The sequence below is a fragment of the Sciurus carolinensis genome, chromosome 8, assembly GCF_902686445.1.
Source record: "Sciurus carolinensis chromosome 8, mSciCar1.2, whole genome shotgun sequence".
In the NCBI taxonomy this organism is placed as follows: Eukaryota; Metazoa; Chordata; class Mammalia; order Rodentia; family Sciuridae; genus Sciurus; species Sciurus carolinensis.
Window position 1 is genome coordinate 59547570 of NC_062220.1, and position 144179 is coordinate 59691748.

Here is a 144179-nt window from a genome sequence, read left to right on the forward strand (position 1 = left end):
TGTATCATTGTTTTAAGGAATTTGTCTTTGAAAAATATTACCCTGCCAAAAAAACTTAATGAATAGTTATCAAAATCTCTGCAAATGAAAGCAAACACAAGGGATATGAACCTTTAAGAGTAATAACACTAGATTATCAATTATTTAAAGAATATTTGTGAATTTTAATGTATAATTGCTTTGCACTCATCTTGAATATGTCAAAGTATATGTATGTGTGTGTGTGTGTGTATATATATATATATTCATTTTTCATCAATATTTTATTAATTTCCTATAAGTAAATAAAACACAAATTTTGGAAATTGAAGAATGGTAATTTAAATGCATTTTATTTCTGTAAATATTATGAAAGACTTTTTAGCTATCACTTTGTTATTTTTTTGAAGTAGCCATGGTCCAATATTTTATATCTAAAGTTAGCTTAACCAACTTAACACAAATACTAAGTATTATGTACATTCAAGGGGCAGGTGAAAACAAATTAGGGCATCTGTGTAGGTTGCAGCATCCTCTTATAATATGCCTTTCATCTTTTCCCCTCATTTTAATGGCACAGATTTACCCCAGTGAGGTTTTGATTTTTATCTGTCACAATGAACAGAATTCAGGTTGCAGCAAATCCATTTTAGAACTTTGCTTTTTAAAGAAGGGAATGACTAAGTGTATAAGAGATAGTAAAGAAACTTATGTTTCACTGATGACTATAACCTGCCTGCCTTGCTCTTACTCTGCTAGTTGACTTATTTTCTTACTCATTTTAAACTTATTTCTGAAATATATACATATATATATATATATATATATATATATATATACACATATATATCTTTCTTTGGCACAGGCATTTTGCCAAATCTTAATAAATTTAGTGAGGGCTGACAAGTCTGTTTATATTTTTGTGAACTGTGAAGATCAAGGGTTCATGGAGTAGATATGAAAAGAGTATAAGGTGTCATTTTGTTAATTTAGAACACATTATTGGACAATTATTCTTGACCTTAATGGTATTATAATTAAATTTTATTCCAGTTGAAAAACATGGATCTCTGGTTTCAAGTTTAGGTAAATGTTTCATAGGTTTTCCTTTGTGATTTGTGGGTACTTTATATTGTTTTTATTTTCATGTTTCAGAGAACTTTCTTAATGATATATCTTTTTTCAGAATTATTGTAGATTTCAGTTTGGAAAAACAGCTAAAAGTTCTATGACCAAATGTTTACCTGTTAATATTATGTAATCAAATCATATGTAAATATATGAGCTGACATAACCTTATAAGCATGAGTTAAAGAAAAGATTACATGGAAAAAAAACACTTCAAAATTATTGCATTTATGAGGATTTATTATGTGGGAATGGTTTTACTATATCATTTTAATACTGCTATAAAATATATTTATGTACATTTTATATTTTATTGCTCTTAAATACCCACAAAGTATGTAAAAAAAAATTCACAAGACTGCCTGAAGAAGTGATACTGAGTGGGCACTGAGAGACTGCAGGGAACAGAATGTGGAGAAAGAAAATTTGCATCTGGATAGAAATTGTATGCTTTGTTCCCCACAATACCCACCTCAGGGGCTTGTTATAGGATTAAATGATATGGTGTTATATAAAGTTCTTTCCCAGTCCTGGATATTTAATAACCTGTCAATAGATGGCAGGTTCTGTATGATAAGAATAGAATCTCCTTGACATTTCTTTGGTTTTTAGTTCACAAATATAGTCAGAGTTTCATTCTTGGTGAATTGGATCATGTTTATGGTGTTTTGCTATTGTCTGGACCTGGTGGTTTAAGAGGGCATTGGAACCTTAGCAAAAACGTTTGTTGAATGGACTAGAATGAGGTACATCATATAAAGCCATACACATTATGATGCATTTAGAAGGTAGTAGGCTTATTTTATTTTTATTTTTTGGCTATGGTAGGCAGAATCACAATACCAAATGGATAAGAGTTATAGGACAGTGGACTTCAGATCAATATGAAGAAAATTTTCTAATGTACAACAGCTCAACAACAGAAATAACTACTTAAAGTGATGGTGGAATTCCTGTCTTAAAGGAATAGATAAAGTAAAAGACTATTAGTCGAACATGTTGTTAGCAGCAATGGGTAAACTAGGATTCTAGAATCAATGATGTATTTTAATATTCAAGAAATTTTTAGTTACTAATAGATTTCAGAAAAAATGGAAAGAGGAATCTGAGTATTTGGGGATAAGAGGAGGCTTCAGGGGAGATTGAGATAGTTGATTTATCTACCAATTGACTATCTGGCTACCACCTTCCAGATGTAGAGAAATCCATTTCATTTGTAATGGATGGATTCCATCCCATTTTCCACATGTAACTCAATGTGGAAAACTCCAATCTGCCATTCCTAGACTTGTGCAAATGTTTACTTCCTTTCTTCTAAAGATTAATACCATAGGCTTCAGAAGCAGAATGTTTGGGCTCCATTCTTAGATTTGCCATACACTGTCTGTTTGTAGTTAAACTCAGCACCTTGTTTGTTCAGTGGAGATCATACAGCTCCTATGCATATACTTGTCATGAAAAAAAGATTAAAACATTTTAAAAGCACAAGATATAGACTGTGCTTGAAAAGTAATTTTAATAGATACCTATTACTATTTTTGGTCTAGAACTAATTCTTTTAAATTATTTACAGAAATTTAGTATGGAAGCCAGCCTAAGGACTTCCCATGCACATTTCTTAAATTAATGAAAATGGTATTTCTATCTAAGTGCTATGGCACACGCCTGCAATCTAAACCATCCAGGAGACTGAGGCAGTAGGATTGCAAGTTTGAGACAGCATGAGCAATCTAGTGAAACCTTGTCTCAAAATTTAGAAAAGAAATAAAAGGACTGAGGATATAGCTCAATGATAGAGTGTCCCTGTATTCAATCCCCAGAACTGAAAAAGAAGACGAAGGAGGAGGAGGAGGAGGAGAGGAAAGAAAAAAGGAAAAAATGGTATAGTGACTAGCCATGGTAATACTAAAGAAATTGAGAGAGAAAAGAAAAGAAACAAACAGCTCTACTTACTCAACAGTTTTTTAAAAATCCCAAGAAATTTAATACAAAGAATACAAACACAAAATTAAACATAAAAATACTTGAAATAACTTTAAACATATATTTATATGTGATAATGTAATCTCTTATGGCTTTACTCTGGTTATTGGTCTTATTGTAGAAGATAATTCCTTCTTTCAATAGGGAATATGTCTCCTATTTCTCTCAATGACCTCATATCTATTAGTACATTGGGTACTCAATGATTATTAATGTCATTTCCTGGCAGGTGCAAAAACTGGAGTAGGTTCTAACTATGATTTATGTTTGCAATAAGATGTGTAAATACAACAGTCATCCAAAGCTATAGTAAATGGGCCAATAAGGTACAGAGGAGAATAAAAATACTTTCAATTACCCACTTTACACCCACAGGTCCTAAAGGATGTGGCAAGGATTTTTAGTAAGACCCATTTGTGTTTGACAGACTCTGTCCATTTTATGCTCCTTTTAAATAAATTATTTAGCTTTTCCCCCTCTGCTACATCAATTTTTCAGTTACATTTTGCACAGGAACTTTGGATCTACATCCCAGAGGAGGCTCTGGGAAGCCTTAGGGTATCAGATCAGCTTGGACTGGAGCAGTGCCAGGCATATAAAAGCATCTCCAGCAAGGATAATACTAGTTGTAAGATCCTCCTTTCTAAGGAATATGAATAAAGGAAAAGTCAGTTTTGCAACTTCCCTTTTCAAAGATACAGATCTCTGTCTTTCAAAATAGCACTATTGTTTGCTAATCTTCCTGCAATGTCAAGTGTAATTTTTGAGCATTCTGCTGATTACTTGAATAAACAGCACATTTCAAAATGTTTCTCTCTGAGAGCAGTTAATGCACCATTGCACAGGGCAAAGCAGAAACTACTATGAGGTTAAGATTGTCAACATAACCTAATCAGCACAGATAGTTTCTTTAAAAACAAAAACAAAGCTTCCTTAGGTATCAATCATCCAATCATGACCTCCTTTAATACTAAGTGTGAAGCATGGAAATATGTAATTTGGAAAGATACAATGAAATAGATGACTTAATTCCTGCCTGTAAAGAGTTTACAAAATATTCAGGGATGTAAGGCATGCATATGTATCAGGTTTTCATTGCTGTTATAACAAATTACTATAAACTTGGTGACTTAAAGCAACATAACTGTATTATCTTTGTTACAGGTCTGAAATCTGACATTGGTCTCACTGGAATAAAATCAAAATGAAAGTGTTCATTTCTGGAAACTGTTTCCTCCCCTTTTCAGCATATAAAGTCCCATATTTCTTAGCTTGTGTCCCCCTTCCTCCATCTTCAAAACCAACAACTTTGTATTCCTCTAAGACTTTTCAGTAACTACAGATTTCTTTGGATATAGTTGGAAAGGTTCTTTGATTTGGTGGACTCATGCGATGGTCCTACCTGGGTAACCAGAAAGCTTAACTTTGGATTATGAGTGTTCCCCATGGGTTACAGGCTTAGTCCCCAGAGTGACACTATGGGGAGATGGTGGAATCTTCGAGAGGTGGGGTGTAATGTGAGTTCTTTTGGCCATTGGGGGTGTGCCCTTGAAGGAGGTTGTGGGATCCTGAACCCTACTTCATTCTCTTTATCTTTCTGGCTGTGAGGTGATCTGTTTTGCTCTGCCACATGCTTCCCCTGTGATGTGCTACCTTACCACAGGCCCAAAGAAATGAGGCCAAACCCAATCATGAACTGGAAGCTCCAAAACTATCAGTGAAAATAAACCTTTTCTTTTTGTAAGTTGATCATCTCAGGTGTTTTTGTTACAGGAAGGGAAAACTGACTAACACACCAGAATGATATTCCATACAAAATCTTTCCTAATCACATATATGCCAAGTCCCTTTGGTTCTGTAGGGTATCATAATCACTAATTCCAGGAATCAGGGAATAGACAGTTTTTGGAGCTATTGTCTACCTACCACAACATATAAAATCACTGTGGTATCTGTAGCACTTATCAGAGTGCTCCATAAATATTCTTGGTTGCTGAGTGAATAGAAAGATGTAAAAGAAATGAAGAAGATTTGGGAAAAGTATATTTAGGTTCATGAAAATAGACATCACCTGTACACAAACCTGTATGACTTGGCTATGGCTACAGATAATAAAAAAAATTTCACATCAAAAGATACAGCTGGGTGCAGCAGTATACACCTATAAGCCCAGCAACATGGGAGGCTCAGGCAGGAGGAGTGCAAGTTTGAGACTAGCCTCAGCAACTTAGGGAAGACTTAAGCAACTTAGTAAGACCTTGTCTCAAAATAAAAAAGAAAAGAGGCTTGGAGTGTAGCTCAGGGGTTCAGTACCCCTGGGTTCAATCCCAATTAAAAAAAAAAAGAAAAAAGATATAAAGATTTCAATTGGAATTTATAAGTATATGCTTATAAATATATTATTAAGTGTTAAACTTATAAAAATGCATTTAACTTTAATTTATGTTAATGACTCATACATTTTGCTACTACAAGTCATATACTATTTAGAATGGTATTTATTGGAGCCAAACTCAATCTCAATACAGCATCAATGGACATAGATCTTGGGTTTGTCTTAAATAAATGTATAAAAAAGTGTGTCAGAGAATGGGGATCTTCAGAATTTTTGGAAAAGCAGAACACTGGTTGGTTTCAATTTCTTCTTTTGTAAATTGATAGGTCTTGGATTACTTAAGAAACTAGCAGACTTCTATATGTTAAGCTGACTTTCCTTCCAGTAGTTTATGGTGGTTTTGATGAATAAGTTTTACATAGACATTGATAAGTGTGCCTTTATATGTATGTATATACCTATGTATCTATATGTGTATCTGCATGAATAAAACTAAAGGGTGAATAATATTGTTTGAAGACAAACATCAAACATTTTTAATATATTAGGTGAAAAGCATTTTAATACCTTTTGGTAGTTACTAAGATATGCCAAACACTGCCATAGACTTTAACTTACTTGGTTGCCAATATCTATTCAGACCTGTACTCTACAGACTTGACTGCAATAAGTGGCTAACTTGATAGAAAAATAGAGTTAAAATTTTAACATTTATAAATTGGGTCAGTAGGAATCTTTGGAACCAACCACATTGGTATTTACTCTCTTTTTTGCTTATTGAATGGAGCAAAACAAATGCTATTGGTTTTTGAATGCTATATTTTCCTTAAATAACTTCAAGAACATTAGTCAATGACATTTTGTTTTTTCAGGAAACATGCCAATGCAAAGTTAAGCATGCTCTCAGGTTTTACATTTTTAAATCATTCTAGTTATACACAATTTTTCACTAGCAATATTTTATAAAATGGTGTTCTGTGGCTTTTTCTGCTTCTCTGCATTGGTTAATACTTGGGTACATGTGGTAAACTAAAATTCTATTTGGTTTCACTTAAAATTCACTAAAAGGTATTGACAGAAACTTTGGATTAAATAACTGTTAGACACTAAGGGATTTCCTAATCTCTTTTTGTCCAAACGATGTCTTCACTCCACATTTTAATTTGTTTTCTGTTAGAGATATCACATGACCAAAAGAGTGTCTTCAGTGCTTCAATATCAACAAGAGTAAGTAAAATTGCATCCTGTTCTCAATGTCCTTTGTATTTTACATTCCTATTCTCCAATTATTACTATAATTAAGAATGATACAATAAATCTACTTATACATGAGTGTCACAGTTTTTATCATAATCATTTTTCAGATGAAGACAGTGAATAAGTTTGTGTAGGTTTTCCCAAGTAGTAAGTGATATAATTAAGACTTGAACCAGCTGGTCTGGACTTTACCCTATCTCACTGTGTACATTAGGAAGGAAATAAATAAAGTCAAAACAAGAAATGTTAAATAGTAGGTATTAACTACATATTATATGGAAATCCTGAATTAAAAATTAAGCAAAAATAACAAAGTTCTATTCTAGTATCACTTAGGAAAATGCTGAACTTTAAACTATGACAGTAATTTGAAGAGTTAAGATGCTTCTGAGAAGAAAGTCAGGCCAGAGGGAACTCATGGAAAAAATATTAGCACATCTTTAAGTGTAAGAAATGCTAAGATAAATAAATGGTTTGGGAGCTTGACAGAGATAGTTGAAAAAGATATTTTCCTTACTTTACTCTTAAAAGAGAAGATTGTAACCTCTCTTAGTTATATAAAAAATAACAAAAGAATTAATCAACTTTGTAAAAGAGATTCAGCACACTATAAAACACTTTTCTTTTATCCAGGCAAAGCATAAAAAAGTTTTTTTTTAATCATTTATTTATTGTTTTTGTGGTGCTGGGGATCAAATGCCAGGGAGGCACTCTATCACTGAACTACATGCCCCCAAAAGTTTTTTAAAAACAAACTATAATCTCTTGTTCTCCACAGTGGGTGTTCTGCTTAATGTCATCACCTATTCAATATATGAGGCATAATTCAGTTTTAGAGTTGCAGCTTGAGAACATTTGGCTCATTCTAGAGTTATTTTTCTCCCTTCTTTCTGGATTAGATTAAAGCATTGAGCAACATACTTCATTTGTTCTTTATACTTGGCATTTTCTATAATTTACTGTATTTCCGCTAACATCATTATGAATTGTAAGAACATATGAATATAGCAAGATTAAGTAATCAAAGACTATGGGCAGTTTCAGGAACCAGGAATTTTTCTCTTCACATCCACTACTCCATGGCTAGAGGAAAGCAATGCTTCTGGTGCATTTGATAGTCCCTTGGTTCTACGAGGTCCCCAGGAATCCAGTTGAGAGCATATACCTCTAAACTTGAGAGGTAAAAATCTGCCCAGGACTTGCTACTTAAAATGAGAATTCCTAGGTTCATAGATCAAGAGTCTAAAATACCTCAATAGTACTGCTTTATTGATCATAAACCAGATACAAATACAGCCATTTCAAAATTTATCAATATTAATGTGTTATACGGGACCACATAGCTTTAGTTAAATAGGTCCGTAAGTAATTCATAATTAGGGCCAATACGCCAGATGACCTGAGTACCAGTGTGCTATAAAGACACAATCCCCAGGCCCCTCCCCCAGCAGGGCTGTACCAGGCAAGCCTTTTTCTCCCTAGATTGAAATGTAATTCCTGGAACTGAGTGCCATCTGGTAAATGGAGTTGCCCTCAGATATCCCCAAGACCACAATAAACATGCAACATGTACATATAGTAAAAAGGAAACTTCTATTTTATTATGTGGCTTTTAAGATGCAAAATGAATGGGTTCAACAGTTGCTTTGGAAAGTACCTCACTGTAAATATTTCAGTTTTCTTACACTAATGATTTTATCATCATTGGATTCTAAACTCAGAGAAAAGGAGTAGATTCCCCAAGTTCAGGCGTTTCACTCACCATGCTGGTGTCCCACATGCCAGGTGTGGAGTGCTCAAGCTTTATAAGCGCAGGGCACCCTAGATTTAACAAAGCAGCCAACACCTGGAAACACATAAAAGCTGTCCTCTAAGCACAAGGTGATGAGTGTCGGCTGACTAGGACCCCTGGATTCAAAGAGTGGTCCCTCAGGGCTCAGAAAAGAAAACTGAAAATGCAGCATCAGAGTTTAGTTTTAGCTCAGATTTCCTGGTGTTCTCAACGCCTATCTTCTCTTAACTTCCAAAGGCAAAGCTCAGCTTGAGTCATGATGGTCCTTTTGGTGTGAGAAGAATGTCTTCTAGTATATCCTATGGTATTGTTGCTTTACAGACGCTAGTGAAAAAGCTATTTCTGCCTAAGTAAATCTGGCATAGTTCTAGAGAAAAAAATAACTCTGCTATTTTTATGCACCTGACAATTCTGACCCTGTGATGATATGCTTTAACTCTTACTGTCATGTTCCTGGATGTTGCCTTGTGGTCTCACCACAAGTTCTGCAACAGATTTCCTGGGAGTGTGGCAAAAGTCATGGGTGAGTGGCCTCGCCTATGATTTGTTAAAGTAATCACGAGGGTCCTTTAAGTGGTTAATCCATAATGAATTAATCAGAAAAACAAATTTACATTGTCTGTAACGTGTCCTAAAGTCTTTCCACTTGCTTTCAGTAAGGACAAGTTTTCTAGGTAAAAAACAAAGACTTACCACATTCTCACTGACTGAAGAGATCGTATCACATTCTTTAGTAAATAAGTGTTTTGTTAAAAACAACTATTTAAAGACATTTTCTTTCCTTGTGACCATTTTCCCTCTGTCATTTTGCTTGTGCCTGAATTGTGAACTCGACATACCGTCCAAAAAATGAGCTGTCTTCTGTCATTTTTATTATATGGTCAATAAGACAGGTATCCTTATTATAAGGATAAAAACTGATAGAAGATTTCAAATTAAAATGACACCAACATACAAATAACTTTTAGTATCTCTATCCTTTTATATCCTTAACTGTCATGGTCCTGCTTTGCCTTTTTGGTTGGGTCCATATTCACATTTAGATGACATTGGCACCCATCATCTTAGAGTAGATTGACATCCTCTAATAGAACTTTCTACAATGATGGAAATGTTATATATCTACATTGTCCACTGTGGGAGCCACTAGCAACACAGGTGGCTACTCACACAACAGAGGAAGTTTAGTTTGTTAATTTTATTTAACTTTAATTATTTAGCTTTGAATTTACATAGCCACAAATGCCTTGTGGATACCATAGTGAGTGGCACAGTTATTTCCATCAACATTGGACCCACTCTTAAATCATTTTGAAAATAAATAAGTCATCATGAATTTTTGCATCATTTTATGCTTTGTTTCTGCTTCAATGGTTTAAAAATATTTTCTGCCTGATTTCAAATTGTAATGAATTTTGCAATTATTTCCCACATTAAGTGTAGTTGACATAAATTATTTAGTGGGAAGACCTAGAAGTAAAAAGACAACTTAAGGGCAGAACCAAAAAGAAGGAAAGAATGAGAAGTTAGAGTTACTTGGGAAAGATAAACAGCACCAAAATTACACTGATGATCTTTCTTAGACGTAGAAGGTAAAAAGTATATAGATATATGATAATCACATAAGAATTCAGATAAGTAGAATAATTAAATCATAAAGTTGGGAGCAGTGGTGGAAATCTCTTAATCTGGATCTCTTTCACTATAGAATAAAACTTGATCCTGGATAGTTGGTGGCTTAGAATCACACTTTATTAACAGTTTAACCTAAATGGAGTTAGTTGCCATAACTAAATCTCTATTTATCTATGTCAATGACAATAGTAATTTATACCTCTTAGATATGCATACTTATTTTTTTTTTAATTCCCCCAAGGGAAAAGGGATGCATAAGAGAGATAATACTGAGGAAGTGTTTAGTATACTACCTGGAACATAGTGTCCCATTTCGGTGGTAGACAAACTGAGGTATGAGACAAAATTCTCTTTATCCATTAATGACTCAGCAGGGATTTGAAAGCAGGCATGCACAATTAAACTGAAACTCAGGGAGAAGTAACAGAAAACAGAATAGCACCTGGCATGTGTCAGGCACTTACAAAATGAAATGATTAGTCCAAGAGCATAGAACTCATCAGTGGTCTGCGGACCACAGCGTCACATCAGCTGATTTGCAGTGTACCTTTTAAAAAGAATCACTTGTGGATGAGAAAAAAATAGGCATTTGAAGATATTTGTGTGTGTGTGTGTGTGTGTGTGTGTGTGTATTTATACAACTACAGTCTTTAGAAATATGACAGATCTAGATCTTAGGACAGATTTAAAATGATATTATATGGCAGTGAGAGTCCATCTTGTATTTAAGGAAAAACACAAATTGCAGCATCTAAAATATTCCCTTTACAAATTTTCCCATTTTGTCAAAACTTTGCAGACACATACTTTGGAGATTTATACAAAGATATTAACACCTAAGAAGTATAATTATCAGGGGATGGATATGCCATTGTTATGATTTAGAAAGAACAAAGAGAATGTATTATCAACACAGTGAAGTTGTAGCATAAAAAAGAGCATAATAAATAATATATTTCATTTTTTACTTAGATATTCTATTATAAATTTGGAAGATTTAGAATTATTTGTATATTGGTTTATTTGGCAATTTTTGTTGTTGTTGTTCTGATGAGATCATGCTAAGTTGCCCAGGCTGGCCTTAAATTCACAATCTTCCTGCCTCAGCCTCCTAAGAATGAAGTTATGGGAACATGCCAACAAATCATTCTTTTCTGAAAAGCATTATTGAGTATCTTATATGTTCAATCTAAAACTTATTGTGGCATTTAGAGACTTAAACACATTAGTCTTTCTCTTCATGGGGCTTAAGGAAATTTACCACAACTTATGGGGTATGACCAATCTATTTGAAAGTCACACCTGTGTATTTATCCTTTGGGATCTTCAGCAATTTACTTAAGATACGCAGATGCTAACACACAATAAGGGTGGGGGGGATAGAAGTTCACTGGATTAGACAAAGGGGAATGAGGGGAAGGGAGGGGGAATGGGCATAAGAAAGACAGTAGAATGAATCAGAAATAACTTTCCTTGGTTCATATATGGATACATGACCAGTGTGGCTCCACATCATGTACAACCAGAAGAATGGGAAGTTATACTCCATGTATGTATGATATGTCAAAATACATGCTACTGTCATGTATAACTAACTAAAAAGAACAAATAAAATTATTTTTAAAATAAAAAAGAATAAAAATAATTTACTTAAGTTTCCTAACTATAAAATGAGAATTATAGTAGTTCTTTCTTAAGTTTATTATAAAAATTAGAGACAATCTTTAAGAGTACTTAACTTAAAAGCTTAGCACAGGGCTGGGGAGATAGCTCAGTTGGTAGAGTGCTTGCCTTGTAAGCACAAGGCCCTGGGTTTGATCCCTAGCACTGAGAAAAAAAAAAAAAGCTCAGCACATATTAGTTATGATTTAACTTAAGAGAAGCCAAATATCTTCTTCAAAAGAAGTATGAACGTGCTATTTTTAAATAGGTTTAAGTTGTGTTTACCATATTTAATGTGATTAAAACTGTGAAAATAATTGAACCAATACATAAATTTATTCAATATCCTTTTATGTTTCTCTGAATTCTTGATCCCAGATTCATTTTGCCCTAAACTTGTAATAATAATTGTTACTATGCTTTCAGCTCTGACTACTTTCTCTCAGACAGAGAGAAAAGTAAATAGAAAGTCTGGTTTCCTTCACTCTTTACCTACAAGAATGTACTTACAGAAAAATCTAGCTTTTTAAGAAGCTCCTTTAGTACTTAACAAAGCACCAGAGATGCTGTGGGATAATTCAAGGTCATGGTCAGTCATACACTGAAACTGAGATTTTCTTTCATGTGTAACAGACAGTAAAAGGAAAGTGAGGTGGACATTTAGAACACTGGAAAGAATGATAAATGGAGTGTAAGTTTTCTTGGTTTTGCTTTTTTTTAAAAATTATTTTATGTGAGATGATTTGGAATAATTATTTAATATGCAATTTTATTGGTATATCTTATTTTAGATCACATGATGATTAAAGCTGTGATTTTAGGATAGGTTAATTAGACATGAACAGGTGGGTAGGTAGAGCTAAAAGACTGTGAAGGACAAATATTAGGCCTATGAACCAAGAAAAATTCAGGAGTCATAAAACTGAAACAGCAGGGAACCTTATCTAAATAGGAAAGCATTTGGGAATGTGAGCTGAGTGCCCAACCTTCCCCAAGATGTGGAGAATTATAACCCTTGAGGAAATCATTACTTAAATCCTGGGGCTCCTAACTGACACAGAGAAGCATCAAACAAGTGGGGTCTGGTATATCAAGACCTCCACCACAATCTGTTTCCGGAAAAATGTCACCATCCTGTCTTGCAGCCAAGTTCCTGAAACCCTCCCTTATGACTACAACTATGTCACAACTACCCAATCACCCCACCAGTCAGAATATTGAGACCCTCACAAAGCAAGTTTGCTGAGGCCCATCCAAAGGGTAATAATCCAATTTAGGGGAACAGGGAAATTGAGGCAAGAACAAGGGACTGAGTTTCCTTAAAAACTCCAACCCTGTGAGCACACCATCCTCTCTTGGAGGTGGTCTGTGCAGTCCGTCTCCATGGTGTGTGTTACCCTCACTTCTCAGTCTATTAACCTTTTGCTTACTGCTGTGTGCTTTGCTGGAATCCTTTCCAGTGTAGTCACAAGAACCATTACCCAAGGACTATGGTGACTGCCTGGCTCAACGCGGCAGGCCTCCAGCCCTGTAATATTTGATGTTACTGCCTGTTTCTACTTGCTTGATCTGGACTCTCTTTTTCGTACCTCAGATTCTTGATGACTAGAGAAAAAAAAAAATCTTGAGATAATCGATAGGTGTTTGTTTATTTACTTATTTATTTTTGACTCAATCACATTCCAGTAAAAACCTGAAGATCTCTAGATTGGAACTTGGACACTGCAGCCCTTAGGGGTAAGGGTTGAGGCTTTCGCCCTCAGTGTTTTGGGGAGACAAAGCTTGCCCAAAGGCAAGTTCTGAAAGGCTCTTGGCAGGGGCAACTCCCTTCTAGAAACAGGCCAAGAGAACATGAGGGGTTTGGAACCAGGCACCTCTTAAAGAGACCTCTTTCTCTTGCCCTCTCATCTTGTTCTATGGATCAGCAGAAATTCATAGTGAACTTCACTCAGGGCTCCAATGGTGGGAACTCGGGTCTAAGACAAAAAAAGCACACCCCATCTCTGGGTTGAGATGGCCTTTAAGCTTTGGTTCTCATGCGCAGCTGGCAGCTTTCTTTGATTCACTGCCATTCCCTAACTTTGCATAGATAGGTTCTTTCTCTCTCTCTACATGTTCCTCCCATGGTCCCTAAACTGTTCTAGGAACTATGCTGCAGAGGAGGTAATCTGAAGTCAGCTATGCCAGTTTCTAGATTTTTTTTTTTAAGGGACGCTTTAAAAAAGTCTACATCCTGCATTAGGACAACACAGGGCAGGCATTACCCACAAACTGCAGTAATTCAGCTCCGTAAAAAAGGAGACTTAGAACCCAGGAATATCAGGGGATGCCCACTTCTTGCGGTTTTTTCTTCTCTACACAGGTGGGAAATCGGATGTTGATTTCAGCAGACCCTCCTCTTGGATGCATTTTAAATAACTGGGACAAATTCAGTTGCAGGCTTCTAAAACAGAACGTTAGTCTTCTTATATAATACTTATTACTATCTGGCCTAAATTTACACTAAGTGATGGAGAAATTTGGCCACAAAATGGCAGTCTAAACTATAATGCTCTTTTTCAGTTAGATTCATTCTGCAGGAGACAGGGAGAACTTTCATAGAAATAAGTTTTCTTTTTTCTGAGGGACCATTCAGGCCTTCAATGTTGAATGGAATCCCTCCAGGGTACCGAAACCTTAAAAAATTCCTCACCCAAAGAATTAAAGGAGTTAGAAGAGGACTCTTCCTCAACTTCCCCCCTAAATCTAAGAAGGATCAAAATAATAAAAACCCAAAGTTTCTCCATACCCAGTTCTTCTTAATGTAGAGTCTAGCACATGATACCCTGGTCCAGCTGCTAATTAAAAATTATGCTCTTTTGTTACAAGAGACAGCTGGAGAATATGGCATTATGTGGGTACATGTCCCATTTTCAATTAAGGATCTAAAACAGATCAGATAAGATTTAAGCAAATTTGTGGATGACCCAGACCAATACATTGAGAATTTTTAATACTTAATTCAAGTTTTTGACTTAACTTGGAAGGACACAAATGTAATATTTGGGCAGACTTTAACCACTACAAAAAGACAGAGTGACAGAGGCAACCCAAATATTTGAAGATCAGCTATATAGTGTGGAACAGAGTTATCTTTTAGGAATTATTGCAATTCTTACCACTGACTCTAAATAAAATTATGATGAGGAAGAAGATTAAAAAAAAGTCCAACCATTAAATTGTCTGCTTAAATGAAGTACAGAGAAAGCTTAAACTATGAAAAATTGGTAATAATAGAGCAGGAAATACAGAAATTCCTGCTTCCTTTATGGAATGACTTAAGGCAACACTTATTAAATATACTCTTCCAAGTTCAGACTCTATAGAAGGACAGTTGATTTTAAAAGATAAGTTTATCATTCAGTTGGCTCCAGGTATTAGTTAAAAACTACAGCGATTGGCCTTGTGTCCTGGGACTCCCATTGATGAACTTTTAAAAATCACCACCTCTGTGTGTTATAACTGGGAACAGGAGGAATTAATAGCCTGAAGAAATTATAAGGCAGTTAAATGGGGAAGTTGGTTTCTTGGCCCCAGTGCAAGGCAAATCCATTTTTCAGTACCCTTGAAAGACTTCTCCTCCTGGGGTGTGCCACTTTTGCTGAGAACCTGTCCACTGGATTAAAAACTGCCCCAACAAGGGTGTTTGATCCTTCCGAGCCATGTCCATAATGGGCAATGGGGACACTGGAAACCTGATTGCCCTGTGGACTTCAGAACAACCGACTCTGCTGGTGTCCTAATGGCTGCACAATGAAAAGGCCTCTGGACTCTGTAGCCTATGGCAATTCCATGCCCATTCACGGGGTGGAACTGAGAATGCTGGGTTTTGCAAGTAAACTTTTCTACTTGATACAGGCCCTCTCTGCTCTCATTACTGGCTCTTGCTAATGAACAGGAATTGATGGAAAGGCTCAGACCCAATGCTTCAACAATCTGGTGTTTTGCATATAGGGCATATGGATAGTTTCTCATTCTTTCCTAGTAATGTCTGACTGTCTGGCCTCTCTGTTAGGACAAGATATATTATTATAAAAGAGGAGAACCCAAATCATTTTTGAAAATCCTCAGGAGCCACCTATGATATTTCAGGCTTTAACAAAAACCCCTGAGGGTGCTTCCATAATGCCTGTATACTTAAATGTAAATCCTGAAGTATGGGACATTGGGATCCAAGGGAGGGCACCATGAACCTTAGCAGTCAAGATTAAATTTAAAAACCCTACTAATTTCCCTAACAAGAGATAGTATCTGAGGCTCTTACCAGCATTCAGCCATTAATTACTAAGTTCTTAAAACATGGACTTGTGGTCCTATAACCCTCCTTGTAACACCCCAACTCTAACTGTTAAAGAGAGTAATGGGCACTATCACCTGGTTTAGTACTTAAGAATAGTTAATGAAGTAGTCATTCCCATCCATCCTATAGTGTCTCACCCCTGTATACTCTTAAGTAGGATCCTTCCAGATATAGGTTGGATCTCAGTATTAGGTTTAAAAGATGCCTTTTTTGCATCCTGGTACATTCTGACTCTCAATATCTGTTTGCCTTTGATTGGATAGAACCTGACATGGAGGCCCAGCAAGTAACTTGGACACTACTGACTCAGGGATTCAGGGAAAGTCCCTAACTGTTTGGGAAAGCATTAGCCAAGGATTTAAGAGAACTTAATTTACAGAACAGGACAGTTTTAAAATATATAGATGATCTTCTATAATGTTCCCCATCCCATGAGGCTGCAAAAAGTTATGCAGAAGAAGCTAAACTTTTTGGCAGATGGAGGACACTGGGTATTTCAAAAAAGGCTCAGTTAATGAAATGAGAAGCAACCTATTTAGGAGTTATTTTGTTAAGGTGAACCAAGATTCTTTCCCCAGAATGAATTCAGGCTATTTAAGTTAACTATCCCCACACCCTGCAGACAATGGTGTGCTTCTAGGCTTAACTAGGTATTGTGGAATATGGATTTTAGGTTATGGAGATATAGCAAATCCCCTTTATATGAACAGAAACTATGATATGAACAGAAACTCAGACAACTGCCTTTAAGCACTTCAAAAGGGCCCTTTCGTCTACCCCTACTCTAGAACTGTCCAGGACAGACAAGCCTCTTCAACTCTGTAACTGAAACAAAGGCAACAGCCTTAGGTATTCTTACTCAAAAGATAGGACTGATTTCTAGGCCTGTGGGATATCTGTTTGGCAGAATGAAATTTAACCCCTATCTCTCACCTTGCACAAAACTCCACTCAAATACCTAGGCATTAGACCAGAAACTCTGCACCTACTAGAAGAAAATGTAGGCCCAACACTCCATCATGTCAGTTTAAGAACTGAACTCTTCAGCAATAATCCTAAAGTGCAAGAAGTAAAATCAAGAATCTATAAATGGTATGGTCTCAAACTAAAATGCTTCTTTATAGCAAAAGAAACAATCAAAACATGAAGAGGGAACTGAACTGCACCTCAGATAGAGCATTAATCTCCAGAATATATAAAGAACTAAAAAACCTTAACACCAAAAAAACAAATATCCCAATCAATAAACGAGCAAAGCAACTGAACATGTACTTCTCAGAAGAAGAAATACATTTGATCAACAAATATATGAAAAAATGTTCAACATCTCTAGCAATTAGAGAAATGCAAATTTAAACTACACTGAGATTCCATCTCACTCCAGTCAGAATGGCAATTTTCAAGAATACAAATAATAATAAACTCTGGGGAGGGCTTGGGGAAAAAGGTACACTCATACATTGCTGGTAGGACTGCAAACTGGAGCAACCACTCTGGAAAGCAGTATGGAGATTCCTCAGAAAACTAGGAATGGAACCACCATTTGACCCAGTTATCCCACTCCTCGGTTTGTACCCAAAGGGCAAAATTAGCATACTACAATGACACAGCCACGTCAATGTTTGTAGCAAGTAGATTCACAATAAGCTATGGAACCAACCAAGTACCCTTCAACAGATGACTGGACAAAGAATATGTCATACACACACACACACACACACACACACACACAATGGAATATTAATTCAGTCATAAAGAAGAATGAGACTATGATATTTGCCAGTAAATGGATGGATCTGGAGACTATCATGCTAAGTGAAATGAACCAATCCCAAAAAATCAAAGACTGCATGTTCTCTCTGATATGTGAATGCTAACGCACAAGAAGAGAAGTGGGGAGAATAGAAGTTCAGTGGATTAGCCAAAGGCAAATGAAGAGAAGGGTGGGGGAAGGGAATAAGAAAGACAGTGGAAGGAATCTGACACAGCTTTCCTATGCACATATATGAATATGTCACAATGAATCTCCACATTATGTACAATCACAAGACTGGGATCCTAATTAGACTAAGATATACTCCAAGTTTGTATAAATATGTCAAAATATACTCTACTGTCATGTATATCTAAAAAGAACACAATTTTTAAAAATTAAAAAATAAAAAATAAATTAAAAAAAAGAATCTAAACCTTGTTGTTTACGGTGACCAAGCTGCTTATTGGCAATTGTAGCAACCTCCATAGTGGTGGAAGCCTCCAAGATAACTCTGGGGACCCTTTTAACAGTCTATACCCATCACCAAATAGCAGCACTAGATATTTGAGCAATCAGTTATTGGTGAGTCAAAAGTCTCTTTGGTCCCCAATAAAGAAGCTTTTTGAAAATCCAGGAATCTCCTTGCAAAGATGTAATATTTTTAACTTACCTGCTCTTCTCCTTACACCTGAGAAATCTCCAGATTCATAATATAAATCTCTCTTACACTAGTAGAGTTGACTCAGAAGATAATAGCCCCCGCCCCACACTCAATGCAGATGTTTTAGTCAGTTATTTCACTGTTGTGACAAAAAGGCCTGAAAAGAACAGTTTTAGAGGAGGAAAAGTTTATTTGGGCTCATGGTTTCAGAGTTCTCAGTTCATAGATCTCCAACTTTGTTGCTCTGGGCCCCAGGTGAGGTACAGCACCATTGTGGAAGGGTGTGATGGAAGAAAGCAACTGAGGACATGACAATCAGGGAGCAGAAAGAGCTTTCACTCACAGGGACAAAATATATATCCCAAAGGCACACCCACAGTAACCTACCTCCTCCAGTCACACACTACCTGCCTACAGTTACCATTCAGTTAATCTTTATTAGAGAATCAATTCCCTGGTTAGGTTAAGACTCTGAATACCCAGACATTTCACCTCTGAACTTTCTTGCAATTATCTCACACATAAGTTTTTTGAGGCACACCACATATCTAAGCCATAATAGCAGATTGCATCTAGTTCACAGATGGAAGTTCCTTTGTCCAGTAGTGAATCTGCAAAGCAGGTTACTCTGTAGTATCCTTGACAGAGTTTATAGAGGCAAAATCTTTGCCAGCAGGAACCTTGGCTCAATTGACTGAGCTAATATTCCTAAAATGAGCACTAACTCTTAGCAAAGATAAATGAGCTACAATATAAATGGACTCCAAATATGCATTCTTAGTGCTACATGCATATTGTAAATTATAAAAATAGTATGATAAAATATGGACTACAGGTTTTGGAATTATTAGATGCTATTCACTTTTCCAAAGAAGTAACTGTCAATCATTGTGAGGGACCCCAGAAGGGAGATAGGAAGGTTGCCCAAGGCAGTAACTTGGCTGATAAGGCAGCTAAAGCAGCTGCTTCTAACAGAGACAGTAGCTGAACTAATTCCTACCTCAGCAATAGAATCTTATACTCCCATTTATACCGTAGAGGAAAAAGAATGGGCCATAAGTAACAGCAACATTCAAGACACAGAAAGATGGCTATATCTAGGTAAAGTAATACACCTTTCCCATATTCAGTGAAAGGTCCTTAGAGAGTTATATGATTCTTGTCATTTTGGCAGAGCCAAGATAATGACTCTGTGCAAATAATTATTTAGTGAACAGGGACTATGACCATAGAATAAGTAATTCAGGTCTGTAAGGAATATACCCTTAATAATCCACAAGCATGACACCTCTTGTTTTAGTCTCACCAGCTCAAAGAAATGATCATTACCCAGGAGAGGATTGGCAATTAGATTTTTCCCGAATGTTTCCCTGTCAGGGATTTAATTATTTATTAGTCATGATAGATAACTTCACTGGATGGGTTGAAGTTTTCCCCAAAAAAGATTAGAGTAGGCCACTGTAGTAATCAATCCATCCAATGAAGTTATCTACCATGAATAATAAATGACATTGCTATAGAGGAAGAACAAACTCAATTAATAATATTTGTGACAGAGTTAGGACAATTAAAGGAATTGGGGGAACAAGTTCTCCCTTCATCTAATGCAGCTTCTCAACCTTTATTCCTTCCTGGGATACAAGTTCTAATTAAGTGCTCTAAAGATTATCAATCCAAGCCCCAATTATGCCCTATCTAGAAGGAGTCTTTCCCTGTAATACTATCTACTCTAATAGCTATCCAGGTTCCAGGAATTTCCAGCTGGATCCATCACTCTTGAGTCAAGCTGTGGACTAAAAAGGATGATCCCAACAAGACTCCCTCTACCAACTACAGTTGCACCCTGATGGAAGATGTATGATCCCTTTTTATTAAAACCTAACGTAGCATTCACAGTAGGTATTATACTGTGGATCATTGAACTAACACATAAACAGTGTGGACTTTTTCCTCCTCCTGTCAAGCTTTAGTTAAATGAAAGGTGCTAACCCTGTACAAGTTGGGCCCAACACAATGCCCAATAAGTTAATAAGACTAATTTTTGAATCTATGGATTAGGGCCTCTTTGTAGCACCTCAAGGTTGTCCTGGTGGGTTTTCTCTTTACAAGGACAAGAGTGGCTAGCCCTAGAAAGATATATCCCAGAGAGATATTGGACCACAGATGGATGCTATAAATTCAGGACGTAGTGGAATAGATCTCAATAACATTGAGGATGTTTCCCTTCCAGGCTATGGCTGATGCTTCACTGCTATAGTTACTCTAGAATGAACAAATGAAATACTTATGGGGATTGCAGAATTGATGGACAGCCTTTCTAACCAATCCTGCTAACTTTGCAAATTTAAAACACCAATGGACAAGAAGAGTATTCCAGTGGTATGACCACCTGGCCTCTATAGTTATTCTTTCGTTAAGAGTCGAAGAGGTAAATTGACATGTAGAATTTTAAGTACACACAGAGGACTCTCAATGACCCAGCCTCTGGAATAGAACTGTCAAACTCAGAAATCACAATTATGGGACAGGTTGTACTCCAAAATCAGATGACTCTTGATGCTTTAACTGTGACACAAGGAAGGACATGCGCTATTATTAAAACTAAGTGTTTTGTATACATTTCTGGCAATCCAGGCAATATTTCTGGTATCGTCCAGGATATTAAAACTTTTAAGTATCACAGGTGGAGGACTCAGCCCTATCTTTACTAAACTAATGGAAATCTGTTTAGCATCTCTCATTGGTAGAAGAGCATTCTCATGACTTGATTTTTAATCATCCTAGGTAGTATTCTCACATGTTGCCTTGCCCTTTGTCGCTCAATACTACTTGGTAATTGTTGTTCCCCAACTCCTACAAGGAATATGGCACCATGATCAATAGACAACTCCTTCTTCTACAGTGGACCCTTGGACCAATCTCACCCACCTGGCAGAAAGCAAGGACTTTGGGTTTCTTTACCCTAAATGCTGTTCTATCAGGAATCAGGCAGAACTAGTCACACCCAATTAACCCTAAAGAATTTAGGTGTTCAAGTTATTGAGGGATAAATGTTAGGTGGATTAGTTAGCCATGAACAGATAGGTAGAGGGAAAAGACAGTGAAGGACAGATATTAGCCCTATGAACCAAGAAAAATTCAGGAGTCATAAAACTGAAACAGCAGGGAATCTTATCTAAATAGGAAAGCATTTGGGAATGTGAGCTGAGTGCCCAACCTTCCCTAAGATGTGGAGAATTATAACCCTTGAGGAAATCATTACTTAAATCCTGGGGCTCCTAACTGACACAGAGAAGCATCAGACAAGTGGGGTCTGGTATATTAAGACTTCCACCACAATCTGTTTCTGGAAAAATGTCACCATCCTGTCTTGCGGCCAAGTTCCTGGAACCCTCCCTTATGACTACAACTATGTCACAACTACCCAATCACCCCACCAGTCAGAATATCGAGACCCTCACAAAGCAAGTTTGCTGAGGCCCATCCAAAGGGTAATAATCCAATTTAGGGGAACAGGGAAATTGAGGCAAGAACAAGGGACTGAGTTTCCTTAAAAACTCCAACCCTGTGAGCACACCATCCTCTCTTGGAGGTGGTCTGTGCAGTCCGTCTCCGTGGTGTGTGTTACCCTCACTTCTCAGTCTATTAACCTTCTGCTTACTGCTGTGTGCTTTGCTGGAATCCTTTCCAGTGTAGTCACAAGAACCATTACCCAAGGACTATGGTGACTGCCTGGCTCAGCCAGGCAGGTCCCCAGTCCTTTAACAATTTGACAGAGTCTTTTAAAAAACATTGTATGAGCGTATTCTAGTTATACATAGTAGTTGGGTTCGTTTTGACAAAATGGTACATATGTAGGTAGGTTTTGTTATGAGGAGAAAATGATGAAAGAAAAAGATGAGCACTAGGAAAAGGTAGCATAAAAGGGATCCCTCAAAAGGAATTCTCATAATTCTATCCTTCCCTAAATATCCTATTTCAGAAATGTGGGCAAGTATCAGGCAGGTCTTTTTTTTTTTCCTTTCCCTTCCTATCTTTCTCTTTCACTTTTACATTCTCTATTTTACTCTGGGTCTCTCTCTCTCTCTCTCTCTCTCTCTCTCTCTCTCTCTCTCTCTCTCTCTCTCTCTCTCTCTCGTCTCTGCTTTTCTTCCTTCCTGCTTTCTCACTCTTTTGCTTTCTGTGGAAGTGGGGGTGGGGAAGCTGCATGTGGAGGGGAGAAAAGGCTCTTCTGTGACTGACTTTGGTTTTGCCACTATGACTTCTGTACAGCTGCGCTCTGCTCTGGAGTCGTTCCCACATTTTTCTTCACATTCTCGTCCTCTCTCACAGAGGTGATGGTTCTTATGTGTATCCATCTCAGAGATACACAGAGGCAGTTATTCCTCAAAATCCATTAGAAATAGAGCAAATTGTTGCCTAAAGTAATCACAACGTCCCCCTCAAATTGCAAAGAGAATATCTTCTGAATAAAATGAGAAGTCCAGACAATGATCTCACCAAAATGTGATACTTATGAATCCCATCCACCCTCATGCAAGCTTGTACCTCAACTTGGGGAAGCTGGTGGGTGTGTGCAGAATAGAGCTGGAGAAAAGAAATACAAAATACATTCATTATCAGGAATTAAAATAGATTGAGGAATTTCCAGTTAAAGTTATTTTTAGAAAGTGCATGCATACTGATGTGTCTGTGTGTGTGTAAATTTTATAAATGTGTATGTATACAAGGACATAATGTCAATGGACTATTTCCCTGTCAGAGACAGGCAATTGACAATGATTATCTCCTAGACATTTTAATAGAACACATCACCAGTAAATCAAATAAGTTACTTTGGGTACATTTGTGGTTATTTCGGAGTTTGGCACAATGTCTAAAAAAGACTGCCTGTCCTGAGTCCATCAGACAGGGCGATTGTCCCACCTGACAATCTGAGTGCTTTGGTTGTTCTTCTTTATTTATTTTTGTCTCACAAAACCACACCCTTTTCTTACCTAACCTCTTTCTACCTAGGCTGGACGTGCCTGGGCTCTGCTCCTACCTCTCCCTCCCTCTCTCTGCCTGTCTTTAAAACCCCAGGGAACCAGTGTGATTTGAACCAGTCTGTGATTTGAATCCCTAGATTGCTCCAGCAGTGAAACTAGACAGATTAGGAGCCGGGGCGCATTTGGCTGAAAGGCAGCTCTTTGCTTTCTTCTTATGTTGCTTCCCCTTCCTCTTTTCCCAAATAGATATGTAAACACATGTATTTTCCTGTTTAAATTGAGCGAATTGGTCCTCTGCTTGTGCCTTGATTTAGCTATTGGGCTGAGCCTTGCTCCTCCCTTCCCTACTCGGATAGGAGCCACTAGGATCTGGAGCCTGAGCTTCCAAATTGGAGCTGGCCTCAGGCCAGGTGACCTTTTCTTTGTAAGTTTCTTTCTTAGGGGGGGAGCGGTGGGGGGTGGGATCTGTTGGGTGTTGTGGTGGGGGGAGTGAGGAAGGGAGGGGCTGGAAGAGAGTAAAGGGCTGTTGTTAAACAGTTTCTTACCGTAAGAGGGAGTTCAGACCTAGATCTTTCCAGTTAATCACACAACAAACTTAGCTCATCGCAATAAAAAGCAGCTCAGAGCCGACTGGCTCTTTTAGGCACTGACTGCGAACAGGATTCTTTCACCGGGGCATCTCCTCCAGTGGGACCCACCAGCGCGTCCCGCTGCACCATGTGGGTGACCAAACTTCTGCCAGTCCTACTGCTGCAGCATGTCCTCCTACATCTCCTTCTGCTCCCCATCGCCATCCCCTATGCAGGTTAGTTTTTTTTTTTTTTTCTTCTTTATTATGATTATGATTTTAACTCTGTCTTGCTAAACTTCCCCTTTCCTTCTAACACACCCTCTGTTCTATTCCCAGCATCCTGGCTTAACTCGGTGTGTGGTATGGGTTTTCCAAACCTCTCATTATGCTTTCTTTTGACATTCCTTTTCTGTTTGAAAAGCATTTAAAATGATAATTAACATCCCCAGAGCGCCCCTTCTCCCCGCTACCCCCACCAGCCCAGCTTCATCTCATTTAGCCTAACAGTTGTGAATTATGGGATAGGAATGAAGTGCTAAGACTGGCTGGAACTTTGTTGGTTTGGACAAATTAAAAAGCTGAAGAGTCTGGTCTTGAAGAGGGGAGAGTAATGGTCAGTCCAACAGAGACTCATCTTTTTCCAGAGGACAATTTTCCAAGACAATCCACTGCCCCACATCATCTAGTCAAGATTCAGAGCCAAATTATGACGTTATACAGGTTTTCATTTAGAGCAGATAAATTAAACTCACATTATATGCATGTTATAAAAATGAAAGAGAAAGCCTCTCTTCTAAGTTCTCATTCTTTCTGGGCATGGAATGCCTGCCTCTGAAACTACAGTGCCTGGGAGGCAAAAACTGTGTGACTTAGATCAAAGCTGCAGTATTGCTCCTCTCAGGCACCCACTTTCTTCCTTGGATTTACAGGTTGGTCAGGAGTTGCTTGGGCATTCACAGAGCCTGGAAGTTTAGAGATAGCATTTTATGGTTTGGGAAGTTTTCGCTTGTTATCAGGACAAGAGGAAACATCTGTATTTGGTTGTATTATCATTGTAGTGGCAGGAGTGCCAACAGGAGAAGGCAGTGAACGTCCAGGGTAGGCAGAGGGGAATAAAGAGTGGAACACATGCCCAGATGGCAGACATGGCTTTGTACAATACAAAACAGAACTGGCTGTATCTCTTGAGATAAGTAAAGTATGAAATTTATCAGACTTCTGATCTAGTTTCTGAGGCAGTACAACAGTTGAAAACTTCAAGAATTTGCTCAGTGATAAGAAAAATTATTTAGCCCACCTGGCTTTCTTCTATTTGGGGAAATGGCCCTTTTGGAAAATGAAACTGTTTGGAAAATGTCAGTTTATATTCATGTAGGGTAAGATCTGTGAGGAGGTGAGAAAGAAGTTAAGTCAAATCAGGCAGGTTATCATTCTTGAGATGTGTCATGTTAAAATGCATTTATATAAGTCATTGCTGGTTTAGGGGATGTCGAACAAAAGTTGAAATCATGGCTAGTGTTTTGATGGCTTTCCCTTTAAAAGATCATAATGTTGCTGTGCTGAAGTGGAATACGAGTTACCTGAAATCATCTGTGCTAATGTAAGGAAAGCACAGTGTGGAAAACCCAAACAGTAGATTAACTATAGACAATGTCTATTTGTTTTTGGCATGCATTACGAAGTTTTGGCAGGAGATATACATTTGTAATTATATTTCACTTTGGCTAATGTTGAAATGACTATGTTTCTTGACTATAGGGAGAAAGCAGCCCAAGAGTGTGTTGGCAGGCAAGGAGAGGCCGGTTGAGATTATAGATATATGTTATGAATAATTCCTGAAGTGGATAATGTTAAAATTATATTCAAAAGAGGGTCCACCATTTTTGGGTGGCAAATTTAATTTGATAGTTTTTTTTTTTTTTTAAATAACTTCCATAATGGAAAATGGATAGGTTTTAGAGCATATAAAGCTTGTTCTTTTTTTAATGTATTCTAAAATTGAACATGTACAATTGTTACTTATTTTCATTACACTTTTTCATGTATTCTATCAAACTAACACATTGAGGGAAAAGAAGTGGGTACGATGAGTTCATAGCAATGACAAAATGCATTTTGGAGATGCTTTCTTAAAAAGCTTCTTAGGAAATATTCAATATAGTTGACACAAGAGATCCTTATTGGAGTCATTCTAGATAGAATTACCTTCTCTTCACTTTCATGTACACTGGAAACAAATGTCTAATCTTCTGTAACAAAAGAAGCATTAAATGAGCACCTAATGTCCAAGAGTCTTTGGGTAATATAGAGATAAATAAATGGGAAAGGGACCTATATTTGTAAGCAACTGCTGTGGATCAAGTTCTGAAGTAAATTTTATTTTGTTCTAATAAGATTGGCATTACTGAACTTATTTTACATGGGAAAATTGAAGTTTAAAGGCCTTAATTGTCTTAATATCTTGGTGAGTTAAGGGACAGAGCTCAGATTCCACCAAGTCGATGTGAATGAAAATGTCATTTTTTTTTCTTTTACTTATATTGAAGCCAGTAGTGAAATCAACTGAAATGTACTTTTGAAAAATCATTTAGTTAAGATACATAAAAAGTCCTTCTGTTTAGAAACACTATTATATTACTATTGAGAGTTCATTCCTAGCTTAGTGAATCAAAGCAGAGTTAGGAGGTATATGGTACCCAAGAGTATGAAAGATGAGTGGTAGCATGGTTGGTTCCTACACTAGTAGAACAAAGGTGGCTAAAAGTGTAGAGGGGAGAAAGTATCAGTGTTGCCCCACATGGCAAGTCAAGGTAGGCATTCGGGAACCTGATGGGGAGTCTGGCCTACGATTGGAACAGTGTTAGGCTATACCATGTGGTCTCTATAGTGAATATTGTGGGCAGCAGCTGAAAGTTTTGCATTGACAAGATACTTAACTGAAGTCCTACTTCAGTGTAGTTGCTTCAGTTGCTATGTGGACAGAGTTGTAGGCAGAAGTGGACAGTGCTGTCAGAGACCAGGATGAGGCTTCTATAGCAATGAAACCCTGAACAAGGAAGGAGATGGAGGGAAATATCAAGGAAGCATGGCATGTTGCACTGATCACTTCACTTTATAAATCTCCTTGGAAGAGATTATGATAATGCTTCTCAAAAAGCAACATTTGGTTAAATTTGGCCAATCTCCTTTTATCATCCTCATTTGTGATATGATTACCTTTTCTAAAGAAGGGAAGATAATTGTAGATTGGTGACATCTGAGTCCTAGAAATAATAGTGGAGATGTGGACTTGTATTTGTGATTCTTGTCTGCAGCCATAACCCTTTCTTTCCATTAATTCTCAGAATACTTTCATCTTAACATCTTGCCACTTCAAACTGTTAATCACTAATCATGGGGGTAGGTTTCTCAGAATATGTGGAACCAAATTCCTGTTTCTCTCCATACCCTGCAAATCCTTTCCTTGCATGATTTTCCTTTGAAGTCAATGGTTAGTCCATATAGAGGAAAATATATGAGGTACTGAGAGAAATGAGTGTGAGGCCCTGGGACCAGAGGGAGAAATGTGTCTTTCTTCAAGCACCTTGATACTTTTGACCCTGCTTTCTGTTTGTAGGTTTTCACTAGCATCCTAATGATTTCAGATCTAAAATAGGAACTTCAGGTTCTTCAGGAAATATAGCTTCCAGAATATTTTCCCATATTGGGAGAAGAAAAAAAAAGAGTTGTAATTTAAAATACAGGAAAGCATGACAAATTTGCAGTGATCTCTTACCCTTTGATTTCATTTCAATATTTTGTTTATAAACTTCAACTAAGTCACACACAAAAATAATAGGAAAAAATCTGATCCAAAGATATTTTTGAGTTTCTTCCCAAATGAAGCTTGGCTCTTAACTGTTTTTGGTAAAGCAAGCATCAGTTGTTAATACATTTGGAAGACAAAGTTGCAACTATTTTCAGCAAAGAAATTTTATTTTCAGATGCTGTTTTTGAATGACTTATGTTTTGAATTTTCTCTTATTGAATAAATGATTAATTTTATAGCTACATGGGTTGTCTGATATACAACTAGATTGAACTTCATATTTTTGGTACTTAGTTACTGACCTAGAGTAAAAGGGAAAGTTTATATGCCAGGAGAAGTAAATAGTGAGGAGGGAAATGTGGTATCTGGTTCTGACTGTCCCTGGAGCTTCATAGCCCCAGATCAGATTTTTATTCTATTTATTATCTAATAAAGGAAAATTATAGATTGACTTGTTTTTCAGAATACTTTCTGATCTTTAGCAATGGAAAACTGACCAGCAAGCGAGAATAGACTATTTTTATGAGGCATAGCAGTAACACCGCTCAAAAGGACAGCCAAGGATCTGTAGAATTAAACACAAACAAGAAATGCACAGTGACCCCTGTTCTTCAGAATAGTCCTCATTATTTATCTTCATATTGCATGGTATTGAGAAAGCAAACAAGACCGTTGATCAGGGGTTCTATTTTAATTGATGATTGCTAAAATATATTAGGAATTTTATGTTGGTCTGAGGTTTTTTGAATTGATTTTTATTTCTCTTATTCTTTGACATGTTTAATAAATACATTATACATCAGATCAATTCTAATTTTATAGTTTTAGTTAACAAAATTCATTTGAGGAATATGTATCTATTTTCTATTTTGATTAACAGTGTTTTTAGAAAAATCTAAATAGATTTTTCTCCATTAACCAACTAGTATTTATTTCTGGGAAAGTTCAAACTTGCAAAGGAAATCAAATTATCATGCTATGAATTATTTCAGATCACCAAAGAAATAGTTATATAGGATCAAAGAAGGAAAAAGTCCTAAATGGAAAAACTTATCTCCTATTAACATGGTCTGTGACAGAAACCAAACTTTGAAAGAATTATGTCTTCTTTGCTTGACAGAATAGGGATTTCTTCTCTTATGTCAGAAATTAAAGGATAAAATTTCTTTACTTTTTCCTTTTTTGGTGTTAGGAACCTAGAGGGTGCAATTTCAAAACTAAAACTAAAACTTTGCATATCACATCAGTTTACCAAATTTATAAATTGATTTCCAAATATTTACTTAATTATTATAGCTTAAATAACTAACTTTTCACTGTTAATATAATTTTCATTTTGTGGAATAATTGGTATATTAATGTTTCAGGTAATTAAACAAATTATTTGGCCAGAATTATCATCTGTCTGGCAATGTTATGCAAGGCATTTGGCCCCATATTCATTGAATAGCATTGATAGATCATTTAGTTGATTGGATTTTTATGTTAAAATATATTTTAAACTATATCTATTGTACCATAGCCATTCCATCTTATAGGGTAAAGGAAAGTTTAAAAAAAAAAAAAAAGGAAACATCATTATAGAAATTATACCAGTGTTTAGGAGATTGTTTGAAACTTTTACAGAGAACCAAAATTTAAAATACTTCATGTTTTCTCCTATTTATTGTGGACTTCAGGTTAGGCAGACCTTAATAAATTGCATCTGCATGTTTAGTAAACCAACCGGAGCCAGTGGTTGCTGGCAAACTTAGGATGTGATGCCATTCTTGGTACCTCACTCTGCTAGCCAGATTTCCAAACTTTCTGCACAGACTATTTCACCATTTTTTCTTGACAAATTGTGCCACATGAAGACCAGAAATGCATGTCCTGCTCTACCATCCAAGTTTCTTCTCAGTTGATATCTCTGAACCAAATCTTCAGAAAATGTTTACAAATCATAGTTCTACAGACATTTTTAGCAATGCTTAGATAAAGATGGCATGGTAAGTGGTGCAGAATGGTAATTCTGAAGGCAGGCAGCTGGGTGTTCAATCTGAGATCTTCTAAATAGTCAATTAATTTTTCCCTGTATCTTGGTTTCTTTGCTTTAAAAATGAAGGCATTCTTACTGCCTTTGTTCTAAGGGTGATCAAGTGAATTGACAGGCAAATGGACATAATCTCTTCCATACCTACTATGTGACAGCTGTAATCTATAAAACATTTTGATCCATATTAGAAAGATGGTGATCATTATTAGACTTGGGGAAGACTGAGTAACAAGTTCTTGAACTCTCAAGTTATCCATAAAATTAAGACTTTAGGATGTTTTGGTTCTGTTTTTCAGGTTTTTAGTAGGAGGCTTCATGTTATCTTAGGGTCTTATACTTTCATGAAGAAAAATGATATTGCTACATTAAAGGATGAAGTTTTACATACATTTGATTTACAGCATTTGGCCTGATCTCAAGACAAACAATTCAGTGATAGGAAGAGATAATGCCTTAAAGCACAGAAAACATTTATGTAGTAAATGAGAAGAGAAGGGCTGAAATATGAAAAGTATGAGACAATTTAAAAAGCAAGTCAGAAGAATTTGTCCTCTGGTTTTCAGTGAAAAGTTTCTCGCTTTGAATTGTCTTACTGATTAACACTCTAACTCTAACTTACAGAAGAACCAATTGTAGAAGAAAATGAAAAATTTAATTATGAAGCATGGTGTGGTATGATCTTGGCACTGATGCTTGCTTGCATACTGTTTGGAGAATATCACTTCTTTAGGATGAACTCTGTCCTAATTGTTCAACAATTGTTTCCATAGAGTGATTTATTTATCTTTTTAGTGTGAACTCTACTCTTGTTTTGAAATGCATCCTTCACTTGAAAGAAAGAATGTAGAAGAGTGACTCTAATTGACAAGTAGTTTCTCCCTGATTACATTAGTCCTCTCTTGCTCTTAACTATTCCCCACCTCACTCCATGCCCCAGTGCTGTAGACCTAGTATGTTATTGAATAAAATCATTATTGTACAGGTGATCCTTAAGCACATTTTTTTTCAACATAAGCCTTACAAGCATTTCTCCTATGTTTATTTTTTAAATTTTGCATTAATAGAGGGACAGAAGAAAAGAAGAAATACACTCCATGAATTCAAAAAGTCAGCAAAGACGACTCTAATCAAAGAAGACCCATTACTGAAGATTAAAACCAAAAAAATGAATACTCCAGACCAATGTGCCAATAGATGTATTAGGAATAAAGGTCTTCCATTCACTTGCAAGTAAGTTACTGAATTTTGTTCTTAGGATACTTTTCCAAATATAGCGCATACATAAATGTATACACATTGTAATCATGTTTTTTACTCTTTTTCTCTTTTTTTTTTTGTATTCAAAATATGTACTTTGCCCATTAAATTAAATTTAAATCTAGATTTACCTCATTATAACAGAAGATATGTATCTCAGTTGATGAAGCTCTGACTTGAGTGAAAGAGTACAAAAACTGCCTTCCAAAATCCAGTGTCCTTGATTTTGGATTTTTTCTGTTTTCTTATTTTATGAGCAATGGAACTCAAGGAACTAAAATCAAATTAAATTGACTTTTATCCTCAAACATTTAAAAATCTTCTATTCAGAATAAACTGTTTCTTTTCCCTTGCAAGAGAAGTGAAGGAAATTGGGCAACAGCCAAAATTTACTGCAACTTATATAGTTGTCTTCAGGGATTTAAATAAAAGGTGTTGAGTGAATTAGATAAAAAACTAGAGGGATTGGTGTCAGCAGCAGAGGCTGTTTTAAAGAAGTTAGGGGATAGTGATGAAGAAGTTTCACGTGAAAGTGATGGAGCATTTCAAGGAGGCTGGAGGGGACCAAACTAGACTGTTTCTTATCTTTTACCAGTCTTCATGTGATCTTATAGGGAAGAATTCTTTACTACTTTGCCAGTGATCCCAGGGGATAAGACATAGCTTGGGGCCAGAAAGGTGATGATTTCATCTCAGTAGTCTTCCAAACTGCCAGGAAGAGATGTATTTCCTTATTCTTCATTTAGTAATTCTCTCCTTGCATTTTTTTTGTCTTATTTCATTCCTAATTTTATCTCCTTTTAAAAATAGGATTGTGTATAAAATTCTGAAACGTTGAATCCTAGTTTATTACATTTGAATAGTGACATCCAATGTGTGAACACAGGGTTTAGTAATGTGTTGTGGCAAGAAGTCCTACTATTATCTTGTCAGTCTTTGAGGAATGAGCATTGTGGACCTGCAGGGATAGGACATTGTTTTAATTAGTTTTTTCATCACTGTGACTAAAAGATCTGACAAGAACAACAGAGAGGAGGGAAAGTTTATTTTGGCTTATGGTTTCAGAGTTGATCAGTCCATGGTTGGTCAACTCCATCGCTAACCTGAGGTGAGACAAAACATCTTGGCGGAAGAGCATGGTGGAGGAAAGCAGTTCATCACATGGCAACCAGGAAGAAAGAGAGAGAGAGAGAGAGAGAGAGAGAGAGAGAGAGAGAGAGAGAGAGAGAGGAAACGTTCTGTTTACCAGAGGCAAAATATAAACCCCAGATACACACCCCCAATGACCCACATCCTCTAGCAATACCTTACTTGCCTAGAGTTACAGCTCAGTTAATCCAGATCAGTGGATTAAACCACCTTTTTGCATTGTCTCATACATGAGCTTCAGGGGGACACCTCATATCTAAACCATTCACAGACATGGTCAGAGAAGGTCTTCACAGATTTAGATAGAAGAAGGACTATCTCCTTTCTATTTTTATAGCCAAGCTACCACTTTCAGGGAGATATTTCCTGGCAAGGGCAGTGAGAATCGACTTTGCATGTATAATTGTTACAATTCACCGTTAATTCTGCTTGACTTTTGTATAAAAGCCTTGAGACTGTTAGAAATAAATTAGGATAAACTACTTTAGGAAAAATTACTTTCAATCAACATCTCAGCTCCATAGATTTGTCTAGATGTTCTTTTGGCAGTTGAGAAGGTTGGCATTGTATTTTCCTTTATCAGGGTTGAAAGGGAGAACTGTGTCTCGTGGTTGATTTTTAACTATGAATTTGAAAACATATTCTCCTTTATCTATAAGGAAGAAAAGTATTGCTACCCCTGAATTTTCACATTCATCATTTTTATTTTGTTTTTTTTTAGTAGAGGCTAAAATAATTTTGCTGCTTTGAAAAATTCATATGGCCTTATTAATAAATACTCATGTCCCATTTATATAAAGTTTCAGATTTTCTTACTATATTCTTATTTAGTTATATTTTATATCCAAATATATGTTGATCTATGCAGAAAAACACATGTATATTGCCTATGTACAGCCAAGGTTCTTCTGCCCATTAATGGTAAAATCTTCACATGTCACTAAATACAGCAGTTATTCAGAGTTGAAAGAACATATTATGATACTCTGAAATTTGGTTCTTTTTTTTTTTTTTCTTTGGTGGTACAAGGATTGAACCCAGTGCCTTGTGTATGCTAGGCAAGCACTTTACCAACTGAGCTATATCCCCAGCCCTAAAATTTAGTTCTTAATAAAACAAAAAAATCCTGTTTCTAAAGTTGTCATAAGGACTAAAATGCAATGAAAAGCACACTACATTCTTTAGAAAACATCAAGAAAGTTGTTTGAAGCGAGAGAGAGGTGTGGGACATTCTCAAACACTTATCTGTTGAGCAGGAATCAACAGTGTTGATGTTACAGGAACTCGGTTGCTCTTTGCTAGGTAGAAAGATGACAGAATGCCTAGTTCTAAGCTCCTCAGAAAATGGCTGATTCATGAACTGACTTAAGAAAATAGAAGTTTTTCTTCTAACCATGACTGCCTGGAATTGAAGTTGCCCTCCAGACATAAAATGACTAGGAAATTAAAAAGTCATTTTTTAAATGAAGATGGTAATTTAAATAAAGATCAGATAAAAACTCATAAAGTCAAATTTGAAAGAAAATGTCACCCATTGAATTGAAAGTCTCAAACACTCCATATGGACATATAAGATAATATTTTAAAATGCTTTTCTGAGAGAATATGTTGTTGTAATGGAATGGGAGAAAAGGGTTAATGAGATCAGCAACTGGAAACCCTGTACTCACTTTTCTTTCCTTTTTTTTGTTCCTTTTAGATATACATGACAGCACAGTGTATTTTGACATAATATACCTACGAGTACAACATTCTAATTAGGATCCCACTGTTTACTCACTTTTCTGATCTATATTTAAAATTTTTTTTCCAATTTTTTGGTATTTATCATTTTGTTTTAGATAAGAATTTTATGAACAAGAATGACAAAATCAGGTATAGTTCTTAGTAATTGGAATGGTTATGTAGGGGTGACACATTTTAGAAATTTTCCTTAAGATGATACATCAAAAGCATATTCTCTAATACTAACTTTTTAAAAATTAAAATGCATATTCAAGAAAACCTATTATAGCCTTTAATAATCTCTAGTATTTCATTACTCACCAAGCGGGAGTAATGAGAATCTTTAAACATTTGATTTCAGAACACTCTTTCCTAGGAGAATCTTCAGAGGTGGTCATTTGCCTAATGCACCTTAGGAAATGTCATTTAAAAATGTATTTTGTACAATTACAAACTTTGCAACCTCATCATGATAAATAATCAATGGTATATAACTGCAAATAAAATCTAACTTGGTGGGTATCTAATAAAAAGTCTTCACAGATAACCAGGTAGTTGTGTTACATATTGATTTTGCTGGTTGAAGCTGTTATTTTTCTATAAGTAATTGGGAATAGCATGAGAATATTCCAAATAGTATTTGATCTTATATAAAATCTCTACCTGCAAAACTTCATTTTTTTTCTTTTCTGACCACCAAACCAGTTGGTTCAAAATCACTTATATTTTTATTATGTCTACACAGTAATACATCTGTTTTTATATATTGTTCTCCTTGATAAACCAGATACTATTCTTTCAAACTTGTATAAATAGTAGTATTACTTTTTTTTCATTCAGATATTTTTTTCAGGGCTTTTGTTTTTGATAAAGCAAGGAAAAGATGCCTCTGGTTCCCTTTCAACAGCATGTCAAGTGGAGTGAAAAAAGAGTTTGGCCATGAATTTGACCTCTATGAAAACAAAGGTAACTGATGTCTCCCTAAATATTTCCAAATGAAATGGAATATGAAATAGTACATTTGTAACTTCCTGCCTCCCTGCTTTTTCCCACTGATGCTTCATTATATGCTGCTATATTATGCAGTTAATTCATCCATTAAGACTGGTGAAAGGAGTACCCTATTTTTAGTATAGTACTATAGAGTATTTCCCCGGTCTCCTATCATCTAGATTTCCTCCTTCCTCCTTGACATTTTTGAAAGGGCTGTTTCCAAGAACTGATATTCTCCCTGTTCATTTTAGGAAGTGTTGCCTTATCTTATTAGATTAAGATGCCCTGTATTGTGGCATATTTTGAGCTTACAGAATTTTAATTTTAATAACTTTGGATATGTAATCTACCATAGTGATAATCATTGATAAAAATAAAATATGGAGATTTTGGACAAAATAAATTGGATCTATACCTAATTATATACTTTTAAAAAATTTAAAAGAGGGTATAATTAATATGTACCAATAAAAATAGCTTAAAATATTTTTAAAAGGAAATTGAGAATACATTATTTGTTAATTTCACTATTTTGGTGGTCTGATATTGTATTCACAATATATTTCCATTATTCAAAAGCAGGACTGTGTAAATAAAATCATATAATGTAAAATAAATATCAATTTACAAATTAAATCTGCCATCACAGAAAACAATAATTGTGGATTATACCCATGAAAATAACTTTCATCTTAAAGTGTTTTTAAAAAACATGCTGCGTCCTAATAAATTTGGTTATTTGACAATATATATAGATTTTTCATGTTGATCAGATTAATGTTTAAGTAAAATTAAAAGCAAATTGATGGTAGACAATAAGGTAATCTCTCTACATATTCTAATAATTCTGCAAAGCACAGATGACTCATAATCTAACCCAAGAGCATTCTAATTCATTCTCTCTTTTAATTTAACAGCTGCATGTACTATTATTTGATAGAAATATAGTTTCTTAAAATTCAGTTTTCCTTTAACTTAGCAGCTGAAATGTTAGAAAAAATATGGAAAATAGTAATCAAACTAATGCAATTATTGCATGTATGCATATGTATACAAAACTATACAATTATACCTAGTTAAAAAAAGAAATAAATTTTGTTATCTTAAACTTCTGAATTCAAAATAGGTTTTAAAAAATGACTTAATTTTTGTTTTTAACATTTTCTTAAGACTATACGTGTGAGCAAATCACAATGACCTGGCTAGTTGAGAACATAGACTATTTTGTGTTAAACATAGAGACTAATCTCTATATTAATGTATGTTTAATATACTCACAAAATTAAAGCTTCTCAATAGCCTGCCTGTTTGTTTTAGATTATTCTGAAATATGTTATTTTGAAAACACTAGAAGCTTTAGGCAAGAATGTCCGTGTTATTTGAAATAGTTGACCAGAGTTAATTACTTACAGATTTAAGTGGAATTTTAATTTTTTCTCTTCAATAAATACAACATACAAAAACCCACACAATTTTACTGAGATTAAAAAAAAAAAAAAAAAAAAAGAACAAGACACACACATCTTTACAACATTTTCTTCTGCTTCTTTGGTAGACTACATTAGGAACTGCATCATTGGTAAAGGCGGCAGCTACAAGGGAACAGTCTCTATCACCAAGAGTGGCATCAAGTGCCAGCCCTGGAATTCCATGATACCACACGAACACAGGTAAGAACAGCATGAAGAAAAGGGGACCTGGCCTCTGTCTTTTGTGTGTTAACAGTCTCATGTTAGTCCATCTGAATGAAAACTTGGTCAACATTGTTGAATTGTGTCAAATCAAGGATCATGACTGATAAGTACCAAAAGATTAACAAACTTATTATTAAATGTGGCCTGTGTTTTCTAATTTTAATGCTCAAATTTATTGATCTCGATGTTTGTGAACAAATAGTGAAAACATCAGTCGAGAAAAAATATTTTTCTTCTTTTTGCCTTTGAGAAAACACTCTGTAGCTAAAGATGTTGACAGTGACCTATCAAGGTGGATCAGACTCTGACCTTACGTAGGCTGAGGGTACTTTAACCTTGGTGGGATCCCAGCCTTGACTGCACATTAAAATCATCTATTGCAAGTCCTTGAAGAATCCCACCACGTGGAGAAACAGTGGTTAAATCAGAAGACCTGGAGGCAATGAGGTACCAGTGTAGTTTTGGCAGTTTCCCAGAGAATTTCAAAGTACAACCAAAGCTGAGAAGCACTAATAGCTCATGCCTCAGAATACCCCTTCCACTATTGCCTAAAGAATAGAGAAAATTGGACATTAAACGTCTACACTGAAGAGAATTGTGCTTATTATAACAGATGAGTATTATTTAAAGACTAGTAAACATAATATTCAAAGTCTCATTAGATTAAGACTTTTAATCATCATGGAGGAAAAATATATGTGTCTAATACCTACTGGAGAACTAAATATAGCCATAGTTTACAAATTTATTTCACAAATAAATTTTAACAGGAAATAAAGTTGTTTTAAAACAGCCCTCCCCTGGCCAATAAATGCATTGGAAGATTCAGTTTACTGTGGCAAGTGCCTTGCTGAGCAGTTTGCTGGTGTATCTCACAGGGTCATGAGAACAATGTGGTGGGTTTTAGTTCTATTTTATATACATGGTGAAACTGTAGCACAAAGAACTTTTGTATATGTCTGGGTGATCAGTCAGTGGTATAGTGATAATATAAGCCAACCAGTATCACTGTGTAACCTGTGCTTGTGACAACTGTACGGCATGAACTATTGGCTTATCAGTAGGACACAGTCTGTGACACATTGTTGCAATAGTAGTGATGACTTGGCCTTGATGAATACACTTTTCACTTCATTCTACTTTTGTTTTTTAAGCATAAGGTTTACAATATGGTTGATTTTGCTTTAGTAAGCAGAGATGAGTTATTTGACCCACATATAAAGAAAAAGTGTTCTTTCTCAATGGTACCAAACTTGTGATCTTGTCTAGTTAACACCACCTAGTTCAGTGTCCAAGCTGAACAGTTCGACAATATTTCAATAATAGAAAACAATATTCCTAAGTTAATTACTAACAATTTCATGAGAGTATCTCAGAAACTACCTTTATATTACAAAATGAGCAATATAATTCACTTTTTCTTAAGGGTCTGCATAAGGAAGAAAACATTTTACTTAAATAGATAGATGGAAGTTTTTCACAAACAGGAATAGCATTTGAAATCAAGCTTACCTTACTTAGTCCAGGAGAGTGCATTGAGCTGTTGTAGCAGAGGTCTTATTTCAACCCAAATTTTCTATGATTGTGTTTCTCTACTAGAAGAGTAAATGTGAAATGGACCTCCCTGAGAAGTGGCTTCCTGGTCCAATCAACTATTTTACCAATGAACGTTTCCTTGTGGTATAGAAGTTTATGGCTAAGGGAATCATGTATTATTGATCAAATCATTTTTTGTATTTGATGGGAGCAACATTTAAGTTTCATCAATTAGCAGCTCTTTGGAATATCTGCATGATAGCTTAATGTCTTTAAGTGTTAACTAAAGACCAATTTTGTGGGAAATAGAAAAAGAGCTGTGTTTGTGTCTGAAGGAGTGATTTATTATTGACTCCCTAAATTGAAATATTTTACAAGTGGCTTAATGAAAAGATGATGATAGATGATGAAATTAGTATAGAAGCTTAACCAGAAAATCAGGTGACCTGATATCTATCTACATCTATATCCTTCATTAACCCTCCAGCATTCATTAAGGGAGCAGATGATGGAATAGATCAAGTTTCCTGCGAGCAAAGTTTATATTAAAAGAAAAGAAAGGAAGGCTAGCACCCAGAAGACCTAGTTTAAATTTCAAAATATATTTGGATATAACCCAATTTCAAATATTTCTTCACTTATCTCTTGTAAAGCCTTGCTAACAGCAAGGACAGAGAACTAAAAATAGTATGTGTGTGACCAAAAACTTATTACAGAGCCTACAGAGTGGCACAGACCTTGTGTATAATAGGCTCTTGTAAATATTTGTCACAAGAACACCCACAGGTGAAAAGGCCAGGGCCAGCCTTCATCCCTTGTCCAAGTATGGGGTGCTGAGGAAAGTCAGGCTAACAGTCACAAAAGAAAACCAGTATGGGTAAAAGGTCAAATACACCAAAGAATGAAGAAAAGAGACGCCCAGACGGTTTTAACCTCCATGTCCTAAAGAGAAATCTGATATGTATTGATTCAGAATTGTGAAAAGAAGGCCGACTTTTCATTTTTCATTTTATAAAGTCTAGTGGGAAAACTTTATTCATCTTTTGACCATGTCTGTGTTAATTTCTACTTTAGCTCTTTTCCTTTCTACTTGTTTTTTTCCCACTAAATTATTGATTGACACATTCACTACTTCGTAACTTCTCTTTAGCTTTACAAATCCACTAGAAAGATACATGTGTATATGAGCATGTCTCTCTCTCTCTCTCTCTTTCTCTCTCTCTCTCTTTCTCTCTCCCCGTGTGTGTGTGTGTGTGTGTGTGTTTTGCATATGGATTTAAAAATCCTCTTTAAGACTATAGATATTGAATATGTGTATATTGAAGGTATGCTAAAACCACTATATAGTTTCTTAAGTAAACTTAATAAAAAAGGACAGAAAATGCAACATATAATAATCTTGTTCATTCCATTTATCCTTTAAGTGAAGAAACTGAAACAATAGATAAATCACTTAAGGACCATATCATACACTACTAGTCAGGTGAAATATAAGTGGCAATGATATGGTTCTGTGCTTAACGACTACTTATTTTCGCTACTCTACTTTTATATACTGTAGAGTTTCAGTAGAATTTCCTTAAGTAAATATGACTTCATGAAAATAAGAAAGAAAAAGTCAGTTTTGATAGTCAGAAAAAAACGAGTATTTTTATATAATTTATTATGAAAATTTGAGGACAAGCCAAAAATGAAAGAAAATAAATTTTAGTAATGTCATAAACAATAAAAAATCCACTAAAAAATTCAGGAATGATGGAGCTAAGAAAATGACAAAAGAAAAGGCTTCTTTTTTTTTTTTTGAAAATTAATAACTGTTAGGAACCACTGTGAAATTATGATGAACTTTAATTACATTGTGACTTTTGTTAGTCATATGACTTAATATTTTCATTTCTCCATCCTTAAAATGCCCGTGATATAAGGATATAAACTATCTAAAGACACTTTGGAATTGCGTAATGTTTATAATATTTAATTTGGTCCATTGAAAATATTTACTCAATGATGAATCTCTTAGACTATTTCTTTTTGACCACTAATTTATGTTTTCTGAGAATTTGACTCTGGTGTATATACATTCACGTCCAAACGAAAGAATTTTATTGCAAAATGTTGCTTTGTATCTAACCGGCCTGTATTCATTCTGTGTTGCAACATTTAAAAATTATTTTCTTCTTCTTTTTGATTGACACGTAATGTCTGTGTGTTTATGAGATGCAGCGTGATAGTTCATGTATATATTGGCTAATGACCAGCCCAAGGTAATTAGCATATCCATTTCTTAATTAGAACTTTCATTGAGTAGGGAACACATTTGAATCATATTTAATGAGAGGTTGAAATCCTTGGACTTTAAGCACATGTAGAAGTCTGAGATCAATAAAGTAGAAATAAAGGTTTTTTTTTTTTTTTTTTTTTTTTTTTGCAAGTATGCAATAGAATGGTGAAAATGAGAACTGATTTTCAAAAAAAACTTTACTGGAATACTGGTATAACCTATGGACATATATTCCTTTATTAATAATTTTTCTGTGCAGCCTAGCAGACAAATGTAACATCATTGAGTCCAATACCATGAGCAATACAACAAAAATAAAAAGGCTTTGGCCTGTTCTGATATGTTAGAATACTTTATGCTGGTAGCAAAATTACTACAAAGGCACTAGAAATTTTAGGTGAAGGTAATGTATTGAAGTTACAGCACTCAATGGCGTCCTATTAGAAGCTATATCTGGTAGCACCAAGTCCCAGTCATAATTAATATTATGAAATTTTTTGAAGAGAATAAGCAATTATGTTCTTTATTATGATATCATAATGACTACAAGGTGGACAGCATTTGTTAACTATCAATTACTCTATCATCCTTCTGAACATCTCAAAAAAACCACATAAATTTATAGGTTATGTTTCTACTTGATATATATATATATATATGTATATGTATATATATATGTATACATGTATATATATATGTGTATATATATATATACACACACATATATATTTCTTGCTTGGGTGTCACAGTAAGAGAAAGCGCTGATTTGGAGCCCAGATTTGATTGTTTTGTATTCTTTGTTCATTTCATCAATCTGTTTTCCAATTATATAAAAAGAGGGGGGCTATCCATCAAAAGAAAAGCAGTGATCATACAGTTTATGACCTTGCATCAGCAGGGTAATGGTGAGACATCAAATTTGACTGCAGTGATTTCTCAGTTCTCTCCTAAGTGGACTTGCCCAAGCACTGGCTACCTTTCAGAGGAGTTCTGAAATTGTTTTATGATACATTAATTACATGCTTGAGTATTTGCAACTTAGAAAATCCAGAAACTAATAATTCTTGATGTTGAATACAGAAGTTCATTTAGGTGAACTTCGATAAAATTCAAGTATTTTAAGAATATATGGAAATGACAGAATTTAAGATATATGAAAGTATATGTAATAGACTTAAGGGTTTCTCTACTTTCAGAGAAAACTTATCCATTAATTAATAAAATTAATAGGCCAAACATAAAGTTGCATGCTCTTATACTGTAATGATTATCATTTTAAAACTAGCTTTTTGCCTTCGAGCTATCGGGGTAAAGACCTACAGGAAAACTACTGTCGAAATCCTCGAGGGGAAGAAGGGGGACCATGGTGTTTCACAAGCAATCCAGAGGTACGCTACGAAGTCTGTGACATTCCTCAGTGTTCAGAAGGTAAATGAACCTGAATGCCATGTGGGGACTTTATTCCCCTGTGTAGAACTGTAACTCACATTAAAGGTTAATAGAAGCAAATCAATTACAAATAAACATCTTGTTCATGCAAATGCAACCATAGATAATTATTTGAGCATTCCTACACAATGTTTTGCAAACTATCTGATGATTACCAGATCAATGCACAATAATGGAGAAAGGAATCCATTTGAATTTAAATGTCAGTCTGAGTCATCTTTTTGAGGAGAGTTAAAAGTGGGCTTACTTACCTGCTGTCTTAAGCTCACCTACCTCCAACTCTACTCCCCATGGATCACCTGAAAGGAGCTGAATGAAATTAGCTCTTTATTAGTAAATCAAGGTCTGTTCATCCAGCACCTGCTTCTGTCTAAATTTGGTCAAAGCTGCTCTGATGTGGTATGGCCAAGGTCTGTGCATCCAGAAGAGAATATAACAGGGGGTCACTGGAATGGAAGTTTGAAACTCTCATGTACTTTTTAATGAATGTGACTAAACCAAATTGGACACAGATTGGGACTGAGCGCCTCTCAAAATAGTACCTGAAGAGATGGAAGCAGTGGGTCCCATATTGTCTTGAGGGCAGGCACCCTAAACCCATGCCTGTATTGCTTACCAATTCTCACAGCATAAAAGGGCACTATCTTTATATTTGCAGTGGAAAACTGAATGATTGACACAATGGAAGAAAAACCATTTCAGCATTGTATGTGGTTTTAGTTTTCTTAGTTATTTGGCTACTGAATAGCTGGGTTTTTCAACTCTTGTCAAAAATCTATAATTCTCCAAATCCAAATGAGACATGAATTAAATTATTTTATAAGTTCATTAGGATTTTGAAGTACTTGGAAAGGGGAAGGGACTGCTGGAATACTGCCCAATTTTTAGAGTAAGATATCTTACCTGTTTATTAACCAAATATTTTTTTCAAAATATATCCTCCATGAGTATCCTTTTATATTAGGTTTATATTTATCAAATAACAAGTAAAGGGCATTGTTAGCTAATTGTCACAGAGAAGGTGAATATGTTTTTTGTTGTTAGTTAATTTATAATCCTTGACTTCATGTGGTGGAGCCAGTTCCATCTGTTTGTAAATTCTTACTTTTCATTCCATGTCATATTCTGTTCTTCATTGTTTTATTTTCTTTTAAAAATAATAAACTTATCTGTGATAACATTATGAACAAGTCTGTTTTCTATGAATAAGTCTGTAATTAATATTTGTCTTAAATTTGAACATGGACGAAAAAACCCTGTTTTAGGGGAATCTCTGCTATTATGGTTTTCTGAGGTTGAAAATCATTGGCAAGGAGCTTTGTTTATTTATTTATTTATTTATTTTTGCCCTGGCAAAGTATTTTCAGAGGTAGGTAATTTGATCAAACTTTATACAGTTTAGCACATATACTGAGACAGCTCTTTGGGGAGAGTTAAAAGTGGACCACAGGACCTACCTACTCCTGTGGGAATGAGATTTTCAATCCCTGGTTTATAAGAAAAACCTTTATCAGAACACATTGATGTAGATCTTGATGGCTAGGTGATGTAGAATAAAAGTGTTATAAAAGAAGTAATTTAAAAACTCCTATTCCCAGTTATCCTTATTAGAATATTAGAATGTGATTCTGTAATATCCTTTAATAATTTGAGGTCATCCAACCTCCCCAGAAAAGGGCATTGCTGATTTGTATTAAAGGCCCATGAAGTTTTCGGTCACCCTGGCACTAACGGTTGCAGATACACTCTTTCTGGAAACAATTAGAGGTCTGACAATGGTGGAATAGCCTTTCCTTCAGGGGAAATGAATTGACACCTGCCCTGTAGGCTAAACATATTTTAGGGAGTGTGAATTGAACTGTGATATTTAAAATTCAAGCTAAATTGAGCAATGGGTTAGGATTTGATGAAGGGAATTCAAAATAAGCAGCATTGTCAATACATTCAAAGAGAAAAAGAGTATTTATAAAATGGAAAATACAATAGAAAAAAGAATGCAGATATGATGTAAATCTCTACTAAAATACATATATGATGGAGATATCTCATAAGCCAAAATGCTTACGTGGTATAGTGGGTGGGTCATTTCTATCTATGGATATTAATTTATTAACTGGCAAGTTTTAAAGGTTATGAATGAGGTAGTAATCATCATTTTATATATTTAAAATTACAGAGAAAAAAAACCTGTGGTCAAACTTTTGGACTATTCTTTTAATATATAGAAGAGTATATGCATTTAGAATTTTTGTAATTATATTAAACTCTTGATTGAGTGATTGCCTGAAATTTGTCTAAAATTTTGGTTCATAAAATAATTACATGGTATCCAGTTTAACATTATTTTCTTATAATTTAAAACATTGAAATATATTAATCATTCAAAAATAACTTCTTTTTTCACATTTAGAATCTCTCATTAGAAAGAAGGAATAAGTTCAAGGGATCTATTATATAGCATGGTTACTGTGGTTTATAACAATATATTATATTCTTGAAAAGTAGAGATTGGGTGTTAATGTTCTCAGCACAAAAACAATAACTGACCTAAAACATATATTAATTAACTACATTTAGTCCATCTACAACATGCTTTAAAACCTCATATCATAAATAATAAAATATGTATAATTTTATCTGTCAATATAAGAAAAAGAAAACATTACACAATATGTAAAGAAAATATACTAATTAATGCATAATTTAAAATTATCTAAAGTTGAAGTACATAAAATCTGTTTTCTTGCTTTAGTATTTGGAATTTAAAATACTCATCAGTCACTGAAACAGATGTCACATTTAATGATTGTCACATATTCAATTAATTTTAATTGTCATAATTATTACTTTTAAAATACTTTAAAATCCTAAACAATACAACTTAACTTTATGTGTGTGATTCCATACTCCATGTGGAGAAAGCCCTTAAGAAAAAGATTTAAATAAAACAATTTTCTGTAAGTGTGGATTTGTGAAACTCTTCATATTTTAATTGTTCACTTTTGCTGAAAAAAATTGTATATATGGATTTTTCTGAGGGAGTACATTTACTGGAAAAAAATAAACAGTGACTCATATATTTTGAGTAATTATTTTAGTCTGCAAACTCACAACACATGTGGTTTTATGATTGAGAAAAACAGTACATGATTTTTTATTGGGTTGGTATGATAATAAAAATGTTAAATTAATCCTACTTATATTACGATTTATGTGTAGTTTTTATAGTTTTCTATTATTTAGGTCAGAACTATACTTAGACTATTGTACTTATGAATAGTTTATGTGATCCAGGATAGTACTTTGCTTTTGTTTTTATTTTTTAAAGGGAAGAACTTTCTAGAAGGGTTAAATAATGAACTGGCAGTGACTGAGAGAGTTCAAGGGCAATCTTCAACTCCCTTGCACCATTACATAATCCATACTTTCACCTGTTTGCTTGTGTACATGGACTTGGTTTCCACCTATAATGTTTAATTTTGAGCTGGGAAAACTTAGAAGATTCTTAGAATTCCTAAAATTTGATAAATAAGTTCAAGATTTGGCCTTCTTAAGGTAATTTTTGTAACTAACTTGAGAGTTTGATTCAATAGTAAAACAACAAACTTTTTGGCCCCTTACCTTGCATAAGTTGAACAATCTAGTTGCTCTCCCATGGTCTCCTTTCTCCATCCTTCAATAGGTAAGAGTTCAATGGGAGGGTAACCTACTCTTCTGAAGAAGGTTGAGGCTAATGGAGATAATTTTGAATAAGGGAAGGATACTGACTTCCTAAAGTTGTCAGTCTATCTTAAAATATGGCCAGTGAGACTTTTTCAGAAACCTGTAAAATATGTAGGACAAAAGGCAATTTGGGACAATGGAAAGAACTCTAGACTATGGGTCAGAAGACCTGTGTTCCGGACACAGGGTTGACATTTTCTGTTTTAGGTAAGTCTCTTAAAATTTATGAGTCTTGTTTTCTTCACTGTAGTAATCAAGGAATATCTTATATATTAACAGTATAGAATAAGTGATCAAATGTAATATTTTAGCATCTCAGTTCTATCATAGGACACATTTATTTAGTTCCTACTCTTACAACTTTCATTGCCTTCCAAAATCTATTTATTTTTGTTAACTTGTATTTATTATTTTTTATCTCACTAGGCCTACAACCACAGCCATAACTCTCTCTTCACTTTATTACAAACACAACATACTAGTTCATGTTTTTGTACCATTTTATTGCAATTTTTCCTTTATACCTTATCCAACTCTCATCTATCTTTCAAGGTCCAAGTAAAATTCAGTCTCTTCTAAAAAGCCATTGCCACCAAATATTTAGAACTTTAGAAAAGTTCACAGCACCTACAAAATTGCTACTTAAAATGAGGGTCCAAGTACCAGCAGCATTAGAATCCCCTGATAGCTTATTATTAATGCCCAACCCAGAACACTGAATTAGAGTTTGTCTTTTAACAAGATCTGAAGGAGATTTTATGCACATTAATGTTTGAAGAGGAATTGACCTACCACACTCGCTCTGAAAAATAGTCATCTTATGGAATCATCTGTTAATTTGTGTAGCTATTTTTTCCTAAGACCAATAAAATTCAGTAAATCTGAGAAAAGTGTTTTATAATAATGTCTATAGTACTGCTCTCAGAAAATAACTCTAAATTGTCTCTTATTGGAAGGATATATACTGTTACAAACTGCATGTGCAGAAGGAAACTTAATAGATATATTCTGATTCCTGAGTATTATTCAAGAGTAGAAAGTAGACATTTGGATGCTTATCTTTTATGAGTGACCATAGTTATCCTACTTTTTCATTCAGTACAAAGGAGCAAACAACAATGATAAATACTGCATCCTTTTCCTTGAAGATATCAAATCATGTGTTCTTTAAAAAAAAGGGAACCGAATAAATCTGTACTCCATTCAAATGGAAAACTGAAATACGATAATGTATAACCTATTTCTGACCTTGGCTAACCTGAGCACCTTTATCAATATGCTCTTGGACCCCTCTGGTTTACAGTTCAGATGCTTATTGATTGTATTCTGGGGAATCTCAGGATCAAATGAGGGGAAGTTGAATAGGTCCCTTGTCTTAGTTTGTGAACTAATTTACAAGAAAGGAAGTAGATGGATCAAGTCAATAGATAGATCATGTGTTTCAGAAAGTTAATAGTTAATGTCCTGTTATGTTATAAAAATGAGAGGTTCAAAAGTGATGATTCTAATGTTATATTCCAAATTACTACCAATATCCATTAGGCTAGATTCCAGTGGATAAAACTAAACATTGATATCTTTCCCCACTTCAGCTAAAGTTAGATGATCAGTAATCACAAGATACAAATGATGTGTCTGGGGAAATTTGCCGGATTCGTAGGAGAGCCAAGCAATGATTTATTTTGCAGGATGCTTGCTGTGCTACAAATCAACCTTCTGTTTGAGAAGTCTCATTTTCAGCTAGTTGACATGATTCAGAGTTTTCAGTGTGACCTAAGAGACCAGCCAGAAGAGAACAATTAATTAACCTCACAGAATCATCAGTAAGATCCTGCATAACTAGATCAGCTTATACATTTTAAAAAAGAGTGGGTACGAGGAGTTCAATAGCAGGTCATTTTCTATCCTATGCTAGATAAGAATGTGAGCTTGCCCTGCCAATACAACATGGATGTTCACTAACAGAAAAGAGCTGTGGCTTGCTTCCTTCTTTCTTTCCTTCCTTCCCCTTCCTTCCTTCCTTCCTTCCTTCCTTCCTTCCTTCCTTGCTTCCTTCCTTCCTTCCTTCCTTCCTTCCTTCTTTCCTCCTTCCTTCCTTCTTTTCCTTTCCTCTCTCTCTCTCTTTCTCCTCTCTCTCTCTCTCTCTCTGTCCTTTGAATTGCACCTAATTTCTGTCTGCAACTGGTTCCTTAAATACATTGGCTCCTGATTATTGCATTAACCCTAGGAATATATCATGTACTCATTTTGAAGTGCGCAACTATTTGTGTGTATTTGAAGGGTGAACTGAGAGACAAACACCATTGTGCTAAAAATAGAGACACTGAGATCCTTGCATTTTAGACCAAGAAGAAAAAAAAATCTCTAATTGACCATCTTATATTTTCAGTCTCTTTGTACTGACATACAGTTGGACAGTTGTGAAAAATTTTGCAGGTAGCATCCTGCCCCTATGGTAAATTTGCATCACACTAATCACATTTAAATTATATGATGGGTTCCATAGCGTGTATTTTATGCCCCTATTTATGGATATTAGGCACCAATTTGAAATTAGGGTGCTTTGTAGGATTGTCTAAAAATCTGTTTGCTAAAAAATTGATTTGCTGTTCTTTAAGTGAAACAGTGGTGTTCTTGAGTTTGCTGTCAGAAACAATTAACATGCCATACTTTAATTTTATTAGTTGAATGCATGACCTGCAATGGGGAAAGCTATCGAGGTCCCATGGATCATACAGAATCAGGAAAGATTTGTCAGCGCTGGGATCATCAGACACCACACCGACACAAATTCTTGCCCGAAAGGTAAAATACCAATGAATCTTGCTTCCAACAAATCTCTGTACAATCTGTTATTTGTTCCATGACAAACTCTCATGAAAACTCTTTGTATGATGTTTTAATGATGGGGCATAAAAGTAGTTTAGAATGCCCCTGATCATATGGCCTTTTTCTCACAGTGCTGCTGAAGTTGGACATTTGGGAGAGGTGTCTTTTGGGGCAAAAGGATTTGTGATGAGGTATATGTGAATATTAGGTACATTTTTTATTGGTCTTGACTGACTAGATTGAGTCCCCCAAATCAGGAAGGTCTTGAATGCAAGATCATAGTTAGGTGCAAAGCAGAAGCACTAACAGAGCTTTCTTTTTGATTTTCATAGCTAAAAAAGAAAAAGAAAAATGACAGAGCCAATTCAGTGATGACACTTTTGATAGGCTCAACCCATGAGATGACTAGTTACTGCCAAATGCAAGCACATCTCCTTCTAGAGCAGCATCTTCAGAGACTCACATTCTGTGGGTCATCATGTGTGACACTTGGACTTAGGATATGCCTGTAGTAGGTGAATGAAAACGGGGGCCAATAATTCTTTAGTTGTTTTATCCTGGTGTATTTAAAAATTGCCAATAGGGTTAGCTTTTTCCAGGAGAAGGTTTTGAAATTAAATAGTTGAAAACAACAACAAATTATGTCTTTTGCTTGTTCATTTCACATGAAATAAGGTGAAAAAAAAGAAAAGAAAAATTATTTTTAGTAGAAAGAATAAAAATTGAAATATTGCAAAGAAAAACCCATCCCTATCATCCTTTGGAAATTGCTACAAGGAATTTCCTCTCTTCTATTTTTTGTAGTTGCTGTTTATTAGTTTTTGCCTCTTGTTGTTCTTTTAAATGAAATTAAAACTTTTGATTTATTTTTTTAAATGCATGTCTTTCTTTTAAGTGAGAGCAGAAGGGATGTGGTAGCAATTAAAATCAAGTCACCAATTCAGGACTCTGTTAATTTAAAGGGAGGTGGGATGTGGAGAAAGTGGTGTGATGGAGTTTGTCTCTTGCCCTGGTAGAGTTGAGGGCATGACCCTAGAAGGCTCCATTTTAAAACTGAGCTATCATTAGTAACAGAGCAATTGAAACCAAACTTCCAATTGAACTTTAAGCCCTAGAGGAGGACCTGTTTTCTTAATGAGCATTCTGTATGCAGTCATGTATTTTTGCAGTCTCCTCAATTGAGCTGTATGAGAAAGGGATTCATTTGGGATCTGAATTGGTGAACAGGTACCAAATGGATCTAACTTATTAGCACAGAGGATGATACTTTATACTTAGTGGAATACACAAGTAGATTCAATAGTTAATGATCAGCAGTCCCCCCTGTAAAGCAAAAGATGAAAAACCTGCACTAGTATTCACTAGTATTTCACTAGATGAAAAACCCTAGCTAGTATTATCCAAACTAAGTAGAAAGTTATCCTGTGAGCTGCTAGGTGTGTTCCCAGGCAGATTTACGTGACACTTCTCTCGGTGTGGTTTGCAGATACCCCGACAAGGGCTTTGATGATAATTATTGCCGCAATCCTGATGGCAAGCCGAGGCCGTGGTGCTATACTCTTGACCCTGACACCCCTTGGGAGTACTGTGCAATTAAAATGTGTGGTAAGTTAGGGTCAAATTTATTGCTTCCTTTTCCTCTCACAGACTGGATCTAAGCAGGCGATTATTAGTGAGACAGGTTAACAACTATTTGACTTGATGCTTTAATGTGTGCAGGTTTTAATATTTTAAGAATGTGTTACATAATCCTACCCAATCTTTTCAATTTTCAAGGAGTTGTTATTTTGAAAGGGGTACATACATAAATACACACATATAAAAATATTTTATACATATGGTAAAAATGTAAACATTCTAATGTTATTAAGAACACAGAGAAAAAAAAAAAAAACAGGGGAAGAAAAAGATCGGCGAATCTACAGAGCATTGTAAAGTCATTGGGATAGTAAAAGTTGGACCTTAGATTCTTTCCTCCTAGTCCTGGATCCTTTCCCTACCTTTTCTCCCTAGAGACAGAACATTAGTTGTATGCTGGCTGTGAATGATAGAGGTTGCAATGAAGAAGGCTAAGTCTAAGAGCAAACCTTTATCCAGCTCTCCTGAATTTATGCCAAAAACTTAATTTTCCTACTCCTCGTGTCCCTTTAACTTTGGATATGTGGTCCTCTCTTCCGTAGCTAACTCCCATGTTTTTGCTCTTTAAAATTATACTGGAGAGTAATTAGATATAGACATATTTTTGTTTTCACAAATAAAGCTCTTCTCCTTTCAACTGGAACCTAAAAAGCATTCAGATCAATAGAGTTGCATGAATGCATTAAGATGTGATAATGTTTAAGTTGGCATCATAACATTGCATATAGGTATGATATAGAGAGATAAATAATCTACAGGAGATCAGGGACCAGCAGCTGAAGTAACACAATTATGAGGACATGGATAGATATTTGCATATTTCCCTGTAGCAGCCTGGTGTGGTTAGTATTCTGAAGAAACCTAACTCAGTATTATTCTTGCTGTTGTTCCACCAAGGTGACTCTCTCTTCCTTTAGAGCTACTAATAAACGGAAACCTTTTGGCAACTCATAAAGCCCATAGAAAGGCGATGTGCGTGGCATATGTGATATAGCTACAGAATCTGAAAACCTGTCAGAATGAAACACAATGTTCCAAGGAAACCGAATCATCTGTTCTGTCCTTTTAAAAAAAGATGACTCCTGTGACAGTGTTGCTCTGTATGGATTGGGTTCCTTCCACTCATTGACTTATTTAATCATATAAATCTTCCCAGTTAGGTACAATAAACCAACTATTTCCCTTCTGTGTGTGTGTGTGTGTGTGTTTGGTACTCTTATAAATCTTGTTTGGAATAAGATCAGACAAAGCACAAATGTTCATGTGCACATTCATTCTGTAGTATGATTGTATTCATTAAGAAGTTCAGGGGGCTGGGATTGGGGCTCAGTGGTTGAGCACTTGCCTAGCATGTGTGAGGCACTGGGTTCATAGAACCACATGTAAACAAATGAACAAAATAAAGGCCTATCAACATCTAAAATATATATATATATATATATATATATATGTAATATATATATATATATATATATATAAAAGAAGTCCAGCATTGCCTTTCTCCTTGGTTCTAAATGAATCTTTTGGATACTTTTAAAAGAGATTGGGATATGAAAGAAAGAAAATGGATACTTCCTAAATACTAAATAGGTTTCTTTTTTCTTTTCTGTCTAAAGGGGAATTGGCTAGTTATGTAAGTAACATGCAATAATTCTGACCACTCTGTTAAAACAGAGTGTGGTGCTTTTAGGATGTTGCTTTTAATAAAATGATAGAAATTGTGAGCCAAACCTATGTCTTTCAAATGAAAATAATCTTCTGAGCTTTGAAATGTTTAAAGTTTTTTTTATTGAAGAACAACTTTTAGTTTAAGAATTATTTATGTTTGCTCATATAGAGATAGGAAAAGGCTACACTTTTATTAAAATAATAACATAAAGTTGTCATTCTAGAAAGTATGAGAGATGAGAGGTAAGGTTTTTTTAAGAGTATTTTAATTATACAGAGTTTTTGGGTTCATTGTGATAAAATTGTGTATTTGATTTCAATCATCATTCTCCCCCTTTCCTCTTCTCTCCCCTCTTGCTAGTCTCCCTCCTCTACTAACCTTCCCTTCACCCCTTCATTTATTTATTTTGATTCATACTTTCTACATATACTTAAAGGTGAAATTCCCTTTGGTACCTTTATATGTGCATATAACATCATTTTGTTAAATTCATTCTCTATTTCTTTCCCTTTTCCATCCTTCCTTCTTCCCTCTTATTCTCCTACTTCTATTCCATTGATCTTCCCTCTAACTTTATGATATTCAATTTTCTCCCCTATTGCCATCTTTCCCTTATTTTGCTCTGGCTTCCACATATGAGAGAAAACATTCGACCCTTGATTTTCTGGGTCTGGCTTATTTCACTTAGCATGATTATCCCCAGTTCCATCCATTTACCAGCAAATGCCATTATTTCATTCTTCTTTATAGGTGAGTAAAACTCCATTGTATGTATATGTCACATTTACTTGTTCTGTTCATCTACTGATGGGCCCCTGGGTTGATTCCATAATTTGGCTATTATGAACTGTGCTGCATAAACATTGTAGTGGCTGTATCACCATAGTATGCTGGTTTTAGTTCTTCTGGATAAATACTGAGGAGTGGGGCAGCCAGGTCATATGGTGGTTGCATTCCTAGTTTGTTAAGTAAGAAGGATATGAATAGCTTTTCAAAGCCTCTAGTGCAAAACTAAGAAATTTGGTGGTGGTTTCAATCATGTATTAGATTCATGTTGTGATGAAATAAATTACCAAAACCTTAGTGGCTTAAAACAACTTACCTTTATTAAATTATAGTATTTTGGGTCTGACATTCAGTCACAACTCATATGGATTCTCTACTTAGAGTCTCACAAGGTTCCAATCAAGGTGCTCACCAGACTTGTGGTTCCATCTAAGACTCAGCATCCCATTTCAAGTTCATTAATTGTGGGTAGAATTTAGCCTCTTGTGGATGTGAGGATGCACAAAGTCTTCACTCTCTAGAAATTCCTTGACACATGACCCTTTCTGTAGTATGTCAGTTTACTTCTCCAAGGTAAAAATCATATTTTCTCCAGTGCCTTGGGTTTCTGACCTCTATACCCTCTTTTTTCCAAGAGCTCACCTGATTAGGTTGGGCTCACCTAGATTAGTATCTCTTTTGATTAACTTAAAATCAATTTACAGCAATTATAATCATATATGCAAAATCTCTTCACCTGGTGAAGAGATTTCATCATTGGTGTGATGAAACCTAATCACGAGTCTCCTTGTATTTGGTCTTATTGTATTCACAAGTTCATCCACACTCAAGGGGAAGTTATTACACAGAGCACACATGCATCCAGTGCATGTGGATCTTGGGGGCTACACACATATTTACTTGTCCTGTTTGTAGCAAATAATTGATTATCTGATTGCAATTGATTTTTTTGAATTATTAAATTCTTGGAACAGCATTCAGGTTATCCTGGCCTGGACCAGCTAAACTCGTTCTGGGTGTCCAAGATGTTTGAAGAAAATAATAGGGTTGGTAATTGTTTCACTCACTCTCTTGAAAATTGAAGAGGGGTTTTAAAACTCTTGATTCACAATTTGTCATTATTTATTTAAAAAAATAAGGTGTTTTTATTTACAAAAAAAGGGTACTTTCCATTGAGTATCAGTAATTCTTATTTTGATTTACTTGTCATTAGTGAGGAAAGGTGCTACGACAGGACTGGGAAGAGCAGCCTCATGGTATTTAAGACTTGGCAACTAGGTTGATGGGGGCAGGTTGTGGGGCAGGAACAGAAACTGGAAGATGATTAGTAAAACTAAATTGACAAGGCAGATCAAGCAGGATTCAAGAGTAGCCAAAAAGTTACCATGAGAAACACTGAGAATAAGCAGGGGGAGTGGTCTTATCTGGCTGTGATCTAGAATTGTGGTCTCCAAACTGATGTGCATGAAACCCAGGGAACAAAAAGACTCTTCCAAGAGTCTGTGGTATAGACTTATGATTCAGCTCTTTTATCTGTGTATGAATTATTTCCCAAAGTCCTCAGCCTGAGATGTGCATGCTCCTCAGAATTTGGGAAAGTTCAACGGCTACTTTCCCATCCACTACTGCCCTTTTCTTCTTTACTGGATAAAGTCAGATTTCTTATTCCTCTTGAATTCTACTATAGCACATTGCCCTGGCTTGTAAAAACATTTGGGACTCTAAACAAAAATATCTTTGAAAATATATTAAACATATGTTTGTGCTGTTTGTCATTATGAATCACTAATAGTTGTATAACTCTATCCAGAAAATATACAAATACACACATATGTGCTTGCATGGGTGTCGTGTGTATATGTGCATGTACAGGCATGCATTTATCTCTTAGAGCCTTGTGGTCACAGGGAATTTTAAAATTTAATTGTAATGTATGAAAATCTTTCAGAGCACTAGGATGAAGTGAGGGATAAAAGACCCTCCCACATAAAATACAGGTCAATAAGAAATAAGAGTACAAATTTAAGATAGTCAGTAGTGAGAAAAACAAGATAAGGAATGTTAAATGAGATACATGGGCAATATGAAAGAGATAGAATGTACAGGATATAATGACAAATTGGATATAATAGGAAATGGATAGGAAAGGAGAAAAGCTTAAAATATTTTCCAAGTTAGTGGATAGATGCATATATTAGAGGTATTGTTTTCAGAGGACATATAATATTTAATTGTGCTTATGTTGAGATGGGGTACTTGGCATCTGTATTCATAGAACATCTAAATTCACTTTTCTCTGTGATGTTGTAGAATGACATGAGGGAACAGTGACAGCAAGAACCTTGCACAGGAGACTCCAGCAAGCATACAGAGAACATAGCGAGGGTGGTTTGTCCCTTTGTATAGAGCACCCATTCAATAAGTATATTCTGAGCAGTTGTTACAAGTCAAATACTTTTCTTTACCCCAGGAGATATAGAAATGAACAAAATGGACCAAGGCCTATGAGAAAATTGAAATCTCAGAACTTTAACAAGAACTAGTAAAGAAAAGCTGACACTGTCTTGATATTGAGGTAGTAACACCTTTCAGAGTTTTCAATTTTGGATACTGCTCTGATTCCTTTTCTGCAGACTGAACAACAAATTTGTTCAAATCACTTTGCTTCTGAGCTTCTATCTTACAATCACTGAAATTGCTATCTTACAACCACTGAAGGATAAATGTTGCCCATTGTCTGCAAATATGTCCCAAGGTGCACTGGACACGGGCTTCTTAGCCTCCTTTCTTGCTAGATTCCTGAAAAGGGGTTATTACCCCAAATGTCAGCAGGTCACAAATATTTCAACTATATAAAACTTTTCACAGGGTTCTGAGAAGATTGAATTTTAAGATATTGCAAACAGAACAAATTGAAAGTTCTGTATGGTCCTTAATCTACTGATTTTCTTATGTTTTCCTCCTCTAATCAGTGCATATTCCAAATAGATGTTTGTTCTGTATTTTAGTTCACTACTTTAAAGAGAGAAATAGTATTTGCTGAAACTAATTGTGTTTTTCTGCAGTGAACTATAATAGGTTGCTAGCAATTGAAAATCTCCCTGTGACTGATGTCCCTTAGAAAATTTCATTGATTTTTAAAAATATTTCTGAAACTTCTTGGATTAAAGTTACATGTATACTCTTCAACAATATCGGGAACCCCAAATTGTGTGGATGATATGGCCCAATACTTAATATATGAGAAATTAAAATGGAAACTTAAAAAACATTAATTTATTAACTGTGACATTGTAGGTTTTTTTGCAAATCTAGAATTTTTGCAAATTTCTTAATGTCATCTTAATTGAAGACTGCTGGGTATCTTGCATTTGCTTCTGCCATCAGTTTTTCAGTCTTTTGGGATACATGACACCTGGAAACTCTACTGTATAAAGGACAAAGGATTTCTTAACATTATTATAGAGATAGTTTTGATCTCTTAGGTCCATTAAAGGATTTTGGAACCTCAAGTGTCCCTGGACTCTCTCACCTAACTTTTGGCTAGGTGTCAGACCTAGTAATGCTGCTATGGTCCCATTAGAGCACACTAACTAGGAAACACCTGTTGGCTGCTCCGATTGTTCCCCATCTCTCACTACCAGCAGCCTGTCAGTTTGGAGACTTCTGTCATTACCTTTTTCTCTGATTTTCTTCAATAATCCTGCAGCAGAGTCTACTCTGCTGTTTGAACTCTCTTTGGCATGACTGGTACCACCATTTATCTTGTTTAAAAACCAAAAGCCTAGAAAAATCCTAGATGTAGCCCTTTCCGTGCCTCACATTGGATCCATCACCAAGAGCTGCCAATTTCATCTTCTTGTAAGGACCCTGTAAAAATGACCATTTCAGGTCATCACTATCCTCGTTATACAAGAGAGTTCTAGTTTTCATTGAGAATGTTTGAATGGTCTTCTGAGTTGACTTGTCTCTATATATTCTGTTTTCCCCTTGCATCCCTTTTCCACACTGCACAGAGACTATTTTAAAATTCTGATGCTAGTATTCTTCATCCTTAGCATACATCACACAAAATACACATGCCTTTAAAGACACTTCAGTGATTTCCTTTGATTCCAGGGAAAAGACAAAACTTTGACTCCTCTCCCACATCTCTAATCTAAACATGGCCTTGTGTACTTCCACCTTTCTCTCTGTACTCTCTTGCTTTATGTCTCACCACAGTGGTTTTATTCCTGCAACTTACATTTTCCATGATCTCATTATAGTTTCTTTACCCTTGTTGTCCCTTCTGTCTTGAAAAATTTTCTCCTCCTTCCTCAGCTACTTATGGCTACTCACTCAATTTTAACTTAGCTATCATTTCTTCCATTATCAGTTTTTAATTCGACTACTTGACTTGGTTAAATACATTATTTCATATTCATACCATCATAAACTTCTCCTCCCAAGTACAGCTCAGAGCCTTGATTTTAAATTTATTTGAGTTTTTTTTTTTTTTTTTTTTTTTGGTTAACAGATCTCACTACCAAAACTTTTAAGCAAGTTCCAACAGAGCAAGGACTGTGTCTGTTGTTCTATCTCCTGGTGTATATCACATTGCCTTGGTCATCACAAGAGTTCAACAAACACTGATAAAATGAATGAATATTACTTTCCTAGAAAGTTTCTTATTTTAAAAAATTTATTGGTATTTCTTCCAAAATTCTTGAATTTCATATGGAAAAATGAAAGGTTTGCTTCAAACTTTCCTCCCCTGGTCTTAACTCATCATAGGTTTTATGCTTTCCTGGGCTAGTTATTTTATTGGCTGCTTATTGCTTTCCTTTTTTAGCTACCAAAAATAGATGTCTTATTTTACCTCTATTTTTCTATTCTCCTTCCTTTTCCTTTTTGTTTTTTTAATGTTCCAGATGCTTAGGTATGCAGAGCAGTTTTAGATGTATGTCCTAGGCAGAACTTTTATAGCAAAGGTTTCTATTGGAGGCATTACAATGGACTGATTTGTATTGCCCCCAAAGTGAAATATTGAAGCCTTAGTCCGCAATGTGATTATATTTTGATACTGGAATCTTAGGAGGCAATTAATGTTAAATGTAGTTATAAGGATAGGCCCTGACCTGGTAGGATTGATGATGGCCTTGTAACTACAGGAAGAGAGATTTCTCTGTTTCTTCTTCATGTGAGGACAGAGCAAGCCAGATATAGAACAAAAAACTAGGAGTCAGTTGACCGGCACCTTGTGTTATATTTCCCAGTTTCTAGAAATGTGAGAAAAATAAATGACTATTGTCTGAATTACCAAGTCTGTGGTACTTTGCCATGGCATCATGAACACATTAGTATAGGTTTGTTGCCATTGTTAATAAATAAGAAAATTCCTCTTAGTGAAAATGAATTTCAGCCTCATTTAAAGAGAATATTGTTATCTTTCAAAATTCAGTGTTTCTGTCTGTTAGAAAAATAATTTTAACAAATCACTTTCCTTAGAGGAAGATGAGAAGATGATTGTTTCATTGAGTTTTTTTTTTTTTTTTAGTTTTCATTGAGTTTTATTAATTAATCCAAGATCAGAATAGAGATGTGTAGAAAATCTTACAGTCTCTGAGTCAGGAAGAAATAATACTATCAATACCCTTTCTCAAGGGAAAAATCTTTTACTTGGATGTCTTTTCCAAGTCATCTTCTAAGGAATAAGACTATAGAATTGAAGACCTTTCATGAAAGTCTTGTCTCCTGAGCATTTTGTACCAGAAAAGACTTGGACACAGTCCAGGGAAAAGTTTTAGATATGAATCCTGGCTTCACATGGAAGGCAAACGTGCAAGCAATTTGAGGTTTGTATACTGGAGGTCTTTACTACTTTCCCATGTCAATTTTAAAACAAAAAAGCTCTTTAAATTTACTGTGAGCCTGATCCTGCCCTTTGTGGCCCAAAGAGCACAAGAACTGTTGATGGGAGTGGCTTTATACCCTATTCTTGCTCTCCAGGGACCATCACAAAGCAAATCCTGTGCTCTTCAGTAGCTGAGAATAAGAAGCAGTGAGTTGGACTGAACAAGTCCAAGGGATAGTCAGGTATTTGTTCACTGGACTGTGAAGCAACTTGTTCTTAGCTACAGGAAAAAGATTAGCAGCAGCTTGTCTCCATTTGGGAAATCTGAATCTTCTTTTTGCAGGGTTGGGATGTGGGGAAGGACTGTAAGCATAAGGATTTACTTATCATCCATATAAAACTTATAGAGCCCAGGTGTGGCTCTTTGTAACATACATGTGCACTTGTTCTCTCAAGCTGCCATTCACAGACACAAAGCTTGATTCACAGATACCATTAGGGCCACATGGCTTCGATGCAAGGCCTGGCCAGCCCTTCACAGAGAAAAGTGATCAGATTTATTGTTAGTGATCTCTTCTACTGATTTCTGTCTCTCTGGGGGTGCTTGTCCAAAGAATGAGATAACAGTTAATGCTCTTTATCTAAAATACATATATAGTCAAACTTTAAAACTCCCTTCTAATATGACAGCACTCAAATAATACAACCAGCAAAGCAAAATGTTCCAAGAGGCACCCTTTGTATTTGGTCACTTGCTAACAGGACACTGAAAATTTTCAATAGCAAATATTGTTTTCCTTAAAATATTTCCAGACAGAAAACTTCATGTCAATCATCAAAGGAAAACATTCCCTTATTCATGGGCCATGGAGGATCATATAAATATCTTCACATCTGCTTCCAAAGCATGGCCACTACTGACACCCCTGGCAAAATATTTTATCTGTGAAGAACTCTCAGAAGAGTTCCTGGTATTTTCAGTATGAACTTGGTAGACATACTTGGAAAAATATTTGTGTATTTGGGGATGTTGTATTTTGAAAACATGTTATTTTATCTCAACTTGATCAGTTTCAGCTGACGTTTGGAGAAGTTTCTGTGCTTTTCTAACACTTAGTTTGGCCACTGGAGACTCTTCAAAACCCTCCCTTGTTCATGTCTCATGTTAAAAGATTAAGTGCAAAGGAATGCCCTTCCCAATATTTAACAGCCCTTACCAAATCAATTATCATGAAGTATTTGTTTTGCTTTTGCACCAGGTTTTGATATTTATATGGTAGGGCAGCAGAAGGTGTCTATTTTACTGCAGTTAAGAAATAATTCATTTTATTTGGATAGTACATATGTGTGCAGCAAAGATCTAACATTTATATCATGGTTAAATTGTCTATGGATAAATCATTCACCATGGACCTCATTAGATAGTATTTATTAAATAACTTCACAAAGTCTTATCATAACTCTTATTTAGCAATGAATTATTTAGTAAACTAAATAAATATTGTACTTATAGTTATACTAATCTATCTTTATTCACCTATATTATTTATTCTATACATTGTCACCAGAATTATGTGGTTTTTGTTTATGAAGTTGTTTCTAACACCTGAATGCCAAGTGAGATAAATACAGGTAACATTGATTTCCAGCAAGTACTTTGTTCTTATAAATACTAAATGAATAATGCTAGTTGGTGGTCAAAATCATGAGAAAATATTTTTAATGAATTAAAACACAAGAAAAAATAGAAGTTAGCTGGGCTTGGTGGAACACACTTGTTATCCCAGAGGCTTGGGAGGCTGAGGTAGGAGAATGGCAAGTTCAAAGCCAGCCTCAGCAACTTAGCAAGACCCTAAGCAAATTAGTGAGACTCTGTCTCAAAATAAAAAACTTAAAAAGGGTGTGGCATGTGGCTCAGTAGTTAAGCACCCCTGGGTTCAATCCTTGGTACTAACAAATAAAAGAAAAAAAAAGAAAAGAGATCTCTATCTCTATCTCTATCTATCTATCTATCTATCTACATATGTAATATAAAGTTATTAAATGCTTATTAAAGTAATAGATTAAAAATAGTACTGCTATTAGATTTTATTACATCTTTTTATTATTCATTTTTTATTTTGGGGGGATACTGGGGATTGAACTCAGGGACACTCAACCACTGAACCACATCCCCAGCACTATTTTGTATTTTATTTAGAGACAGGGTCTCACTGAGTTGCTTAGCACCTCACTGTTGCTGAGACTGGCTTAGAACTCGTGATCCTCTTATCTCAGCCTCCTGAGCCACTGGGATTACAGGCGTGTGCCACAACACCCAGTTAGATTTTATTATATCTTAATGAAGCTTGTTTACATCTCAGTGAGGCCTAAGGAAAATGTATTTTTATGTGATATAATATTGTCTTTGAATTCATATGTAGTGATTCTTTGTATTGTGTAATTTTGGAAATTCCAAAAATTTTATTTTCTACTTCCAAATTAGAATATATCAAATTCTTTCATCTGAATTCATTTTTTTTTTTTTTATTTAACAATGTCAACATACTTTGTTCGTTTTAGGGACTATGGAGTGACTCTTTATGTCAAGGGTTTTAAAATCTGTTAATGAAAGTTTTGGAAAAAAACATAGTGATTCAATTGATGAGGATTTTATACTTACTGTTTATAAAAGTGAAAAAGTCTAATTAAATTTGGTTGAAAACCTCTGCAGTTGAGATACAGAATTAACACCAATTGCACAGATCTCTGAACTTGACATTGAAATTTTGGTGGTTATATTAGACAAGATATATTTCTTTCAATATTTTTGTACAGATGGGTTTTTTTCTTTAAGATAGGATTTTTCAATATAGATCTGTCTTAGAGACCTCTAAAATTTAAAAAAAAATTTACCTTCTAATGAGGAAAATATGTATTTTCTATTAGTCTTTAAATTTTGACCTCTCCATATTTTCTGATGTTCATGTGATTGCTCATGTTACTCACTACATAGGCCAGGTCTTGATTTCCTCATGAGTTATGATAATTTGTTTATCTTAATAATCTCCCTTTATATGAAGTATATTTAAACTTGTTTTTGAATTTAAGGCTCTATATATTGCTTTAAAAAGCAGAACTTTAAAAAGTTATTTATGAAAAAATTACTTTGAAATGCCAATCACCCTTGTCAAATAAGAAATTTCAGAAATGATATTTGATATTTGACCTGATATTAACATATAGGTAGACTGTTACTCCTTCCCCCACCCTTTTTTTCAATTCGAAGCTACCTTCACATATAAGAAACAGCCCTCTAAACATGTTTCCCTGTTTAGAAATTCCATCAGGTAGTGACCAAATCCCCAATTATATCTGAATTATTCTGTTCTTTTCTTCGTTTCATTGTCTCGATTGTTATCCAGCAAGTCATACCAAGGTCAGAGGAGCAGAGTATGTTAATTTCTGATAGACTTATCCTTGAATTAGGTTTTCAGACAGGAGTGTCCACATCTAACCAATGGCAGCCCTGGTTGACATCTGGGTTCATTGAGATTGGGTCTATGGATTATAGGTAAACATGCTTAAGAGGAAGGATTCTGTAGTGAACACACAAAACATAACACAATTAAATAGGAAAATAACAGATCTGAGGTGCTTGAGGTAAATTCCCTGGAGTGTTTTATATACTAACTGACCCTTGCTATGAACTCCTTTTCTTTGTTAGGACTCTTTCAGTCTTGACAGAGGTCACAAATTTGCTGTCCAAGAGCTGGTGCCCAAGAAGTAGGTGTCTTAGTCTCTTTACTATTGCTATAACAGAATACCTTGGTCCATGAAGTTTATAGAAAATAGAGGTTTATTTTGACTCACAAGTTCTGGGGACCAGAAGTCTAAGATTGAGAGGCAGCATCTAAGAAATGACTTCACACTACAGCAAAACAAAATGGAAGACCTCAAGAACAAGTGGATACAGGGGCAGGAGACAAAGCACAAGGGAAACTGTACTTTATAATGACCCATTCTCAAGAGAATGAACCCACTCCTGCCAGAAAGGCATTGATTCCTCCTAATGACCTAATCACCTCTTAAAACCCCTACCCCCCAGCACTAGCATGATTGCAATCAGTTAGAGGGGATTGAAGGGAGCAGGCGATATGAGGGTAGGAAGGCTAATAGAATGAATCGGACATTATTACATTATGTGCATGTATGACTGCATGACCAGTGTAACTCTACATCATGTACAACCAGAAGAATGAAAATTATACTCCATTTATGTGTGACATCTCAAAATGCATTCTACTGTCATGTATAACTAATTTGAACAAATAAAAAAAAAGTCAACATGAATTCCAGAGGAAATAAGCCATATTTGAACCATAGCAGTGGGGGAATCAAGACTTCTTATAATATCCCGTGAATGAATTTATTTTCTCTTTTTTTCTATCATAGTTTTATAGCTAGATGAAATCATGACAATCTTGACCCATTTTAGAGTTATCACCCTTCAAAATATTTCCCCATACATTGTCTCTTCAAATCTTTAATCACTTTAACTCAAATCCTCAGAAATATCCTAACTTAATAACATTTATTTTGATGAAATATAAGTCCTCAGAATCTATGAAATTCACCTTATTTTATATTTTATCAAAGACCTTGAGGTGATAATTAAACCCATGAAGGACTTGGGTAACTACAACCAACTTTTTCTATGCAAGTCATCTCTCCTAGTCTGACAATTTCGTATTCCTGAATCAATGCATACAACAATACCACTGTATTTTCATTTTCTAGATTATCATCTCTCAATTAGCTCTTTATAGCTTAATCTCTGGATATTTTTATCTCCATTAGAATTTCTTTTTAATTTAGGATATTTCTGAACCCTGTTTCTATCCTCAAGTAAGAAAATTCAAACATTTTTAAATGAGTTGAAACAAAGTTATTTAAAAGGAATTAGTAGAAAATTATGTACACAGCATATTCCAGTGGTTGGGGTGGTCACTAATGTAATCTTCTCTCATGTTGTTCACCCACAAAGCTTCATAGGAAACTTTAAACTTAGGTTATACTTAGTTTGCTTATGCATAGTTCATGAAACTTAGTGAAACAAAATATTCAGCCACATAATGTAATAATTATTTGTATGAGAAAAATAAGTTTAAATGCAATTTAAGAGCCATTTAAATAAATTTGCACTGTTAAATATAGAAAACTTTCATAGGCATCCCTAATCTCTGAAGGCATGTCTAATTCTGGCTTCTTCTTTGTAAAGGAGGTACATCTAATTCTAGTATGGAATGAATGAAAGAAATTTATTTTAAATCTTAAACCATTCTAGATGGATTAAAAACTTGATTTTTATCTAGAAACATCTTTTATGTCCATTTAATTTATAAATGTAGCTGGGAAGTTGATATTAACTTTGCTTTATCAAATCATATTCTCTCTGAGAAAACATAATGTATTTTAGTTGCTGTAGAATATTTTGAGTTACATTGTCATTGAGTGAATAAAAAACACAAAAAGTGAGAGTTCAGCCAAACATGCCTGTAATCCCAGTGACTCTGGAGGCTGAAGCAGTAGGATTCCAAGATCACTGCCGGCCTCAGCAACTTAGTGAGGCCCTAAGCAACTTAGCAAGATCCTGTCTTAAAATAAAAAATAAAAACGACTGAAAGGGCTGGGGATGTGGTTCAGTGGTAAAGTGTCACTGGATTCAATCCCCAGTCCCCCCCCCCAAAAAAATGAGAGTCCAATTTAATTTAGTAGAACATACAGATTCAATGCAATACTCATCAAAATACCAGTGAAAGTCTTTACAGAACTAGAAAAAGGTCCTAAAATTAATTTGAAAGAATAAAGAACCCAAAATAGACGAAGCAATTCTAAGCCAAAGAAGCAATGCTAGAGGCATCACGATACCTGACTTCAAATTATATTACAGAGTTATAGTACAAAAATATCATGGTACTGACATATACAAATGGCGCAGAACAGAAGACACAGAGACAAACCCACACAGATATCGTCATCTGATCTTTGACAAAGATGCCAAGAACATACATTGGATAAAAAACAATCTTTTTAAACAAATTATACTAGGAAAACTGGTTATCTATATATAGAATATAGTTCCTTATCTCTTACCCTGCACAGAAGTCAAATCGAAATGGATCAAATATCGAGGAATTAAACCAGAAACTATGTAGCACCTTGAAGAAAACATAGGATCAGCACTCCAGCATAGGCACAGGTCGAAATAGGACCTCTAAAACTCCGGAAATAATGTCAGGACTTGATGAGTGGGACGGTATCAAATTAAAAAGCTTCTGGACAGCAAAGGAAACAATTAAGAATGTAAAAAAAGAAACCACAAAATGAGAGAAAATCTTTGCTAGCTACTTTCCTGATAGTGATTAATATACAGAATATATAAAGAACTTAAAAAAACTTAACACCAAACAACAACAACAACAACAAAAGAAGAACTACAAATGGTCAATTAATACAAAATGAAGTGTTCAATACTGTTAGCAATTAGGGCAATTCAAATCAAAACTACATGAAGAATTCATATCACTCCACTTAGAATTGCCACCATCAAGAATACCAACAATAATAAATGCTGGAGCAGATGTGGAGAAAAAGGAACACTTTTCTACTGTCCGTGGGATTGTAAATTAGTACAACCACTATAGAAATCAGCATAAGATTCCTCAAAAGACTCGGCATGGAATCACCAGCTATACCACTCCTCAGTATTAATTCCTGAAGAATTAAAGTCAGCATACTATAGCCATACATGCATACCCACATTTACGGCAGCACAATTTCCAATAACTGGACTATGAACCAGCCTAGGTATGTGTCATCAGATGACTGGATAAAGAAAATGTTTTATACATACACAATGAAGTTTTAGTCACCATAAAGAAGAATGAAATTATATTATTTGCAGGAAAATGAATGGAGCTTGAGAACATTATGGTAACCTTTTTAACCAAGTTCAGAAAATAAAGGGTTGTATATTTTCTCTCATGTGGACACTTGAGAAGAAAAAGGAAAAGAAAGTTGGCGGCAGTGGGGGTGGGCTCTATTGAAAACTGACCCAAGATCATTAGAGTGGATGAAAGGGACCAGGGAGAGGGAGGAGGGAAGATAGGAGAAATACTGGGAAATGGAAGTAGTCAAATTATATTGTTACATAGTGTGCATGTACAAATATGAAAGGAATCCCATTATTATGTGCAGCTATTATGTACTGATAAAAAATGGAAAAATAAATCAAGAGCACCAAAAATTTTATTTTATGAATTTTTTTTTTTACTTAATTATGGAAGGTTACATGATCTTCATGAAGAATGGTAAGCATTGCAGTTAGACTAGGGAAAAAAAGCAGGAAATAGGTCTTCCTAGGAACTGATTTGATTTTTAATGCCAAGAAGCTTATTTAAGAGAAAAATTTTATATATTCACTTCAAAGGTATTTATCATAGACAAAACTCATGGTTAACTGCATTACTGACTTTGTATGTATTTAAGCAACTTGATTTTAGGAATAACAGTATAGTCACTTCAGAAATACTACATATTGAGCATATATAAGTTATAGTGTTATGTTAAAGTAAAATGCTTTAAAGAACTATTCAAGAATAAACTAATTTAGGGTTGCAATGAGAGACAGTAATAATTTTAAGTTAAATTTCTTATTCCAGTTATTATAAAAATGAAAGTAAACAAAACATTATAGTAATGCAAATGCAAATGAACATTAAGAGGTGGATGACATCTTGAAATATTTTATATAAATTGATATTGCTTTCTACCAATAGCTCACAGTACTATGAATGACACTGATGTCCCTATGGAAACAACTGAATGCATTCAAGGTCAAGGAGAAGGTTATAGGGGAACCATCAATACCATTTGGAATGGAATTCCGTGTCAGCGTTGGGATTCCCAGTATCCTCACCAGCATGACATAACTCCTGAAAATTTCAAGTGCAAGTAAGTAAATTAGACAAACCTTATAAATTGTAGCAGACCCTGGGGTGCGGTTGGGGAATGAGGCAAAATAATTACTTTTTACTGATTTGTGTCATCAATCCTCTAACAGTAGTGTGTCCAAGTATCAGAGTAGTAAAGTGGTAGATTAGTCCTCTAGTCAGAGTTTTTAATTCTTCAGTCTGGAACTTGATCTCATGTAATCATTTTTAAAAGTCTTTTAGGTAATTCTGATTCAGAGAGTTGAAGGACTATGTTTAGGCACACTTCTCTAGGTTGTTCAGATCACAGTTTTGCTCTTGAAAGTCAATTTAATGAGTCAATTAGTGGCAATGATAACTATATGTGTTTCAAACTAGAGCCTTCTTAAATTTTTATATTAATGTAGGGGAAGGGATTACATATATTTTTCTCTTACACCTTGATTTCAGTTAACTCTTCAAATGATAAGTTTATAGCATAAAGATCTGTGAAAAATATTTTTAATAGCTTAAATGAAGATTTTTAGTTGTTTCTAGATTTGTGGAAAGTGAAGTGAAACAACAGTTTAGATGAACCAAGCAAAGAAACTGGCCTGGGAAAGCAGTTATGTAGTTGTTAAGTGCCTTCTCCATGGGTGCTTTTGGTTTCACCACTTGGTCTTTTGTTGGACAGGCAGCCACATGACATCTGTTTTTAAATTGTCCACCTTGTTATGAGGAATGTAAAACGATTGCTTTTGGAATTTATAACACACATGCCACTCATAGTGGCTTTGTTGAAATAGCACCTATAAATAACATATATTAACTTTTAATAAAATAACCAAACATCACGGATGAAGAACTTTGGGAACTAATGGCTCATCCACTGGAGAGATGTTTATGGGTGTATATGTGGTTTTGTGTGTGTGTGTGTTTGTGTGTGTGTGTTAGCTAATTCAGAAATTTGTTTTGATCATGAACATATATGTCACATTTTTTGCATTATTTTATAATAATAAAATTTATAGTTGTCATTCTGGTTTTATTTCCCTCATTTCCTTCAGAGAAATTTATTTTCTATTTTTGACCCATGTGTTTCACCCCCCAGAAATAAATATCAAATTAAAGAAAGCAAAGGAAATGATAAAAGGTTAGCTGAAAGGTACAAAAGGGGACAGTGTCTGTGCCATTCACACTAATTAACTTCTAATAATTGGTAATATCCAAATAAGAAGTTGTGTATGTGTGAGTACCCAGTGAATTTTATCTGTAAAAAAAAGAGAATGATTCTGGGAACTGAATTTATAGAGTTCCCAATTCAAATCTAATTATTAAAAGTTTAACTGTTATAGATTACTGAACTTTAAACCATTCTTTATAATTTTAGTATTTGGCTTAAATAACTAAACATAAACATCGAAAAACAAAGTATGAGATGTGTTAGTCTACTGTTAAAATGCAACTCAAAAGTTTGCTCTAATGTTTTTTTACTACCTATGATCTAACAAAAAGGGGAGTGCTGGTCAGGTGTCCCTGGTTCTGTTAAGCACTATCTGCCCTAATACTAAGATTCCATACAAGTGACAATTTTGAAATAGAGAAACTACAGTTATAACTATAACTGAATAATACTGCATGTATTATGAATCTCATAATTATGAGTTCATTTTAGTTATTTATAAATAATTCTTTCTGCAAATGAAATAAAAAATCTTGGAGAAAATATTGGGACAAATCTCTTTACTTTCATTTTTGCTTAATCTAGGCTAATAAAGTGCTTCTAGATATAGATTCTACAGATGATGTTTTGAAATGGTATCAGTTGAAGAGTTCAAACCTTGAGGATGAGTAACAGGAATATGGTGGGGCTCCTCTTCTCTTTCTTGAAGCACTAATGTTTGTGTGGAACTCCGGGCCTGTCAAGGAAAGGATAACTGACATCTGACAGCACTTATTTCAGTAACTCGGGCATTGTTAGTCATGTATACTGAATTCAAAATGTCACAACCATCCTAAGTCCATAAACGCAGAATTCAATTTGCAAACATGCATTCTGGGCTTCTAGGAATGTAATAGCATTAAGTTTATTGATGTAAGAACTCAGACGATTTATATTACTATGCTTATTCTTAATAGGGACCTAAGAGAAAATTATTGCCGAAATCCAGATGGGGCTGAGTCACCCTGGTGTTTTACCACTGATCCAAACATCCGAGTTGGCTACTGCTCCCAAATTCCAAAATGTGACGTGTCAAGTGGACAAGGTAATAACTGACAATTTGCAGTGTGGGCATGATTAAATTCAGGGGACATGCCTAAGGGAGAGTACATTTTATAGCAGAAGATCTAGTTCTTTTTGCACTGTTCTTTCTGGTTAGCTATGAGGATCACCAAGTCTGAAGTTGGATTTATTTTATGTATTCATTGACTTAACCTTGATTTGCATATGTATTTACTTATTTATGTGAGTGCTGGGCACAAATCTAGACCCTGGAGATGTACCTGTAAATAAACTAAATCTGACCCCAAAGAACTACCTTCCAATAGACAGAAAACATGCAAAAAAAAAAAAAGTAATGGGGTCTTTTTTTAAGTTTGTGGTAAGCAATACAGGGATCTTCAGCTTAGAGCTAGGAAAGGGAGGTGCTTTTTATATTTTAATGGTCAGGAAGATGTCAGGAAGAGGTCAAGAAGGAAGTGAGGAAGCAGCATATACCTTGTGCAAATATATGTACAGATCCTTCTAGGAAAGTAAACCACAATTACAAATGGCATGAGATGAGGGAGTACTTGAAAAGTTAAAGGAAATAAAATAAGCACATCACAATGGCTAGCACAGAATGAGCAGGATGGAGAGCAGCAAGAGATGAGGTTGTAAAGGCTGTTGTGTCAAAATACTATCAAGCTTGTAGGACCCGGATGGATTTGCGTTTTCATTCCAAAAGGGAGAGGGGACTGTGTTGGAGTGCTCTGAAAAGCCATGTGATCTGACTTAAGTTTTATCTGGATCACTCTGGCGGTCTTACACAAAGTAGCCAGAATTCTTGACAAGGGTAAAGACAAGAGAACCAAAGAAGTAGGTATTTCAATAGATGAGAGTGTCTTGGACCTGGATGTAAGCAGTGGAGATGCAGTGGTGGGGTTTAGGATAAATGACCACTGTAATTGAAAACTTAGGTGCTCTGAAGATAGCTGTTTCAGGGAACAATAGAAAAGTCAGATTGAAATTGCTTTAAAAAGAAATAATCTGTTAACAATTACTAATGTTGAGCACTTAGCATTTGTTGGTATATAATTAACTGAAAATTATAATTTTTACATGATCATGTTCTATTTCAAGAAAAAAAAGTTTAAATGCTATGGTCTTGGTCAGTCCTAAATCATCTTAAAAAAAAAAAACAGTTATTTCATAGATTATTGCCCCATGCATATATCTTCTAGCCTTTAACTTTTTCTCCAGTGCCATTGTTCTTGAGCAACTCTGAAAATAGAGTTGTAGAGGGAAGAGGAGATGAGTCCCTTTTCAGTCAATTTCACTATTCTTTGGCAGACTTTAAAGGTCATTTGGAAATAATGTGGAAACCAATAATTAAAGAACATTTGGTACCAGCTGAGGCTTCTGCATCCTTGTCTCTTTCACTTGAACAATTATCGATAATTTGAGTGATTGAAAATGAGAATATTTTTATAAGCTTCTGGTGTGTATTAAAATGTTTTTATATACATCTATGCCATTTACAAAAGGATCAGGTAATAGAATATGATAATTTTGTATCTTGGAGGTTAAGCAGATGTTACTGTTTATCTAATAAATCTATTCAATAACAGATTAAAATTAGTATTATGAAATTTAAAATATTTCTCCAAATCTCAAATTGGCACAGCTGGTATTGAATGTGACTCTCCTTATAAGGTCTTTTTAAAGTATTCCCTGTTTTCTCCCTTTAATTCACTTTTTTAACAATATAGTCTACCTGATCAATGCAAATGTGCTAGACTAGATAGGGTACACTCTGTGAAGAAGACACAAACCTGTGACTTAGGAAACTGTTAGACAATTCAATATTCAGCTGTGAAATTTTAACCAACCATACCATTATATGATACACTATCAAGCTACTAAATGCATTACTATCTATATATCTATGTATCCATCCATTCATTCATCATATATATGTGTGTATATATATATATATATATATATCCATCTCTCATTGTCTCTCTGTATACATAAATCTATATAAGCATATACATATATGAAAGGATGTTGCTCTTATACTTCTCAGAGGAATAGGAAATATAAACTTCACATATAGTTTAATGAGTCGGAGACCTTCTTTCAATTTTCAAAACATCTGAATTAAAATGTATACAAATGCCATTCCAATTGGATATTAGATATTTATTAAAAGAAAACAAAAATAAAATTGTAGAATTTTTAAAAATGTTAAAACAATACTTATTAGATTATATGATATACCTAAATCAGTAAAAGAAAAAAATTGTAGCTTGAAATATTTATATCAGTATTATAAAATAATGAAAATAAGTGAATGGAATTTCCAACTAAGAGTTGAGGCAAAAGAAAACCAAAAGAAAAGAAATAGTGATGAAAATGGAAATATCATCACAGACACTATTGAAATACAGACAATAATCAGAAATGATTTTGAAAATTTATACCCCAATAAAATAGAAAATCTTGAGGACATCGGCAAATATATAGAGATATGATCTATCCAAACTGAATCAGGAGAACATACACAATTTAAACAGATCATTTGTAAGCAATGAAATAAAAGATGCCATCAAAAGTCTACCAACCAAGAAAAGCCAAGGACCAGACAGATTCTCAGCAGAGTTCTACGAGACTTTCAAAGAAGAAGTAATACCAATACTCCTCAAATTATTACATGAAATAGAAAAAGAGGGAATTCTTCCAGACTTCTTCTATGAGGCTAGTATCGTCCTATACCAAAACAAGACAAAGACACATCAAGGAAAGAAAACTTCAGACCAATTTATGATCATAGATGCAAAGATTCTTAATAAAATTCTGGCAAACTTTATACAAAAACATATTAGAAAGATAATGCACCATGATCAAGTAGGGTTCATTCCACAGATGCAAAGTTGTTTCAAAATATGGAAATCAATGAATGTAATTCAGCACATTGATAGACTAAAAGATAAAAAAATCATATGATCATCTCAATAGATGCAGAGAAAGCATTTGACAAAATACAGCACTCCTTCATGTTCAAAGCACTAGAAAAAATAGGGATAGTAGGAACATACCTCAACATTATAAAGGCTATCTATGCTAAGCACAAAGCCAACATCATTCTAAATGGAGAAAAACTGAAAGCATTCCCTCTAAAAACTGGAACAAGACAGGGATGTACTCTTTCACCACTTCTGTTCAACATCGCCCTTGAAACTCTAGTCAGAGTAATTAGAAGAAAGAAATTAAAGGGATACAAACAGGAAAAAAGAAATTCAAACCATGCATATTTACTGACATGATTCTCTAGAGGATCCAAAAAACTCCACCAAAAAGTTTCTTCAACTCATAATGAATTCAACAAAGTAGCAGGATACAAAATTAACACCCTCATATCAATTGTGTTCCTATACACCAATGATGAATCAGCTGAAAGAGAAATCAGGAAAAATATTCCATTATCAATAGCCTTGTTTTGGTCAGCTTTGTCATTGCTGTGACTGAAGGACCCAACGAAAGCAATTATAGAGGAGAAAAGTTTATTTGAGGGCTCATGGTTTCAGAGGTCTCAATCCATATACAGCTTGATTCATACCTTGGGGCTTGAGGTGAAGCAGAACATCATGGTGGAAGAGTATGGCAGAGGGAAGCGGGTCACATGATGATCAGAGAGTAGAAAGAAAAAGAGAGTCTTCACTCTCCAGATATAAAATATATACCCTAAAGCCACTCCCTCAGTGAACCACTTCCTCCAGTCACATCCCACCTGCTTCTAGTTACCACGCAGTTAATCCCATCAGTGATTAATTCACTGATTAGGTTAAGGCTATAATCCAATAATTTCTTCTCTAAACCTTTTTGTGTTGTCTCACACGTGAGGTTTTGGGGAACACCTCACATCCAAACCAAAAAATCTAACACCAAAAACCAAATAACCCAATCAATAAATGGGCAGAGAAACTGAACAGACACTTCACAGAAGAAGAAATACAAATGGTCAACAAATATATGAAAAAATGTTCAACATCTCTAGCAATTAGAGAAATGCAAATAAAAACCACATTGAGATTCCATCTCACTGTAGTCAGAATGCCAATTATCAGGAATACAAGTAACAATAAATGTTGGGGAGAATGTAGGAACAAAGGTTCCCTTATACATTGATGGTGGATCTGCAAACTGGTGCAACCACTCTGGAAAGCAATATAGAGATTCCATACAAAATTTGGAATGGAACCACCATTTGACCCAGTTATCCCACTTCTCAGCTTATACACAAAGGACTTAAAATTAGCATACTACAGTGGCACAGTCACATCAATGTTTGCAGCAGCTCAATTCGTAATAGCCAAGCTTTGGAACCAACCCTGGTGCCCTGCAACAGATGAATGGATAAAGAAAATGTGGTACATATAGATAATGGAATATTACTCAGGTATAAAGAAGAATGAAATTATGGCATTTGCTGGATAATGGACGGAACTGGAGAATATCATACTAAGTGAAATAAGCCAGTACCCCCAGAAACCAGAGGTTGAATATTCTTTCTGATATGTGGATGCTAACCCATAAAAAGGGAGGGTAGGAAGGGGAAGTACAGAAGTTCATTGGAGTAGACAAAGGGGAATTAAGGGAAGGAGGGCTAGGGGAATAGGAAATTAGAATGGGTTATACCCTATGTATGTATAATATGTCAAAATACACCCTACTGTCATGTATATTTAAAAACATCCATAATATTAGGCATTAACAAGACTGAGAAAAGAAAAAGGATAGAACTAACAAATAATTTAAAAGGATGATTTAAAAAAATTAACAAAATAGACAACCACTAGCTAAAACTGACTCAAGAAAGAGAGATATCTGGGTGCAGAGTTGCAAGTCTGTAATTCCAGCAGCTTGGAAAGCTGAGACAGGAGTATTATGAGTTCAAAGCCAGCCTCAACAACTTAGTAAGGCCCTAACCAACTCAGTGAGTCCCTGTCTCAAAATGAAATGAAATGAAATGAAATGAAATAAAATAAAATAAAATAGAGCTGGGGGGGTTATCTCAGTGGTTAACCCCTACTACCAAAAATAAACAAATAAATAAATAAATAAATAAAAAGAAATAAAATGAAACTATTTAAAATAATTATCAAAGGATAAATAACTTATCAGAATGAGAAAATTAGAAAGTATAAAGACTATTTTATACAACTTCATGCAAAATCTTTTTAAAAATGGGTAATTTTCTAGGAAAATTCAAATTATTTGACCCTAGTAAAGAAAGAAAGCAGAAGTAGATTCATACCTATAGAAGAAATAAATTTTGAAAAGAGCTACTCTATTAGGAATAAACTATGACCAGAATTACTCAGATAATACCAAATACAATAAAATGTCCAAATTATTTTCATAATGTATTATAATTTTGACACCTAAATATGATAAATATAGCATGGAATAAAAACTATAAACCCATCTCATTTGAAAATATTAATATAAAAAGTTTAAGTGAAATTTGAATGAGTAGTCCAGTAAAGGAATTAGGAAAATAATACATAATGATTGACTGGAATTCAAGAATACAAAAGTGGTTCCATATTAGAAATGATTAACTCATCTGAGATGTAAGGAAAACAATTATGTGATAAATCTCAATGAGTTCTAAAATTCCTATGACAAAATTATCCTACTTCTCATACAAGTATAAAATTAAGAGTTTGTGAGTTTTCTAAGATGTACATAAGTGTGTATGTGTGTGTATGCACATATGTATAGTATAACTGTAAATATGTTTATTTATACATAGAGACTTCCTTAAAATACATATTCATATTTTATCATACACATATACAGATACACACCACATATATACTTTCATGTCATATGTATTATATGTATATATATCAGTCATAAAATCCCCACTTAATGAGAAATTAGAAATGTTCTTAAAATTAAAAAGAATCCAAGTACTTCTAATATCTGTTTCTACTTAACATGGCAAATATAATTTGACATTGTTTTTCTATTTAACACTGCGTCAGAGATATTATTTAAGCAATTAGGCAAGAAGCATATTGATTGAAAGGACAAAGTAAAATATCTCCATGCAAATATGTTATAGTACTATAATGGAAATGAAATTGAAACAGTAAAAAATTCGCTAAGGTAGAAAGATATATAAATAATATACAAATATCATAGCATTTATTTATGAACCTGCAGAGATACAAGTATCACTAGCATTTATGTATGAACCTGGAGATTTAAGGAGAAAACTATGATAACAACAAAAACATGGAAATTTAGAAAGAAATATACAAAATCTATGTGATAAAAATTTCAGGTCATTTCTAAAAAACCATAAAAATGTTCAACATGTGGAAAAATATCCCTTGTTCTTGATGTAACTTCAACATCATAAATATATAATTTCTACCTAAACTGAAGTATATATTTAATGTAATACTAATAATCGTTCTGATATTAAATACATTTATTCTAGGTTTCTCAACAAATGATTATGTAAATATACTATGGAAAACCTTGAAAATGAAGACTAATCAGAGGGAATTAACTCTAACATTAAAGTGTCTTACAAAAGGTTTAAACTTAAAGAGTATATAGCTCTGGCACATGAAGAAATTGAAAATTAGAATGAAACAGAAAGTCCAGAAATATACCCAAGTGCATGTAGATTGTATTATATTAACAATGTCAAGATATACTACTAGATGAAATGTGAAATTTTAGAACATAACAATGAATCAGCAGGGTCACCATTGAAAAATGAGAGATAAAATTAAATCCATTTCTTGTATTATACTGAAAAAAAATTATTCCAAATGGATAAAAAAATCTAAATGAAAAAATGGAAACCATATAGGTTGGTTATATCAATACCACATCCTGAATATATAGTTGTAAAAACATGCTAAATTAGATGCAAAAGATTTTTCATGGCAGCATTACTTGTAATAGGGAAACAAGCTAAATGTACATGGGAATAACCTCACAGTGGAGTACTGCAAACCTGTCAAATTAATGACAAATATCTCCAAGAACTAATATTAAGTAATTTTCAGGTATATGGTTAATTTAAAAAAAAAAAAGGAAGGCACAAAATTATGTTTGTTATACCACTAGAAAAAAGGGGTTTGGCTATTATGAGTAAAGAATGGACATAAGAATAAATATATGGGATGTTTACATATATATAAAAATTTGTATATTCATATCATATAGTATATAGGTGTACAACTTATTTTTGCTAGATATCTAATGAAAAGGTGAAAACCACAATAGTCATAAACAAGAAGAAAGTAAAGAAAAGAAAAGAAAACAAAACCCCAGAGAGGAGCCATAGACTTGAAACCCATTACTTACAATGGCAGATAAGGAGTCGAATTGAAATGTCCTAGAAGAAGACAAGTGACACCTCTCTGAGTACACCCTTTCATATGGTTTTGACAATTAATCAACATTAGTGTTTTTATATATATATGTTTTATTTGTAGGTGGACACAATACCTTTATTTTACTTTTTGTGGTGCTGAGAATCGAACCCAGGGCCTCACGCTTCAAGGCGAGCGCTCTACCACTGAGCCACAACCCCAGTCCCACATTAGTGTTTTAAATAACTGAAAAGTGACATTAAAAAAAAGAATGGACTATTTGGTCTGCCCTGATACCTAAACCAGACAGAGACACATCGAGGAAAGAAAATTTCAGACCAATATCCTAAATGAATATCGATGCAAAAATTCTCAACAAAATTTTAGCAAATCGCATACAAATATATATTAAAAAGATAGTGCACCACGATCAAGTGGGTTTTATCCCAGGGATGCAAGGTTGGTTCAACATTTGGAAATCAATAAATGTCATTCACCATATCAACAGACTTAAAGTTAAGAATCACATGATTATTTCAATAGATGCAGAAAAAGCATTTGATAAAATACAGCATCCCTTCATGCTCAAAACACTAGAAAAAATTGGGGTAGTGGGAACATTCCTAAACATTATAAAGGCAATCTACGCTAAGCCCATGGCTAATATCATTCTAAATGGTGAAAAACTGAAAGCGTTCCCCCTAAAAACTGGAACAAGGCAGGGATGCCCTCTTTCACCGCTTCTATTCAACATCGTCCTTGAGACTCTAGCCAGAGCAATCAGACAAACCAAAGAAATTAAAGGGATACGAATAGGAAAAGAAGAACTCAAACTATCCCTGTTCGCTGATGACATGATTATATATTTAGAGGAACCTGGAAATTCCACCAGAAAACTTTTAGAACTCATAAGTGAATTCAGTAAAGTAGCAGGTTACAAGATCAATGCTCATAAATCCAATGCATTTTTATACATAAGTGATGAATCTTCAGAAAGAGAAATTAGGAAAACTACCCCATTCACAATAGCATCGAAAAAAATAAAATACTTGGGAATCAATCTCACAAAAGAGGTGAAAGACCTCTACAATGAGAACTACAGAACACTAAAGAAAGAAATTCAAGAAAACCTTAGAAGATGGAAAGATCTCCCATGTTCCTGGATAGGCAGAATTAATATCGTCAAAATGGCTATACTACCTAAAGTGCTATACAGATTCAATGCAATTCCAATTAAAATCCCAATGATGTATCTTGCAGAAATAGAGCAAGCAATTATGAAATTCATCTGGAAGAATAAAAAACCTAGAATAGCTAAAGCAATCCTCAGTAGCAAGAGCGAAGCAGGGGGTATTGCAATACCAGATCTTCAACTCTACTACAAAGCAATAGTAACAAAAACGGCATGGTATTGGTACCAAAATAGACAGGTAGATCAATGGTACAGATTAGAGGACATGGACACAAACCCAAATAAATACAATTTTCTCATACTAGACAAAGGTTCCAACAATATGCAATGGAGAAAAGATAGCCTCTTCAACAAATGGTGCTGGGAAAACTGGAAAACCATATGCAATAGAATGAAATTAAACCCCTATCTCTCACCCTACACAAAACTCAACTCAAAATGGATCAAGGACCTCGGAATCAGACCAGAGACGCTGCATCTTATAGAAGAAAAGTAGGTCCAAATCTTCAACTTGTTGGCTCAGGATCAGATTTCCTTAACAGGACTCCCATAGCACAAGAAATAAAAGCAAGAATCAACAACTGGGATAGATTCAAACTTAAAAGCTTTCTCTCAGCAAAGGAAACTATCAGAAATGTGAAGAGAGAGCCTACAGAGTGGGAGAATATCTTTGCCAACCATACCTCAGATAGAGCGCTAATTTCCAGAATCTATAAAGAACTCAAAAAACTCTACACGAAGAATACAAATAATCCAATCAACAAATGGGCTAAGGAAATGAACAGACACTTCACAGAAGATGATGTACAAGTAATCAACAGATATATGAAAAAATGTTCAACATCCCTAGTAATAAGGGAAATGCAAATCAAAACTACACTAAGATTTCATCTCACCCCAATTAGAATGGCGATTATCAAGAATACAAGCAACAATAGGTGTTGGCGAGGATGTGGTGAAAAAGGAACACTCATACATTGCTGGTGGGGTTGCAAATTAGTGCAGCCACTCTGGAAAGCAGTGTGGAGATTCCTCAGAAAGCTTGGAATGGAAACACCATTTGACCCAGCTATCCCACTCCTTGGCCTATACCCAAAGGACTTAAAATCTGCATACTACAGAGATACAGCCACATCAATGTTCATTGCTGCTCAATTCACCATAGCCAGATTGTGGAACCAACCTAGATGTCCTTCAGTTGATGAGTGGATAAAGAAACTGTGGCATATTTATACAATGGAATATTACTCCGCAATGAAGAATGATAAAATTATGGCATTTGTAGGCAAATGGTCGAAATTGGAGAATATCATGCTAAGTGAGATAAGCCAATCTCAAAAAACTAAAGGACGAATGATCTCGCTGATAAGCGGATGAGGACATATAATGGGGGGTGAGAGGGGCTAGCATTAGGTTTAGGGTTAGGTTTAGAGTTAGGCTAAGGAGAGCGGCAAGAATGAAGGAAAGAAGGACTGTGTAGAGGGAAAAGAGGGGTGGGAGGGGTGGGGGGAAGGGAAAAATAAAATAAACATCATTACCCTATGTAAATGTAAAAGAATAAAAAAAAAAAAGAAAATAACTAAGGCTATAAATGGAAAAAAAAATAAAATATATGGTTATGGGCTATATTGTATCCAGTTCTATAACACTTTCCACCATATTTTCATTTTATGGTACCATTAATAATTTATTATTCTTACTTTTATTATCAGATTATATTAATTATTTTATTTCCATTATTGTTTTCTTATTTCTTTTTATAAAGGTTGTAAAATTAATAAAATCTTTGACCCTGTCTTGATAGACCAGCAGGGTCCCAGAATTGCCTTCTGCTAACTTGTCATTATGCATACCTTTTCTCAGGTCTATTTGGGCATCTCCTGCAATGTAACATTGGATCTGTATTCCTTAGTCAATTTTTTTTCTTTTTTAATCTGCAACATCTCTACACTATAGAAACCTAGGGATCAGATAATGGTGTTTAGAAAATAAAACAAATTTTCCTGGCAAAAAAAAAAAAAAAAAAAAAAAGAATGGAGAAAACACAGAAATGTGTCAGTCTGTTAATCAAATGGATACCATTATGATGGAGAAAGTAAATAAATCCAGATAATGTCTGCATACAATTCATCAATGGTATATACCTTCACTGGAATATATTTCAAGGGTAAATTAACTGTAAATACATTTTGCCCCTTAAATTATAGGTATGTTGTTAATGTTAGGATGTTGCAAATTTATTTTCTGTGCATTGGAAAATTAAGGAGATACGAAATGAGATGTAGGAGAGGAGGAACTCTGTGGTGTTAGAGAGGAGTTAGAGGAATATAAAAATAAAAATGCATGCATGTGTGCACACACACACACACACACACACACACACTGCATAGCTATATCAAATGAAAGGGAGGCGAAATTAGGAAGTGCTTAAAAACTCATGTCTTCCTCTCAAGAACTGATAACCCTCATGTAATCTAGAGAAAAACAACAAACCCACCTGAGGGTTTTTTTAATTTTTTAATTTTTAAATTTTTTTACAAAATACCTGACTAATTCTTTTCAACACTGTCAAGGTCATCAAAAACAAATTTTTCACATCTAGAGGAGCTTAGGAAACATAACAAGTAAAGATAGTGCTGTATCATATGGTTTCCTGGAATACAAAGTAGGATATTAGGTAACAATGAAGGATATGTAAACAAACTATGGACTTCAGTTTATGCATCAATATTAGTTCATCAGTTGTAAACAATCTGTCATAGCAAGGTAAGGTATTAAAGAAGAAACTGTGGTATGTGGGAACTCTGTACAATCTTGACAGCTTGCTCTTAAGCCAAAAACTTCTAAAATAATGCATTTACTATGAAAAACCTACTTGATAGACCATATTCAATGTAAAGTAGTCAGTGATGGTGGTGGAGGGAAAGACCTCTTCAGGTAAGACAGAAAATACAAATAAATGGCCAAAGCAAAGATATATAAAGGAGCAAACCAACATGCAGCATTGAATATTTGTTTTCATCAGTGAAAACCCATCTAAAGAATTTACTACAAAGTTTAAAAATTTCCTATGACAAAAAAGAGGCTTGTCAGAGGAAAATGTTTTAATGGGGATGTTCCTCAAGTGTACAAGTATTGCATTGTAAAATTTTATACTTTCTGAAAATAATTTGATCATTTACTGTAATGACCGTAATTTGAACTATATTAAATTCTATTCAGTTTGGATTTTTTATTTATGCTGAAGTTCTTCATAGCACTGTTGTAAATGTGATCCCTGGACATGATGATTGAATATACTTACTATATTTTTAATAAACTATGTTAACTGATTCCTGGACAAATGATAAAATTATTCATTTCATCAATTTTATTATGATTTGTAACATATTATTTATTATAATCTCATAGTGTATTTAAACCCCAATGACAATATGCAAAGTTTACCATATTTAAACACAGAACAATCACAATGTTGATTTACACTTGTAGATAACATTTAGTAGGCAACTCTACATCTTTATTCATATAAAATTAGAAGCATTTAACAGATAAAGCCATTTTAAGTGTTTTTGATATTATTTAAAATCACAGAATAATTATTTTTAAATACAGAAGAAGAACATTTTCAGAATAACTTGATTTTTTTTTTTTTTTTTGTGGTGCTGGGGATCGAACCCAGGACCTTGTGCTTGCAAGGCAGGCACTCTACCGACTGAGCAATCTCCCCAGCCCAACTTGATTTTTTTTTTGTGAAGAATATGGACACTTCCATCAATGTTTTATAGGATACAAATTACTCAATCAAAAAAAAAAGGGAAAATAAAACTTCCTGGAATATGATAAGGAATTAGTTCAAAGTGCCTTCCATTGGTCAAATGAACATTTCAAGAATCAAAAGTAGATAACGGGAATAGATTATTTATAACATTGAATAAAAAGAAAATCCATGAGTCCACATTTATATTACTACTCTATTACAATTGTTGAATTTATTTTACTAATCCCTAAAGGGAAGGGGAAAAGAGAAGCTTATTTATAAAAGAATGCCAACCTAATAAATGTAAAGAAGTGGAAGTAGAAAAACAACCATTTACCAACCACAACCAATCAGCACAGTTACAACTGATTCATGAAAAATGTCAAAGTATGTGGCAACCTTCTTGTGAATATTTCCTTGGCAATAGGACATTTACTCAGTAGCGAAAGCCCCAAAAGATATTTTTGTTGTGTTAAATATGAAGAGAAGGATTGTGTAGCTCAGTGGCAGAGCACTTACCTAGCATATGTGAGGCCCTGGGTTTGATCCTTAGCACCACATGAAAAAAATAAATAAAAAAACAAATAAAATAAATGCATTCTGTCCATCTACAACTACAAATTTTTTTTAAAATGAAAAGAAGGTTTTCCTTTACATTACTTAACCAAAATGATCAAAATGATCACTGCTTCTAGTGATGGAACAAAGTAGCATCCTGTGTCACACAGGCTGTAATGCTCTGAGAAGGAACAAGCATCACCTATGTAATCTTCCTGTCAAATATCATTAACTTGATTTCATTCATATGAAAGTGAGCAGAAATATTGAAATTGCAAAGCATTTGTAGAACAGCTATCTTGGGTGATTGAGGATGTCATGTCATGAGAAGCAAAAATCAAAACACAAGAGGTGTGACTGGTATGAGTTTCATTTCATTATTCTTGCAATTTTTCTACAGAATATAATTTTTCAGAAGAAAATTCTGGGAAAAATATATGTTATTGTAGAAATTCTCATTTATTTGGTGTCCTAAAGGATCACATAATCTAATTTTTGGCTTATTATTATTTGTATTATTTGAATTTGCAGAAGCATTCATTTTAAGGAAGTAGAAGTTGGGCTGAAAATGGACACATTTTAATCTAAGCTAGTTAAGCTTCTTTAGTTTATACAGACTTGAGGTTGCTTTGTCTTAATTTTTATTTTCATGATTTTATGTGATGGTAAAAATGTCTTTGTTTTATTCTCCATAATATTCATTAACTTTCTTTTTGTATGTTTTATGTCTAGATTGTTATCGTGGCAATGGAAAGAGCTACATGGGCAATTTATCCAAAACAAGATCTGGACTTACATGTTCAATGTGGGAAAAGAATATGGAAGACTTACATCGGTGTGTAAATTTCTTTCCTTTAGTATATCTCATGCAGTGGTAACAGCAGATATGTGTGTGTGTGTGTGTGTGCGCCCATGCGCGTGCGCGTGTTGTGAGATATGTGTGTGTGTGTGTGTGTGTGTGTGTGTGTGCGCGCCCATGCGCGTGCGCGTGTGTTGTGTGTGTGTATTCAAATATACACAATGTTATTTCTTTGTATTTTTCCATCACAGTAAGCTAATGAAAATGCTAGATTGATTTTTCTGTATAGCTCATTACATTGTCTCTGCATAAAGCAAACTTTTAAATATGTAGTTTAATCCTGCACATACTCATTGAGCATTCACTACATTTTATGCACTGTAATTGGTATTAGGGGAATACCAACAAAAAGTAAATAAAATATTTTGTTTCCAAACTTCAAGGAGGATATGGTCATATTAAAACACCATTATATAACTTAAAAAGTTAGTGTATAATTAAGAGGCATATTTGGTGTTTCTAATAGTGCGTGTTAAAGGATTATTATGTTATCATAATCAATAGCAGTTTTTAAAAAATCATGTGATCATTTTCACATACATATTTACCTTAAATATCTACTTAAGTACTAATCTAAATATTCATAGAAACAAATTTTTCTTGCTTTAACATGAAAATTTGCAATAGTTACAGGAATGTGTATGTAATTTTTAAAAATCTAGACATTTCAGAGAATTACATACTTTTAATTGGGCATATTCACAAAATGGGTAGCATTCACTCATGCCTAGAAATAGTGCTAGAGTTTATTAAATTGTAAAAGAAGTATGAGCAGTTGAAACCGAAAACAAACTTTTAGTTAACATGCTAGAATATGTGCACTAGAATAAAAGAAAATTTTAAGTTAGGGTCGTTTGATCAAGTACCCACACATAATTGCTTTATGTGAGTTGTTATGTCATTTGGCTACCGTATTCCTAATACAGAAGATTTTTCTACATATGAATAAGAACTCAAGGGATCAGAGAACTTGAGTCACTTTGATTCAGTTCTACTTTAATTTTAAAGAATTGTATTCTCTTTCAGAATGTATTCAGTAGTATTATTTTAGCTAATTTACTTCACAAATAAATATTAACAGTTCTAAAGCATTGTGAATATCAATATAATACAACTCACAAATATGTCACATACATAACATGTAAATTTCCCAATAGCCACTTTAAGCAAAAATAGTCAAAGTTAATTTTAATGTATTTTATTTATATATGATTTTTGTTTCAATGTTTCCTACATGAAATTATTAAAGAGATCTTCGAGATTCTTTTTCATACTCTATGTTTGAAATCTGATGTATAGTTTGTACATATAGCACCTCTCTATTTGAGCTAGCATAAAGAAGTTTCTCAAGAGACATGTGATAATAGCTATTATATTGGACAGAAGTTCTAGGACTTTTAAAGATGAGCAGTGTTCTGCCCCCATGGATCTCATGCTTAAGAGGATACAAGCAAACAGGAAATGTTGGTGCCATATTATAAAAAAAAAAAAAAAAAAAAAAAAAAAAAACGTGAAAAAGCACATTTTATGCTATGGGAATATGAGGAAATCCTGATCCAGACTGAAACCATCAGGAAGCCCCTTCCTATGTAAAGGACATTAGCTGGGACATACATGAGAGAATGAGTGAGTCAAGAGAAATGCAATAGGAAGAAGAATGCATTAGGGAGAAAGAATAGCTTGTGCAAAGACCTGAAGATGAAAGCATTTGAAAATAGGAAATAATGTTGGTAGGGCTGTGAGTGTAATTTGGTCAATGTCCACAGAGAAAGGGATTCTCCAGCAGCAATACCATATGGAGAACCATGTAAAAGGAGCTAGGAAGTTTGAATTTTGTCCTAAGCATTAAAAGAATTCATTAAAGACATTTAAGCAAAATTAGCATGATTTAAATTAAATGCTGATTTCAACACTACTATATTTTATTGGTGCATTATAATTGTACATAAAAATGGGCTTTATTTTGTTATATTTGCATATACACAGAACATAATTTGGTTGATTTCTTTCCCTAGTACCTCCTTTAGCTCCCTTCCTCCCTGCCCCCTGGTCCCTTTCCTCTACTCTACTGACTTTATTTTAATTTTATGAGATTTCCCCAAACTTTATTTTCCCCCATTTTTATGTCTACCTTCCACATATTAGAGGAACATTCAATCTTGACTTTCAGTGTCTGACTTCACTAAGCATGACTTTCTCCAGTTCCACTTGTTTTTCAGTAAATGATATAATTTTATTAACACTAAAAAAATATATTGTTCTTTATGACTGAAAAACAGCCACATTTTCTGTACTCATTCATCTGTCGATGGACACCTAGGCTGGTTCCATGACTGTGCTATTGTGAACTGCACTGCTATAAACATAGGTATGCATGTATCACTATAGTATACTCACTTTAGTTCTTTTGGATAAATACTAAGGAATGGTGTAGCTGGGTTCATTCCTAGTTTTTTGAGAAATTACCATATTCATTTCCATAGTGATTATACTAATTTGTAGTCCCACCAGCAATGCATAAATATTCCTTTATCTCTGTATCCTCATCAACATTTATTATTATTTATATTCTTGATGATTGACATTCAAACTGGAGTGAGATGAAATGTCTGTATTTGCTTCCCTGATTGCTAAAGATGTTGAGAATTTTTTCCATATATTAGTTGGCCATTTGTAGTTCTTCTTTTGAGCAATATCTGTTTAGTTCATCTATCAATTTATTGATTGTATTATTATTTTTTTTCTTAGTGTTAAATCTTTTGAGTTCTTTATGTATTCTGGATATAAATCTTCAGTTTGAAGAATAACTAGTGAAGAGTTTCTCCCATTCTGTAACCTATCTCTTCATGCTCTTGTTTCCTTTGCTGTGCAGAAGCTTTTAAATAGGATGCCACCCCATTTATTAATACTTGGATTTATTTCCTAAGCTTTAGGAGTCTTGTTGAGGAAGTCCATACCTGTGCCTGTATGTTGCAGTGTTTTCTTCCAGCAGTAGCAGAGCTTCTGACCTAATTTTGAGGTCTTTGATCTACTTTGAGTTGACTTTTATCTGGGGTGAGAGATAGTAATCTAGTTTCATTCTTCTACATATGAATGTCCACTTTGTTTAAAAGTCCATCTTTTCTCCAATGTATGTTTTTGGCACCTTTGTCAAGGATCAAATGATTGTCTCTGTGTGGATTGTATCTTGTATTCTATTCTATTGTTCTATGTGTCTGTTTGTATGTATTATGCTGTTTTTGTTACCATAGCTCTGTAGTATAATTTAAAATGGTATTGTGATGCTTCCAGCATTGCTCTTTTTGCTTAGAATTGCTTTGGCTATTCTGGGTATTTTTTTCTTGCATATGTATTATTTCTAATTCTGTGAAACTTGTCAGTGGTATTTAAATGGAAATTGTACTGGATCTGTAGACTTTTGATAATATGGCCATTTTAACAATATAAATTCTGTCTATCATCTAATTTCTTCATTGCTCTATAAACTTCATTATAGATATGTTTTACCTTGTTGGTTAGACTTATTCATATTTTATTTTTAAAGCATTTTCAGTAATGGTAATGGCCACTGGAGGGTGGAATGGATCCAGCTCTTCTGTATCAGGGATTGAACCCAGGGGTACTTAACCACTGAACCACATCCCCAGCCCTTTTTAGTTTTTATTTTGAGACAAGATCTCACCAAGTTACTTAGGGCCTCATTAAGTTGCTGAGGCTGGCTTTGAACTTGGAATCCTCCTACCTCAGACTCCTGAACTCCTGGGATTACAGGCATGTGACATCACACTGGGCTTTTATCAACTTTTGAAAGATAATACTTTCCATTTCTTCCCAACACTGCCTTCAGTGATTTCACACTGGAAGCTTGAAATTTTCATGATAGAAGTATTTATGGCCCAAGGGTCAATAGACCTATAAATAAGGTCTCTCTCTTTCAAGTGTACACACATCTTAGAGGACTACTTGTTAAATATTTACTGGCATGCTGCTAGAAATATGGGATATATTAATTTAGGGATCTTAATGGTAATAATTCTTAGATCACTGAGTTTAGGCTTACCTTTGAAATAGTTAAAAGTAATTTGAAAACAATTTGTAGGAAATTGATGTGATCAAGTTTTTGTTTTAAGAATAAATTTTGCAAGGAGGAGGTAAAGCATGGTGATTTTGAGCGTTTACTCTGGAAAGAGCCATAAGTTCCAACCCTATTCCAGCACTATTATTTACTAGCCATGTGACATTAGAATAATTACTTGTCCTCTCTGCTTGTCAATTTCCTCAAATGAAATAGATATAGTGTAGACTTAAATTCTGTTTTATAAGATTGATCTAAGTTTATATCTGTAAATAACTTATAGTATAATCTGGCATACCATAAAGCCTGTATGTATTTGCTGCTGCTATTGGTCAAAAAATGAAATTGATTCTGGAAAGATAGTTCAAGTTTCCACATTCAAGCTCTTTCAAATTTAATTTCAAATCACACATTAATTATATTCAAGAATGGTAGTAACTAATAACACAAAACAAATTCAGTTATGGTTTTCATGACTTGGTCAGAAATGGCCATGTAGAATTTAACTTCATTTGTGTTATTGAAGTAAAAGTAAATATACACTTACATATGGAAATGGTCTTAGAAAATAACACAGAATTTTTGCTTTTATTTTGTAATGAATTTTTGCACATAAATTGTGAAGGTTGAAATGTTAGTTACCTGTAAGAAAATCATATTTTGAACCATATGACCAATAAAATTTTAGAACTTAATCATTTCATTGGCACTTAATTAACTTTTAGCATATTTTCCTGTTCTTTGTGGTTGTGATATTGCTAATGGTAATTCATACACACCTGAAACATGAAAAACTTTTAGTAAAGTTTTTTTTTCCTATTTCCTAGGTATTTGATAATTTTGATCTTTGGATCTATTTGTTTTGGGACATTGTTTTTCTATTTCTATGCATGGAGGTATTGTTACTTTGCCACTATGATTATGAAACAGAAGCAAAATCATAAAACCCCTTATTATTTTGTATAGGCTAATTGTGGAGCACTAGAACTATGCCATATTTTCAAGTTAGAAAATGTGCTTCCCAACTGTAAGAATATCAACAAAGTAGATCTCCAACAAAACAACTAAAATTCACACCAAGTAGAAGCTTGTATTGCATGTACGATCAATGATGTGCTAGGATTATATCTTCTTGTAACATTTTGTTTCTCTTGGATGGAATAAGCCTCTTCTGATGTTCAGCTTTCTGTTTACCCAGTCACATCTTCTGGGAGCCAGATGCTAGTAAGCTGAATAAGAATTACTGCCGGAATCCTGATGATGATGCTCATGGACCCTGGTGTTACACAGGGAATCCTCTCATCCCTTGGGATTATTGCCCTATTTCCCGTTGTAAGTACATTTGGTGTTCTTTTCTCAGTTGAAATAGTTTAAATATACTGCATATCCACTAATACAATTTCCTAACCAGAGATTAAAATAATAAAGGACTCTAGAGTTAATTACAATATGAGGGTGTTCTCCAGAGAGCGACAGAGCAACACACAGAGACATATACACCACACAGATGTGCCCTGTATATTCTCATATTCTCTCTCTCTCTCTCTCTCCTCTCTCTCTCTCTCTCTCTTTCTCTGTCTCTCTCTCTCTCTCTCTCTCTCACACACACACACACACACACACACACACACACACACACGCAACCTCTTCTGGATTAGAAGGAATTTGCTAACATTATAAAGTTTTTCTTCCCTGAGAAAATTCTCACTTGGAATCCACAAGCAGTAAATGGTTCTGGTCTAATATGATTAGTCTAGGAAGATCCTTCCAGCCAGTGACCCCAGAATTCCAGGTCAGCTTCTGAATATGGCACAGTTCTCAGCAAGGTCCCTAGCCCACTAAAAGACCCATGAACAGACCTGAGGTAGCACTTCCATCTCTTTATCGGTTCTTTAACCCCAAATGGATAAGCATAGCATTTTCCACCCACTTCTCTGAGTCCAACATGACTTTGGTAGAATGGATAAAGAAACTGTGGTATATATACACAATGGAATATTATTCAGCCATAAATAATAATATGGCATTTGCAGGTAAATGAATAGAAATGGAAAATATCGTGCTAAGTGAAATAAGTCAATCCAAAAAAAAAACAAAGGCCAAATGTTTTCCCTGATAAGTGAATAATGAAATATAATGGGGGTGTGGAGGTGTGGGGGGTAAGAGAAGAATGGAGGAACTTTGGATTATGTAGAGGGAAATGAGAGGTGGAGAGGGGCAGGGGTATGAAAGATGGTAGAATGAGACAGATATCATTACCCTATGTACATGTAATGATTACACAAATGGTATGAATCTACATCATGTACAACCATAGAAATGAAAAGATGTACCCCATTTATGTATAAGGAATCAAAATGTAGTCTGTAAAAATAAAAAATAATTTCAAAAAAGTGTGTTAGTGCATAAAGTAAAAGGTAGATATAAAATATTTAATACGTTTGATCTACTTCACATAAAATTTGAAGTAAATTATTTCACATAAAGAGTTCTTCTATAACATTAAGAAAAAGATGTGAGAAATTGAGAGAATAATGAAGAAAATTAATCTTTTAGAATAAACATGGGAGTAGGAAGGATAGTAGAATTAATCAGACATTATTATCCTATTTATATATATATGATTAAATGATTGCTGTGATTCTACAACCACAAGAATAAGAAGTCATACTCCATTTATGTATGATGTGTCAAAATACATTCTACTGTCATGTATAACTAATTAGAACAAATTAAAAAATCGATGATTAATTAAATAAATCATGGCCTCCCATACAAAGAGAATGCCAAGCAGGCACCAGATTTATGCCATGAAATACTCAGTGATATCAAAAGATGCTTACACACTGTTGCAAAGATATACACCAACATATTTCTTGCAGGTATCTCTGGGTGGGGAAATTTTGGATGACTTTTATTCATTTTGCATAGTCATATTTTCTCATTTTCTACAAAGAATATTTATTACTTATATAATGAAAAGATCACAAACATTAAAAAGTGAAAAAAGAATAAAAATGAATAAATGAAAAGATATTCACTAGTAAAGAAAAAGAATTTAAAAAGCACAAAAAATAATATCTACTTATCAGAGTGACAAATAATAAAATGATGGTTAATATTAGTGAAAGCATGGGTAGTCATGCTCTCTCAATACTATGTTACTTTGAGAACATTAAAAATCCTGTCTGGAAGTCAGTTTGGAAGTTTGTAGCAAAAGCAATACAACGGATGTGAACCAGGAATTTTCTGCTTTTGCACTACTAACATTTGGGTTTGGATAAATCTTTATCCTAGGAGTCTCTTTTGTGTACCATAGGAGGTTTAATAGTGCCCTAGCCTTTGCCCATTAGATGCCAGTAGCAACATCCTCCCCTCCCTTGGCCCCACCACTAATCATAACAATAAAAATATCTCCAGACATGGCCAATGTTCCCTCCCCTCCAGGGGGTAGGCAAAATGACCGCCATTGAACTACACTGATTTTATTAACATGTATTCTTCATAATAATAAATAATGAAACACCTTATATATTTGAAAATAAATGGTATTTCCTGTTATATTGTATTTCCTCAGCTATAACCAGAACCTTTCAAATTAATTAGTGTTTTCCTAATGTTCTGTCTGCCTCTTTTTCCATGTTAGGGTTTGCATAGATCCTCAAAATATTCTGCTGGGGAAGATGTGTTCCAAGTTCTAACACTAAAATAGACAAAGAAACAAACAAACAAAAAAAAACCCTACCTCTCCAGAGAATACCATATGAGAAAAATATTTTGCAGAATTAAAGAATTATTTTTTTCTTTTTGTGGTCCTAGGGCTTGAATCCAGGGCCCCAGAATGATAGGCAAACACTCTACTATTGAACAACATCCCAGCTCAACTAAATACCAGTTTCACCACACAGTGCCTTTCTGTGATGTCTCTATGACTAGGAATAATGGAGACTCATAGAGGGTAGAGGGATTGAGGAAGAATGAAAAACTGATCTGCCTTCTAAAACAGATTATATTGCTTTCCTAACTGAATTTCTAATTATGCAAATCACAGCACATATGTATCGTTAGGTGTAAAATGCTCTCAGAGCCCTGTGATTGGTTTATAAACTTAACTAAGAGAGACTGCATTCTAATAATTTTAAAGATTCTAAAAGCTTTTTTCAAGCAGCATTTTAAAACTAAAAGGCACTAATGAGCTGTTGAAAGACTTCAGGGTGCTGTATTTGATTAAATGCTATTGCAGATAACTCATTTTTATTTCAAAGTATAATGAACATTAATTTTAATAAATATTTTTGCACTGTCATTTTTTCAATTAATATTTATAGGTAGGATTTATTTACATTTTCTCTCTGGTGAAAGGCTAATGAAATTTATCTTTAGAAGATTTGAGTTCTTATTATTTATTTAACCTCAGAGACTGTGTTAATCATTTTCACACTGTACATTTCTTTCACAAAACATGTAAAGGTTTTTATTCATATTCTTTAAAAATACTTATAATGCTTAACATATATTTTTAAGCTTATCAAATATGCAAAAATAAAATGTACAAATGCTTGTATGTTTGTTTACACACACACACACACTTTAGTATATCTTAGCAAAATCATAAGCATTTATGACAGAGAATGTAGTGGTTAAGAATTTCAATTCAGATTACCTGAGTAAGATTCCCAGTTCTATCTTGGGCAAATTACTTAACCACTTATAACTCATTCTGTGTTTAAAAATGTGCAGTAAAAGCACCTATCTCATTGGGCTATTGGGAATAGCATCTATTGCATAGTAAGCACTTAAAAACTTAATTTCTGTTTTTATTATTCATTTGTTCATAATTTTAAATGAACTACTATTGTATACAAAGTTCTATAAAAATTTTATGCTTACAAAAACATATACACACAGTTTCTTAATCTCGAATGTTTTATAGCATAGAAGAAAAATATTTATATAAATAATTGCAAGGCAATATAATCATGTAGTAAATATATATCAGTATATAAAAAGAGAATGAGCTTCATTGTCTCCCTGGAGAAATAGGTAATGTTCATAAAGTTTTGAATGAGAGTTGAAACTTTAAGAATATACTGAAAGAAAACTTTATGGTTTCCATAAGTGTGCAAATTTAATTCTGAGGCACAAAGATGAATGTACACACACACACACACACACACACACAAACACACACACATACCTACTCTTATCATAGATATGTTTTCCTTTATCAAATTTCAGTTGAACTAGTAAAAATTGGATTTATATCACATATATTGTTCTGACATGAGTGATGTGGTAGAGAGCGTGGGGAAAGTAAACAAGGAGGAGTGAGGACAGTATTTGAAAGAAATGAAAAAGGCCTGGAGATCAGCGTCACAAAGTTTTGCTCCAAATGTATGCCAGAAGAAACTTTGATGTTTCTTAAAAACTCAGAAGCCTAGAATCTCCAGAAATCTGGTTTTAAATGGTATTACAGTTTATTCTTAAGTGTGAGAAATATTGTATTATCAATAGTTTTATTATTATTAATTTTAGTATTTATTATTTTTTATTATAAAACTATTAATTGTTAAAAACCCAAACTGTAATATCTGCAAAAGCTTAAAACTTTAAATATTTTAGTAAGATACAATAATGAATTTATCACTTTGCTGACATATTAATCTGAATCCTTAAACACAGAAGACTTCATAGCCCATGAAGGATAGAAAGAGTAGTTTAATCTTTCTCATTACAACATAAAGAGTAAATACCTAGTTATTAAAAAATTTCAACTAATGGACTTGAGTGAAAAAGCCAACATCCTTGATACTCTAATATACTCTGCCTCAATCCTATCTTGTATTATAAACTGAAACACTGACCTCAGCTGACTCTACAACAACCTTCCCCCAGGATAAAGAAAAGGAAAGCAAAGTAATGAAATTCATGTTTGCCTTTACCTTTATTCATTTAGATCTGCTATAAACATTGATGTGGCTGCATCACTGTAGTGTACTGATTTTAAGTCCTTTGGGTATAGACCAAGGAGTGGGATAGCTGGGTCCAATGGTGGTTCCATTCCAAGTTTTCTAAGGAATCTCCATACTGCTTTCCAGAGTGGCTGCACCAATTTGCAACCCCACCAGCAATGTATGAATGTACCTTTTCCCCCACATCCTCGCCAATACCTATTGTTGCTTGTATTCTTGATAATAGACATTCTAATTGGGGTGAGATGAAATCTTAGGATAGTTTTGATTTGCCTTTCTCTTATTACTAGAGATGTTGAACATTTTTTCATTTGTCTGTTGACTGCTTGTAGATCTTCTTCTGTGAAGTGTCTGCTCAGTTCCTTAGCCCATTTATTGATTGGGTTATTTGTATTCTTGGTGTAAAGTTTTTTTGAGTTCTTTATAGATTCTGGAGATTAGTGCTCTATCTGAAGCGTGTGGCAAAGATTTGGAAAACGAACATAAATAAAAACTGTTTAGCATGAATTAATTCCCTTGAGTATCCTAATAAATAGCAATCAAATTTGCATCTCTTCCAAAGGAATTCATGTACCATTATTGTTTTGTTGCAGGTTTATTTGAGTTCAGGGCATTTACAGAAATTAACAACCAGCTGGGTGTAGATGGTGCCTGACTGAACTCTGTGCCATCAATTCTCAACAGTAGAGAATGTCTTGTGCTTCATTCATTATTCACAAGTATTTCCCAGATCCTAGCATCTTCTAAGCTTTTCTTTTTTCAGCAATTAAACCCCAATAGAGAGATCATGACGGAGGAGTAAATTCTGAGGATTTAGGTAGAATTAATAAGGTGTAGTTTCCTGTGTTTTCTTTTTCTCATACTTTTTAAAAACTAACATCTGGAAAAACAATCTTTGGAATATGCTAACAAAACATTTTTTATTATTTCACTTTCCAAGAGTGACACAGATTTCTATCTTCTAGAATTTTCTGCAGGGACTTCTTAAACATGTATAGTTTCAATTATTCTCAACCCCAACTTTTTTTCTGAAAGTAGTTTTTAGGAAAAAAATTAAATAGCTTAAAATTACACTAAAAACAAAATGTTCTAACTATCTGAAAGACCCAAGAGCAGTAATGAACAGTAATCCTATTAATGGAAAGTCCACCGGGTATAATAGTGAGCATCTTGGTAGAATGAGGCAGCTCTCTGAAGTTAGCAGTATAATTTAATCTGTGAAGGGTCATCCAATTACACACCTGATAGTCTCCACAATCATAAAATAGAGGACTTTTCTCATGTTAAGTACTACCAATAGTCTCATACATACAAAATTGTCTGATAAAAGTGATATAAAATTGCCCAGTAAGATATTACATTTTATCTTTTATTAAAATGTCAAGGATTTTGGTAAATTTTCCATTTCATCAAAACTTGGATTTTAATATATAGCTTTGGTTTTACACAGAGAAACATATATGAATTATGTATGTTTCTAAATATTTATATTTACAGGTGAAGGGGACACCACACCTACCATAGTCAATTTAGACCGTAAGTACCTTTCAAAATATAAAGTATAAATCTGAGTTTCTGTGTGTCACAAATGATGTTGTTATTTTCTTATAAAAACATCTTATTACTATAACAACTTCCATCATAAAAATAAGTCAATCTGTTTGTTTTATTTTTAAACATGTATTTTCCTACGTGTGGGTGTAGGATAGTCAAAGGCAACTGCATTCTAAATATGAAATTCAACTCTGTCAGAAAATTTCTAAGATATTCCATATGACTTTGAAAAGAGGACTTATATCTACTTTTAATTTGGGGCACAATGTATCTAATGAATCAGTTTTATAAATACCACCCTCCAGATGAAGTCAGGGTGCTGAAGTCAGAAAAAATGAAATCAGGGACTGGAAAGTTATTCAGTGCCTCTGTTCTGCTCTCTTAAAAGCTTTGTGCAGGGGACATCATCTAAGAAACTCAGTTAATCCTCAAAATGAGAATCCGTGGAAGCTACTTGCCTTTGATTTTCACATACTTTTTGAGCGAGAAGAAGTTACTCAAGTGTTTTGGTTTAAAAGACCACTTGCTGTGCCTCAGGCAAAGAAGCCAATGGAAATCTATTCTAGACCATGGACAGAGTACAAAGGATAAGACAAGGAACATAGAGGAGGGTTAGGCAAACGTTTACTCCAAAGAATTCTGAATTATGTCATTGACATAATGATTTGGATATAAGAATGCCATTTGGATATAATTTCAATAAATGTAATGTTAATAACGTTTCAAAATAGCTCTACATTCTCCCTGTACCGATTCATAATAACCAAATATGGTTTTGTTTTGTTTTCAATCAACCTATGGATTGCTACTGACATTTAGAAATAACCACTGCAAATAACATATTTTTCATTTTATGTTGAGGTTGGCGAGGGGAATACTTTTGTGTTGGGCTTGAAAAACTTGTTCTTAGTGCATGGCTTAGCACAGCCATTGTCACTATGATGACAGTCCTGTCTGCCTTGAGTTGACGAGTTTTTTTGTCACTCAAGAAAAAAGATGAGCATGGCAAATGTTAGGGACTTGATTCTGAACTTTGGTCTTGTAATACTCTTTTTCCAAAATGTCCTGATGCAATTATAGTAGATACGTTTATCTAGGTATCATTGCACTTAAAAAAACTAACAGTCACCGATTATTTTAAAATATTATATTAAAATGTTATATTTGCTCCTGTTTTCAGATCCTGTAATATCCTGCGCTAAAACAAAACAATTGAGAGTTGTAAACGGGATTCCAACACGAACAAATGTAGGATGGATGGTTAGTTTGAAATACAGGTAATTATTAACAGACACAGATCATATATATTCAATTGATTTGCAGAGTCAGAGTCCCAGGAGTATGGTCACATGTGGTCATGAAGACTGTGCCCTCCACAGGGGACTTAGCCAGGGAGGTCAATGAATGGTCTTATCATATGTTTGCTAAACTATAAGAATTGGATTTTGTAATTTTATTCATTGATTTATTATTTTAATTTTTAAAAATCAGAGCTAGCCTTCTTAAATTTGTTCACAAAATTTCCATATATGCAGCCAATGTCCCTGATTCCAAGTGACTGTTTAGTTTTGATTAAATAAAAGAAAACCACAAGAACTTATAAAACCTTAATATCACCATAGTGATTATAATGCATGTGTTGCTAATCTTCTATTGAATATTATGACTTTATTTTCTAACGTGTATGTATAATCATCTCAGAAATTTTTGTTTTTATTTTTTACTTTGTTATTGAAATGAAAAGTGGTATTTTTAAAATTTGAGATTATTTTATTATGAGAAAAATTAACAATCTTTTAAATAGTTAAATAGTCTTGATTTTATAATAATTGGTGTGGCTAAAGAATTTTAAATATGCTTAGTTCTCAATGCTTTTAAATATCAGTGACATGACCTATATAGATTCATTTTGCAAGTTATCTCATAATAGAAAAATAAGCTTAGTTATTGTGCCACAAGAATATATAATAGGGGTGTGGAGTGACAGAAGAATGGAGGAACATTAAATTATGTAGAAGAAAATGAGAGGGAGGCAGGTTATGAAAAATGGTGGCATGAGACAGACATCATTACCTATGTACAAGTATGGTTACACGAATGGTTTGAATCTACATCGTGCCCAACGATAGAAAGGAAATGATGCACCCCATTTGTGTACAATGAATCAAAATGCAGCCTGTAAAAAATAAAAAAAATAATTAAACAAAACAAAACAAAATTAAGACCATGAAAGGTCTATCCAACTAACAGAAACTATTGGTTGTCATTTCATTTTTCCATAAACACTATTTCCCTAATTCTAGGGAAGTCACTATGAAATTCCATTGCAAACAATTCTGCCATAGCACTCCCAGTGCCTAAAAAAAAAAAAAAAAAAAAAAAAAGGATTATATGTTGAAAATATGAATTAACTTAAAATCTCATCTTACATCTTTCTGTGTCCTCTTTGCATTAATCCGTGTAGTTCTTAGAATGCTAAGATATCTGTTTCCATCTGAATTTCATGCAGCTCCCCCAAAATGCACCTGAATCCCAGCTACACTTTTTCCCAGTGTTTGAGACATGCTACATTTCTCCCTCCAAGCCTTCAAGCACTTTTTCCTACTGCGTGTTGTGGTCTTTCTCCTTCTGAAAATTTCTCCTCATTCTTCAGATCGCAACTTGAATATCTCCTCTTTCATGGAAACTTGCCTTCACCCCTGGCCTCCTGGAATAGAGCAAGTATATCTAGAGATAGAGAATAGAGACAACCTGAAACTGAAGTCCTTCTATGAAAAAATCAATTCTTGGCAAGAATGGGGTTTATGTCCTTTGACTTCAGGTCACCACAGCATTGTAGGAAATGGCCTAAAGACCTTTTTAGTATATCCTCTCAAGGACTAACTCATCAGACTTAATGTTTATGGATGTAATTATGATGTAGCTGTCCTAGGCTTGTAGTACTGAAATAGAATTATGAAGCTAACTAGAATAGGAAGGTGATTGAGTATTATGAAGATTTTATAAACACCAAAATTTTTGAAGTGTTTAATTTTCTTTATTATAGAAAAATGTTCTTTATTATACAATTTAAACTAAATTTGGAGATTTAATATTCTTTTTCATAAAAAATGTTCTAAGATTCCAAATATCTTAATTAAATTAGTGATTCTTTGTTAACTCATAACCCCAGAAGAAAAAATACATATACTTTGGACTTATTTTTATCAACTGGAAAATATACAAGGAGACTCTTCTAGTAATACCTCTCTTAGAGGCTGCAAGTGAAACCGTTTGAATTTAAAGTAACATAAACTTTTAGAATTTTTTTTTCTTTTAAGTCCAAGTTCTTAGTAACACCAGCTGTTTATTCTTCCAAAATATGTATTGAGAGGAACAGAAATTAAAACTCAACATATACTCTTATCCTCCTGTGTGGTAAAGGCCATAAATTACTGTGGTCTTACTCTGGAAATGTTCTAGTATTATCCTCTGAAGCACTGAACATCTGTACTCTTAAAAAATGTGAATTGTGAAAAGTTGTACTTTCCCCATGTTTCTGCCAAAAAGAATGAATCTAAGATTTTATATATTGGCAAATAAATGTACTCATGCTTATTCTTTACAAACATTTTGCAGTTTCCTAGATGGTTTGTTTTGCAGAATTAATTTCCTCTTATAAATTAAATATTATATGGATGGTCTTATACTGAACAATTTGTTCAAACACTGTAATATTTTAGCCTATTAACACTAGGTAATGGTAGGGGAAGAAGTAGTATAAAAATGACAAATATTACTACCACTGGATTTTTTTTCAGTGTTCTAAGAAAACCTCCAGTTTGTATTTTTCATAATCAAATTCTGAATCTAAAACAGGCCCACGTGTTTTCATTCTAATCATTCTGTATGGAGCACATAATTTCTCTCACAAGGATAGATACATGTACACATAGATGTATGTGTTGGTTCTTTAAACCATAAAATTGATTTAATGAGATTGTAATTACATCATGAAAACAAAATTGTTGATGCTGCAATCCCCAAATATCATCCTTCAGATAAAAGAACTGCTAGTCATTTTATTCCAGTTGGGTTAATGTCTATGCTTTCCTCTCCAGTGCATTTATTTTTAACAAATGAAGAAACAGGTTTTACATTAACTGGCAGGCATTCTTTCTGCACAGACATTACTTGTTTCTCTTTCCTCTTTCTCACAGAAATAAACATATCTGCGGAGGATCATTGATAAAGGAAAGTTGGGTTCTTACTGCAAGACAATGTTTCCCTGCTAGGTAAAGTGTATTTTACATCAGTATTTGTTCTGAGAATTTAAAAATATGTATGCTCTCTGCTTAGCTTTCAAGTTTAGAGTGTGTTTTTATTTTACAGAAGATGCTGCAACACGGGGTGAACATATTCATTCTTTTTTAATCTAACGAACAAAACTTTGGCTTCACTGATATTTTTGTATGCAACGCTACGTTCAGTTTACATCTTTTCATGATCAACGGAACTCTCACTTGGGAAAATATTTACTTGAATTATGTAAATCAGTAATATCCCAACCTCCCAACTGCTTTTGGTATTTCTAGATAGAAATTCTTTTTCTTTCTAAATTATCAACAAACTGTTCTCAGTTCTCACTTTCTCTCATGTATACAGCCAAACTTAGAATCATCCTGGGAATAATTTCAATGAAAATTAGCCTAAAGAAAAGATCAAGAACGAATAAAAAAATTTAAAAAATAAAGATAAGGAGACAGCATTTGTAAGCTTCCCCAAATTATGATTCCCCAAAATATGATAAGCTTCATATCAAATTCACGTTTTTTTTTGTTTAAAACTTCAACCCTTATAAATAAACCAAATGCATACACAACTCGGATAAAGCAAAAATTTCAGTAAAATTAAAATTCATGTAAAGAACTTTGAGAATTTTTCACAAGTGACTTGCTCTGTAATAAGTATATAAAAATATTTTTTAAAAAAGCTGTTTAGAATTCCAGCAATTTAATAAAAGTTCTACTTATACAAGCTTGTAGTATTCAGAATCTTCTATAATAAATATATTGTTCTTTATTATACTTTGAGTCACATTTTAAACTTGTTTATCTACTCTTATAAGTTAAATATATATATATATACTATTTATATATGTTATATTATATATGCTATTATACAATTTGGAGTTATATTTTATATGAATTATATTTTATATTTTTACTTAGAAATAAAGACTTGAAGGATTATGAAGCTTGGCTTGGAGTTCATGATGTCCATGGAAGAGGAGATGAGAAACGCAAACAGGTTTTAAATGTTTCCCAGCTGGTATATGGACCTGAAGGATCAGATCTGGTTTTATTGAAGCTTGCTAGGTTAGTTCCTTTGGAAGATTTTGTATTTTTAACTGAGACTAAAATTGTTGAAACATTTTTCTTCAGTTGTGTGACTATTCTTCCTCTCTTATGTAGATCTATTATTTTCTATGTCATGTGTCATATATGTGTAGATATGTGTGTGTGTGTGACTACTTTCAGAATTTTCAAACATGAATATATAGAGTTGACTCATAGTCTGGTCGGTGTATTTTGAAACTGAATGTTAGTGAGCAGTTATTTGATAATTTTAAAATGAAAAATAATGATTTTTAAACAAATGCAGTGACCATTTATTCTTAAATACCAGCAAGAAAATTACTCTTTACTATCTACTTCAATTTTTTTCATTATAGACAGTCTTCTGTTTTTAAATAAACAATATTTCATTTCCCAAGCCTTAGCCTAAATAGTACATTATATGTGAACACCACATTTTAAATGCTAATGTGTTGAATCCAGTTGATAGTACTAACCATTATATTTTCTCTTTTCAGGCCTGCTATCTTGGATGATTTTGTTAGTACGATTGATTTACCTAATTATGGATGCACAATTCCTGAAAAGACCACTTGCAGTGTTTATGGCTGGGGCTACACTGGATGTAAGCTACTTTTTAAAAGATGAGGCAATATCATATTTATTTTATATATAAAATTTTGTATTTACTTCTTTTTCTCACCTTTACCTTATGCTCATTAGCTGTATATTTTTTGCACTATTCCAGTGATCAACTCTGATGGTCTATTACGGGTAGCACATCTGTATATTATGGGGAATGAGAAATGCAGTCAGCATCACCAAGGGAAGGTAACTTTGAATGAATCTGAAATATGTGCTGGGGCTGAAAAGATTGGATCAGGACCATGCGAGGTAAAATGGAAGTTCTTTAATAGAGAATATATGATTGATAGCATAGTTTCTTACATGCTTTATGTTTGTTTATTTTCTGCAAAGCAAATAATTGAAAACCAACCTGTTTGAGGAGTAAGGAACTGCAAAGGATAACCATGGGTTATTTTTACACATTTCTGTTAATTAAACAATAAGACAACCCATGCTTCATTCACAGCAAACTGATGACATTTGCCTCTCAAAACGATAATAAATGAATACAGCGAAAAGGCTATGGGAAAACTGCAGAGAGTGGAAGTATCCAAATCAGTTTGATACAACTTACATTTTTGTCATGTTTTTCTCAATTTAGCTGATCCTCCCAAATTCTCCCTAAATGAACCCCATTAATATTAAGAGATACATTCCTGGTTTAAACTTTAAATATGTTTGGGGGTAGACTGTGTGTGCTGTGTGTGCATGTGTGTGTGTGTGTGTGTGTGTGTGTGTGTGTGTGTGTGTAAACAAATTCCTTAAAAAAAAACTAAAGGTCAAAGTTTATGAGTTTAAGAGCTTGGACATTTTCATTTGTTAGGCAACTGTTCTTTCGACTTGGCAGGGTTCCTATCCCAATTTTACATAGACAAGCTGTTAAACTGCTATTTTAGATGTATTTTGAATGTGAGAGGCATGTTCTTCAACCTCAGAGCTGTGGCATTGTGGGATACTCTGCACTAGAGCACAAAATGAGTTCAATGACAGTGAAATGCACAGGGATATATAAGAAAGTGTACAACCTTGGTGTGGGATATATACATGTATTGAAATTCATGTATTGTATGCCTTGCTCTAAGATTTTATACCTAAAAAGAAGATGTTTACTAAGTTACAGAGATTTTTAGAACTGCTTTGAAGTGATATGGTTAGAAACAGACCATGTGCTTGCTTATAAACAATTTCAAAGTTGGTGTCTTTCCAGCAAATGAGTACTACTGCGCTATCACAAGGAACAAATTATAAAAAGGGAACATCTAAAATAAATATGTTTTTTTAAAAAAAGTTTTAATAATTCTATGAGCTCTAAAGCTTTCAGCTACGTGTAATTTTACATACACCTAGAAAGCCAGGTACTTTTCACAGCCTATTGCCATTCCCACCAATGACTTGACAGCTGCTCTTCAGATATAGCCGTCAGTCTGATTTGTCATCTATACAGTCTTCATTTCCTTACTTTGACATTAAGCCTTTATTCCATATTGGCTATTTGTAGCTTTATTGATAAGACTTGCTTTTAAATTTTTGTTACTACTTTAAAATAAATTTATCCTCCAGAATGTCTATGTATATGTATATGAGTATGTATATATAAATATAAATATATCTATAATTGAATTTAAAACAAAGTAATTTAACCACTGAAAGAACTTTGAAAGAAGAATCTCTGAAATTTTATGTTATCAATAGTATCTCATCAACAGTGTTTCCAAAGGGTTATTAGGAATCACTAGTTCCTTTCTTTAGAAATCAATTTTATTGCCTTGAAGACACAGTTTATAGAATAAGTCTTTTATATACTATTTGATGTTTTACTTCTTCAATTTTCCCTATCACAGAATACTGATGGCTCTCTTTTCACCTGTATTGCACAACTACATTTTGCAGTGATTTAGTTTTATCTCACTCCATCACATTTATAGTAAAATTAAGATAGTTTTGAACCCTCTTTTCTATATAAGGATGCCCGGTCAATGCATTTTTGGGAAACTGCGTGGTAAATAAAAGTGATGGAGCACAGTTATAATGATTATATATAAGAATATATGTAGCTATATGTAGGTGGATATTTATACAACTATGTATGTATATAACTATATATGAATATGTATTTATAGAAACATACCCATATCAATCTATCAATCTATATTCATTTCATCTATATTTGATACAATAATATTGCCATATAAGAAATGCCACGAAATCATGCAATACCATCTAGAAAGTTGGTATAAAATATAAATATGTTAACTACTAATTGCAACTGTAACTGGAGGGATACTACTTGCCTGGAAAGACAACTTACAAATAATAAATATGATTATTTTATCAACTCTAAGCTTTTTATTTACCTTGTTAAGATCATCTAGGGACAAGTTGGAAGAAGGAAGAAAAAGTTAGAAATAAGAGAAATATTAATATAATTGAAGCATTAAAATAAGGATTACAAGAGGGTTTCACGTGTATTAGTATTTTTACACATTTTCCAAACTTTCTATGTTGAAAGAAGATTTGCATTATCAGAAGATCAAAATAAATATAAAATTGACCTTATTAAATAAATGGTCATTTGTTTTTCTGCATTTAGCAAAGAAAAAGAAAACTTCAAAGAAAGAGTGAATATTCTGGAAAAATCAAATCAAGTCATTGTGTGTGTGTGTGTGTGTGTGTGTGTGTGTGTGTGTGTTTGTGTTCACTGTGCTGGGGATGGTACCCAAGACTTCACACATGCTAAGCAAGCTCTCTGTTACTGACCTGTACCCAACCTGTGTGAGTCATGCTAAAGTGATTACAGCATGTGACAGAATACTTTGAATTTTATAATCTTACATGGTTATTCAATAGAAAGACAAGCAGTTATCCAACACGCCAATTTTTATCTATTCCTATTCCAGTTTCTGTTATTCCCTTTTACTTGTTTGTATGCCCTAGAGTTGCAAATCAGCATAGGATTATGTAAATAAATTGTATTTTTAAAAATGTCTTAAATAATACTTTGTTGTTGTGACATGTGTTCTTCCTAGGGCGATTATGGTGGACCACTTGTTTGTGAACAACACAAGATGAGAATGGTTCTTGGTGTCATTGTTCCTGGCCGTGGATGTGCTATCCCAAATCGACCTGGTATATTTGTCCGAGTAGCTTATTATGCAAAGTGGATACACAAAATAATTTTAACATATAAAGTACCACAGTCATAGCTGAAATATGTCTGAAACGTCCATCAATATGTGATGATTTTTACAAGAAGATTTCAGAGAACGTGGAATGAAAATGTTCCCTAAAATAATCCTAAAAACAACTACTTGAGTGTCATGTTTGTTAAGATACTCATTAATATATATGGGTGTTTTCTGTTGTTCTGTTTGTCAGTGTTACTTTTTAAATGTTGAAGTGAATTAAGGTACATGCAAGTGCAGTAACATATCTCCTGAAGATACTTGAATGGATTACAAGTGCAAAGGTTTAATTGCTGGATGATAAAGGATTTAATAGGAAAGTTCAATTAATCTCTCTACGCTGCTTTCCAAGGTTAGTTTCATCATGATAAATAAACCATAAGTTAAAAATTATCTTAACCTCATCCTAACAATTTATACCTTATGTTCTTAAATTGTAACTCTATATAAAATTATATTACCTTTCATATGCCATATATTGGAATTCATTCATTTCTTCTTTCTGTGTATCCTACCATACTGGTACACACACACCCTTTTATAAAAACACATACCCATTACACATGTCAGGATACACATGTGCCATGCACTACAGTTTAAGTAGTGGTTTATCTAGTATAACCCCTAAATATTTTGGAGGGAAATCCACAATTTTTAATAATGTAGACATTTCTAAAGATCAGTAGAAATTTAAGGCAAGGTACAAGATAGAAGTGACTATCCTCTGTACATAAACTAGAGATGTCTTCTACTGACAGGCATTTAAAGTGAGATCAGGACCTGCAGAGTTAAAAAATGCTTAATCTAGATGTTTACATATATTTATTATCCTAGTAATTTCATGTAGTTTCTAACTATTAAAGTGGAGACAGAAATAGGTATATTTGTATATGTCTTTCCTCCAAATTTTGGGCCACTTATTTATGTAAGATATTTGTAGGCCTATTTTCCTAAAACATATCCTAGTTTCTCAAATTCATATCTGATTGAAGAAATTTAAGTGTCTTGGTCACTAAAATTGTATTTAAATAGCTTAATTCCAAGAATTGTCACTGTAATTGAATTCTAACTCATTCTCCTTGAATATTTAAAAATTATTTAAGAGGAAAACTTCCATATGTCCCTTAAGTTTTCCTAATAGCTCTTAATTAAATCATGCATATTTGAGGAAAAAGGGAAATACTTTCCTCAAACTGGTAACTTTTTAGCTCACTAAATTTTTATTCAGGTAAGGAAAAACAATATATAAAAAGTAAGGAAAGGAAGTAGTTTGTCTAAACTTTTATATTCAACTATATTTTAACAAGTGGAGTTGGATCTGCTGAATCAGATAATCTATCCAGAGACCTTCACTTTATCTTATTTCATTTTACATACCCCTTTCCTAGTGCCATAGGAAATATTCACTTAGATTTTGTATTCTGTATGATAAAAGCCAAATTATCATATTTATTATTCTATTTCCATGACTAGCTAACAAATCACACATTTGTCAAGAAATGGGATAACAAAGATTCATAAAATAGGCTCTGAATTTTCACAAAATCCCCCTGTATTTAAACAGGAATAATTAAAAATAATTATGTTTTGAATGTTTGAAGCCAGTATTCCCATTTCTCTAATTTGGTTCTCTTAAATCATTTTTTATGAAGGCCAAGGATTGAAACAATGCCCTAAAAGTTCTCTAGTATATGCTTCAATCTGAAGTAAAATGATTTTAAAAGTATTGGAGAGCTCAGTCCACAGAGTACAGGGGCAGCAAATTAAAAAATGCTTATAAACATTGTGGAAAAAAAGTATATATAAAGAATATAGAGAGGATAAGTGCTGGTATTAATAAACGGTGGAAGCAAAGAAAGATCCAACTAGATATCAGTCCACATCATCTTGAGTGTTTTTTCTTTCCCTTATTTAATATACCATTTTAATAAAGACATAAAAATTTCAAGCCATATTGTCAAAATCTTAGAGTACTTTTCATAGTTTCTTCTTGCTGAACTGGCTAAAAATTGTTGTATATTAATCATATTGGTAAAACCTTGAAACACTTGCTATAACTTAAAATACTTACATTTTAAACTATTTTTTCATGTCTTTTCCTGTAATTTTCCATGCAAAGAGAGGTAGGAATTACCTAGATACAAGATGCAGCTAACTTTTTAGAGATTTTGCATTCAGTGTTTTCCGTTTCATCAAAGGGTAAAAATAACATTAATAAGTCATTAAACATGGTATACAAAGCAATTCTCTCTTTGGAAGTTTCCTTTGGATAGAAGGAAATGGATGGCATTGACAATGAAAATCAGGTGAACAGGACCCATGTTATTTTAGGTGGTATGACAGGGGCAACCATCTCATTATTCTCTGGTGAAAGATGCTATTTACTGTGTGTTTTTCTCTGAATAAAATATAAGAGAGAATGGTAAAATCAGTTTATCCAGAAATCCATTTTATTCTGCATCATGGACAAAAAGTCCTTTTAAATTAAAAAAGTTTTCAATGCTATTTTTGTTTTGGCTGTGTGAGTAATGGTTATATGCTGTTTTATTTGTAGACATTTTCTTATGTCTACCAGGAATAGAAATGTAAAATTAAAATATTTGTCATAATGCCTCTGCCGTGCAGAAGGGATGATATGCCTTTTGTATACTTCTTTAATTTTATTGTAAAATGTATAATGACTTTTACCTCTTTGCTGTGGGCAGGTCCTCAGTAAAATGGTTTATATCGAGTCAATCTGTAGTATTAACAGGCTCTTGCTTGCCATCTAAGTGTCTCAAACTACGGGGAAGGTGAGACAGTAGAAGGCAAGAAAAATAACAATAATGGCATGTGATAGCAAAATTGTATTTCACTTATTCCTGTGAATATTTCTTGTTGGTACCAATGGTACTGTACAAAGTGAATGTTATAGCCACGGCATTCTCTTGAAAAGAACACTGTCAAGAAGTAGGAAATTGCTGTCAGGTATTTTCTTCTTTCCAAATATTTTTCTTTAAAAAGAAATACTAGCTTTTACAACATAGAGATCATCAGGTAAAGAGTTTTAATAAGCTGTCATAATAAAAAGCCTTAGGTTGATTTACCAAGGTTCAAAAAATGACTGCTTTCAATTACTATGTCTCATAGAAAAAGTAATTTGAAAAATGAAATTAATTTGTATAAGCAGATATATTTATCTTTGTAAAATAATTTTTGATGAAATACTTTTCATGACTAAGTCCAAAAAGTTATCTTCAATATTCAACTGAGTTTAGAACCAAGAATTTACTAATTAAAAAAAAAACAATTAAAATTTTGTGGACCCTATAACTCTTGACATTGTAACTTTTAAGTAGGTTCATTTCCATTTGCACAGAAAGTTTCTATCTTTAGGAAACTGAAAATGCAATACTGTGGATATTATGATTGTTTGTCTTGTGTGTAAATAGGAAACTGATAAGCTGCCTATTGAGTGGTATAGCTGGATGCTTACCCAAAAAAAGGGAACACTGTGGTTATGACTTGTATTATAAAGTTTCTGTAGTTAATAAAGTTGTTATTTTTATAACCATGATTATATTATTATTCTTAATAATAATAAAATATTTTATCAAAATGCTTCCCTTCTCTTTTATAATTTTATGCACATTTTTGTGTTCGTCCTAGGACTTTAATGTCCAAAACAACAATAACATTTACTTAAATGACAGAAATTACATATACTTTGTTGCAAGAAATGTATAAGTTGTTTACAGAACTAAGACAAGAAATCTACTCCATTCCAGCTCTATCCATGGTGATATCAGTGGTCTTCAATAAACAATTTCTGTGCATTTTGGTCTCTCCAATTGTAACATATAATTCTTTATTTTTTATATTTGCTAGAATGGTACTTTGCCACTATATGCAGCAAAATATTATCATGAATGATTACTTAATTTCATTTACCATATCACTCAATATTACAAGTGATTTTAAATTATTCAGTTAATCATCTGTGGATATCTTTTCATAATATTTATTAAATTCAGAATAAACATGAGTCAGATTCATTTAATTCAAATGGAATGAAATTGTCAATGATCTAACCAACTAGAGTTCTATAACTGATTATTCCAAATTATATTTTCTCTCCACCAAAATGGTAGCTCTACTAATTATTCTGATACAGATACTGATCTCAAGTAATGACTCATGTATCTAACTTGACAGTCCATAGTAAAATATCTGACCTTTTAAATGATCATGACTAATACAGAAGATATACTAATTCACTTGTGATATTTTAAGAATATTTAAAATATTTATCTGTTGATGTTTCTAGATTTTTTTTATAGAACCTCATAAAGTTCTAAACATATATTCTGCTCTTTTAAGTAGAATAGTCAGACCAGCTGTGGTGGTAACACACCTGTAATCCCAGTGGTTCAGGAGGTTGAGGCAGGAGGATCCCAAGTTCAAAGCCAGCCTCAGCAATTTTAGTGAGGCCCTAAGCAGCTCAGTGAGACCCTGTCTTAAAATATAATACAAAAAGGGATGAGGATGTGGCTCACTGGTTAAGTGCCCCTGGGTTCAATCCCTGTTACCCATGCCCCAAATAAAAAGTAGAATAGTCAGGAAAACCTCTCTAAGTAAGACATGTCATTTGGACAGGTTCTCAATGAAGTGTGACAGCAAGTTTTGTAAATATCTGGGGTCAGATTAAAAATGCTTGGAAAATATTGCCGTTAGTTTTCTATTACAGTTTGTTTATTTACTGTTAGAGATTATGAGGCTCTAATTAGTCACTCTTTGTCACTCTCCTGAGTCACCTTGGTCTGCATTCCCTCTGTGTTTGAGTTCAGGAGTTAGTTGTATTACCACTCTATTTTATCAGTCTCCTATTAAGGAAGCATTCTTGACTTGCATAATTCTACAGGATCTTGCTGCATCCTTTTTACCAAGTTACAAGCCTGTCATGTAAAAGAAACATTAAAAAGTTTCACTGCAAGCAGCCTATAGTTTCTTTTGTCCTTTAAATTGATAAATATCTTGATTGCATGTGTTATTTATGAAAGTTGAAACTGAAAGTTAACTTCAAGGTAAAAGGAATATTGTAGCAATTGAGGCAGAGATTGTGGTATTATGAAGAATATGATATTGCCTAAAGCACAATCTTACCTAAAACAGGACAGAAAATACTTACAAGAGAAAGAAACACTTTTGCTTTATGTAATTCAAAAGAAGTTCTGGACTATATATATGTATTTATGCTTTAAACACTAGATAATATAAATTATGAATCTGACAAATAGTCTAACTGCAGACTAACCTTTGAACCTTTATCGCTCTGCAATACTCCTCGATGCTCATCACTTTGCACTGTTTTGAGTGCATCTTTGTGTCTAAATTTCATGCCTGTGTGTCTCAGCACCTCAGAAGCCTGGTTTTGTCCCTTAATTTCCCAGAGGCTGCATCCTTCTATCCCTACAGAGGTCGTCACTTCCTCAGCTGCTGCAACACTTGCTCTGGTTTCCTTCAAGCTTGTTAAACTAGACTTCCTGACACAGCTTTGGGTTAGTTTTGTTTTTTTTTTTTTTTTTTAATGTATAGTCAATTCCACTGAGTTTGTGCTCCTTGGAGATAATGGCATTGTTTTGGTATTATTTTGCACAGTGTTTCACAAGGATAATGGTAACAAGTACACTTTCTAATCAATATTATATAATTTTTTGAGGGTTTAATGTTGAAAGAAGTTTTTAATTTCAGTAAAAATTGTATAGCTCTCAGGGTTAAGAATATTAGGGGGTTATAGTTGATTGCATTATTTTAATTTGAATTAGTACCTGGGGCTAAATGAGTTATCTCATGCATTTGGCAATATATTTGCAAAAGATTTTTTTCTATATTTTAAATTAATAAATAAAATTTGTCCATATTTACGGGGAACCATGTGATATTTTGATTCTATACGTGGTATAATGTTCAAATAATATTTCCTTGAACATTTAGCATTTCTTTGTGGTAAAACACTCTAATTTTTATGAAACGCACAGTGCATCTTTGTTATTTGCTGTCAGCCTATTGTGCAGCAGCACACCAGGACTTCTTACTGCCATCTCACTGCAGGTTGGTACCTCCTGACTGCTGTTCTCCACTCTGCTTCGTCTACACTCCCATAGCACCATGCTCCTCTCAAAGTCTCTGAGGTCAAGGTTTTTAAGTGAGATCATGTGGCATTTGCTTTTTGGGCCTGGATTATTTCACTTAACAAAATGATCTCCAGTGCCTTCCATGTTGTCTCAAATGACAAAATTTCATTATTTGTTGTTGTTGTTGTTAAATAATATTCTATGGTGTAAATATACCACATTTTCTTGATGCATTCATCAGTTGATGGACTCAGGTTGGTTCCATTGCTGGTTACTGTGAAAAGTGCTACAAAGAACATGGGAGTGCAAATGTCTATTTGACATACTGATTCCATTTCCTTTGAATATATATTCAGTAGTGAGAGTGTTGAATCCTATGATAGTTCTTTTTTTAATTTTAATTATTTTAATTTTAATTTTTTCCATAATGACTGAATTAATTCCTAGTTCCCACTACCGGCATGTAAGGGTTCCGTTCTTGAAACATCCTCAGCAACACTTGTTATTTTGGGGGGATTGAGGGGTAATACTCATTGGGATAAAATGATACTCATTGTGACTTGGACATTTTCCTAATAACTAGGGATGCTGATCTTTACACATGTGTGTGTGTGTGTGTGTGTGTGTGTGTGTGTGTGTAGACATCCACGAGATAGCCATTTGCATGTCTTTTCTGAAATGTCTACTTCCATTAACCATTTTTAAATTGAGTTATTTGTTTTTTAGCTATGGAGTTGTTTGAATTCCTCATCTGTTCTTGGTGTTGACCCTTTGTCAGATATATGGTTTGCAAATATTTTCTCCAATTCTGTAAGTCAGAATTGTTGCCTTCTTTGTGCAGAAGCTTTTCACTTTGTTACAATCCGATTTTTCCATATTTGCTTGTATGTATTTGGGATCTAAGCCAAAATTTTTGCCCATTCCAATGTCCTGAAGTGTTTTCCTTATGTTTTCTTCTAGCAATTTCATACTTTCTAGGCTTACATTTAAGTTTTTAATCCATTTTGAGTTTATTTTTGTAACATGAGAGAGCTAGGGCTCTAATTTCATTCCTTAGCATGTGAATATTTAATTTTCCAGGCACCATTTATTGAAGAGACTTTCCTTTCCCCAAAGCACGTTCTTAATCCCTGTGTTGAAGATCAATTGGCTTTACAGTTGAGGGTTTACTTCTGGGCTATCTGTTGGGTTCCACTGATCTGTTTCTTTTTTATGGCAATACCATTCTGTTTTAATTACAATAGCTTTGTGATGTGTCTTAAGTCAGATATTGCATGCATCCTGCTTTGTACTTTTGCCCAAGAGGGTTTTTAGCTATGTAGGTTTTTTTTTGTGGTTCTAAATAAATTTCAGGATTATTTGTTTTAGTTATGTGAAGAATTACATTAGTATTATGATAGGAATTGATTTGGATCTGGAAATCACTTTGGTTGGTAAGAATATACTAACATTTATTTTTCTAATCCAAAAACACATGATGTCTTTCCATTTGTGTGTATATGTGTGTGTGTTCCCTTCAATTTCTCTCATCAGTATTTTCATTGTAGTGTTTTTTCATCTTTCTAAATTTATTTCTGGGTGTTTTCTTTATTTGTAGCTAATATAAATGGGATTACTTTTTGAATTTTCTTTTTTCAAATAGTTTGTACAATGACTTTTTTAAAAAAATAGTTGTATGTGGACACAACATTTTTATTTATTTAATTTTATGTGGTGCTGAGGATCGAACTCAGTGCCTCACATGTGTGAGGTAAGCGCTATACCACTGAGCTACAGTCCCAGCCCAATTACTGATTTTTGTATGTTGATTTTTTACCCTGAAATTTTACTGAATTTATTAATTCTAATACTTTTGGTGAAATATTTCAGATTTTATACAGAAGAGATCATCCCATCTTCAACCAATGATAATTTGACTTCCTTTTTAAAAATTTGACTGCCCTTTCTTTTCCTGCCTGATAGTTCTATTTAGGACTTTTTAGTACTAGGTTGAATCAAAGTCGTGATGTAGGCTTCCCTATCTTGGTCTAGATTGAAAACTTTCAGTGTTTCCCCATTAAGTATGATGCTAACTGTTGACTTGTTATAAATGACTTCTTTCATGTTGAGGTACATGCCTTCTATATTTAATTTGTTAGGAGTTTTCATAATGAAGGGATGTTGAATACTTTTTCTGCTTCTAACAGTGATCATATGATCTTAGTTCTTCATCTTGTTGACATGGTGTATAACATTTCATGATTTGTGTATGTTGAACTAATCTTTCATCCCTCTTGATTATGGTGAATAATATTTTCTATGTGCTGTTAGATTTGGTTTACTAATATTTTGTTGAGGATCTTTGCATATACATTCATTAGGGATGTTATCCTACAGTTTTATTTTTGTTTGTGTCATTGTCTGATTTTTGTATCAGGGTAATCCTTGCTTTAGTAAATAAGTTTGGAAGAATTCCTACCAAAAAGAGAAGAATTATTAACTTTAGAAAGATTACATATTTACATTTGTAAATGTGGCTTTAAATAGTAAAAATGGAAAATTATATTTTAACTTGCTAATGGATAAAGGTGTTTACTTTGTCAAACTAATACAGTTTATATTATGTTGGTGAACATTTTCCCATCTGGGTTTTTCCATGAAGGGTCATAACATTGAGGGGAAAAAGGATCACATCAACTATTTCGAAAACTCTTGAGTCAACAATAGTCTACTCATTACTTATATGCAAGTTTTTCATCTGCTGTGCATTATAAAGTTTCACAACATCAACAATGTTAATTAGTAAAAGGTTTTCATTTGATGAGTTTTCTTAACTGAGAGAAATCAGCATAGGTAGCCTGAAGCAATTAAATGAGGTGAATAAATGGCAGGATTTTCAAATAAATTTCTCTGAGTATTCTTAAAGTTTTACAAAGATACTGTTAAGTTTTCTAACCTTTGACTTTTCAAATGATTCATAATATAAATGTGGTGGTAATTTAGAATATATGATTATGCTCCAAAATAAAAATAATTACAACCTATAAAAATGAATGATTTAATAAATGGAAATTTGACTTTATGAAATGATAAATGATTACAGATCTCTAGACTGGGAAAGAGGAAGTACAAGAGTATGATTATATATCTTTCTTTGGTAGTCCAAAGAATCATTCTGAGAAGGAATACTCAAATCCTTTTGGTTGGGAAAATGATTGACATTTTGGTCAGATAGTTAAGGTGCCAGGTAGTACTTCTCAATTTTGAAAGTTGTGAAATATAGAAATGAAGAAGAAACTCATAGACCGTCTAACCACGGACATTCCTTAAAGTAGAAAGTATTACTTCAATGAGTTTGGTAAGCTTTACACAAACCGGTCTCTTATGGAATACCATTCTTTGGGACACATAAAGGCCAGGTATGAAGAACTAAATATTCAGGACTTGAATAATTTTTGAGATGCTCATATGGTTTATACACATCACTATGCAGCAAGATAGGTAAGAGCCTTGGGATATTCAAGTATATATTGATGCTCATGAAGGAACATGGTGTGGCATATTCTGCAAATTAACCGTTCTACAGAATTCCCTTAAAAATTATACACACATTATTTCATTTCACCTTTGAGTCCTGGAGTTCTGCTAAATGTAGTTCAGGAAAATTTGATTTGCATATTTGCTTTTTGAATGGGAGACTATGGTAACTACGTCATTTGAGACATCATTGTATTTATAATCTTCAATTTTTTTCCTCTACAAAAACATCTCCCAGAAAATCTTTCTGGCAAATTTTACAGATTTATTTTTCATACTCAACTTGCATAAAATTGAGACACATAGGAGGAGTTATTCTGTTCTTAATGTATGTGCATGTATCATCTACTGGATCTCTCCTAGCATTAATATTATAGTAAAATTGATTATACAGTTATACAGAGGTAGTCCTATTTTAATGCTAATCAAGCTAAAAAATACAGCTTCATTTTTTTTTTTTCAATCTTGCTAGTTGTTATTAAGGTTTGGATATGAAGCAGCTCCAAAAAGCTCATGTGTTGGGCAATATACCCATATTCAGGAATTAAATGATTAGATCATTAGAACTGTAGCCTCATTTGGTAGATTGACCATTTGATTGCTTGATAATTTGAATGGACTACTGGGTGGTAACTATAGGCAGGCGGGATGTAGCTGGAGGAAGTAGGTTACTGAGCAGCCATCTCCATTGCTCTGGCTGTCATGAGCCAAGCATCTCTCCTCTTCTACACTCTACTGCCATGATGTTCTGCCTCCCCTTGAGCCCAGAGGAATACAGTTAGCCTACCATGGACTAAACCTCTGACACTGTGAGCCTCAAATAAACTTTTCCTCTAAATTAGTGTCAGATATTTTGATCAAAGTGACAAAAAGTTGATTAACACGCTGGGCCTCACAATATTCCATCATCTGTTGAAAGGCTCACCTTTGGAAGTACAGAACTAGGAAAAAGAAAGAAAAGAACTGTAAGAGAAAAAGAAAGAAAAATTTTCAAAACTGGAAGGGACTTGAGAAAAGTTTCCTGAAGTCATGTACAGATTCCTTAAAGAAAGGTCTAAAGCACTAGCCTCCTTTAGTAGCCACTTCCCTTCTTAATGCCAATCATTTGTACTTCCCACATCCACTTATAAACAAAACGAGTCATAGTAAAGTTAACAAGCATAGTGTGTGAGTGTAGATCTTTCATATTCAAAGGATCCATTTTACCCCTTCAGTTCCATAGCTCCTTTTTTCCCAGTTACTTTCCTCAATGATACCTTCTTCTCCCAGTTTTATTGAGGTAGAATTGTATAATGACAATTGTATATATTTAGGGCATAAAACATGATGTTTACTATATTTTACTTTATTTAATTTGTGAAATGATCACCATATTCAAACTATTTAACATATCTATCATCTCACATCATTACTTTTTTATTGTTATTATCTACAGTCCTCATGCTATTTTCAATACTTACTCATCTAATAACAAGGTTTGTTTTCTTTGATCAATAATAGTAAAAGCAAAGTTTTCTCTATATTTAGGTTGCTCTATAAAATACTAAACCACCTTTTTTTAAAAATTTTATTTTTAAAATTTGTTCTACTTAATGGTACAGGACAGCAGAATGCATTTTGATGCATTGTACACAAATGGAGCACAAATTCTCATTCCTCTGGCTGTACATGGTGTGGAGTCACACTGGTTGTGCAATCATACATGTATATAGGGTAATAATGTTCATCTCATTCCACCCCCACAAACCCTCCCCTCCCCTCACTTCCCTCTGCCCAATCCAAAGTTCCTCTATTCTTCCCTAACCCGGCTCTCATTGTGTATCCGCACCAGAGAAAACATTCCACCTTTGGTTTAGGGAGATTGACTTATTTTGCTTAGCATGATATTCTCCAGTTCCATCCATTTACCAGGAAATGCCATAATTTCATTCTTCTCTAAGGCTAAGTAATATTCCATTGTGTATATACCACATTTTCTTAATCCACTCATCTGTTGAAGGGCATGTAGGTTGGTTCCATAGTTTAGCTATTGTGAATTGAGCTTCTATAAACATTGATGTGGCTGCATCACTGTAGTATGCTGATTTTAAGTCCTTTGGGTATAAACTGAGAAGTGGGATAGCTGGGTCCAATGGTGGCTCCATTCCAAGTTTTCTGAGGAAACTCCATACTGCTTTCTAGAATGATTGCACAAATTTGCAGTCCCACCAGCAATGTATGAGTGTACCTTTCCCCCCACATCCTTGTCAACACTTATTGTTTCTTGTATTCTTGACCACCTTTCTTAACTTTGAAGACTACATCATCTTTCCACGGTCACAACTTAGAGGTGAAGTTGGCTGAAATTAAAGCAAGGCAGTTCAGTAGGAAAGCACTGAAGTTTCAGGTGGAGACAAAGGCAAATGTTCAACAGTCCACTTGACATCAATGCTGGGTTGTGCTCTCAGATTCTAAACTTACCATACTCCAAACTGAACCTCAAGTACTCGTTGCCACCTTCACAATAAAACATCCCTGGTATCTCAAACCAGAATTCAGAAAATCACTTTCTACCTATTTGTGTTTACCTTACAACATCCAAACCATCACAAAGGTATCAATTGTACCTCCTGAATGTATCTTGAATCACATATGTCTACCTCCAGGGCCTCCACCTTCACCCAAGCCATGATTTTCATCTGCATTAACTACAATAATCTCAAATTTTGTTTCTGCACATATATTCCATCTTTTATCCAATTTTTAGAGTATGCTTTTAAAAAATGTAACTCTATGTTCTTTTCCTATTTAAAATCCTTCATAGTTTCCCATTGACCAACACCCATATGAATTGCCTCTGACCATTCACCTCTTCCTTTTGCCTACTGTATTCCAGTTTACTTGGAACCTTTCAGTTCTGAGAACAAGATAAGTTCTTTTTTTCCTTAAAACCTTCACATCTGCTACTCTTTCTGCCTAGAATTATTCCCCCACCTACAGGTTTTGCCTGACTAATACGTGGTTCATCCTTCAGCTTAAAAGACACCAATTATCCCTGACCCCACCCTCCTGACCCAGTTACACACTCCAAAGGACCATGCACTTCTATTTCAGAATACTTACTCAGTTCATTGAATTATTATATGCATATATATGTGTGTGTATATCTATCTCTATAATAATATCTCTATCTATACATATTTATATATATAATATTATCTCTCCTACTAGATTATAAGCTCCATGAGAAATGGGCTAGGTCTATATTTGAACACATTTATTTCTCAATACTGGTTAGGAACTATATTACACATAAATATTTTTTATTTGTTCTTTCTAGTTGTACATGACAGAAGAGTTTATTTTGACATATTTATATAAACACAATTATCTTATTAATTAGAATCCCAGTTTACACATACATATTTTTAAATAAGTGTATAAGTAACTATGTTTTTAGGATTTTTTTCAATCAGTTTTAAAATATAAATATATTATAATTTCTACATTCTGTTAACTCTTTAAATAGTAATATCTACAAGTTCCTTTGGTGGTGATACAGGGGAAGTGGTTTCTACTAGCTTCTGACAAATATTTCTGCTTGAAATCTGTTTGTATTTGTCGAGCACTTACTATGAGAGTGTTAGGTACTGAGAATACAAGAGGAATTAAAATTTGACTCTGATCCTTTTGGTAAATACACACAAATCTGGAAGACTGGCATGCAGCAGGAATCAGAGTGTTAACTAAAAAGTGAAAACTATTTCTGAAGAACATAGTGTGATTTTATCATATTTTTTGACTCATTCTCTCTTAACCTTTGAAGATTAATATAATCTTAAATCCCGAAAATTCAAATATCATTTTTTTCATCTTATGAATACTTCTATCATGGTACTAACTATTTAACTAAGTTTAGAGTTCCTTTTCTTTAATCTCTTTTTTTCTTTGAGTTTTCCAGATTCTAAGCTTTTAAATCTTACCCCTTCTTCCTTATGGTCCACTAAATCTTCTGACTCCTTTAGTAGATACAGAGGATTAGAGGATTTATGCATTTATTATCAAGGGAATAATATAGTTTCTCTGATAGAACATTATCAATTTTAGAGATGGAATTATATAAAATTTTCTTTTCCTAGTATGAGACTGACAAATGTTTTGTCATAGTAAGTTTTTGATTATATTTGAAGATGATCTGATAACGTAATACTTTTTCAGCATTTACTATTTGCCAGGGTCTGCTTTATCTCTTTTAATCATCATTACGACCTCACACAGGCAGGTTCTATGACTATATCCACTTTAAAGAAAGCAAAGTTTTCAAATAACTGGTAATAGAGCACATTTGGGGGTGGATTTTCAATATTGTTTGACCCCTTTGCTCTATCCTGTCCACCGAACATTTGATTCACTTATTTTCCAGAATAGTAAGAAGAGGGGAAAACTTATTTAAACAAGAAAACACTGCCATCATCTAGGCAGGATATGAGTAAGAAGCTACTCAGAGGTCAAACTTCTTTTTGAGCAGGCCTTGCTCAAAGCTCTGTGATACATCAACTGCAAGAACCTGGCCTCCTGGTCATCAAATATGAAGAATGGAAACACAAGCTGCTTCATTTCTGTGGAGGTAAAAGCAGGTTAGGGCCAGTTTAGCAGGGGAGTTTCCTTTATCTTTGATGGGGGATGAGGCATATGGCTTTTGACAAAGAAAAGCAACAAAACTTGTGAGAGAAATAGTAAGAACTGTGGAGAAACATGTAATGGTAAAAATTCTTAAGGGCCCCAATGGATAGAAAAGCTCAGAATTTATTCTGAAACAAAGAAAAGCAGTAATGCTTCCTGCCTTTATTGCAGATCCCAGAGAGCATCTTATGCAATAAAGGTGTTTTATGTAAGAGAGACACACCTTCAAAGGAAATTATAATCTTTTACATGGAGTCACTTTTCAATATATTACATGGAATCTTAGACTTTGACAGCTGTTAAAAATCACCTCTTCATTTTACAAATAACAAAGAGAGATCCAAAAATTTTAATGACTTGTCTAGGGTCTCACATCTAGAGACAGAGCCAGTCTTGGAAACACGGTCTACAACTTTTTAAATTCAAAATCTTACTTTTTATTATTCATTTATTTTTAAACTAAGATAACACAAATAAAATATGTAATATTGAAATTTAATTAAAAACTTGAAAGAATTGAAGGACTTCAAAATTTTTTTGAAAAGAATGATTAAAACAATTTTAAATACTGTCTGAGAAAAGGAGAGATCCAATCTCCCTTACCTTAAAGCTTGATAGATTTTGAATGTGTACCCCAAAGATCTTGTATTGGAAACTTAATCCTTAATGCAATTATGTTGAGAAGCAGGACTTTTAAGAAATGATCAGATCATGAGTGATATCCTTTCTCTTTCTCTCTCTTTCTCTCTCCATCTCTCTCCCCCCTTCTCTGTCTCTTTCTCACCATAGATGCCTTCTGCCACACAACAAAAAGGCCTTCACCACATACATATTCAGTATCTCAATCTTAAACTTTCACACCTTTACAACTGTGAATCAATAAATTCCTGTTGGTTATAAATCACCCAGTTTCAGGCATTCTGTTATAGGAGCAGAAAATGGGATAACCAACCTAAAAGGATCTGGCCTCAGGCCTGGAGAGACTGCCAATCCAGGTGCAGTTCTAGCAAACTCCTACATACAGAGCAAGCCAAGGTGGATCTTCATTTGGCTTCCTTCCCTAACTCCATTTGTGATCTGACTTCCTTCCTGACTGGGAAGGAGCCCTCGTACAGGGAACCTGGAGAAATGATTTGTTGGCAGAAATGGAGTTGAAATGCAGAGCAAAGAATAAGCAATAAATAGCACAAGTTTACATGCCTTAGTATAAAACAGAGTAATGCGTGCAGGGCTGTCCTTTATGGCTCCTGGGAAAATAACCCTGCCTGGGCTAACCAGTACAGAACCTGCAAGAGTTCCTGACTTACAGAGGCAATTTCGTTTGTCTAAACAGCTTTAGAAGATGGCTTTGTGTACTGATTTAGAATTTATTTCACTTACTCATATGGGGCCAGGGTATACTGTGGTCATGTAACCTGTGAGAAGATGAGTTCTCAATAGATGAGTTTAAAATTCTCGCTTGGAGTTCCCCCAATACATGGTTATATGTTAGGATTAAAGGCTTCCTAAATAGTACTTAGAGTTCCCAATGTTATGAGCGTGATTTATGTATTCCTAAGGCACCTTAATTCTTCAGTTTGACTCTTCAAACTCTGTCTCTAGGTATCAAAGAACATCAGGAGTATTCTCAAGATGTTCACATGTCTACAAACATAACAAATGCTCTACTTAGTCTAACGATTCCTTTGGAGACAGGGCAGTCTCTTTCTTTCAAGAAATGAAGTATACTGAACAGTGGAAGTTTTATCAGTTTAGCTGGTCATCAGTAATGTACAGCTGCATTATCTTGACTTGCATGTTCTTTACTGTGACAGTAAAGACAAACTGGAAAATGTTTTTATTAACATCATAATAATGTGGCCTACATTCAGTTAGCTGAAGTTTTTGGACCTTTCTTACACTGTTATGCCTGCAGTTCAGTGTATTTAGAGTCCAAAATTTTTTAAAGAGGTTTACTCAGAAAGACCAACTCCTGCATAATCTCTTCACCTCTATGCCTCATAGGTCCTTCAAATACTATCTTCCAAACCCAGATCAAGTTGTGTCCTTGCTAAAGCTGGGTTGTTTCTAATAAGCTCTTTTCTATTTCAGTTATGGTAGTCTATCTGCAAATCACCAAAACTGGACCCCTGAATCCTTAAGAGCTCTGGCTTATCTCATTCTTCTCCCACTTCTCCACAGCCCAGCTCCACCGGCGCTTCTGAATTATGCCTTCTTCCTCCTAGGTGCCTCCTTTACTCTGAAACCCTCACTATTTATCTCCACTGCATCAGTGTCCTAAAAGGTTAAATTCAAATTGATTCCCCCTCAAGCCATCCTCCCCTGTGCTATTAGCAGGATCCATTTAAAAATCACATTTGAAAAAGACAGCCCATTCTACATACTATGACTCTCCATCTGCCAGGGTAGAGACGAAACTTGTGAGTGATCTCATAGGTCCCTCTTCCCTCTTCCTTCCTTGCCAGCGCTGCTTGGGGCAAAGAGATGTCCTGGTAGTTCCTTGAGAGAATATTGTCGTATGTTGTTTGATTTTTTTCTTCCCTTTGTTTTTTGCTTCCATAACTTTCATGGTGTTCTGTCTTCTTGAAATAGTTCTGCCTACCCTCTCTTCCATTTGTTGCTACATCCAACTTGTATTTTCAGTTTGATTCTACTTGTAGCTATTTTCTTGACCTTTATCCTATCCAGCTGGCTGGCTGGGTCCTGCCTTTCTTGTTCAGTTCTTACCACCCCCATTTTCTGGGAGAAAAACATTGCTCTAGATTTCTTTCATCTGTTTTTACATGGGTATCCTTAAAGAACCCACTTTCCCTCAGGCAACAGGATTTTAGCTCTGTAGTTGTTTACTGGGCTTAGTCTACTTAGATCTTGAAAACTGTTGCATATAAAACTCTGTAAATATTGTTCTCACAGCTGGTCCCTTGGCTTTGGAGCTCGGCTTCCACATCAGAACTTACTCAGTGTGCTCACTAACTGCAGAGAAACAGGTGTTTACCATTGGACCATGGATTCGAATAGGTTTGACTTCACTCCCATAAAACAGAGTTTAGAACAATGTATACATAGAGGCCCATAAAAATAACTGCCCCTCGTTTTGCTTTATCTTAGTTTTAGATTTCTAGCAGTAGTTGGCTCTCTTTATATTCCCTTTCAGTTACTAACATCACTTGCATGATGTTAAGGAAATCCCTCTACACCATTGTGAGATTTTTTGTTGTTGTTGTTGTTGTTTGCAATGTATTTGTATGTTATTTTGTTTATGAATATAAAATAAAATCCCATGGATGTGGATTTATCAGTTAGAATTAAGTTTGGCTACAATTGGCAAAAATTCAAAATAATAATTATTTCTTTTTAGCGTAAAGGCAATCTGGGGATAGGAGGCCAGAGTTGGCATGGTAACTTTAGGGGACAGCAGAGACTTGGAGTCTGTTTTGTGATGGCATTGTTGTTAGCACTCAGCTCCATTTTATGTTCAAAATGTCTTCTTGAGTTCCTGCCTTCAAGTCTGTGACTCAGGCAGCCAGGAAGAGGAAGTAAGGAAGGAAGTACACACCCTTTGAGAACGCATCCTGGAGCCTAAGCCTGGCTCTTCTGCTTATGCTCCAGTGGCCATAATTCAGGCTCCAAGTGCCCAGTTGAATTTGAGTTTCCATGTTAGGGAAGCACAGCAAACTGCCATAGAAGGGATTTACTTTCTCATAGAAAAACATCAAACTGTCTCATCCCTGATTCTCAACTATTTGGAATTGTTAATAATTTTGAGAAGAAAACCTAGCGCACGGTTTTCTTTTTGTAGCAAGGCATAGAGAGTGAGAGTGGGAGGAGTGGTGTTATTGTAATACTTCAGCAGTGAATTAAACAATTATTTAACTCACCTAGCGACAATAGCACTTTATTTAAATAACAGGATCAGGTTTATATAAAGGGACAAGTAGGTATCTGGAAAAAGTTCAAGTAAGTATTCCCAGTGATCCAAAGTGAGTATGGGAATATTCGCCAAATAAAATTCACAACCACAAATTTCTCTTTGTCTTCCTTTTCTACTGTTTTCATCTAATTGTAGTTCTGAAAGTTCAATATTTAATGCAGATCTATTTTTTATTATGTGTACTTTTCTGTAACCAACTTTGTGTACTTTGTGGGAAGAAAATGTGCAATCAATCAGTAAGTTTCAAAAAAGAACAAGAAAAAAACTAAACAATATTTTGTTAAAATTAGGAAGACAAAACTATACTTAACATCTGGTCCTGAGTACTTCAAGTAACACTCATGTGATTTGATGATGTATTGGATAATTATGAGAGTTAGAGTTTATACAGGAAAGAAAGTTGGAATAATACTTTTTATGCATGTCCTAGCAACTGCTTCAAATTAAATTAAATGTATTTATCTACCTGTGATTTAAGGAGGCAATATTTAAAAACTACCACTAATACCTATTGTTCTATAGGAATTTCTTATATGGGCTACATATTTCATGAGAAAGAGGAGTTTAGTTTATGGTTGTCAAATTCTTAAAGTGTGTAACTAATGTAATGTCTACTTTTTTGTTGTTAAATAGAATTCCTATTTGAAAAATATTTATAATTAAGTTGGTTCCAAATAATGATGTGTAAAACATTCAAAATTCAAAGTATATTTTGTTAATATCAAATAGTCAATATTTATTGAGTGGTTCCCATGTGATAATACTGTCCTAAGAAGTGAATACGGATTTCAAATTTAGTACTTATGGTAATCTTTGTATTTTCATTATACCAACAAGATAACAAAAAGCAGCAGGCATAACAATATGTATTAGGTGATGTACAGCTAATCTGCTCTCTTTACAACAGATTTTATATCTTGCTACACTATGACCTGTACTTAATTTTCATTCTTTTATAACATTGGGATGAAATAACTACAATATCTATTTTGACAAATATGCTAAAGGGGTTGCTGACTCTGCATTTTCTACCTCCCTGGATTCAAGTATTTATTTTAGGGAGTTAGTTAATTTTCTGCTTGTTAATGTTTATGGAAATTCATTGCAGCAAAATAAGAAACCATTTATTCACAAATGTAAAATTCAGCCCAGCTCTAAGTTATAATATTCATTAATTTAGCTTGCACACACTTATGAACAGATGTTATGTGTCAGGTAACTTCCTAAGCCATTGAGAATGCAGCAGAGAGTGATTCAGGCAAGACACACGTAAACTAATTAAAAAAAAAAAAAAAAAAACAAAAAACAAAAAACAAAAAAAAAACATATTTCAATTATTTTAGAAATGGAATCCCAAAAAAGTAGGAAGATAAATCAGAGGAAGTGCCTGGGGTATTAGATCTATGATTAGGGAAGTTCCTTTTTCTTTATGAGGATCATAGTTGAGTAGAGACAGAAAACAGGAAGAAGAAAAAGCCAATCTCCCTAGGGAAGGAGAGCGAGGATAAAGGAGACTGAGTGTTACATGCTTGGAGAATTTTAGAGCAATAAGGTCTGCATGTCTGGATGAATTTGGAGAGTAGTAGCAGAGAATCAGAGGTTGGTTTGGAGGTAGACAGGAGCTAGCTCATGTATAGAGAGCTTTGTAGGTCAGAGGAGTTTGTTAGGAAACTCTGATCACTCAGTTTGATGGAGTAGCCTCATGCTGGCCCACTGCCAGTTGGCATTGCAGAGGGGACCTAAAGTGACTGCCTGAAGGCAATCGGCATCACTTCTGTGTCTAAGTTCATTGTTGAGAGTGACATGGCCAAGCCTGCATCAGTGAGACAGATAGTATGATCTTCCACAAATATTTGGGCAGAGCACAATTTCTAACAGTAATCTCCTGTTAATTTGAGGGTCCTCTAGGATCTCTGGATATATTTCATATACTCTTATAACAAAGTTTAAATCATACAATTAAAAATATAGTTTCCCCATTTTGCCAAAAAAAAAAAAAAAACTATCTTATTGAATCAAAAAAGGTGAGCAAAGGAAGCTGAAATTTCCTGTTATTTATTTACACATCCAGAAAAAAAGAATCACCAAATTAAAATAGAGATGATGATTTCTGAAGTTCTTTAATATAAAACCAATATACCTTCAAAAGAGGGATACATGAATTTAAATCTTCCACTAACAAAGTAAGAGAATTTAAGTGTCACTGAAGCATCATCTTTGGCTTGTTCTTTGGCTCCTTGAGTATTGGTTTCTTCATAAAGGACAATGGCTTTGACTTCCAGGTACAACTGGAATTCTAATGTTTTTGTCTAGAGGCAAAAATGGTCTTTTTCTTGGCCTCTTCTATATGCAATAGATATGTGGCATATGTGGTATGAAGAGAATACACCTTTGTTTTAAAAACCAGTAGGATATTCATGGTGTTTATAACTGTGGAATAACCTATCTGGATTGTTATAATTATATTCACAGGATTGAAATATATTTATATGGTAACTGTAACACTCAAGTGCCAGTTAATCAGTAAGAGCACACAATAAGAATTAAAACTCTATGGACTTAGAAAAAAAGTGATTTCATGTGTGACACTAAAATTAACATTCAGAAAGAGAGTAATTCTAAATGAGCAAGTATTGATTGAGAGTTGATCTGACTTTCACTGGCAGCTATGGTTTGGACCAAGATGAGTTATGCCAGGGACTTTGCTATTAAGTAGTATTATGGATTCAAGAGAGAAAGCCTGAGCAGTCTAACTCATCTTGTGCAAGGCAACTGTTATATATACAGAAGAAAAGTATGCAGATTTGTTTATGATAGCATTTTTATAAAGCACATATACTGAAATTACCCAACATCCAACTTCAGAAGGGTTTAATAAATGGTTCAAAGTCATAGATATATTTTGTTGCTATTAAAGTGTTATATTGCTGATGTTACATATGAAAGTGTTTATGATTTTAAGTACATATGTGTGTATAAGCATGAATACATATACAGATATGAATACAGTGAAGTAAAAGTCAACAAGAAAACTGCTGATGACATGAAACCAAATGATAACATGTACAGTCATAAAATTATGGGCAAAGGAGTGATTTTAAATTATTCTTGGTATGTTTTACTAAGTACACATTTAATACAGAAATAAAATAGGGCCTATAGGATTTAGAAGGAAGGGCTCTATGGATGATTTTAGAAAAACAAGATTTAATTAAGAGAAGAAAAAAATTAAAACATAATATATTGGATTAGTAAGATATTTTAGTTTGTGTTTTTCCAAATGTTCCCTGTCAGCCTTGAGATTCATCTAAGCAGAAAACATAATGCATATAAACATTAAAATGCACATAAAGTGTTTAAAAAATCCAAAATCTCATGCACATGTAAAACGGCATTAATATTAATATCCTGATACTGCCAACATTACTTTGTAATGCAAGGTAGAATGGGAGTCTTTATGACTCAATATGAACCCATTTCATAATCTTTAATTTATCATTTAGAAATTATATAAACTTTCTTAAATTTAGCTGCCGTCTTTGAAAATGTATCCTGAGTAGCCATAGGTGTGATATTCCAAGTTTAATTTGATATTATTTATAATTATGGGCCTTGATCCCTTTTAACTTCTAATTCTATGTGGAACAAAGGAGGAGATTTATCTTTGTTTACTCAAATTTAAGTCTCACAGATTGCCCCTGCTGTACATGCACAGCAGCCAGGACTGCAGGTAGTCGGTGAGCGTAAGGGAAGGCATAGATCCACTGGTCTCCTGGGTGACCCTTCCCTGGACTTCCTCAGTGTCAGTTTCATCTTCATTAAGGTAAAGCCACCACTTCCCCTTTGCTTTTTAGTATGCCAGGGCCCTGGGTTAAAGGAGCTGCTGTTGTTCTTTCTTGCTATCTCTTGCATATTGTCTCAGTGTAAGATAGATAAATAGCTTGGTGAGGGATTGTGTGTGTGTGTGTGTGTGTGTGTGTGTATTACTATACTGAACATATAATAAAAATGAAATACATGCTTATGATTATGAAAAAGCAAAAAATACAGAACAATCTAAGGTAAAATTGAAAGTAAAACATCATCACAGAGATGTTATAATAGTTTGGCGTAGATCATTTAACTAGACTATATTTACTTAACAACATAAACTTTCTTTTCTAAAATGTGAATCAGCCTACAGACACTGTTCTGTAATTTGCTTTTAACTCTCTATAGTAAATAATGAACAACTTCCCATGGTCATATTTATATACCATTTCCATCCCAGGTATCTGAAGTCACTCTCTATGTTAGTTGTAAACATCAGGGTCGCCACTTCAAAACCATTATTTTTTTTTTTTTGTCTAAATTGATATCACACAACTTTATGATTTCACTTTTATTTTTTATCAATTGCAGTATTAAATTCCAAGATTTCAAAATGAGTGTTTTTTTTGCCATTTCTCATTTTAAAAACATCATTCACTTACTATAGTTAAAAATAAAAGAAAATGAAACATTGTGTTAAGTATATGGCAAAATTCATGCTAGCAATCTTAAATGTCTAAATTTTTATGTATCTTCACAACAACTCTCTGAATAAAACTCATTGGTGGTAAAAATATTTATTGAACATCTACTATGTGCCTGAAGTTTTGTAAAATTTGGTCAGCTATCAAATAAGTGAAATATATCATGATCTTTTTTAAAGAATAAGGGAAAATCATTTCAAAAGGTTAAAAAGTAAAAGTGGTAGGGCTGGGGAGATCTATCAGTGGTTGAGCACTCCATGCATGAGGCTCTACATTCTATACCCAGCACTGTACAAACCAAACCAAACAAAAACACTAATGGTGAGAAATGATTGTGATAGTACTTGAGGACATTTGTATGCATAGCCTTTATTTTTTCCATTAAATTATTTAATGTTACTTTTTAAGTGTTTGTAATGACTAACATTTGTTTCACATTGGCCCAAAGTTTATCTTTCAAAATATAAAATTTAATTATCCTACTTACAAACCTCCAATAGCTTCCAATTCTCTATAACAACTAGTCTTAAATCCTTAGAGTGGGGTATGAAAAATGGTGGAATGAGACAGACATCATTACCCTAAGTTCAAGTATTATTACACGAATGGTATGAATCTACATTGTGCACAACCATAGAAACGAAAAGATGTACCTCATTTATGTACAATGAATCAAAATGCAGTCGTAAAAATTAAAATAAATAAATAAATAAAAATCATTTAAAAGACTCATCCCCTGTTGCCCAGTACCATCATCATGCAGAGCTAATTTTCATTCACTGAACGTGAAATACTGTTTTAAAACTTTGCATATGCTTTCTCAGATATTACTCCATCCCTATTGCACATGATAAACTTATATTCATATTTTACATCTAACTAAATTGTTTATAACTCTAAGAAGCCCTCCTATACTTCCTCAGATAGAACAATCATCTTCTACCATGAACTGCTACAGCAGTTTAGACTTGCCTTTAACATAGAACAAATCAAAATACCATAATACACTTCTGTTTTCACTAAAATACACACTTCCAGAAAGTAACATTTGTGTTTAGGGTGTCTGTTTAGCTTTTCCACAGTCTAGCCCCTTAGACTGCAAGTATTTAGTGCTTAAGAAATGAGAGCTGAGTAAACACCCGAATAACCTGCCAAGAGGTTAGATTTCTATTTTGACTGCAGAATAAGAAATTACTAACTCTAGAAAAAGAATATCAATCAGCTTTAATATAAACAAATCTACATCTTTCAGAGTAAATTTTTGAACCTATGGATAACACCAGTTATGTCCCAAGTCTTATTCACTACAGTAGCTTGTTACTCTAGAGTTGATATAAAATGGGTGGTAGAGGGCTTGCCTAGCATGTGTGAAGCATTGGGTTTGATCCTCAGATCTTGGGTTTGAATCATGCACATTGTTTTTTTGGGTAAAGCAGTCTTAGGGAAAGTTCTCTAGTTTCCTTTTAAGGAAACAGAGGCTTCTGTAACTTTATGACTTCTATACTTTCTCCATTTATATTCTAGTTCTGGTAAAACCAACATTGGAAAGTCATTCTAGTGCTCTTTTATTAACTTTTGATGACATTTGAGCTGTTTTTGGTCAGTTTTTATAAGCACCCTCTTTTATGATTTTAGAAACAGAATCTTTCCAGTGGGAGATGGAAGAAAATCATTCAATAACATTCTCTATTTGGAAGTTGTTTTCCTCTTATGAGCAACTTTACTGGTTGTATGCATATTTATACTGATGTAAAATTCTTTTCAAATCAGGTATGGATTTCTATAAACAAACTCAATACTTCATTAAAAATAAGGTTACATTTAAGGAAGAAATGATTATTAATTGATTATTATGGTTCTAAACTTCCTATCCTAGAGAGGCTTGGTGGGGCATACCAGTAATTCCAGTTACTCAAGAGGCTGCAGAAGGAGGATTGTGCCATTCAAGGCCAGACTGGGCAACACTATCTTTTAAAAAATAAAAAAATAAGATAAATTAAAAAATAAACTTCCTATCTTTAATTATTCCATATCAGAGTAAAAAATAGGTATTGTATGTAAGTATGAATGAAATAATACAGATGCATGCATGCGTTATTTACCTCTATAATTAAGACCACCACTGGAAAGAATACTTTTAAACCCTTTTAAGCCCTTTGCTCATACCATATCTCATTCTATTGAAAACATCCCCGCTTTCCCTTAAGGAGGATGTAGTTGCCAATCTGCCTGATCAGAGCTCCAGTATTTTACAAACTACAGTAACCACCAAATGAAGTCATTATGACTAAAAATGCAATTGCCCTTGGCCAGTTCTTTCTCTTTTGCTTCCTCATTGTGGATCCTGGCAATGACTTTCAACTCTCTCTCTACTTCACCCTGCTGAACACATTTTCCCCCATGCCTATCCACACCTTGAGGTTTCCTATCTCAATTCCCTCTACATAGAATATGTTCTTCAGTTATTTCATCACTTATTTAATTCAGATCTTGCAAAACTCTAAAGGAGACTTTCCCTTGTACACCCCATCACAAACCATACTCCAAAACTTCAGATTCTCCCTGTCAGTTTTCACTGATTTATTTATTTCCCCATGTTATGGTTTGGATGTGAGGTATCCCCCCGAAACTCATATATAAGACAATGCAAGAAGGTTCAGAGGAGAAGTGATTGGGTTATAAGAGCCTTAACCACTCAGTAAATTCATCCCCTGATGGGATTAACTGAATGGTAGCTGAAGATAGGCAGGATGAGGCTGGAGGACGTGGGTCCCTGGGGTTGTGTCTTTGAGGTGTATATTTTGTATCTGGCAAGGGGAGTCTTGCTGATTCCTGATCATCATGTGAGCTGCTTCCCTCTGCTGCATTCTTCAGCCATGATGTTCTTCCTCATCTTGAAGCCCTAGGAATAGAGCCAGTTCTCTATGGACTGAGACCTCTGAAACCATGAGCCCCCAGATAAACTTTTCCTCTTCTAAAAGTGTTCTTGTCAGGACTTTTAGTATCAACATCAAAAGAGTGGACTAAAACATACCATGTCACTTATAATCATCCAATACTATAAATTTCTAATTTATTTCCAATTGTTTCTTTTTTCATGATAGACAATCAACTCCACAAGCGTGGAGAGGTGTCTTTTGAAATTTTTTTTGTAGTTGTAGATGGACAGCATTCCTTTATTTATTTATTTTTTTAATGTGTTGCTATGGATCAAACCCAGTGCCTCACACATGGCTAGGCACTCTGCCACTGAGCTACAGCCCCAGCCCTGAGATTCAATGATTCACTGAGATTCAACCCTGTCTCTTCAATCCTGTAACCCTAATATTTTCCACAGAGTATTACTCAAAATGTACTTTTCAATAACTGAAAATTACAGATAGAAGGACAGAAGATCCCACACCATACATTCCACTCAATTTTTCCAGAGTTCTACCTGGGGATATGAAATACTACCTCAACTCTTAATCAACTGTTACTTAAACTTCAATTTTCTCCCATTTTAAAAAATAATCCCACACTGGAATTCTTATAGTAGTGGGACAAATTAATCAGTTTTGATTAGCAGAGGAGAATATGGTTATTACTCTGACCCTGGATTTAATACCATAAAATACCATCAAGATCCCAGTACCCAATTAATGTTTCCTTATTCATAAGGATATTGAATCTTTCTTTATTCTATCCAGTTAAAGTTTTAGAGAAATTTACTGGGATGAAAAACCAGAACCATTCTACCAAACTACACCTCCTTCTCATCTGTGAAATGTGGATAATTCCACAAAATGGAAAGAATTCACTCCTATTCTCATAGGGCAAAGTGCTTACAATAGTGCTCAGCACCTGATAAGTGCATAATATAAAGTCAGCTATTTTTAATTCCATCATCCAATCAGTTATCAGGCATTGGTGAATATTCTCTTAGTGTCTCAGTCTGTCCCCTCTTTTTCATTACTGCTGATGACAAAGGGCACTGCTTTCCAAGTTGTTCCCTTGGCATCAGTATACAGAAGATTATATTAGATGTTGCATGAGAATAAACCATAAAAATAAAGCTATTTATTCTAAGATTATGACTCTTTGTTCTGAATGAGGTTTGAGTTTTAAAGCAATCCAATATGTTGTAAAGCAATAATTGAAGACATATATCAGTAATACATTTATATGCAAAAAGTCTTGTTTTTATGGGAATGACTGATGTAAAGAAAATAAGTTATCTGGGCCATCTAATTTCTCCACCCTCATTCTATGTTTTTCCCAGTCCATTCTATACTCTGAGTTATCTTTCTAAAACAAAATCTGATCCTGCAGTACCCTGGCCTCAAGTATCGTTCACTCTAAGTCTTCTCTATAGGACAGATCCCAATCTTACAAAAACACAAAGTTCTTCATGGTCTGACCCTGTCATTGTTACAGCTCCAATGATGGCAACGTTCCCAGCATACTTTGTGCTCCATCAAAATCAACCTGTTGAGATTTCCTTGATCACACTCCATACAATTTACAACTCTGTGTATTCATTCTAGCAGGTTGCTTCTTTTTACCTAGATGGTCAGGTATTTGCTTATTCAAATGGAGAATTTAGATTAATGGTTCAAAATCCAATAAAAATGTTATTTCCTAGGAAATCTTGTGAAAAGTAGAACTATTTCTCTTTGTATGATAATGTGGTGTTATATATTTGTGTTTACCTCCATCATTTTTGATGCATTTCATGTCTATGTCCACACGTTATTCCCTTCAATGGAATATGATCAGAGACTGTATCCTAGCCATAGGAATAAATAAGGCAAAAGCATGCAATTAGATAAATATTGAACGAAGGAAATGAGCAAAAGCATATGCATTCTGCATTTTGAAATATATAAACATATATGTACCTTTAAATAGAATTTTAGAATGTAATAATTATTGTTAATAATTTTAGTGGATTTCAATTTCTCTTATATTTTCACTGAAATTGCCTTGGGAAATTCAACCATGCCATACTCATTATCAAATCTGAAGTCTTCGTTATAAATTCCATTGTATCTACATTTCTCTAATCATTTGAAATATTAAATGCTAAGTCTTTTGTTCTGCTTTTTAATTCCCCATTTACTTACTAGCCAACTTTTCCAGATTGAAGTTTTAGCACCATTTTTAATTATGCACCCCATTCTTAAACTTCATCCAATTATATAACAAACTATATATATTACCCATGTAGAATTTTTTTAAAGGCTTATTTTTTTTCTAAAAAGTTTTAAATTTTCTAATATTTAAAACTTCAATACTAGGAATTGAACCTAGAGACACTCTACCACTAAGGTACATCCCAAGTCTTTTTTATTCTATATTTTGAGACAGGGTCTAACTAAATTGAACAGGCTGATCTGGAAATTGTGATCCTTCTGCCTCAGACACGGGAGTATCTAGGATCGTGGGCATGTGGCACTGTATCGGTTTCAAATTTGTTTTTAGTGGTCAAGTCTTGTGCATATCACAGTATTTCAGGCTATGTGCATATCATCTCACCTAGACTACTGAAATAACTTCTTAACTGGCCATATGAGGATTCATTTTGTGTGTCAGAATCTCAAATCCTGCTAAATTATTCAAAAAAGGAGAATTTGATTGTCTAATTGTGTCAATTATAATAATGCTGCATCAGAAATACTATAAATTCCCAGTGGAATGTAGCACTAGAAAATGTACTTAGCTTTGTAAATCTATTGTTAGGTGAGCAATTCTGTTGATGGAACTGATTTTGGATAATCTTGTCAGGGCTACTTAAGTATTTGAGGTAGTGGGCAGGTCAGCTACCATGTGCCTGCCTGGGATGAGTCAACTTTCCTCTGCATGGTCCCTAACTCCCAGCAAGCTAGCTTGGTTTTATTCTTATGGCAATGGCATAATTTCAAGATTACAAAGTGTTCTTGACACCTAGGCCCAGAGGTAGCCCATAGTTGCTTCTGCTTCATTCTGATGGACAAAGCTATTCTGAATACAAGGGAGTAAGAAATAGGCGCACTTCTCAAAGTGAAGAGCTGGAAACACTCACATTGCAAAGGGCACAGGTAAAGGAAAGGGAAGAACTAGGGCCATTTTTCCACTAAAACAATGGTAGTCACATAAATAAAATTTGGAAATGAGATGAAGCTGGTCTTAGAGAAGATTGGATATGAGGATAAAATTCTATTAGGGATCAAAGTATTTCTTCCTCTCTTCAATTTTTTAAAAAATATTATTAGTTGTAGACGGACACGATATCTTTATTTTTTAATGTGGTGCTGAGAATCGAACCCAGAGCTTCACATGTGCTAGGCAAGTGCTCTATCACTGAGCCACAACCTCAGCCCCTCTGCAGTTCTTATCTATAATTTTTAGGCCTGTTATTCCTATCTAACTGTCTTGAAAGTTACAAGCAGTTCTGTGCTTACAAAGAAAGTAAGAATCTTTAGCAGCACTATCTGAAAAATTATCTTGAGATAAATCCCAATATTCTCTGCAAGGTATACATATCCACTCCAGTTATTTTTCTGTAGCTAGAAATAAATGATATTACTATTAACACATATAATTAACTGCATTGGTCTATTTTCTGTTGCTATAACATAATGCATGAGACTGGGTATTTAACAAAGAAAAGAGGTTTATGTGGTGATTGAAAGATAAAGATTGGGTAGCTGCCATCTGTTGGTTTTTTGGAGAGAGACAAACATGCATGGTGGTAAAAGCAGAAAACCAAGTGGGCACATATTGAAGAGAGAAAGGGATAAAGGTGGCCAGACATTTCATAACAACCCACACTTTGAAAAACTAATCCATTCCTGCAAGAATTAATCCAGTCTTCTGAGAAACACATTAATTCCTATTAAAGACCATACCTCTCAACACTGCTATGTTAGCACCAACTTCAATGAGTTTTAGTGGGTACAAACCACATCCAAATCATAGTAATAATCTAGCCAGGGTATGATGTCCCTTGTTCCCTAAATAGGAAAGCAAAGAATGTGCTTTCACTAAAATAGGGAAGAGCGATGAGAAGGCAAATTAAACAACCCTTGGTCTTCTGTAATTCAGTTCTTTTTTATTCTCATACAACCCAGAATCACTCCAGTTATTTCAAATGATGCAACTTACTACTCCATTTCCCAGGTCAAGTGCTTTCAGTGGCCCCTCACTGACCAGAGTCAAAAACAGAAATATTCTAGCACAATATATAAGACTCTTCTTCTCATTTAGGTAATTACACATCTCTCCAATCTTTTCCTCTGCTTATTTTGTTCTTGTTACACAAAGACATATATTTTATGCATTTTGACCTATTTTCCATGACATAAGTATACCATGTGATTTTGTAAATGTGTCAATTAAATTTCCTTACCAAACTGGCCTAAATCTCTATCTTCTGTGTTTCCAACCAGACCTTTCCAACAACTGATGATGTGTGACCAAGTCATAATATATCCTTTTACTAATATCCTTTTTTCATTCAGTATCTTTGCTTATGCCCCTCATAAACAATGTCTTTTCCCCATTGTCATTCTCTATGTGGAATAATCCTGATTATTCAAGTCCCAGTTCCAAATTCCTCTCTTGATGACTCTTGACAGGTTCATAAGTTAGATAATGATTTTTCTCCAATAGTTCCTAGCATACAGCATTTTAATTATTAGCATCTTTGGATTTCTCCTCACTACAGAATTCTCTTATTCTTTTTTTTTCTATTAATCCTCTGTGTGTACCATAACTACACTAAATAACCTACACAATACTTTGCAAAAGTTATTTTGCTTAATATTTCAGTAAGTGCATAAAAATAATAATGACTGAATAAAAAAGGATGCTATATTGAGGTATAAACAACATTTGCTGCGTTCATGGATTGGAAGAATACATACTGTTAAAATGTTTATAACATCCAAAGTGATGTACCAATTCAATGCAATCCCCATTAAACACCAAAGACATTCTTCCCAGAACTAGAAAAAAATAAGTCTTAAAATTTGCATGAAACCATAAAAATCTCAATAACCAAAGCCATCTTGAGTAAAAAGAACAAAGCAGGAGGCATTACACTACCTGACTTCAAAATATACTGCAAAACTATAGTAAATAAACATCATGATATTGTCATAAAAACAGGTATACAGACCAATGGAACAGAACAGACAGCCTAGAAGTAAACCCACACATCTATAGCCAACTGACTTTTTTTTAAATTAAAATATTTTTTATTTTTACAGACACATTTTGATTCATTGTACACAAATGGGGTACAAGTTTTCATCTCTATGGTTGTACACAATGTATATTCACACCATTTATGTAATCATACATATATAGGGTAATACTATCTGTTTCATTCTACCATTTTTCCATCCCCATCCCCCCACCCCATTTTCCTCTACACCATCCAAAGTTCCTTCATTCTTCTCTTCCTCCGGCCACCCCCTATCGTTATATATTGTCATGCACTTATAAGAGAAAACATTCAGCCTTTGGTTTTTTGGGCTTGGCTTATTTCACTTAGCATGATATTTTCCAACTTCATCCATTTACCTGAAAATGCCATAATTTTACTATTCTTTTTGGCTGAGTAATATCCATTGTGTATATATACCACAGTTTCTTTATATATTCATCAACGAAGGGCATCTAGTTTGGTTCCACAACCTAGATATTGGGAATTGAACAGCTATGAACATTGATGTGTCTGCTTTACTGTAGTATGCTGATTTTAAGTCCTTTGGGTATAAACTGAGGAATGGGATAGCTGGGTCAAATGGTGATTCCATTCCAAGTTTTCTGAGGAATCTCCATACTGCTTTCCAGAGTGGCTGTACCAATTTGCAATTACACCAGCAAAGTACGAGTATGCCTTTTCCCCTCATCCACGCCAACACTTATTATTGCTTGTGTTCTTGATAACAGCCATTCTAATTGGAGTTAGATGAAATCTTAGGGTGTTTTTAATTTGCATTTCTCTAATTACTAGTGTGATGAGCACATTTTCATATATTTTTTGATCACCTATGCTCTGGTTTCTCTTCAGATCATATAAATTTTTCACCAACTGACTTGACAGAAGTATTATGAACATATTGCAGAAAGGAGTTTTTTCAATAAATGGTGCTGAGAAAATTGGATATGCACACACAGAAGAAAGAAACTAGACCTCTATATGTCACCAGTTACAAAAACAAATGATCAAAAAATACATGAAAAAGTGTTCATCATCTCTAGTAATTACAGAAATGCAAATTAAAAACACCCTAAGATTTCGTCTCACTCCAATTAGAATGACTGTTATCAAGAACACAAGCAATAATAAGCTTTGGTGTGGATGTGGGGAAAAAGGCACACTCGTACATTGCTGGTGGAGTTGCAAATTAGTGCAGCCACTCTGGAAAGCAGTATGGAGATTCCTCAGAAAACTTGGAATGGAATCACCATTTGACCCAGCTATCCCATTCCTCAGTTTATGCCCAAAGGACTTAAAATCAGCATATTGCAGTAAAGCAGTCACATCAATGTTCATAACTGTTCAAATCCCAATAGCTAGATTGTGGAACCAACTAAATGCCCTTCAATTGATGAATGTATAAAGAAACTGTGGTATACATACACAACAGAGTATTACTCAGCCATAAAGAAGAATAAAATTATGGCATTTGATGGTAAATGAATGAAGTTAGAGAATATTATGGTAAGTGAAATAAGCCAAGCCCAAAAAACCAAAGGTCTGATGTTTTCTGTGATAAATGGATGATGATACATACAGCAGATGGGGGTGGTGGAGAGGGCAAGAGAAAAATGGAGGAACTTTGGATGGTGTAAATGGAAATGGGGTGGGAGGGGGTGGGGGAAGGAAAGATAGTGAACTAAGACAGACATTATTACCCTATGTACATGTATGATTATACAAATGGTGTGAATCTCAATGTGTATAACCATAGAAATGAAAAGTTGTACCCCATTTGTGTACAATGAATCAATATGCAGTCTGTAAAAATAAAAAAAAAAAAAAAACTTAAAAAATAGATTAAAGACCCAAAACTATGAAATGACTAAAATAAAACAAAGGTGAAATGCGTCAGGGAACTGAAATAAGCAAGTTTTTTAATAAGATCCCAGAGGCAATGTATGAATGCCTACATCCTTGCCAACATTCATTGTTACTTGTATTCTTGATAATTGCCATTCTGACTGGAGTAAGATGAAATTTCAGTGTAGTTTTAATTTGCATTTCTTTAATTGCTAGAGATATTAAACTTTTTTTCATATATTTTTGGCCATTTGTATTTCTTCTTCTGTGAACTGCCTGTTCAGTTCCTTTGCCCACTTATTGATTTGTTTTTGGTGTTAAGTTTTTTGAATTTTTTATATATCCTGGAGATTAATGCTTTATCTGGGTTGCAGGTGGCAAAAATTTTCTCCCATTCTGTAGGCTCTCTCTTCACATTCTTGATTGTTTCCTTTGCTGTGAAGAAGCTTTTTAGTTTGATTCCATCGCATTTACTGATTCTTGATTTAACTTCTTGTGCTTTAGGAGTCTTGTTAAGGAATGAAGATCCTAGGCCAACATGGTGAAGATTTAGAACCAAAGGTCTAATGTTTTCTCTCATATGCGGATGGTAATTCACAATGGGGGCGGATAGGGAAGAATAGAGTATATTAGAGTATATTAGGTAGAGGGGCGTGAAGGGATGGAGGGGGTTAGGCGAGGGAATGATAGTGGAATAAAACAGTCATTATTACCTCATTACATATATGACTGCATGACTGATGTGATCCTACAATATGTATAATCATACATATTGTGAGATTACACTCCATTTATATATGATCTATCAAAATGTATAAATGTATTTTACTGTCATGTACAACTAATTAGAACAAAAATAAATTAAAACACCACCACCACCAATAACAACAAAGGATCCTAATGGCACAGGAAAGAAAGTAGAAAATAGAAAAATGGGATTATTATAACAAACCAAGAAGCAGTAGTCATCAAAGTGAAAGATAATCTTCAGAATGAGAGAAAATATTTGCAAACTATACTTTTTTTTTTTTTTTTTTTTTTGGTATCAGGGATGGAACCCAGGGGCACTTGCTTAACTACTGAGTCACATTCCCAGTCCTATTAATTTTTTATTTTGAGACATGGTCTTGTTCAGTTGCTTAGGGCCTTGCTAAATTGTTGAGGCTGGCTTTGAAATTGAGATTCTCCTGCCTCAGCCTCTGGAGTGGGTGGCATTACAGGCATGTGTTACAACACCTGGCTACAAACTATACTTCAGATGAACATATATATTCTGATGAATATATATCACTCAATTCCACAAGGAGGAAAGAAAAACAAAACAAACAAACCAACCAAATATCCACTTATAAATTGGGCAATAGATCTAAATTAGGCATTTCTCAAAGGAAAACCTATAAATGGCCAAAAGGTATATGAAAAAATGTGCATCACTGATCATCAGGTAACTGCAAATCACAACTATAATGAGATCTCACCCCATTCCAACTGGGATGACTACTTATTAGAGAAACAGATGATCACAAGTGCTGGTGAGAACAGAGGGAAAAGGCGACACTTGAACACTGTTGGTGGGAATGTGAATTAGTTCAGCCATTATGGAACACAGAATGGAAGTTCTTAAAACATATTAAAAATTTAGAACTAACAATAGGATTCATAGCACTGTTGGGTATCTGAGAGATACAGCCAAAGAAAATGGAATCAGTATGTTGAAGAGACAGTCACACTCCCATATTTATTGTAACACTATTCATAAGACAAGAAATGGAAACAATCGTGGGTGTCCATCATCTGATGAGTGAATAAAAGTTTTTTACATATCCACAAGGGCATACTATCTGGCTATTACAAGGGTTGAGACCTTGTCATCTGTGACAGCATGAGTCATGGAATTAGAGGAAATTAGGTTAGGTGTAATAAGCCATGCACAGAAGGACAAGTAGCACTGTATACTAAGATATGAAAAATGGTGGTCTTATAAATAGAATGGTGCTTACCAGTGGCTGTAGAGTGAAGTGGTAGGGAGTGGATAGAGAAAGGCTGATTGTCACACTAACTTGTAGATGGACAGAGGAAAAATGTTCCAGGGTTCTATTGCACGTTATGGTGTTTAGATACGTCCAACATACTATATATATACTTTTCAATATTTTTTTAGTTGTTGACGAACCTTTATTTTATTCATTTATTTATCTGTGGTGCTGAGAATTGAATCCCATGCCTCATACATGCTAGGCCATTGCTCTACTCAAAACCCCAGCCCCACTATATATATTTTTAAATAAAGCTGGAAAATGGAATTTTAAATGTTTTTACCACAAACAAATAATAAATATTTGAGGAGATAAATAGGTAGATTTAACCTGATTTGTACATTATACAATGTATAGATGTGTTGATGCATCACACAGTTCCTTATAAATATATGCAATTTCTACGTATGGGTTAAAATATTTTTTAAAAGAATTAAAAAATGTTCTTTTCAAATCTTGAATTGAAATCACTGTTTTAACCCTAAGCATTAAAATAATGATGAGTGACCATTTAAAACCATTCAATCTTCTTCAAAAACTCTTAACATACCCAAGTCTAGTAAAGTTGGAAATTAATTTATAAACTTTATCTTTAAATTTTCATTATTGTATTATAGTTATGAAGTAGTCTCTTCTTTTTACAAAATCTGTGTCACTATCTTTTGAAATAAAAATATCTGATGTCTCCTCTTTTGTCTATTTCAAATGTATCCTCTCTCTAAGCAGAGATAGATGCATTTTTACTTTGTTCTGTAAAATCGTACATGTTAATGATAAATGAGCAGTCTGTGGTTACATTTGTTCTTATCTCTTTTGAAGCAGAAAATCTGGCAGTCTCTTATCTAAACTTTAACAAGTGGAGATAAACCTTGATAGAAAAATGTCTCTGGACTGCCATGGTTTTTAGCAAGAATAAACTATTTAAACTAAAAGCAGCTGTTTGATATTTTTAAAATAAAATATAAATCTAAAAGTAAAATTCTCTCAAAAGAATGACATACAATCCAATGTAACTTTCAATCAAGTGCAAATGCAACTGTTGTGCATACTTATCTGTTATAAATATAAGACCCTTTCAAGTTAAGTTCTCTTGGCACTAGAACTAAGGTGGTTATTGAAATAATGTCTAGTCTACTCCATTAGCCTGATCAAGGAAGTGGCACTAATGTTGTACTACAGGCTATTAAGCCTATAAACATCAATGTTATTTTTTTCAATTGATAAGTTCATTTACTAGATTTTAACTTATGTTCCAGCAACTGGGAGTTCCCCATAAAATTCTTAGGGTGGATTCTTGGCTCCTAATGGAGGAACACAATATGAGTTACCATTCGTTTTTAGAAGGGACTGAAAAAGAAAAAAAAAACAAATCAGTGAAAGAAGGGGAAAATATAATACTAGCAGTGAAAAAGTCAGCTAAAAAATCTTTTTGTATTATAAGGGGTAGAAGTTTATAGTTAAATTTGAATTGTCAGCTCAATGTAATCCTCCTTGCTACACTGAGCGTATTGTCCTGACCTTCCCAGTTGAAATGCACAAACCAATTGACTCTGATTTTCTTCCCTTAATACTTATCATTTGGAAGTTTTAATAACAATTTTTTCCTCCTACAAATATTCAGCTAATATACAATAAAATGTATTTTATTTTTAAATGGTTTGATTAAATTTTCAAATTTTCTTCCTTCTTTTCTTCTTTGGTAGGGCAGAAGAGAATATTGTCCAGTTGACTAAAAATTATTTTTCTTCACACAGAAGTTAATTTAAAAATATACTTTTAACCAAATCATATGATAAGATCAAATATTTACTTAACCTAAATTGCCTTAAACTAGAACATACACTGCTGTGAATCTAAGTACTGAGGATTCATTTTTTATTCCCTTTAGAGAAAGGAAGTCATCAAGTTTGACTTCTAAGTTCCTGTTGCACTTTATAACTCTTTCAACATTGGCTTGAGGACACACATTTTATCTTTAATGACCTTCAAAGTTTACTTTAGAACTAAAGTTACACTGTGTTAAGCATTTGAAATGTGAAGATTCTGCACTGTGCATGTAAATAACTAACTTTAATGTGAGACTTTCTTGGGCAAATTTAATGTCTCTTATTTATTTAATTCCATAGTTAATATCATGATTAATACTACCTATTTTCCTATCTTTTCTTTTGGAGGACTACAAGATTTGAAGAGGAGTTCATGTTTGGTGTTGTTTTATATTTGTGGTCCTAGTTTGTATAGAATAAAAATATATAATCCATGAATTTAAGTAATACTACTGGTTTAAAATTATTACTAGTATTAAGTAATACTGCTAGTTTAAAATAGTTTTCCTTGGCATTACCATAAATTTCATATTTGTGATTTTTTTCAAATAAAATTCTTAGAACAGGTAACAGTGTGGGGGTAGGGTGCTTCTGATTCACAGGATTGGGTGGAAATAACTGAAAGTTGACTGCAAGGGAATTAAATTTATGTGAGAAAAAGAAAGAATCATTCCTCAGGGAAAAATCTTTAGGATTTACTATCACCACAACTGAAGTTGTTTAAGGACTTATCTTTTTAAATGATGCCAATAAGAAGAAAAGGACTAAACTTTCTTAAAATTCTATCTCCATTCTTTGAATCATTATATTCTCAGCAGGTATTAAGAATAAAAAAATACTTCATCACAATATAGAGATCTTGTGAAATTGTAAACAAGTAAATATAGTTTTGGAAGAAGTTTTATCCAACAAAATGAATTGATCTGCTTTCTTATTTCTTTAAACCAGTTATAAGGGGGTTTAATAGAACAAGGTGCCTTTTAGTAGTTATCATGTAAAGTCTTGATTTTAACCAAAATTTTATGTGAAAGTATCACAAACTAGTTATTATTTTCTGCTTGAACTAGTCTTCTAGTTTAACCAACAGAGGAGAATTTACCAAGGCAATTCTTTCAACATTGTTTCTAATTTTCTCATTCTTTCTCTTTCTGCACAGATTTGCACTGATTTTTAATCCTTACTAGCTATCCTTTATTCTGTACATTCCTGTTTCATGTTTTACATAATATAACTCCAACCTTAAATATTTCCAAAATGACTATGCCTTCACATCTTTTTGCTATTTGTTCTATAATCACTTTTAATATCCTAGTGAAATTGAATAAAGATGTAAAATCATAGCATCACTGTTCATACCTGGAACATTTGGGTAGTGGATTTATGTTGAGAATGGGCTTGGTGACTGATTGGTGTCTTGAAAGGCATCTCAGTATCAGTTCTGATTAATAAGAATGACCACATTCCATATGTGCTCTTCAATATTTAAACCGGTAGATTTAAATAATAGTGTCAAATCTTTCTTCCAACCTTGATTAATTCACCATGGTCTGGTATAATTCCTTTATTCAATTTAGACATTCTGAGTTTACAGAGCTGAAGTTACCTATTTGATTTTACTCTTTCATAACACCTATGATTTAAAATTTATACTCTTGAGATTTTTCAAAGTACTTAAGATGATCTAAATAAAAAAAAATAGATCTAACTGCAAATGTGTAATGCCTGTAGCAAATCTGACTAGTCTCTGAAATTAAATACCCAATAGTTAAAAGTTTAAAGTATAATGAAGACTCGATCTTCCTGCTTGTCTATACAGAGTACACGAATTTCACTTTGGCAACATGTCTGAATGAAATATAGTTATCACAGGATTCAGTCATGTCTTGATACTCATTAAGCACCTGACAAACATTTTTTTAAGACATAGATTTCAGGATACCTTAATGGTCGTGTTTTATTATTCACTTAAATACATTTTGCAAGTTCTATTGAAATATTAAGTAATAATATTTTAAAAGCAAAGTGTACTTTATCTTAGTCTTCTATATTGATCATACTGTCTACTTGATGGAAAGATTCTTTAAGAATTAACCATATAAATAGTGACTGTATCTTTTGAAAATTTTTAGTTGAGCAGACTGGAATAATTAAAATTAATCCTCAGATACCTTTTTATAGTTAAGGATTTTGACAATTCTATTATTAAATACCATGGAAAGTGAATACACTGAGAAAGAAATCAGAAAAATAATTTCATTCACAATAGATCAAACAAAGGATCTAGAAATAAATCTGTCCAAGAAGGTGGAAGACCTCTACAATGAAAATTATAGATCACTAAAAAAAGAAATTGAAGAAGACACTAGAAGATGTAAAGAGCTCCTATGTTCATAGGTAGGCAGAATTAATATTGCTAAAATGACTACATTTAAAGTGATCTACAGATCCAATGCAATGCCTATTAAAATGCCAAAGACATTCTTCACAGAACTAGAAAAAAGTGTCGTAAAATACTTTTGGAAGAATACCATTTGACCCAGCTATCCCACTGTTCGGTTTATACACAAAGGACTTAAAATCAGCATACTGCAGTGATGCAGCCACATCAATGTTTATAGCAGCTCAACTCACAAAACTAAACTATGGAACCAACCCTTAAACAGATGAATGGATAAAGAAACTGTGGTATATATATATATACATGATGGAATATTACTCAGCTTTAAAGAAGAAAGAAATTATGGCATTTGCAGATAAATGGATGGAGTTGGAGAATATCATGCTAAGCAAAATAAGCCAACCCCAAAAAACCAAAGGCTGAATGTTTTTTTCGGATCTGTGGATGCTAACTCGCAATAAGGGAGGCTAAGGAAGAATAGAGGTACTTTAGATTAGGTAGAGGGTAGTGAAGAGAGGGGAGCGGGTAGGGGAATAAGAAGGATAGTAGAGTGAAACAGACATTATTACCTCATATACATATATGACTGCATGATTGATGTGATCCTACAATATGTACAATCAGAAAAATGAGAAATTATACTCCATTTATGTATGATTTATCAAAATGTATAAATGCATTCTACTGTCATACACAGCTAATTAGAACAAATAAAAATTAATAAATAAAAAAGACCCAAAATAGCCAAGTAAATTCTAAGCCGAAAAGCATTTCTAGAGGCATCACAATACCTGACTTCAAATTATACTACAGAGCTACAATAACAAAAAGAGCTTGGTACTGACTGGCATAAAAACAGACAGATTGTACAAAATAGAAGACATGCAGACAAACCCACAAAGAAACAGTCATCTGATCCTTGATAAAGGTACCAAAAACATATGTTAAAGTTGTTTTAAAACAAAACAAAACAAAACAAAACAAAAAATTCCAAACAAACAACAACAAAAATAACATTGGAAAAAAGACAGCTTTTTAAACAAATGGTTCTGGGAAAACTGGATATTCATATGTAGAAGAAGATCTTCATATGTGAAAGTAGATTCCTTCCTATCTTTCGCCCTGCCTAAAAGTCAACTCAAAGTGGACCAAAGACTTCAGAAATAGACCAGAAGTTCTGCTATGTGCTAGAAGAAAATGCGGGGTCAACACCCCAAAATATAGGCACAGGTACTGGCTTCCTTAATAAGACTCCTAAAGTTCAGGAAATAAAACCAAGTATTAATAAATGTAATGGCATCATATTGAAGAGTTTCTGCATAGTAAAGGAAACTAGAACATAAATAACCCACAAAATGGGAGAAAATCTTTGCCAGCTACTCTTCTGACAGGATTAATATTTGGAATATATAAAAAAAAACACTTAAAAATCTTAACACCAAAAAATCCCCAACCCAATCAATAAATAGTTAAATGAACTAGAGAGATATTTATTGAAAGAAGAAACATAAATGGACAACCAATATATAAAAACATGTTCAACATCCCCAGCAATCAAGGAAATGAAAAACTGCTGAGATTCATCCCACTCTAGTTAGAATGGTAACATTCAAAAATACAAATAATAATAAATGTTGGCAAGAATGTGAAGATAAAGGAACATTTATACAATGTTGGTGGAATTGTAAATTAGTATAACTGTGATGGAAATCAGTATAGAGGTTCCTCAAAAGAAAAGAATCACATGACTCAGCTATTTGACTCCACAGTATTTGTTCAAAAGAATTAAAGTTACCATACTATAATGGTACATGCATCCTGTGTTTAGAGGAACACAATGCATAATAACCAAGCTATGGAATCAGCCTAGGTGGTCCAGCAACAGAAGATAAAGGCAATGTGATACACACACACACACACACACACACACACACACATATTCATATGTAATGGACTTTTATTCAGTATACAAAAGAATGATAT

General features: G+C 34.0%; 1 protein-coding gene across 2 annotated transcripts; it reads left to right on the forward strand.

The window, feature by feature from the left end:
* The first annotated feature begins 23797 nt into the window (after positions 1-23797).
* Hgf (hepatocyte growth factor) lies at positions 23798-106834 on the forward strand. Of its 2 annotated transcripts, XM_047562399.1 has the most exons (19): positions 23798-23939; positions 24159-24320; positions 30994-31159; positions 34914-35026; positions 36609-36723; positions 41850-41992; positions 48421-48541; positions 50052-50170; positions 66315-66489; positions 68586-68713; positions 82295-82397; positions 87695-87828; positions 93966-94004; positions 95203-95299; positions 98222-98296; positions 99233-99379; positions 99877-99983; positions 100107-100252; positions 103012-106834. In XM_047562399.1, the coding sequence occupies exons 2-19, from the start codon at positions 24233-24235 to the stop codon at positions 103186-103188; spliced, it is 2193 nt and encodes a 730-aa protein (XP_047418355.1). In that variant the 5' UTR covers positions 23798-23939; positions 24159-24232; the 3' UTR covers positions 103189-106834. The 2 variants fall into 2 exon arrangements, with proteins under 2 accessions (XP_047418355.1, XP_047418356.1); XM_047562400.1 differs by lacking the exon at positions 23798-23939 and having other exon boundaries at positions 24076-24320; positions 41865-41992.
* The last annotated feature ends 37345 nt before the right edge of the window (positions 106835-144179 follow it).

Coding starts and splice junctions, on each gene's coding strand:
- Hgf (XM_047562399.1), top strand. CDS start 24,233: ATGTGGGTGACCAAACTTCTGCCAGTCCTACTGCTGCAGCATGTCCTC. Junction 48,542..50,051: donor CACAAATTCTTGCCCGAAAG/GTAAAATACCAA, acceptor TGTGGTTTGCAG/ATACCCCGACAAGGGCTTTG. Junction 66,490..68,585: donor CCTGAAAATTTCAAGTGCAA/GTAAGTAAATTA, acceptor TATTCTTAATAG/GGACCTAAGAGAAAATTATT.